Genomic DNA, 144,179 nt, shown 5'->3' with positions numbered 1-144,179 from the left:
CTGCAGTTGTCCAGCTGCATCATCACAGCACATTTTGGGATGTGCTATTCTTGCTTTCTAATTATCATAATTGACCAGAAGTCAGAGTTTTACAGGTTGTTAGACACTAGTCCTCTGGAAGTCCTGGAGTTTAGGAACATACATCAGTAAAATATGTCAATGACAGAGAAGGCATACAAATAAACATTTTGATATCTGGGACTAATTGATTTCTAAGTTTTCTCCACACTGTGTCTTCCAAATGCAGAGAACATCTGCATAGCCAGAACATCAGGGTTTATGCTCAGCAACCTGCCTGTGCACTGGGTCAGTCCCTTTGCAATAACATCCAGGAAAGTTTTAGGAAGATGCAAGGCTTGCCTCTGTCATACCAGTCTCCAAATCAGCCTCACAAGCTGCCTTGTCTCAGAGCATAAGAACAATTCCCAATGAATTGGACCAAGTCTATCTTTGCATTTGGACACATAAAACTGTCCTTTTTCAAGTCACAGTCACTTAGGTCAGCTTATTTGCACAAAACCAGGGTCAGTGCTTACAGGTAAACAAAGCACTGAAGGTGCTATTGAAAAGGTTGGAGAGGCTAAGAACTTTTGGTTAAACCTCTGAACTGTCACAGGGGATGCTTGTTTTCATTCCTTATCATAGACAGCTGTTTGATATCGGAAAAGTGACTTTATTTTGCTGTGCCTCTCTCTGTAAATTAGACATAACATTCATGGTCTTCAACCCAATCAGCTTTAGGCATGATCTCTGCAGAGGCAGGAACAACTTTTTTTTGCTGAGTATTTGAATACACACTTGACTTTTTCCAAATGGTAGAGGCAGACTTAATAGGTGGGGTGGGAAAATGACCAAAGAGACACCTCAGCAGGGAAACCATTTATCTTCACTTAACTCACTTTCACACCTGTCTCCCCTATTCTTTAGGCTCTGCTATGTATAAGCAGAATATTGGGGATAATCAGAACCAGTAATATTTAACCTTTGCATGGCAGTTTATGGTGCCACTTTCTGCAGTTCATCCCCTACAGTGTGCGTTTGACACATATTTGTTTTGAGGGGTTTTAAGCTGTAAAGATGTATGAATACTTGCCATCCACTTAGTCTTGCATGTCAGAGATGGGCTACCAGGCAGGAGGGATCTTGGGCTCTGACCTACTAGGGCTGGCCACACTTACTTAATTTAATAGACCTGAGAAATGAAACAACTTTGAGTCACATGGCACAGTGCATTTAGACAAAAGGGGGGAAAAAACAGGAACAGAGAAAATGTATCTGGCAATTATGTTTAGGGAGTGAGGAGCAAAGGAAAGAGACTGAGGACAGGAAAGGGGCAAGTGAAAAGCCATTGCTTCCTTCAGGATGCACAGTAATGTTTGCTGTAGAGGCAGGAACCAAATTCTTCTTTTTATAATCAGCATAATCCACCAGAAATAATGTATAATTCCTTGTAACTGAACGGCTGTCTCACAGATGGATGGTGTAATATGTCCCTTGCTTCCCTCGCTTCCCTCCCTTCCTTTCTTTCCCTCACTGGAAGTTCCTGTAATTGTCACTTTGTAATGTATATTCCAGCACATGGACATGCAGAACGAAGGCTACATGCTCATTTTGCACCATAAATGATGTGTACTGCCTTGTGTCACAAACAGTAAATCCTTTATACCAAAAGTCTGTTCATTTTCACACCATTCACTTGTTCAGTAACAGTTGTCCAGATTTTTTAATTCAGCTCCTTCCACTAATCCAGCAACTGCTGGTCTTAGACAGGTGCAGGGATCAAACAGGCTCAATAAACTGAAACATCTGGCCTGGAAATGATAATAGGCCCTTTTACTCTCCAAAGCAGAGAAGGAATGCAAAGTTTTCAAATGTTAAATCATGCAATTAGCCCTTGTAATATACTTTTTTAAAAATTGAAACAATAGTGTTTTCTGTTCAGGGTTCCATCATTACTTAGGTCCTGCTTTCGCCTCTGCTGCAGAAGATGCCAGGCCAAAGGGGTCAAAACATCATCTACTACTAATAAATTTTTAAAAACTCAAACAAACCAGACCTGCCTCCCCTCCTTCACAATCATTTCAAGAGGCCCATCCATGCAATAAGCCAAAAACTAATTCTGTGGCAGTGTTTGGGAAGACCTATGCCCCAGAGAATGGAAAACTCCCTGTACAAGCCCAATCCCATGAAGCTGAATGAACTCCAGTGTGTGAAAGCTGGTAAGAGAACAGAGCTAGCTGCAGACAATACCCCATTGTCTGGACGACACTGGGAGACAGATTTCCTCACACTCTTTCTAGTGCAGAGACTATTATCAGAGCTAGACAAAACCTTTCAAACTCTGAAAATTCCACAGGAGTATTTCTGTTCCAGATTGTCCAATTTTGGAGTAGCTCTCACCATGCTTGTGCCTGGGTTTGGTTAGGCTGAGCCCATGGTAAGAAGGTTCATCTTACTCCCTTCTAGGCTTTGTTCCCAGCTATCCCTGGCTTGTATGTGGCTGGCCCTGTGCCCCATAGACCAGAATAAAAACCTTCTGCAGGAAAGAATAGTTGTCAGAAACTTCTATGGTTATAAAAGTTTCTAAGGGGATGTTGTCTTCTGGCAGACCATGTATGTGACCAAGTATTAGGGACAGTATGTCCCATTTCCAGTATTAGAAAATAGTTTCCATTTCTTGTTCAAAAAGTTCTCTATCTTCTTGATTAAAATGCTATGGCTTGACTAAACAAAATTATTTTAAAAAAAGTTTCTAACAGGCCTCACCTTGACTACTGGCACTCATTAAATCTCATGTGAAGAGTTGGTATTTTAATCCAGCACCATTGCCAAGGTACAGTCTTGGTAACTTTGCACTGACCAAATTTTCCTTTACACTTGGAGCTTAACATGGCATGCTCTCTTGAGTAAACTGGAATGTTCATCTTGGGCCAGAGAAACTTGGAAGCCAGTCCTGGGTCCCACTCCAACCTTTGCCTCAATTTTCCTCTGAGGTCTGAATGCTGGACTTTCACAAGTGCTGCGAGCCTGGGTACAATTTGTTTGGCACATTTGGGCCCAGGATTCCAAATGTATGTTCAGTACTTCTTACACACAATCTAGCTTTATAAAGCCTATTTGTTAATAGAGTTCTCTTGAAAATACTATCTTCAGGGTCTCATAACTTCTGCTTTCAGGAAAGCTGGAATTGTAACAGAAACAGAACAGATAGGCTCTAGATTGCCTACAATGCTGATCTCTTCTATAAGGCAATGGTGAATACAAGGCCAATGTAATGAAAACTGAGTGCTCTTCCTTATTTATGCCGGAGGAGATGTTGCAGTGTTCCTGCACTGCTGGCTGTGGAGGTGCAGCCACAGGGCCAGAGGCTGAATGCATTTCACAGTCCATGCCATGGACTGCATTTCACTGCATGACTTTCCTCAAAGGTCATGGGGCTTCATGCTAAAAACACCCTACATCACTGTAATGAGGATGAGCATATAGGTTTCCCTCAGTCACTGTAACCTGACAGTCTCCGGCAGCTGTAGCAGATCTGTGTTCTCATCCTGGAGTCATAAAAAGGAGTCATGAGCCAGGCAATGAGGAACTCAGGGAAACTCCTTAGTTTCCCTGAATTCTTGCACAGATTTTCCTTGAGGGCACAAGGTTATGACAACAAGGATCTCTAAACACATGCTAAGTGTCTGTTCACCTGTGTTAATGGCACCTGTGTGATGTAAACGTGAGATAGAAACTAAAAAAGAGTTAAGTGAGTACCGGTCTTGGTAAGCTGTATCCCTAGGTCAGGGTCAGGCTTAAAGCAGACACAGCAAGAGACTTTAGTTCAGACCAGGGCTCCTAAATTCTGAGTTCTTTCATGATAGACCTAGCACAATGAGGTTCACTGGGGAGAGAGAGGTACTGTGCAAGAGTCTCCATGTGCTCCCAAAGGCAACATCCCCACCTTGCTGCAATGGATGTGTCAGACCCAGAAGCAGCTACTGCATTCTGTAGCTGAGGGAATTTGGGTTAAACTCTAAAAGGCAGGATGGCAACAGGCACCTCTCCCATCGCCTCTCCCACCAGAGAAACAGGAGAACATGGTAGGCAGTTACCAACCAGTTTTGCGTTGTACTCCCTTCTTTAGGAATCAGAGGACCAGGAGTTTCTGACTTTAGAAAATAAGGCAGACTGAGATTTCTTTGCACACAACATCCCTGTGGCATCTTTGCTATTCCTGGAAGCTAAAAAAGTCCTCATGATTTTAGAAGGAATGATGCAAGTTAGAGAAAAATTATATACTGGTACACATACAGCTGATCTCTCAAAATATTCTAATAACATAGTTGCTGATTATAATTTAGAAAGTTTGTTAAGTTGTGTTCATAGAAAAATATCTTCTCCTCCCAGAAAACAGAGACCAGGCCAAGTGGTCATACTCCTAGTGGCACGTACCAGCACTTGTATATAACTTTATAATTTGCTACATGAACACATCTTATGCACCAAGGATATACTCGATTTCACTGCAAAAAACCCACTCAGCAAAAATAGCAAGATCAAGGTCATATTTATTATTGACTACTAAGTTTAGGTGTAAAATTAAACCAGCCCAGAGATGGTTTTTGTTAGTATAGCAAAAAGCAGCTAAATTTGTGTGCATTTCATGAATTCAGTATTCTTTTTGACACATTAGATACCTTGGTTTTTTGAGCTCTACCACTATGTCCTTCCAAATCTTCAGTTCACATGCTCACTTCTAGTACACTAAATCCATCCTATATGTCTGTTATAAATAGGGTACTGCACATACAGCAAATGCAGCCCCCACTACACACCCTTGCATGATCTCTTCAAATAGCACACATATTCTCACGCTATATTTAGTGCTACATCCACGGTAACATATCACCACATCATTATATACAAAATGTCTTCATAAAAACAAACATTGGAGCAGAGAAATGCTTCAGCCTGAATTGAAGTCTACCAAGCCACAAAGTCCTACCAAAACTTGTACTTTACTTAGTTTAATTCTGATTACATTATTTTTTAAACCTTTTCCTAGTTTGTGAAACCCCCAAACAAATTCAAATGACAGTTCTTTGCTGTTACTCCAGATAGTGCTACTGCATGTTAGTCTAGCAATGTGAATAAGCTGTTCAGACAATTTTTATGGCTGCATATTCTGGTTTGAATTTTGGACTGTATGGATCAACATACTGGCAACTTGCTCACCTAGTAAAGATGAAGCAGTCTATAAAAATGGAATAGTAACCTCCTTCCAACCCCTAAGTAAGAAATCTGGACCAAGGTGCTGCTCTTAGATATTGCATCAACATAAAATAAGTATTGAAAAAGATATGAGCATGAGAGGATATACAGCAATGCTGGCTGACACAGTAGTCTACAGACTGAGCACACCAGCATTTTGTCATCTTTCTCTTTTTTTCCTGCTGTAGGTATCACAGAATAAAGAAATCTTAAGAGGAGGTCTCAGGGAAGATAATAGCAGGGACATGTAGAATGTGGATAACTGTGTGGCCAAGAGCTCTTGAAACTGAGCTTGTGATGGCAGCAGGGCCCAAATGGAGAAGGAAGTTAATACTCAAAAGCAATTAAGATCTTTTGAGGCAGGATAAAAATGTCCAGGAATGGCCCTGAGTTTGAGGCACTTAATGCAGCAGAAAGCATGGGGAATTGTTGGAGGCTTCGTGGGGAAGTGCTGTCCAGGGAACTTGACATGCCAAGGAATGGTCATTACAGCAACACTGATGAAACAGGATGGTGTCTCCTGAAGACCAGCTGTCCTGGTTCTGGCCAGGATGAAGTTCATTTTTTGCAGTAGCCAGGAGGGGGCATGGCCAGGACACAGAGGTTATACCTGTGTAACACCTCATGTCATTTTGATGGGATGGGAGAAGAGCTACATAGCACGGTAGAGGAAGTAGTCAGCTATTGTCGGGTGTTTCCTTTGAGATGCAAGCAATCATGTATGAATCAATTTTTTTTTTTTTCTACACTCTGTTGTTGAGATTGTTACTGTTTCTCTCATTTTTCTTTTAGTTGCTGTTTCTAGTAAACATTCTCAACTCATGATCTTTACCCTTTGTTCCTCCAATATTCCTCTCCAGCCTGCTGCAGTGGGAGGAGGGAATGAGCAAACAGTGCAGGGTTTGGAGAGGCTCAGTGGGAACACTAAACTGGGGAATACCGTTCCTAAACCACGACATTAGGTAAGATAATTTTGCAGTAACAAAAGTTGCATTGTGAAGGGGAAAGGGTACATTTTTGCTGAATCATACAGCAAAATGCCATCAGCTAAGGTACCCCTCTGTAGCACCCTAACCCAGCTGAAGTCCTGATGCTCTCTTCCCACAGATGGACACTACAGTCCATGAAACCTCACACTGAGGTTCTTCAGGGAACCTACACAGTGAAAACCAAATCTTCCAAAAGCATCTGTTTTGTCTTGAAACAGCAGGACTCACTGAAGTGCCTGACACATTGCAGCAAGCACGAACAGAGTAAGAGAGGGAGGAAGAACATGGGACTGGCATCAGGGTGGGTACAGCAGCTACCAGGAGACTTGGGGTATGTCATCTGGCATTCACACCTCTGCCAAAAGCTGAGAGAATGAAAGGCTGAGAATGATACTGACCACAGGACAAGATGTTGGTATAGTGTTAGAAAAAGGTATAGAAAGTAAAAGAGTCATTTTTCGGTAGATAAATCCTGAAACAGTGACTAAATATCCATTATATTATTAAATATCCAGTATTATAGGAGAGAGAAGAAAATATTTGATCTGGGCAGAAGACAGGTTAGGAATTAAAAGGTAGATCTGTATATTATTGTTTAAGATGTCACTGCCCTGAAAGCAACAGTCAGAAAGATGGATTTCTTAGCTCCTACCTGCAGTCCCTTGTCTCTATAACCATAATATTACCTTACCACATCCCATTAGTAATGATTTCTATAAAGCCCATTATGGAGAATGAGTAAAAATTCCCAAATTTCTTGTTATTATTGCTGTCATTTCTGATCTTTGTTTTTTGCAAGAAGCCTGTTTTTTTGAATGCTCCAAAACCAACTTAAACTGGGCTTAAACTCATTCCTTCTGGTAGTTAATTCCACTCAGAGATTTCATCCAGTCATGCTTTTTCCTTAGCTATGAAGAGTTTTATTAGGAACCATTAGCTTTGTTGGCTTAAAAGAAACTGCTCCAGCTGAGATAGTTTCTAAACTACTCAAAAGATTTTTTCATGGAGACTGACATGAGAGCTTTAAATTTGCTTCAGAAACAAGGGAGCGGGTAGTTTTGTGGAATATACACACACTGCGGTCCCACTAAGAAGCCCAGCTTCTGGCTGCCATGCAGATTCATTCCTTTGAAAAAATCTTGAGTGACCCTCAAAGTAACCCCCCCCAAACCTAAAAACAAGTAAAGAAGAAATTAGATAATAAGGGCAGGAAGCAACGTAGTGAGCAAACACGAGGAATGCTTATAGTCCAAGATTGAAGCATGCTAAATAACTCATATAAGTAAGTTTAAATTAAGATAACTGCAATTGCACGGGCTTCAAAATGTTATGTTCCCATCATGACAGAAGATGTTTTCACAATGCTAAATTAAAAGCAAACAAAGAAAACAAAGTCTTTGTAAGTAAAATAATGGAATTTTATTAACCTTTTGTCTTATAAGAGACACCCACCACAAACCTCTGACAGAGACGTGCTTGTGCCCTGACAAAGCACTTCTCAGCCAACTACTCCCAACATAACCCACATACTCAGAGCTGAACACCACACTTCTGCAGAGGACAGCAGGGCAGCCCAGACAAAGCCAATATCAATCTACTTTGAGGCAGGTCCCTCATCTGACCTAGACTTGGCCCCTGCATCACTGACTTCAGCCCAGGAGGTGACCTCAGCCAAGCGGGTCTGGAGCAGAAAGCTCCAAAAGAAGAATAGAATTCTGCTCCAGAAGCAGAAGAAGACAATAGAGGGAAGCTCAACTGTTGGTCCCTGTATCAATCTATATGTAGCACAAATCACACTGTATAAGGTCTTATTTCAGTTTTCAGTAGCTGCACTAGTCCTAAGATGTTATTGCACCCCTGATAATTAGTTGCCGTGTTCACTGCTGAGCATGTCTTGTGAAAAATCTGTCCTCTGCTTCAGGTCAAATTCAGCACATTCAGTAAGGATGTAATTAGCTCTTACTCTTGTCCTTCTTTGCAGGGAGAATCTTGGGGTGCATGTGGTTTATAAACAATTTGGAAAGGGCTGTGCTTTAAATTTTAAAAAATCATGTCTAATAGGAGAAGGGCTATAAGAACATTGAGATTTTCACAACATTTTTTCAGATACATCTGAGTATATTTTACAGACAAGGTTCTTCTGAACTGTAACAGTTTCTTTTATAAGTATATATTGTCAGACATCTGTACCCTGGTTCATAAGCTACCCTTGATCGTCCAAAAGAGCAGTCTTATTCGTAACATAATTTAAGAACACAGAAACAGATTTGTTTATCAAAAACTGACCTTCAAACCTTCACTTAGTCTATTTTTAGGACAAGGAAAATTCACTATAACTAACCCATCCATACTGTGAAATAAATTCTGAGATAGTTTCTTGTACCCTCTGGAAAGTCTTATGTACATGCCTGAAATTGAAAGTAAAAGCTGAGCAGATTTCAGTAGCTGAAATCATGTTAAGAAGCTAGTCCTTTCTTTTTAATATCTCTAATCAATTTCTCCAAACAAAATATAGTACAGGCATCACAGTTGTAAGCTTGTACTCAAATCTCAGTCTTTGAATACTGGACTATCTGGCCACTAGCTCTCATGTATTTCAAGGGTATAATGTGACTTCTTTCCACTTTAGGGTCCCAGTGGACTGGATCATGAACCAGCTGTGCCTGGCAAGCAAGGACCTGGAGCAAGACAAGTGGCCTCAGCATCACCCCTCAGCTGTGGAAAGCACACAGAAGTGCATGTGCACAGAGGCGCTTCCCAGAGTCTCATGTGCAGCTGCAATAATTCCTCACAGCCTCTCTCCTGTGTGTGTGTGTGTGTGTGTGTGTGTGTGTGTGTGTGAGACCCCCTTTCCCATACAGCAAAAAGCCTTTGCAGCCTGACAACATTAAATCTGTGATCTGACAGTGTCTAGATGGAGGTGGTGCATGAATCTGGCATGTCCAGGGGTATCCAAGGTAGCTCTGTGGAGCTATCAGATTAAACACAGGATCAAGGCTGAGGACCTCCCAGTGTAAACGATTCTTCATTCTCTTGTTCAGGCTCCTGAGCATACAGGATACTGACCCAGAACCTCATCATCAGTAACTCCTGGCAAAAGTATTTTCTCTGGTTAAAAATTCAAATCCAGACTACTGTTTCACTCACCTTTTCCTTTTAATTTTTTTTCCTTTAACCTGAAGACAGGCTGGATGGGGAAGAAGCAGTGCCACGTGAAGACACAGGCTGTATTATCATCCTGGTGCAGACATCAGAACATCCAGCCATGAGAAGCAAAGTTTTATCAAACCAAACTTTATCATCTTGTCAGCTAAACATTTTACTACAAGACTGAAACTAAAAGAGAAAAGTTTTGTTTTGCACTTGCTATTACGACTCAGTGGGCCAGTATTCCCAGTGTAATTAATAATTTGGCTTCTTCAATTTCAGGTCTCCAAATCAACCCCTGGAACCCTTCCTAGGGCTTTTCTTGACATGGACACATATAGTTTTGCTTCTTGACCACAATAACAAGCCACAGAGTATAGAGGGATGCTTTGTGCTCTATGATTTTGGGACCAAAGTGATGCATTCAGACTGCCTGTTATGGCACCCAGGTTCCAAAGGACTATTTCACCTTCCAACTCTCTAAAGTTGCCAGATGCTGGATGAAGAAAGACGTAAACACCACACATGAGTTACACATACAGAAATACACCCTTCAGGTACAACCTGTGTCTCTTGCTACCAGTAACTGTGGTAGCCAGATCACAGTGCTGGGGAGAAAAGTTTGTCTGCACATATAGCTGTCTCTGCTTGACTGGAGGCACATCTTTGGCCATTCCATTGTCTATGTTAGGATGTCTATGGACAGCTACAGCAATTTTGGTAAAGTCACTGCTTGTCTCTATGCCTTAGTTGCCCCATCCACATAACTCATGTCAAATATTCTTGGAGCTGCAAATATATGGTGTGATTAATTAATTAAAGTATTGTAGATCTTCAGAGGGAAGGAGCTGAGGCAGTCCAGCAGGATCATTATTATTACCACAAAGTCAGCATCACATATTCTGTGATGAAAGCCTCTCTGAGGAGTATTGCAAACCTATTGCTGGAATTAACACTCCCGCTCAAATTTGATAGTATCCTTTGTAGAGGATTTTCATTTGTATTCACAGAAAAACATAAATAAGTGCTCAGGCTGGCCAATCTATTTCCTCTGTAACTGGCAGCATTCACAGTCACTTTATTGTATGAAATAATGTCTTGGGTTTTCCTCCCTCTACCTTGCTTGTGCCTGACCTTCCATTAAAAGTTGCTTGGAAACTGCTTAGAGAATAGTCAGTGGTGCTTCTTATTGATATCTTCCTTTTGTGATTTCTTTGCTATTCTATCTTTTTGTATTCCTTCCCTGAAGCTTTTTATGCTAGATGAAGATGAAAAGAAACTAGAGAATCAAAGCCTAACATTTTTCTTTTTAAAAGGAACAGGAAAACCATACTCCCTGTATACATTGACATGCTAAAGAATAAAGAAATGCTCTTCTAATAAATGCTCCAGCCAGTTTTTAACACACATGTTATTATCAAGCAGCTTACACATTATTTTTAGTATCTTGGTAATTAGAAACAGGAGATACAAAGTATGTTGTGCCCCTAAATACACCCTGTAATTGCCATTGTACAGAAATGATGGAAAGTGGGCACCACTATGAAAGCCATTTTATCAGAGAGGGTTTGTAAGTGTAGTTAGAGCTGTCTCCTAAAAAAGGCTGGAGAAGTGGCTCAGAGGATTAGCCACTGGACACCAGAGGTCATGGTGGATAGTAGGAATTTAAGCAGTAGACTGAGGGAAGGAACTATTCCCTTCTCCTCTGCTCATGGGAGTGTAGATATGGAATTGTCAGGGACCTACTCTGGGACCAGAGCAGTGAGGGCTCTCCAAGGGCGACAGGGAAGGACCTGGAAGCCTTCCACAACCCCAGCCAGGAGCAGAGCAGCCTGGGAGTGGCTGGGTGCAAATAGTCCAGCAAAGGATTGGCAGAACAGTTAGGTGTATGGAGCATCCAAGAAAAAAGGAAAAACGGAGTGAGATAGGTTTTTATGGCCTGGAGAAGACAAACCAAGAAGGTGAATCTAACAGCAGTCTTCTAGCAGTGTATCTACAGGGGGCTGTGGAGATGATAGAGACAGAGATAAAAGTGAAAGGACAACAAGCAGCAGTCACAAGTACAACAGAAGTGCTGGGTGGACTTGAGGAAAATATCTTGTATGACCAGCATTAACACACTTGTCCAGAAAAGCTTGTGAACCTTAATTCCTGAAAATTGGCTTGATAAATCTTGGGAAAGCTGTCCACACATGCGTTTAGTGACAGATCTTGAGAATCATGTGAGAGAAAGTTATTTTTTTGCATAGGAATTTCACCATGCTTTGCATGAACTTTCAGCCTTCAGCTTTTGGCCATGTGCTTGCTCAATACTTCTACACTAGGACATAAAAATGTCTCCATACAGGGCTGAAAATAGCTTTTCAGGTCTTAATTATCTAAATAGTTAAATAACAGGTCTAGGTAGTTTTTCCCCATAAAATTTTGTCTTTATTCACTGAACTACATCAAACAGGTTGGTGCTAGGGCTTGTGACTGCCATAGGCAAATAGCATGGTACTGGAAAAAAGACATAGTAAAGCCTGAATCTGACTTTATTAAAATCCATTACAAAATTCCGCTTTTTGTCTAAATAACACTTCTGACCTTGGTCACAAACTTCCATGTATAACTATTACTGGAAAGGATAACCCCAATGAAAATACCTAGACTTTATAAATTAAGAGGAAGTACTTATTATTGAATCTATGTTCCAATTTTCTCTATGAAGAGTAATGATAATAGAACTTTGGTTCTTCAAAACCATAGGATTTTAAAATTTTTATATCATGTCCATATTTCCTCATTTTCCTCATTTGCAAGGAGAAAGTGCAAATATAGTGTATTTGCAAATTACTCCATTTTTTTCGCATGCTTGTTCTTTTTAGAACCACAGATACTGCTTTCTTGAAGATTTCTGACCAGTATACACATTTTAAGATGATTTATCATTTAGAAATAAGACAGTAAATTTAACCAGGAAGCAGTCCTTCTGTAAAGAAGTCTGCAAATACCACTTCAATATATGTAGAACTTAAGTCAGACTTTTTTTTACATATTTTTCCCAAATTTAGCTTATTGAGTCCTTTATCTAAGGCTTTTGATCATGGTTCTTGGTTGATCACAGTCTGATCAGCTTGCAAACAAAAGGTTACATCAATTCACAGATGTCAACATGCATCTCTTATCTGTTTCAGTCCAGAAATTCCAGGAAATTATCACATGGAGTTCTCTGCATGCCCTTCCAGAACACAGTCTTTCAGTCTAATCTGTAAGATAGTGATTGGGTCAGATCTACGTATATTAAAGTGTTTATTTCCCAGGAGAGAAACAGCCCAGCCCCCTGACTCTGGGAAAATTGTATTTTGTTTTCTACATTTCTCTAGTTTTGCTCTCTTCTATTATCCTGAGGTTTCCATATAGGTGGCCGGGGTTGCCTCTAAATTATTTTAATAAATGGGTATAATGCCAGCAAAAGCTCTTCTCAAAACCATAGTCCAACTCTCTCTTGGGTCTGAAGAGAGGTTTTTACTCACAAAGTATTTCAGGGATACTTTTTGGAAAAAAAAAAAAAATACAAGAATGGCAGAATATTCTGGAGTTGGAAGGGACCCATGAGGATCATTGAGTCCAACTACTAAGTGAACAGCTCATATGAGGATTGGAAGCGTGGCCTTGGCATTTCTAGATGTTTTCTTTTTTTATGTATTTTTAGAATATCTTTCCTAATACCTTCAGGTGTAATATTTTGTATATACATTCTTTTCAAAAGCAATATAGGAATCCTAGATCTACTCCTCTGCACACAATTGGCAGTAAATTTTGATATCAGTTTTGGTTTTTTTTGAGCAAAGGTCTATTACAATCAAAGAGCACTAACTATTGGGAGACCTTCAAACTTCTACATTTTTCTTAGTTTGGAAATGAATTTTGTTTTATTTTACTGCCCTACATACTCTTAAGTGCCTTCTAGGTACATCTCACCTGTTTCGTAACAGTGGCTACACTCAGGTCACCACAGAGACTCGGAGATGCTGTGTCCAAATCCCTGGCAGGAAAAGCAACTAACATAACATGGAAGAACAGGATCTGTGTTGGTAGAAATCATTGACTACCTGTCTTCTGGGATAAAGTCTAACAACAAAACATGAAAAATTTATGCAGCTAGGCAGGTCCTGCTCCACAGGACGTGGGACTCCTGTGATTCCATGCAGCCACCCTTTCCCAATGGGTGAATGATTTCTGTCCTCCCAGCTTTGTTTCCTTAGCTTGCACAAGGTTCTTCAAACTTCAGATTTAGGTGTCCCTCCTAATTAATGATCATTTCATACTGTCTTCAAAAGCCATTGGATTTTGATTAGCCAGCAAATAAAAATGGCTTCATTTTCTCCTCTGGGTACATATTTCCTCTGTTTCCTTGGCAATTAATTGAGTAGGCGAATAATAGTCAGTGCGCTTTAACAGTCCCTGTGAGGAAGGCAATACCAGCCTGGTCACCAGGAGAACTTCACTACCATTAAGCACTTAGAGAATCTGATCCTCCAAAGGGAGAGAAATGCTAGATCAGTGCACACTGTTACATGGAGCCCTGATGGCTCCTGTGCAGATGGAGCATGGAAAACACAGCATGCAGCCTGGCTTTGTTGTGGATATTCATTCCGCCTTGGAGATGTCAGTCTGGAAGTTTCTATAAGAGGGAAACAGAAAACATATTCTTGTTTATCCGTAATCAAATGTGAAAATACTTACCTTTGGAGAAGTCTAGACTAATTCCACTGAAAATTATGAAATGGTTCTAGCATGCCTTCCAGACAGAAATCTGCAAATCAATGAGATATCCTTCCTTTTATTTATTATTACCCCTAAGATGTAGTGCATGTCAACAGCAAGTTTTTTCCAGGGCAGAATGAGGGCAGAAGAAGTCCCCCAAATGTTTTGCTATTCTCAGCACAGTGCTTAGGCAACATATATGTGAGAACAGTGAATGAATATGCCAACCATCTTGTCACACAAATCAGGCAAAATGCAGAATGTGAAATCAAATAGGTATTACATTTGTCCTGTGATGAAGACATCAAGAACAGGGAGGACTGGATAGCCTCCAGTTCATCTTGATACATTGTGCCTTATTGAAATACTTCTAGCACAGAAAACTTGCTGTCATGCTTCCCAAAGAGGTGCTGAGCTCAGAGGAACAAGCTGGAGGAAAGAAACCTTTCAGCAAGTGCCATTTTTTGAATTCTCTTGGCCTTGGAGTGTACTAAGGCATTGTATGTATTAAGTGTAAGCAGATCCATGTACATATAATCAAATTGACACCAAGAGGTGCTGAACTTGTTTCCACAGTACTTAAAGCAGGCCTTCAGCTTTCATAGGGATGAGAGGTGTTTCTGTCATTAGGTTCAGGCAAGACCTGAATACCAAACTCTCTGAATGCAGCAAAGTGTGTGCAGTGATTCAACAAGCAAAAGTATTTTAAAACACATTCTGGAATCCTTTTTATTGTCCAGTCCTGTTTGTTGGATTGCAATAGAAAACACCTAGAAATTTCATGGGATGCCAACAATCAGGAGATGTTTTTTTGCCAGTGACACTTGTGCATCTCTTCAGATATATTAAAATACTAGAAACAAAATGCTGTGAAGATTACTGATTCATCAACAACAGCCACCAGGATACAGTTAATTGACACCCACTGGAACATCATGGGCACAGCCATGAACTGTTCCCTTTCACATAGGCTCCCATCTGTACATAGGTGGGCACAGAAATTAGCTCTTCTGTTTTTCCTCTCTTTGAGAAAGGATACCTACAATGTAAACTATTTATCTTCTCTGTAGCAGTGTAAAACTAATTAGTAAATTTTGCTTTTAAGAGTGTTGGCATTTTGAAATTGATCTGGCAACACTGGTCTGCTTTCTACTTCATTTTTCTTCATAAAAACCTGAGTATATAATGAAATTAAAAAGTAACTAACCTTTTGCAAATTTTAATTCAGAAGTTTTCACGTGAGGAACACAGCCAAAAGAATATTTAAGACCCTGATCAAACATAATATTTGCCTCCTAGAGTTACAGTCTGAGTTGAAATCTTAAATACATTGTGGGCTAAACATGGAAGTGCTGAAAGCCATTCAAAAGATGAAGCAAGGCCACAATGTTGCTGTTCATCATCCCAAACCCTATCAAGGCCTTCTTTGGTTCTCAAGCTAGTTTATTGTCCCACAGAACTGTCCCACAGAAATGAAGTAACCTAATACTGGTGGGTAGAAAAATGAATAAAAAATAAAAATTATCCCAGTAGGTAGAAATTTTTTCTCAAGACCTTTCCTGACAGAGTAACTGTAGTTGAAAAGTAGATACATACACTCAAGTAAGTCTCTACCAGTTATGCTTATGAAATAAAACCTGCTCATGCATGTTGCCAGTCTCAGGACCTTGGATTATCAATCCTTCAGGAGAAATGCAGGCTTCCTTTTTTTTTGTGTTCATCCCCAGCTATATTACCAACAGCAGAATTCAAACATAACCACACTCTGGGCCCAGTGAAGAGTAGCTAGGAAAGGTTTCAGCAGACAAATCACTGTTTTGTGCAGTCAACTCACCATGATTACCACTACTGACATTTTTCTTCTGTATAATTAATTCAGCACTACAAGTTGGCTCCATACTGAACAGTTCTGTATTTTCACACAGCGCTGCTTTTATTTGACCCAATAACTAAACTAGAGGACTAAAAAGCTCAGATTGAGACAGAGGCCTCATACCTACTCGATGCAGGTTGAAGTTAATGAGAAAAGAAAGCACAGAGAAGGGAAACAAAGACTTTGGGAGTTTAAATGATTTCTTTCGGGATATGCAGGAAACATAGGTGTGTCACAAAGCAAAAATAAAATTAGCTGTTGCCTGATGTCATGCTGTAATTTGACAAAGCAATACTGACTTTAGGAGGCAAGTGCAATCCTAAAGCATCGTGGTTTTAATATTTTGAAGGATTCATTTTTCATTGGTTTCAGAACAATGCTGACTCAGTCCAAAAGTTCTGCATAAATGCAAAAAGCTCATGTATTAACTCTTTAAGCCCCATATTTTATCTCAATTATGTGATCTCACCTACAGAAATACCATAATCTCTACCTTCTTCAACAATTACCATAACCTTTTCCCCTGAAAAATTTCTCCAGTGGATGGTTCTTTATTTCCATATTACTGCTAATCTGACAAAGGTAGCTGTAGGTGTTAATAGATCAGTCTAGGTCTGCCTTCCTTTCCCCAAGGCAATCTGAGACCAACTTTTGCTGCAATACTCAACACTTTAGACCAGCAAAGGCAGGGGAAATTCTTGTGCTCTTCTATTACTGGGGTGAAGCCTTGATTTGGTTTAAAATGTTTGTTAGCATCACTCATGGGTGACAAATAGATAATCACCTTGGCAATGGCTTCATTGCCTCAAGACTTGAAAAGATGAAAGGTTGTATTTTCCCAAAGTTTATTGATGGTACTGTTTTTGTGAGTGCTTTCAGTTAGGAAAAGAAGAAAGCAAAACTGTGACAAGGCAAGATAAACTTACACCCTGTGCTAAAGGATCTTTACTTATTACTAATGGGCTCTTTCCCATTTCTTTTTCCCTAGTATCATCATGTCTCAGCCCCCACTGATCTCCTGCAGCCCTACAATTTTCCCTTCCCACCATGAGGCCATGCTCCAATGCCCATTAGGCTGCTCTGTCCCAGTCCCCTGCCTGCCTGCTGGGAGCAGCTGTTGGGTCAGCAGATGCTTCTCAGACCTCTGAAAGCCTCCTCCCAGGCCCCAGCCACCCTGGCCGGGGGCCAGGAGCTGCTGACACCACCAGATCCATAGGAAAGGAGGTACGTTCCCAGCTCGGCACGCTGCCCAGCTCTGCACCAGGTGGGGCAACTGGGAAGGGCATGTCACAGTCTGCCAGCAGCAGAGAAGCCTTCCCCAGAGACAATTTTGTCTGGATTTCCTATCTACCTATAAAATGTTACCAGATGCAGGGATGGGATGATAGATGCTTTTAAGGCAGAAGGTCTCAAAGTGTGTGTGCTCATAGTCTCACCCTGCTGCTTCTGCTACTAGCTCAAGAAAGGGACATGGAGTCCTCAATACTGCCAGTTCCCAACAGGGCTGGAAAAGAACTCAAAGAATACCTGAAAGGAATGCAATGAACACACATACCAAGAGACTTGCCAAAACACAGGATGCATCACTACCAGTAGCACTCCAGTGGATGCTTATGCATTTGTTTTGAGATAGAATATGGGAAACATTAAATGGGACTGGGATCTTACAAATTATATGATCAGTTTGGATTGTAGAAACAGTGAGCAGCACCCATCTGCAGCCTTTTACTAATGAATGGGAAAGAGCATCAACCATACAATACCCAGTTGTTAGAAGGAACTTAAAAGATGCCCACAAGAAGACTAGAGGAAAGACAAAAAGCAGTCTCTGTTAAAACCGAAGTCATGGATCATTAAAAAAATTAGGGTCCTACTTTACTGTAACTTAGTCGTCCACCTAAGAATCCTAAGCCAACAGGGTAACAGATTTTGTTTGTGCCTCTGAAGGTGGTATCCAAGTGGTTTGAAAAGGATGCCTGATCATCTTCTGTTCCATTCACTTCTTTTATTGCTTTTTCTCCTGGGAGCTGTCATGCCAGGACGTCACTCCATACCAGGGGTCACATTAGCACTCGTGTCTGGCACCCACAGTTATAGAGCTGAGAGGTGCCTGTGCTGCTGTGATACTGCAGCTCCCTGGACCCTGGGCACTACCAGACATGGATCCTGAAAAGGGTCACAGCACACAACTGCGGCAGGAGCATGCAGACTGGAGCAGTGGGGTGTTGCAGCTTCTCTGATTTGTCTGAGTTTCCCCACAGGTGGATGTAACCTTCATGGTGGGGCTGGTGAGAGGTGTAGACTGAGAGGCCAGGTTTGGGGGAAAGGAGAACTCCCAAGTGCTTTGCTGAATTGAAGCTTTAGGACTCTGTCAGGCTATGGAGAACATGTATGCTGTCTGAATGTCTACAGTGCACACTGGAAGGAGGAAAATATGTGACTGAATTAGTGCTGTGGTCAATTACGTGCCAGAGCTGGGATGTGGCAAAGGATGGTGACAAGTGGGCAAGGATTGCCCGTTCCTTGTAGAGAGCCTGCTCCCCACTCCTCACTCCCCATCTTGCCTCTGCCTGCTCAGCTCAGCCCGGGCACACGAAGGCAAAGGTGCAGCACAGAACCCAGAGCAGCCCCTTGTTAGCCCATTGGTTTCCCCACCTTTGCCAGGGGGGAAGATCGCTGCCTGGGGGCCATGCCTGGCTCTCACTGGCACAGCCACATGCCCGCTGGCACCAGGCTGGGCGCTGCCCAGGGTCTGCGCTGCAGCCGGCCCCCGCTGCTGGGGCTCGCTGCCTGCTGCTCAGCTGTCCCGTGCAGCAGCCCCAGGGCTTGGGTTACAGGACAGTTTCTAACTTTGTGCCTGTCCCAAGGCATCAGGGCAGAGGCACATGATTTTTAATTTATGAGGACACCCATAGAGCTGTCACTTTCAAGGCAGGTGTTGAGAAACTGGCAGCGGGCCCGAGCAAAGAAAAAGACTGACCTCACCCCGAAATAATGGTGGCCAACATGGTCACAGGACAGAGAGTATTGACATAAGCAGGCTTTAAAAATAACTAGGTCATCCTGCTAGACTAGCTCACTGTCTTATACAAAGAAGCCATAAGGTACCAATTTATAGTAAAAGTAGAAGTGTAAACAGCTATTTAAGGGGTTGAACAAACGTGTAGCATTTTGAGTCATTATTTTCTTTCGCTTTTTTAATTCTTCTGCCCAAATCAACTGCTAAGTCACCACTAGAGATAGCATTAGAATAAGGCAAGCTTTCAAGGTCCATGCATGGCAATAACACTGGACAATGGGCAGCTGTGGCTGTCCGGTGGTCTCTGTTCTGTGTTGTGGCTGCATCCACTTCAGATACAAGTCAAGGCAAAAATCTAAAATGGCTGCGGACTAGATAATCCTCGTAGGCCTCTTCCAGCTGAACTATTCCAGTCTGAAAATGAAGCAAAGGTCACACACAAATAAACATTTTGTTGGAGAGGAAAGTCAGTGAATATGTGTTAATAGAACCTGGCCTTAGAAAAAAAGGAGAGGAAATCTAGCAAGGAAATTACTATTTCTTTACCTAATCCAAGTTTTGGAAAAAATCTTAAAGCAGACTGTTCACCATTCAGATTTGATGTGGGGCTGAGTGCTTTCAGACAAATGCTGGTTTGCAAAACACACTTCACACCTCCTACGATCAAGGCATTTCACTGCAATTCCTAAGAGGCAAGAAACAAGATTTGGCTTAGACAGAAACCTCAAATAGTTCCAGTAATTATGAGAGTTACAAGGCCAATAGTGACTTAGTTTTTGACATCTGCATCCACAATCACCTATTCCTGGATTTCTGGCACCCATTTAATTCCACACACAGCTGAAGAGTGCTTACTGCTGCTCCTGCCTTCTTCATCTCTGTCTGTCATTGGAGAGAAAGTGTGATTTTTCTTATAGAAAACTCTTTTACAATAACTCTTTCATACCACTTGAACAGTGCAAAGGGAGAGGACAAAAAAAGACTAGATACTTGCTACTGCAGCTTTGTGAGAACACAGACACTGTATACTCAGGAACACAAAAATTAAATTAATGCTTTTGTCAACAGTATAACTTGACAGGAAACTCTTCTCAGTCTTTGCTCCCTAAAGGAAAACTCCTCCTCAGCAAGAGCTTACAGCACCCTTGTATTCAGCCAAACTGTTTTTCTCAGCCAGGAAAAGAGAAACAAATAATTACAACATGGAAAACACTTTTGCTTTGACCAAGTATGCCTTTGAGTCAGCTGTTAAAGGTTTGTCACATGGTGACTGCTCCTCATCTGGGTAACTAGCGAGCTACCATAAAAAGTCCAGTATCGTTGGCATTAGGTTGTTTGTCAAACTTGTAAGGCAGTTTTCTAAATCAAGACATCGTATTACCAGAGGTCAATAGATTGCAATTTCACACTTGATTATTTCCATGCTCCTTCTAAAAAGTACTTGTTAATTTTCAATTTCTCAACAAAGCCTTAAAGATATCAAAAATATCTTGTTCCAGTAGGACACCTATGCTGCTGCTTTGCTTGTTCAGCTTTAGCATTTTCAGCTCGTCATCCCAGGAAAGGGCAACACTGTGTTCCCTGTACCATGTTCAATTTAAATCTCATTTTTTCCATTGCAACTAGCATCACGAGCATAACTCCTATCTTTTCAGTTGTGGAAGACTTCAGTACTTCATCTCTGAATAGCAAAAATATTTAAAATCAACTGAGGGAATAAAAATGAGTATGCATTTTAATGCCTTTTTTTAATTATTATTTTTTCTGGCACCCACTTTATAACACAGACTGAGAACAGGCCCTAAGGAGTTTGCAGCATTTCATGACAAATTGTAATTGACAGGCCAATTAAAGAAGAAATACCCTCAACAAAGCAGATTCTGTGAGCCCAAACATCTTATTAAAGTGACAGGCCACCTAATTAGCTTCAAATGGAATTAGGAGCTTGTTTCATGTTTCTTTTCCAGTAATAAGGCCCTCCCAATTATCTGTATCCTGTGTCATTCATTTTGACTGTAAACACCTTTCCAATATAACAGATCCTTGCTTAATCAGTGTACTGCAGATGAGATTTGACAAAGCCATGGTGCTATTGTTCTCAGTTGGGGTATCCCTCTTTGGTGTTTTCCCTGCTGCAGCACAACTGAGAATTATGTTGACCAGCCAAATGATTATAATTTCTGGATAAGTAATTGGGAAAAAAAAGGCCTTATAAATATGGCATTCCTAGGCATGTCAAAGAGCTATTATAGTCTGCCACAGAGCAACAGTGGGGTCTACAAGGTGGAGACAATGTAAACTCTGAGATAGCTGTAATTTGCCAGTTTAGCCCTATCAGTAGATAATTTTCATAGTATCTGTCCCAGAAAGATATATATTTCAAATGATCTTTTAGTTGCTTGGTTTGCATATATTATGTTCAGAGAAAGGAAACTAAACTGGGCTTGGATAGCTCAGCTGAAATAAACCCTCGTAAGTGTTTTTGACCCCACAGCAAGAAACAATGAAACAAGACATACAGAGGATATTAAAGTCTTGACTCCTCAAGTTACTGACACATTTGGTGGTGATGACAGTCTAGGGGCAGGAAGATCAAATCTTGTACTTAATACTCATTAGTCCAAGGCTCCATGAGAATCTTTTACCAAGCATAAATGACTTATCTAGATAATACTTCCCTGTTAATTATACCCTTCGCGTGGTATTAACCTTCCAAATATTGGATAAAAACAATATCAATGTTTTTTAAATTCCAATATTTGGCTTACATCTGGTTGTGTAGTTTTTCCATGTATGTGCACCTAATAGGTTCTATATTCTTAATTAAAGTAGAAGGACAAGTATCCCTGAACTTCTCTAGACATGTGCTGCTAAATTGCTAAAGGTGAAATTAACTATTTAGAATTTTGGGAGTAGGGAAAACTTTTCAAAATTATTTTGCTGAAAATGCACAAGGGAGGGTTCAGTAATAATGATCCATAGCCAGGAAAGCAGCCCTGAGACAGTGGGGACACAGAATCTCTCCAGGCTCAACTCCATAATTTACCTGTTAAGTCCTTAAGTAGAGAAAGACTGAATTCAGTGCTTCCAATACTCAGTGAGCCCCTTTTTTACCTCATGTCCAGGTAGAGGCTGGCAGGGGTGTGAAATTTGGTTTGAACTGTTTTCTTAAATGGCCAAAAATTATTCTGGGCAAACTCACTAAAAACTAAACAAATAACAGCTCATTTCTGCTAAACCAAATCAAAGCTGTGAGTCAACAATAAACCATCCAGGCAGGTGGAAGCATTGCATTTTGGAGTTTTGTACCAGATTACCTAAACATAAATAAACTCCAAACAATAGCCAGAGTTGCTGGGTAGCCACTTGATGCTTCACAGTTATTCTCATTATGTTACAGGTTAAGTAGGTTACATGTTCAAAGGCAACCTACCAGCAGACATTTTGATTAGCTATTTCCAGGCTGAAATCACCCACACAATTCACTTCTTGATAATTAATTTTATGCAGCACATGTATTGTTGCAGTCAGAGAAAAGCTGTTGTTATGATCCTGACACACTTGTTAAGATTATACCAAAATTTGTATAAAAGGAAGGATTGCATCTCTTTCTATTTTTATTGATAATATACATCCTCTCCTCTAAGAGCAAGAGATTTAATTTTGGAAGGGCAAGGTGTTCCCAGCAAAGATGATAAAAGAAGTAAGGTGTTGTTTGGTGGAAACACTAATATATTTCCAAGACTGTGTCATACAGAAGAGCATCTGAATTATTTTACACATCTGCCATTTTCAAATTATCTGCTGACATAATGTTTCTATACTGTGGGTATGTTGATTAAAATCCATTGTACAAAAGTGAAAACATACATTAGCCCATGCTTATTTTTGCCTTCCATGTCTAATTGACTGACAACATCAGTGGAGAGATGAGAGCAGTGCTACTGATTTAAAGAAAATCTCACTACTTGCTCCTAAACATCTTTCCTTGCTATGAATGCAGTCAATGAAACAGTAATACCTGGTTTTAGCCCAGTACAGGCTGCAAGTATTCAGCCTGGAACCACAGCTCCAGCTTCCCTAATAATGCTCCCAGTTTGCATTTATCTCTTCCCAGTATATCCAGTTCCCCAGTTGCTCCTGTAGTCACTGAAGCAACTTAGTCACTAAAGAAGAATTTTATGGAAGTGCTTTTCATAGTAAAAATTCCTTTGCCAGCCTACCATATTTTTTTTCCATACTCTTTCTTTTTTCCCCTTATTGTTGCAATCAGAGATATTTTCAGCTCAGATTATTATGAGGAGAAGGATACAACGTAAATACCAAAGATGTTGTTCACCAAACTAGGTCCAGAAGATTTCTCCCTGCCATGACAGACATCTTCCAGCCAGTTAGGTGGCCAAGAAAATAATAAATCTGATGCATGCAAGGCAAATGGCCTAGAATGCTTCATTACTCACAGGTGAGTGTGGGATTCACTAAATCCTCATGGCATCCCAGGAAACTGCTTTTGTCCATAGTATTCACTCATAAAACTTTGCAGCTTTTCTGTGGACTATCTTTTTTTTTTTTTTCCCTATTCCTTCTCCTTTTTCTCCAGCACTCTGAAGTAAAAAGATTTTCTTTTTGCCAGCCTAGAGAATTCCTTTGTCCTGTCTGCTTTCTGAGGCTACTTTTTCCCTTTCAGTATTCAGGGTCCTCTGTGTCTGGAGCCACAAGGTGCTCAGTAACCTCAATTAGGCTGGCAGTGTTGCAGTTGTCAAGCTGAGCTTGACAAAAAAAAAAGCTTATTTCCAATTATTCTGAGCTTATTTCAAATTATTACAGGTGGCACCAATCTCAACATTTGAATTTTGACCAGGAAGAACATACCTGATATCTTCAATACATAAAGTTTCTACCTGATATCCCCAATACATAAAGTGTTCAGATATTCAAAGTGTTGATATGGTACAGTGTTCAGTGTCCAGTACAGAATTAGTTCAGATGTTCAGAGTTAGAAAGCTGCAGTGTATGTTCATCTGCAGATATTTTCCTTCATTAAAACATCCTCTCTTTCATTAAATGCAGTAATTTGTGTTGTTCTTCTACAGAAAGGTTTGCCCAAGGTGCTGTTACTCTTTAACATCTCCTATACCCCTAAGGATTATGTAAACTGTTACCAATTCTAATGCAGCAAACATTTATTATTAAAATTCTTTTCACTGAGGAAACAGAAGCAAAAATTGTTTTGTTTTCTGTGGGAATCAAATCAAGCTTAGAGATCCATTCACTGCATTGGGTAGCAAAAAGAAACAATATGCTGCCTCAGAAAGTCAGCAGTCTAAAATGCAGTTAAAAACTTCATTTGGAAAGATTTCTGGGATTTCAAGAAATACCTTTAGAAAGAAATCACTGTGGTACTATTCTTTCTCATAAATACGTGAATTGATTGGAAAAAAAAAAAGCATACTTCTCTGGGAAGTAAGACTTGGGAGGATGAAGTGGAATGGATACCTCTCAGTGGACATCTTGTAGGCTCACATTTCACAACCCTGTCTGTTCTCATCAGTTCCAGTTGCTAGATTAGCTCCTATTAACTGTTCCATTTAACTCCCTATTAAGTGTTCCATTTAACTCCCTCCCCTGTACCTTTTATGCCACACTACTCCTCAGAGGACAACTTGATCTGAAACAAATACGACTTGCATACAAGATTGTGTTTTGACATAGCCACATAAAAGGATTTTTGTATATTACAATGAGAAGACCAGTGGTAAAAGTTTCACAAATTAGTACCATCCATAAGATAAACACACAAAGATGTTAAAAAACTTAATTTGGGGAATTAATATTACAGCTTTTGGGAAATAGGAACAGCTATATATGTGAAATAACATATATGGAAGTACTTACTAGTTATTTAAATTAAAGTATAAGTGGTTTTTTTAAATTTGGTGAAATACATTGCACCATTTAAATAGGGGCACAAAGTTGCACATTCCCTGGCTCTGTGCACTACAGTCTTCACTACTAGAAGCATTTAACTGAGTGTTCAGGTCCCTACCTATTCAAGAGCCCTTCCTTAAATGCAGGTGTCTATAGCGATACTTAAGAATGGGTTAGGTCCTCTTCTCAACTGCCAGTCAGCTGTTTAAACAGAATGCATGCTCATTTTGTGCAGAAGTAATTAGCTGTCATCACCTCTTGTGACATAATGAAAAGATAGGATTCAATTTGGTTGAGGCCAAGATGCTGAGAGCAACCTGGTTGGCACATTCTAGTAGGAAATAAACCATCCTGGTCTCAGCATTTACCTTGAAGACTTTCACCTGTAAATCCCAAGTGAATGTGAAGTCAACCTTGACAGCAGCAAGCAGTTGTTGCCTCTCTGGACTGCAGCCCAGCAGGGAAAATAAGTTGGTGGTCTCAGCCCAGGTGGTTGTGCATGGCAAAAATCCCCAGCATAAGTTATATCCTTGATGGCAGAAGTCACATCAGAAAACAGGACAAAATTAAGCGGGAAAACACATAGGCCAGCACAGGACCCCACTCTCCTCTAAACAGGAGGGAGAGGAGTAAAGGGAAAAGATTCTGTAGCAAGTCATACAAATGAGTAAGCACGGTAGGAATGAGTGACAGTGTTCAGGCTGTATTTTATTTTTAGATGCACAATGTCCAAGGAAAACTGGAGACTTCTCTAGACAAAGTTAAATTTTGCACAAGGAGAAAAACAGAACACAGCACACTATATGGGCATTCTGGAAATATTAAGCATTCTCTAACAAATTCTGAGGTACAGTTGCAAAAGAAAAAACTGGTCCTGTGTTCCTGTAGGACAGATGAGGAACTAGTGACTTAATAATTTGTTTCTACATCACCTAGAAAATCTTCATCACAAATTAAAGCAAAAGTTCAGGACTACCATTTTCATCCTCACGGAAGCCTTATCAGCAAATGCATAAGTATTACAAAGGCTAACTCACAGTCAATTTTTCTTTAATTCACCAGATGACACAGATACAGAAGGAAGAAGCAGCAGAAAATTTCCTTTCCCCTCCTCTGAGGAAGAAGGGAAACTGGTTTCATTTATCAGAAACATCTAAAATTGTTATGGCTGGTTATGCAGGCACACTCAAAAAATGAAAAGTACCAGCTATTAGATAACCCTCCAGCTCCTCTCTTCTAGCTGAAGCACGTGTTCCCACATCTCTCATGCACATTCCCAGCCACCAATAACTAATCACTTTCAGACCTGCCTCCTTTCCCTAAAAATGACAGATGTCGGTGGTCTAGCACAGGTCTGCCTGGATTTATCCCCCTGCTGTCCCAGCCTCTGCCTGGCCACCCCTGCAGGAGCCTGGCCAGCATGGTGAGTTAAGCCTAAGATTCTCAGGATTCCCCACAACATAACAGCAATGCTTCAGAGAGTTTCTGCAGCTTGTTATGGGAGATGCCATGCATGGTTACCAGAGGGTATATTTTCATTTAGTCTGAATGCTTGGCACCCTCGGACCGTAAACAGAAGCCTAGGTAGAAATAGATGGAATTATTTACTTACACTTCCAGTGATGAAAATGATTAGTCAATTAACTTTACTAATATACAGTATCTTGTGAGAAGATTAAGATGTCAACAGGCAAAACTAGCCTCCAGGTCATGTCAAAAAGAACAAGCCCTGTGATATCTACATTGATTTGTGGTGAACTATGACAAGTATGAAAATTATGAAAGTTGCCTTTTATGTTTACATTTGTGTATTTTTCTTTGGATATTTCTGATGATAAGCAGATTAGTACAGCTACTTATAATTTGATATCATTGACAGGAAAGCTTTCAGCATGGAGAGATATTCTGCAGCCCTAGCTTCCTGTACTACAAGAGGCTAAGGGCACCATGTTGGTAAATATTTTCAAGGGGAAAATGGCAGCTAAAAAGCTAAAATTGGTCACAGTGACATTACCGGGAGGTAATGAAAAAAAAAACAAGTCCAGGTGAAAAAAGTTTACAACATGAAATAGGTTCAATTAGTTATTCAGTTCATTTAAGTAGTCCAACTGGACAATTATAGATGGATACCAATTCCACTACATAACCATGAAGCAATGTGTTCATGAACTTCTATTTGTGCATCACTGTATCCATCTGGGATGTCTAAATCTCTTTTCAGTTCACTTGCGCATGAGAGTTACTGGGCTATGGTCATGCATGTGTTATGCACACCATACAACAAAATTTCTTGGTGTCTCAAATCATGGAGGTGCTTCAAGTTGCCTCCAACTGATTGGCCAGCTCAGGAAGTGAACATGGTGTGAACATGGATAGCCTTGACCAGAGGTTTACATTCATTCTATGCAAATGCAACTTCACCCTCTCACTGGGCACATCCACCAGCCTTAGTCTAAACTGCTTCTCTAATTCTACCAAAAGAAATAGAGCCCTAGACATTACAATCAAGAAACAGGGTGCCCTCACACACATCTATCTGAGTGGAAATGTTTAAGGAATTAATTTAACAAACACTCTTTGGATCAAAACTATCCTAAATTCTCAGTTTGGCAAAAGTCATGTGAGGAGTTCTGCCACTGGAACTCTGTGAACTCTCCATGTCTTTGATTTCAGTGGCCTGTTTTGGTGAAGAGTAAATCCAAGTATTATGCTCTCCAGAGATCATCCTTTAGAGATTTCCTTTTAACAGCCATATTCCATCTTTGGTAAGAGCCACTCAAAACAGTTTGGATTCTCTAAAATATCAATAATCCTTTCAGAAACAAAGGTGATTCACTCTAGCTGATGGCAAACACATAGTCCAGAACGTGAGGAACAATGTGCCTATGCTTGTCCATATAACCATAAACCAAAACCTGCCTGCATCTTTCTGGCCAGTTCTGTACATCCAGACATCTTTTTTGCTGTAGCACCAACAACTCTGGCCTAGAATCAGCAGCAAGCATATTACTTGGATATGATTCTACCCTGAACTTTTCTCACATATCTGTAAAAATATTAGAAGAAGGTTCAAAGCACTACCTTAGCACAGGCAGAGCTGTCATCTGTAATTTAATTATTTCCATTGGAGGCTACTTACAAAGCTATCCAGTCCCTGGCATTCTCAGATATCAGCTGTGAAGAAAACAACACATCTCAACACTCTCAAAGCCTGAATTCAGATCTAAACTTTGGTCAAGTTCACAAGCATAAAGATCATGCAAAAAACCTCTCACCTAAGTGAATCCTGAGCACTAGCCAAGCACAATCACAATTTCTTCAGGGTACAGGTGTATTTCTACAGCAGCTTTCAGGTGAGTGAAGGGAAAGAGGCAAGGCTACACCATTGGTTTTTTCCTTCTCTTATAGCTGCCACATGTTCCATCCAGTGACATCCTCTCTGCCAACAACTTCAAAGAGGTATGGCACAACTGCTGGATCCCTTTAGGCTGCTTAAAGGTCTGAGGGTCTGGGAGAAAACCTGGAAACTACAAGGAAAAAAGAGGTATTTTGTTTACCTTCACTTTTTTTTTCTGGGTATGTCTGCCAAAAGAAATTGGAAAGCTTTAAAAAAAATTGAAGGAAACATTTTCCACATAGAAAAGGTAATTCTTCTTGGAAGAACACTAAGAGAACCTCTAGTGTCTTTTTGTTTAAGGATGTAGCTGCTGAACTTCAAGCAATCAATAATCTATCTATAAAATTAAGGCTTCCACATGATGTTACTCCACTGAAAAACTTGCAGCTTTGAGTTATTAAAATTCCTCTATTCCTTAGGTCAAATGGCTTAGTCTTGTGCAGTGTTACCAATACAAAAACATCTCCACATACAAGTTCATGAAGTAAAGTTGAGTATTAGCTATTAGATCAATCTTCATTATTTAAACCCAAAGAACACATACACAAACATGAAGTTCTTAGGAAGAGGTGATGTAGTTAGACAAGCACATAAAAGAGATTACTATTCTTACAAAACTTTAATCTCTTGTATTCTTAAACCAGCCAGGATTAAGCACATGTACTTCCACTACTTCTAGTAGAAATATACACTAGTTCTTCTAACTAAAGAGTATGACATTCTCAAAATTAAGAAAATTTTCTTTTTGTAACAAGTAAGTACCCCACATTGGTATTTCAACCTTTAGTTATTAGAAAATAAATAGTTGCAAGAAAGACTGGAAAACCCTGTGGAGGAATGCTACTTCAAAATTTACAGAAACTTTGTACCTCCAACTTTAACTAGAAGCCAGAAGAAATTACCCAGGGCATCAAAAATTACATTTAATACACTGCTGAACAAATAAGCTATTTTGACTTCTTAGTTTAACCATGTATATGAGGGAGATAATGTCTTATTTTATTAAGCAGGGGCTATCTGAGAAGTTGAATGAAAGAAGAATCAAAGATTCCTGTTCTGTAAGAAAAACAACTATTGCCAGGATAATAGAATTTAGAAATCTCCCTCCTTTTCTTGATACAAAGAAAGAAAACAAGAACTTAAGTCACTGATTCCAAGAAGCACTAGGCCTTATCTGTTGTCCAGAATATCTACACAAATCACTTGGAGGCAGGTCACTGTGTTCTGCCAAATTGCAAGTAACAGAAATAATGTAAAATTAAAAAGTGAGCTGCTCATATTAGCTCAAGTTATCCTACTTGAGCTTATCCTAGGTCCTGAGAACAGTAACTTGGAATGGGAATAAGGGCTGGGAAAGTACCCATCATTGGGTACAGTCACAGTCCTATTAAACACCCAGTTCTCACCCCCTTCCATGGATAAGTCCCACACAGTAAATCATGGGGTAAAAAAACTAGCACCAATACAAACGAAAAGCAAACAATATTAATTTCTTCACATATTGTGGTAGAGACCAGATTGATAGTTACTCATTTTGAAAGCCAAAGTATGCCATGTAGTCTTATGTTTTGCAGATCCAGCTCAGCAAAATGTCTTATCTTTAAACAGGGGCTTCAACCCCAAGAAACAGTTCACTGTTTGAAAGCCTGGCATGATTAATGCCAGAAATGAGAGTGTTTCAGAAGTGTGAGATACATACTACTATAAAAGTGTAACTTTGCAGGACAGCAACAGGCATCTCTCCTCTTACACAAGGCAGCTGCTCCAGAAATACTCCCTTGTTTACTGCCGGCAGCGCGCACACAGAGCGCACGCCTCCACTCCTGCGCCGCGTGTAACGAGGGGGTGCGTGCCTGCCCAATCCTCCTGTCAGCAGATCTTCTCGGTTTTCACTTCTTCTTTGCTACTTTGCAAACTCTCAGCTATTTTTTCCCAAGCCGTAACACGGGGGCTCTTCGAGATTATTGCCATTCTCCCCCCGCCTGTCATACACCTTGTTTCCAAGTATGGTCACTATGAAGGGACTGTCGCTTGGAGCCTTTGTGGAAAATTAATGGCAGACAGGAAAGGGCAAAAAAGACAGGACAGATGGCTCTGTCACCACCACCAGCCTGATGCCATGAGAGCTCTTCAGTGCCTTTGCAAATGCCACTCTGTTCTGCAGACTTACTCTGAAGTTGATCCAATTGCACCCTTGGCAGCTGTCTTTCTTCTTTTTTATAAGATTTTTCCTTGTCCTTTGACTTCCCAGGCTCATCCACGTGGTGAATTGAAAAGGTCAGTTTTTAAATTAGTGACTGGGTGCTGATGGTCTGAAACACTGTTTAACTATAAACCTATTGGCATCTTGCTAGAAGTAGTGTTGAATAGTGTTGTTAATAGGGCTTGTTTACTTGTTGGTTAAAATCCAAATTGGGTCAGCTGATACTCAAAGATGCAGTGAGTAATCTTCTAATTCAAGTAAGCAAATGGAGTGATGTCACCTCACTTTATTCTTTAAATGGCATTCTGTCTAGTTTCACTTTCACAGTGAAACACACACCCGTAGTATATTGGGTGCACACTGGAAGCACAAAGACATGCCTCTCCTTATGTGAGCGGTGCCAGACAAATTGTGGTTTGGCTTATGCACATACTTGAGGAAAGATATGCTTAGTATTTTATGTGTTTAAAACACGTCGAATAGGGTAAATAAATTGTGATGTGACATTGCCAGTACATACAGTCAGAGTCTGCAGAAAGAAAGCTAATCCCTCTGGAGACTAGGGTTATAATCTCTAGTTATGTAGTTTCAACCTATATGATTGTATTTATAGGAGAAGTTCTACATTGGATACATCCCAACACGGTTGCTGTTAGACAAGAACAAGAACAGTTAATGTGCTTGCAAAGCCTGGCATGTTTGTACAATTTTGTTTTATTTGGGGAAAGCATTTCCAGGTTTGGTCAAAATTTTTTTAAAAAGGGGGAGATAGCCTGATGATGATGGCCAGAAGAGCAAGTGCTATGGTGTGATTCAGGGTGGAACCATTTGTCTAAGTGTGAAAATGCGTAACAGTCCCAAATTTACAGATGGTATTTAACTGTGGCTACTTGATGTGAGGGAATACCTGAAATCTTGAATATTGTGGGAACGTTAGTGGGAATTCTGAGGCAAGAGCAAACAAACCATCTCTTGCAAGGGATTCTTGCCATTCCCGTATCTCTGAAGGTGCAAGTGGTTTCCCTAATACCAGGTATAGCCCCTGCTTGATGCCAGCTTTTCCCATGGTGGTTTTGTATTGCACACCAACACTACTGAGTACTGGAAAGTTCTTTGCTGGAAACATAGTGACAGATTGCTTTCAGGAAGTCAGCTGACACCCGCCTACTGCAATGGAAAGAGCTTTCTCTATTACTGTGAGTCTGGAGGGAGAGGGATTGCCACCATACCAGTGTATCTTGCATAGTCAGTAACGTCATTCCTTAGGGAGAAGCCTGCTATTTCACAAGCTCAAATTTTTTTTGACTAATCAAACTCATCTTCAAGACTGATTGAATGAAAAGTTAAAATGTTGAAGTTTTAATATAAAAAAAAAGATCTAATCTGGGCAAAAAAATTACTCACTCTGTAGAGACAGGTTACAACTATGCCTTAATATGAAGTATTAAAAAAAAATCTACATTATCTGCCTTGAAAATGGACCTGAAATAGCAGAGCTTGCTATGTTGTAGTACAGAAGCTGCCAGCTCCAAGCTTTATGACTTTAATGCACATACCAACGACCACTTTGTGACAGTCTGACAGGAGTAAACCCTGTTTTTATGAAAACAGAAGCTGAGCAAGGTATGTAGCAGCAGGATTTCAGGACTATTAAGGATGAAACATTCTTCCTATCATAAAGATGTCATTGATTACTTTTCTAGATTCACCTGAATCATTCAGTATTCCTCCTGTTTTTTTGGAGCAAGAAGAAGATGATGTAGCTGAGTTATGCTGTTTTCAACAGACCTCATGTATGCTTTGTGTTCAGATAGATTAGGATGAGAGTGAATTTTGTCATTTGCATTTTACAAGGCAAGACAATGTACAGTGACAGTGCCACTTATGAAGTTAAACAGAGAAAGGTGCAAGTCATTGTGTGCTGATATGTCTGTTTAACAAAAGGTGGCCCTATCTCATCTGGGCTTCACTGATATGTCAGTGCTTAGTGCCATCAACAATAAACACGATGCTCAGATGCAAAGCATGCTGTAGACATCACTATTGAATCTGTTGTAATCAAAACAGGGTCCCATAGTCATCCACTTCCAGGCCTGGAATTACGTCTTTGTGTGTCCTACATCCTGTCCTAACTTTAGTCAGAGTCTGAAAGCAAAAAAACTAACTGCTGTCCAATATTCACACTTGGTAGTGGACGTGCTGAATATGGGAGGTGCCCTGCCACAGTCCTTCATGAAAGAACTTTAAACTGTGAATGTAAGTGTAATTTCGCATCTTACATTGATGAAACAGGCAGCTTCCACACTCCCTAAATTCACTGAGGGTCACTATCTTTGTCTTTTCCAGGATGGAACAGTATATATACCTTCCTTTCCTGATAGGTCTCATGATATCTGTTCCTCTTTCTTCTCATTTTTCTTGAAACTTTCCCCAGCACATGACCCCTACTCCCCCTCTTTGACTACTTAAGTATTCTGTCCTTCCTTTGTCCAGCTGTACGACTTGGTTTTCTCAGCCCTGGCCTAGATCTTGTGTTTCTACTTGTCCTTGCAGAATATAAATAAAAAATGCTGTCAATAGAAGACAAGCACAGGACTTCTGTTTTTGTACGTGGAGGCTTTTGTTCATGTTTCCACCTGCTAGATATCACTTAGACATATCAAAATGCATCAAATAATTTCCTACTATTACATTTCCTTGTCAACAAATGCTATAATCCCCACAGGAAAGTTATGTCATGATGAATGGGAGGGAAGAGTCCTCTGTAATATTCCTTGGAGGACAGACACTGTACCATACCTTAGCTTCTCTTTCACATCTCAGAGTCATGGACTCCTTGGTGGTGTTTAATTCTTATTTTGTGTGCCCTTTTTATATGGCAACAATTATATGTCACCACCATGATATCTTAAGAGATGGTTGCAGAAAGAGTTTAGGAATATCTTAGGCAATCCGAAAAGCCTAACATGAGGTTACATTTTCCAGGCTGCAAGCCTGAGTCAGGTGCTTGATGGAAGGTAACCAAATATCATCTGCCAACTTAGAAAGCACTTTTGAAAAACAAAGGTGTTATTAGAATAAGCCCAGAGTTATTTGCACAAAATTGGACTGCAGTTCCTTATCTTGGCAGCAAGTCTTGCTTCTGTGAAGACCCTACATGAGGCTTAATGAAAGAGCAAGGAAAATAAAATGTACTTGTGATTTTAATAATTTCATTTAACAGATAGATGAAGAAAGAACATGTTTCCAGAAAGACCCTGAAATCTGAAGATGAGATTTTAATTTTGGTGGCTATTCCTCATTGGCAATGCATGGGTGATAAGCTCAGGATCAAGACTGTCCACTTTAGGAAAAGACAAATTCATTACAAAGAGAGAGATGGAGACTCCCTACTTAAGGAGGTTCAGCTGGGAATAAAGTATGTGCTCCCTGGACTGCAGCCTAGAAAGAGAGTGCTGCCTGGAGATGTAGTCAAGTGGACCAAGAAGAGCTCCAGAAATTGATGAGGGTAGATACAGTGCCTCTTCCCTTCAGCTATGTCTACTGTTTTCTCCTATTATCTATTCCACTCAACATTCTTGAAGAGCAACACAAGCACTTCTAGTACTGTGGTCAGGGAAAAGAGAGCAGAGATTAAAAAATTGATTAAGTCTCTCCATGTTCACTACACCAAAATTTAAAAGTAATACTAATGAGCTGCTGCTGCAGATTAATTGGAGAATGAGATCACCCCATCTCTATTTTCTGCTAACAAAAATCTGTATTGATAAGATGAGACCAAGACTCTGCCTCTCACAGAATGCCATCCTGTGAATCAAAAGTGATGTGGAGACAGGGACAGTCATGTCACAGTGACAGTGGACCCATTTCCGTGCCTATCTGACAAACAGCTGCCTTGCACTCATTGTAGTCTGGGGAACGCAGGAAGGCAAGGGTTGCTCAACACAGCACCTTGCCAATCTGCACATCACGTACACTGTGTTGCAGCAAGACCTGAAAATAAGGTCATGCACAGTGGATCAGAAGTCACGTTCAGGGTAAGCAAATATCAGAGAGGAGGGGGATAAGAATGGGGCTGCTGCATGGCTCTGGCAGAGAAAGTGTTAGATATGAGGTCTATATGAACATGACATGCATATGCCATTAGGAAGAGAGGAAGCTTAGAATAAACAGGATACCTAGGAGGACAGAAGCAAGGTGTTAGATAACGAGCCATTAAATGTCAGGTGAATGAAAGTGTCTTCTACACCAGGTCAGGTGAGTGCTAACTAATTCTGCCTGTGTTGGCAAGAGGGGTAAGAATTTACAGCTGTTCTTGAAAAGCAGTTCCATGAGGTTGAACAAGATGACTGTATTGCCTGGACATTTCAAGCAAGAGACGTGGTTTGCATGATGTGATAGTTACAATGCCTTTCTGGGCACATTTAGGCCTTATGAACAATAAACAGGGAAATTTTCCCAGAGTGCCCCTATCCATGGTGGCAGGTTGGGGATGTTGGGACTTGTTGATCTTTAAGATCCTTTAGAACACAAGCCATTCAATTCTGTGATTCTAAAACCATGGAGTCTGTTACTGAAATTACAGGATAGGAAATCAAGGTAGTCAGACTATTTACTTGAATGACTTCTGTAATAGAAGAAGACTTACCAAAAGGTAAAGCTAATGGAAAATGTAGTGCGTGAGTGCAGCCTAAGGAAAAATGGGTGGTGAAAAACCATGTCTCCCCTAAGGCAAAATACAGCCAAGGGCATGATTATCTCTAGGCTCACCTTCTTGGTCACTAGAATTGGGAATGTATTGTTTCTTCATTCATCTTTACCTGTTCTCTAACACTAAACATGCAGTACTCTAATATTTCTTCAAAAAGCCTGCATTACCATGGTAAGCTCATAGATAACCAATACCCCTCACCAGACAGCTGGTTCTTGTTTTCCAGAAGAAACATTCTAAAAGAGAAGGCAGCTGATCCCAATGATCTTAGAGGTATTTTCCAACCTCTATAATTCTATAGTCTATAATTAATAGATTTTATTAATCCATTTGAAAATGCTGTTTAGCTATGTATCCATGAATTTGTTCTTGGAAGAGCTCAAGAACCAGAAAAGTTGCACTTACATTTCAGGGCTGCAGAGTAGTGAAAGTCCCAGAAAGGCTCACAAACAGTTCTGAACATTAAGTTCCTCTGGTCAACCTAAACTTGTCATCTCTTAGGAACAGTTCCTTGAGAAGTAAGCAAGAATTGATTAAAGATCTCCACTCTGCAGAAGATTTAAGCAAGAATTTAACTATGATAATAATTCACAGAAGATTGCAGGTGCTGTATTAAAATGGCTTTTCTTTCCTCCATTTCACCAGCTCCCTTTGTCAGGAACTATGCAGGAAAGGGCTTTTTCCAGGAAAGGGTTCTCTTGATGTTTGCAGAAACAAATATAGAGAACGAGCACATTTTTAAAACATTGGTTCCATGATAAGGTTAACATGCTGTTCTATCAAACCAATGGAAATAATTTACCCATATTTCAAAGTGGCCCTGAGAATTCAGAGTATCATTTGGCCACCATCAACTTTTATTATTTGATCTGACTCTTAAGACACTGGCAGTTGCAATTAGTCAATATATGTATCCAGAAAGACAAGCGTCAATAATGTCAGCCAAAAGAGTTATGTGAGTAGCTTCTGTATATAGATGACATTTGTTACTACTGTGGAGACTGAGATGAATAGCTGTGTGCAAGCAGGATCTTCATGTCTGCATAAGAGCACCTTAATGACCATTTGGCCATCTACACTGGTAGACATTTTTAAACATTTCAGGGAGTCACAGTCAGTGTGCTGCTTAATTCACTGAGCACATCAGTCTACACTAAACTCTTGCTAGAGGAAGGACAAAAGAAAGCAGGAAACAACTCAGAGGTATCAGGAAATAGCACGTGGGCCAACACTACTCAGGACAACTTGTAATAGAAAGTGGGAAAAGTGAGACCCAAAAGCAACAAGAATGGATAAAAAAAATTGTACAAAGCCCTCCTACTCAATTAAACCCTCTATGTCTGAAATTATTTAGCATCTCTAATCAAATGCTTAATGTGGAGGCTATAGTATTTAAGGAAGAATTAATCTCAGCTGGGAAACAAAGGATAGTGTGGGCCCATTGCTAAATGGAGGGCAGACCCCGGTAGTGAGGATGCTGAGTAGCACTTAATGACACCTTCTACGCTTTAATCTTCACTGGCAAGAACAGCCCTCAGGCATCTCTGACCCAGGAAACCAGAGTAAAGGGATGTTGGAAGGAAGAATTTCCCTTGGTCAAGAAGGATTGGTTTGGAGAACATCTAGGCAAACTTTATATCCACAAGTCCATTGGACTGATGGGATGCATCCACAAGTGCTGAGAGAGCTGGCAGACTAAAGCCAGTCATTCACAATCATCTTTGAAGACTCACAGAATTTGGGAGAGGTGCTTGAGGACTGGAAGAAAGAAAATGTAATCCCAGTCTTCAAAAAGAGCAAGGAGGATGACCAGGGAACTACTGATCCATCAGCCTTACCTCAATCCCTGGACAGGTGATGGAGAACCCCATTCTAGAGTCCATCTCTCTCCATATGGATGACAAGAAGTAGATCAAGGGTAGTCAGCTTTGGTTCACTAAAGGAAATCCCTCTTGACCAGCCCAATTGCTTTCTGTGATGTGGCAGCTACCTGGCTGGATGAGGGAAGAGCAGTGATACTGAGTTTAGTAAGGCTTTCGACACTGTCACAAGATTCTCATAGGCAAACTCAGGAAGTGTGGCCTGGATGAGTGGACAATGAGGAGGATTGAGAACTGGCTGAACAGCAGATCCCAGAGGATCATGATCAGTGACACAGGGTCTGGTTGGAAGCCTGGCACTGGTGGTGCCCCCACGGGTTGATACTGGGCCCAGATTTGTTTAACTTATCCATCACTTACTTGGATGAAGGGGAGATGCCTCCTCAGCAAGTTCTCTGAAGACCTGAAGTGGCTGATATTCCAGGGTGCTGGGCAGCGCTTCAGCAGGACCTCAACAGGTTGGAGAGATGGGCAGAGAGGAACTGTCTGAAACTCAACAAAGACAAATGCAGGGTCCTGCACTTGGGGAAAAACTAACCCATGCTCCAGTACAGGCTGGGGGATGACCCGCTGGAAAGCAGCTCTGAGGAGAAGGACCTGGGGATCCCTGAGGACAACAAGCTGTTCAAGAGCCAGCAGTGTCCTTGTGGCCAAGAAGGCCAATGGCATCCTGGGTACATTAGAAAGAGCATTTTTAGCAGGTCAAGAAAGGTGAACCTGCCCCTCTACTCAGCTCTGGTAACGCCACATCTGGAGTGCTGTGTCCAGTTCTGGACTCCTTAGTAGGAGAGAGACATGGAGTTCCTGGAGCTGGTCCAGCAGAGAGCTACAAAAGGGACTAGAGCCTCTCTCTTATGAGGAAAGGCTGAGAGAGTTGGGCCGGAGTCTCAAGAACAGATGACTGAGAGGGAGCATCATCAATGTCTATCAGTATCTGAAGGGATTGCCAAGAGGATGGAGCCAGGCTCTGCTGGGGGGTGCCAAGCAACAGGACAAAAGGCAATGGGCAGAAACTGATGGACAGGAAGTTCCATGTGAATGTAAGGAAGAACTTTATTGTGCAGGTGACTGGTATAAGTTGCTCAAAGCGGTTATGGAGTCTTTCTCCTTGGACATATTCAAGCATCACCTGGTCACAATCCTGTTCTGTGTGCTGGAGGATGACTGCTTCAGCAGGAAGATTTGACCAGATGATTACTGTGGTTCCTTCCAACCATACCCATTTATACACACTTTTTGAAACTCTATATTCTATTCTATTAAAACATTTTATATTACTTGACTGAAACATACAGAGCAAAATGTTTAAATTTTAAGATTTAATATCTCACCAGTGAGGATGTAATTACAATCACAAATGAGGTCCAACTGTCAGTCCTCTAACCCCGCTCCACTTGGTCACAGTCCCTTTGCTAACTGGACAGGTTGTTTCTGCCATGCCTGGAATTTTCTTGATCTTCTCTTCTGAGTGACAGCTGTTGGCACTCTGCAAGCATGGGAATTTGCTGGCTTATTGTGGGTCAGACAGAGACCATGATGGAGAAGAGCAGAAAAGCCAGGTGAGACCCTGCTAACAGAGTGAAGACCACTGTAAAGAGAAAGAAGAGGAAAGAGGTGTTTCCACCAGACCTGAAGGTCTAATGTTTTATTTTCTGTACAAATAGTATCCAACCCATGAGCCATTTTCTGCCTGGACCATATTGATGAACTTGACTGCAGCAGCAAGTTGTTAAAACATCCACACATGCACTGACATTCAGCAATAAGTAAATTCGGGTGCCAACAGTCACAGCCACTTTTACATAGTGTCAAGTACAAGGCGGGAATATCCCAGATAATCAAAAAGTCTAAATTACTTCCTTGGTAATCAAAAAGTCTAAATTACTTCCTTGGGGTTGTGGCTAGTGCTTTAGTCCCCATATCCTTCCATCTGGCTCTGCCTGGGCGTAGTCAGCATGGGAACCACACTGGGTACAGACATGGAGTCAGCTGCACCTCATTGTGTCCTGAGCCCAAGATAGGGCAGGGAACACTGTGCTGAAGTGTCTGACATAGACTTGCCTTGGCATCCTCCCATCCAAAGGGTAGCACATGTTGTCACACCTGAGCTGGCACTTGGAGTTTCTCTGCTCCTGCAACATCACTCATACCCACAAAGTGTAAGCAGCCCATGAGTAAACTATGCACTTCCAGTGGCTTCAAAGCTTCTGTTAGACTGGAATAATTTAAAATATTGGATTTTTAATAGCAACAAACATTTGCAAAAGCACATTTTGTTACTGCTCTGTTGTTTAGTAAATGTATTTCTTATTCGTTTCAAGTAAAATGCTTTGTGCTATAACTGAAGATCTCTTGGAAATTTCTGCTTGAGCAATGTGTCTCGGAGAGGGAGAGGAGAGGAGAGGAGAGGAGAGGAGAGGAGAGGAGAGGAGAGGAGAGGAGAGGAGAGGAGAGGAGAGGAGAGGAGAGGAGAGGAGAGGAGAGGAGAGGAGAGGAGAGGAGAGGAGAGGAGAGGAGAGGAGAGGAGAGGAGAGGAGAGGAGAGGAGAGGAGAGGAGAGGAGAGGAGAGGAGAGGAGAGGAGAGGAGAGGAGAGGAGAGGAGAGGAGAGGAGAGGAGAGGAGAGGAGAGGAGAGGAGAGGAGAGGAGAGGAGAGGAGAGGAGAGGAGAGGAGAGGAGAGGAGAGGAGAGGAGGATGTATTAAACTGAGCTATTCAAAAATTTAAGATGCTGACTTGGTTGGTTAGTTGCGCAATACAAGGGCCCATTACATGACAGAAGGGATCAGTTTGCATGACATCACCATCAGACTCCTTGGTTCAGTGCTGTTATTGAGCAACACAGATGCCAAGGGTGATGAAGGAAGGCTACAGTGCCTATATGAAAATGCAGGTTCATGTCACTATACGACATGCAAAAGCCTGATGTGAGTCGCTGCTATTGCAAAGGTGAAAAAGAGGAAGTTTTATTTCTGACTCTAACATTTATACTTTTCTAAAGGTGACAGTGATTGGAGGGTGAATATACCACCTCTCCAATGACACTGACCAAACTACTAGTACATCAAACTTTGCTTCTACGAAAGAATGTAAAGCAATAGGTTGTTTATAGAAAGTTGTGTGAGAAAGTTTTCTACAAGAATGTAAACTCAGAAGGCTTTAGAAAATCTTAAAAATCAGAGTGACATGTTAATTTCTTAAGCTCTCTGCAGTTATTAAGACATCAACCACTACCATTGCCTGCTCATCCAGCCTAATATTCCCTGGCTGATTTCTTTGGTATACTCAACATGTAGAAAAGGCTTAGGAAGGGATTTCAAGGACAGCCAGTGGTCTTCATTAATGGTTTCAAGGAGGGTATCTCAGGCTCTAGGGAAGTACGATAAAGCCCAGAGAACCTTATGAGATTTTGACAGACAGGCTGCCATGACCAGTGTCGTTGGCCAAGCAGATGAAGGTAGGTGTGATAACAGCAGAAGCAAGTATAATGACTATAAGAGTACTGCATTCAAGAAGGTCATCCAAATGTGCACAAGCATTTTAACTGACTTGTTTTTGACAAATGGAAAATGCCTCCTTGTTAACCACCTAGTCTGTTGCTGTTTCAATTGGAAATAAACTTTCCCAACAAAAGTATAGCTCTGTGTAAACCAGATGTCTTAGTTTGTTATTGTCAGAAATTTTCCATCATACAACTACATAATGACAGGGTGAGGAGCCAGGGCTATGGATATCTACCATGAAAAAAATAATGGCATAATCTTCTCTTTAGTGATCATTATAGGAAGTCTTTGGTCAGAAGGAAGCCAGAAAATCCTACTAAGTCTTCTCCATGAAGTAGATCAGCTGCTATCTGAATTATAGAAGCCCAAACTGATGAATTACGCATGGCGCTGACATTAAATCTTGGTGTGTCTAGCTCTTTTCTGGTTTTTAAATATGTCTACCCTCTGTTGGAGAGTCAACATGTGTTGTCACAGGTCAGTTGCCTAATTTTAACCACTAGTGGGGCTTGCTTATCCTGGGCCAGAAATAGGAAGCCGAGTGATGGTCATGTGTCTGACAAGGAGCCGGGCAGTGGGCCAAAACACATTTGAGCTGGATGGAATTTCTTGCCACTGTGAAAATGCAGTGCTAAATCTTCCTCCCCCACTCGCCTCTTTACACACAAGTGGATCCCTCTAGTACAGTGAACTGTCACCCGAAACTAACAAGGAGGATGTGTCTCCCAGCAATCCGAGCTTAGGTCAAAAGTTCACCACTTGCCAGCCCCCTATGCCAACTTGGACCAAGATTTCTGGAATGGTTAGAAAAATATTTTAATGTAATTCACCTTGCTATGCTATTTCATTAATAACCTCTAAAAATGCAAAGAGTGTGGCCTTAAAATTCCTTGACATCCTCAGCATATGACTAATAATAATGAAACTTTCTTGCTGTCGGCAGAGCCACTCTGTGAATGCTCTGTTTTCCCTGGAGTTTCATGGAGCCTTTAGCAAATGCAATACATTTGCCATGTCCATTTTTTACAACATAGTAACTGCTGTTCAGCCAGGCTTACTTGAGCTGGCTCTTTGTCCACCCCACCACACTGCACTCTCCTTTTTCCCTACACTGTGCTATTTTTCTCACAAGAATATTTTTTACAGGCATAATTTGGACGTGCGTGAAATACTCTTTTACATGCTGTGTCTTTCTTATTTTCTCTGTATTAGCTCTGGGTCCAGCCTCTCACTGTCTACCAAAATATGTCATCCATGCAAGGCATGGGGTTGTTACCAGCCCGAGACTGTGTGTGCTGAGTGAAATGGGCTCAGTCCTCAGACTGGGACAGACCGTGTCTGGCATGCCATTATATAACATGAAACCAATGTATACAAGGCTGTCTTTAAGACTACATTTTACAGAGATCCCTATCTCTATATCTTGCTTCAAGCATTTCTTTCTAAAATAGCCTTTGAGGAATCAGTGGATGAGACTCTGCTCACTGGGGATAAGTCCAGGGCTGCAGGATTGCTTTCCAAGTCACATCTGTATGCAGGCTTCTAGGACCAGTACTTCATGAAACACGGGATGGTATCTGGAACTAAAGTAAATCTAGACTAAATTTTTCTCTTTGCTCCTGATTTTGCCTCTATGGCAAATAAAGCAAAGAGTCAAAACATTTTTATTCTTAACATCTCCAAACTAGTAATCAAACAGAAATCTCCCCATCATAATTTTTTAGAAGCCTGCAGCAAGGCACAATTATGGCCCATACAGTGTACTCCCTATCAATCCTTGATAGGTCTGTCTCCACTGCATATCCAAATCTAACAGGATCATGTTCTACAGCTACCAGTTGGCATGTGAGTATTTAGAGATGCCTGCTAGATGACTGGAATAGATCCTTTACTCTACCAAAGCCTCCTTTGGACCTGGGAAATCTGCAAAAACGTAGTTCTTCTTTGGATCTGATGGTTTTCCCACCATGAGAAACAGCTGAGATAGAATCAAGAGTCATACCATAAACCATGAGAGGTTGTAATTCAAACATATTCTCTCCTGTAGCAGCCTGAACTGCTATAAGTAAAGTCCAGGGTAAAGAAGCAGAAAGGGCCTTTGCGTGGTGTCCACAGATGTTTAATTCAGCCGTGCAGCGAGATGTTCAGAGTTCCCCCAGCACACACACGGCCCAGCTCTGACTACTCCATCCGGAGAGGTCCGGGTGTGAACCTGGTCTCAGGGCAGTACCAAGATGAGGGCCAATCAAGGAATAGGGTGGGAATGGCTCAGGGACATAGGAACAGGGAAAGGAGCAAATGGGGTCTAACAGCTTTCTGAGGGAAGCTTCTTGTGTCTCCCTAAACTAGGAAAATGCTCCCTTGGGTCTCCATACTCTCCAACAAGCTTAGCCAGAGGAACAGTTCCCTGAGGGTTGTCCTGTGCCATGACCAATTGCCCAGCCACTCTATTTTGCATCCAGAGATCTGTTCATACCACACTCACAGCACACCAGAGGCAAACAGGTAGGTTCAGAAAAGTGTAGTAAAGAGAACTGACTAACACCTATTTTTATAGCTGGATGACCTTCCACCGCATTAATTATAAATTATCCCTTTCCCAATGAATCCCACTTCTTTCCTAACACATCCCTGTGCCTGTCTCAATTAACAGTTCATTTTTATATTAAGGTTGTGCCATATGCACTGAGAGTTTATTTCCAAAAACTTCACACACTAACAGATGTAATCTTCTAGCACAAGTGAGACCGATCAGTAAAAGAGTTTTCCAGAGGTGAAATGAGTGTGAAATATTTTTTTTCCACAATATTTCCATGTTTGCTCAGTATTTTCCTATTTGTTCAAAAATTTGGCCCAGGAAAAAAACTGAAACATTCCAACCTGCTCTAGAGGTAAGTAAAAACTAAAGAAAAAAACCCAAAAACTTTATAATGACAGATTAATGACATATTAAAGTCCAGAATATTAATGAACAGATGCAAATATTTCTAGTCTCACTTGCCTTAGATTTTGTAATGACAAAAAAATTAGATTTTTGGAGTGAATTTTTCATGGCATAGACATCTGTTTTGATTTGTAAGAAACAGGCAGAGACTAGTTTTCCTCTAAAGTATGTGCCACTGTTACACTTCCACCAGACATTGCCACATGAACATGAGCAGTGCTTTTGGGTTTTTCCACACAAGTTTTGGCCAAAGTCTCCAATCATCCAGTTCTATGTGGTGCAGGAGCAGCTGCAGTCTGAGGGGATTGGAAGTGTTCCCTTGCAGGGACTTTCTGGGAGCACCTACTTTCCATGACCTCTCGGAGAGAAAGAAAGACCTGGCTTCTGGCATCTTCTGGATTCAGAGAAGTGTCAGCTGCCAGCCTGGCCACACTGTTCATGTTGAGGCAGTTCTTCAACTGAATGTTAGTTTTGCAGTTTTTTAAGAAAAGCACCTCTTGCCCATTTTTTAGTGAGTAATTCATAGTTTCTGAAAATCATCTTCAGACTTTCATTATGGTTGTCAAAGAAGAAAAAAAGAATATTTGTGAGTATATCTATCTCTCTATTATGTTTGCATACACATATGTGTGTGCATGCATATTTGCATACATGAACATGCATGCACTTTTTAACCTCTTTTACTGCCTCCTTCACAATGAACTGTCCACCTGTGACAGCATGTCAGAATGTGTTTATCTGGTCTTACATCCCATGTGACACACCAGTGGTGTGCCATTCTGAACAGTGACAGGCCCCATTTACCCAGAAAAGCCAAATGTACATGTATTGTATGCAAGCTGATCAGTGGAAAGTAGTCAATACATGTAAACCAATCAGTGTAACAGTCTTTTAAAAGAGCTGTGCATGTAACAAGTGCTTCTTTAGGCTCATTCTTACTGTACTTGCTGTTGGCCCACAGTGCCAACCCTAAATCAACATGCTTCTGGAAACTTCTGAAAAACAAGCCTATTCCTGCACTCATTTTCTTCTCCCTTCCTTGCCTATAGCAAAGCATTTCCTTGTTTCCAGCCCTGCTGCTCACTGGGGGTCAGGGAGTCTGGGAAGCTGGAAACCTCAGTGCACAGGGAGCAGGCTGTTAGAAGCATTTTTCACACATCAACAAGACCTGCCCTGTGTAGTTTTACATAGCATGGTGTGAAGAAAGGTTGTAACAGCCAGCTGGCCATCCACACCAGGAATGCTGCTTATGCAGGGCTGAGATGAGGGTGCAGCTTCCGAGGAAAATGTCCAAATCCAAACTGTGCCTGCAGAAGTGAAGTACACCTGCTGAAGGCACACACAGAGTGAAGTTTCACCACAGAAACTGAAGGAACCACACAGGGATTGCCAGCTGGCTCCAGCAAAAAGGGTGGAAGGGAGGACTCTGGCACAGAAGGGAGACATAAGCTGAAAGTTTCCTCCTTTGACAGAAGGATCATCACCAAAAAGCAACAGCATCAGGGAACTCTCTGTCAAAACTATCAAACCCAACAGAACTAAAAGGTGATCAGTTACAGTGCTTATAGAAATTAACAAGTGATAGGGATTTTTAAAGGTGTTCCAAAAGTTCCAAATACAGGTAGATTTCTAGCCCTTGAAAATGAATTTTTGAAAAATGAGAGAAAAGTATTAACTCAGTAGAACTGTGGGAAATTAATGGTTTAGGTTTTGATCAATTGTTCCTACAAGAGACAGCAGCAATCTGGAAACCTTATGGGTCCCTCTAAGAGACTGGAGGTGAATTTTCCCCATGAAACTGCTGCATATTAGCTTTCAGGCTACCCAATATCCTTAAAAGACACTGCAATGTTCTTTCCAGCATTTAGAAGTTTCCCAATCATATCCCTTAGATCTGAAGGTATGGCTTATAGATATTAGCTGCTCAGCTTCTCTTTCCATTATAGCCCTCTCAAATTGCCTCTGCTTAGGTATTTGATAATTTTGAGAAATTAGTATAATAGGCAAGTAGGTAGGTAAGTAGATAATAAATGGATAGCTAATCTTGGTAGGAATAGTCTAGCAGATACATAAACTACATCTTTCAAAACATTTGGAGCTCTTCAGTGTGAAAAATTATATATTTTGGGCATATTTTCACACATATTTTAAATATTTTTTATTCTTTCTTAAAAGAAAAAGTATTGATTTTTTTTTTTTTTGATAAAGAAACTTGTAATTGATTTGCATTTTAGGACAAATTGTGATTACAGAACACAGTTGAAGAAACAAATGTGCTGGTAAAGAGATAATTGCCTTTTTACTAAGTGAGGATGGTAATTTTTTCTGCTTTGTGTTTCATGTATGTGTGAAATCGCTACTTTAGCATGTGTTCTCTGAGATGCAGAAGAAAACATAGTTCTGGCTAAAGCACATAAAGCTAGTTGGATAAAACCATGCAGTGTCAGGATGCCCTGAATACCCTTTGGAAAATTCATTTTACCCTTGTGCCAGCTTTCTCTCATCTATGCAAAAGCTGTGAGGCAGCATTACTGATTTAGGAGATTAACACATACAATTCATAGAGTAGGAGTCATCTTGCTTTTCTCACATAAGAGGAGCATACAGAAGGGTGCCACAAGGCAGTTGCTTTTAGGATTGTGGTGGAAGGATCCATGAGCAGAGCAAACTGGAGAACGCTGAACTGGTGGACCCTCTTTCTCTGGAGGCAACTGACTTTTGACACTGTGCCAGGGCAATGCACGAAAGTAACATGATAGAGAACTTGTAACCAACTTATGAAGCTCCAGTGAAGAGCAGCACACACGCCCCAACCTGGCTGCAAGCAGAAAAGAAGCAGAGTAACCATAATTCTGCATGTGTAGAATGCAGGGCAAGAGAGAACATAGGAGCAAATAGGTTATATGACATCTTTTCTGACACTGGCTTCAAACACTGTAACTGCACTTGCAGGTCATTGGAGTGTGGCACCTGGTGTGTTTTGCTGAATGATAAAATTTGTCCTCCACAATGAGAAGACATTCACCTGGGAAAGAGCACAACATCCAGTAATGGGTGTGTGGTTTCTCCCAGGGCATGGCAGCAAGCTGTGCTCCGTGTGGGAAGAGGCAGGAGCGGGGTGTCCCATGCGGCAGGAATGCGAGGACTGCGCAGTTTGCTTGGTGCTGGAAGGCGAGAGGCTGAAATATGGTTTGGCACGTGCTGGCTGGAGGCACACGCTGAAAGACAAGCTCCTGTCCTTGGGCGTGCAGGGGCTGGGACAGGGCACACCGCATACAGGAGAGAAAAGAGCTGTAAGGGGTTCCTGAGTACCTCTCTCATCCTCTGGAGCATGGAGCTGATGGCAGGCTTTCCCCAACAGCTTTTTCTTGAGTGTCTCTGCTTGCCCTGGAAATCACCCACAGCCGATGCTTCAGCAGCTACCTGCCTTCCCCGGGAAGGTGCACAAAGGCTCCTGTAGGCAGCAGCATCCCTGAACAGCAAACCCACAAAAGCCAGGTCCCAGCCTATTCCCAGGCTGGAAGTAAAGGAGCAAATCAGGACAAGAGGCACACGGACTGGTAACATTGTCCCTGTGACCAGCAATAGACAGTATAACAAAAAATGACGCCTTAATGGTGGACAAGCCAGTTTATTTAATGCAGCAGTTGTGTTATGTCAACAGATAGGGATTCAGAAATAACTTTGAGCTACCTTTCTGTTGCCCTCTGCATTTGACCAGCTCTTCAGCTTTCATACTCTCCTTTGCAATAAACCATTCTACCATCTCACCAGAGAACTATCTGTATCAATTTCTGAAAAATGTCATTCAAAAATTATTCCCGATTCTGAGACTAAATGAGTCCTGTCTATTCATTTCTTGTGAAGCAGCAGGTCCAAGTATGTGCCAAACCATGTGCTTGGCTCTTACCAGCTATACACAGAACCTCAACAAAAACTGAAAGGTAATTTTTAATGCTTTCCTCATTTGGGTTATCTTTCTGAAATGAAAATTGCATTGTGTTACCTTGCTATAAAACTGGATCTGCATTTCAAAAACTTTATTTGTTAGAATAGTTTCTCCATCAATTTAACTCAGTAGACAAAATGTTACTTAATGCACACAAACCTTCTTCAGCAGAGATATGAGAATGGCTTACTTTCTCTAAGCTCATGGTTCTTAGCTGCTGTGCCAGCTCACTGGCTGATTCACGTGTATGTGTAAAACTCTAGGCAGCTTCGGGAAGTGCCCACCTCAGCATGAGAAGAGATTCTTCTTTAAAAAGTAGGACCATCCTGCATGAAGATCCAGGCACACAAGTCCTGATATAAGCATTATGATTTGCCTTTGAGGGTGTGCTTTTGGTGTAGGATTTCATTGCATTCATGCTTCTTCTAATGATTTTGTGTGCAAGCAAGTGCATGGGGCACAAACTGCAAGTCCTCAATAAGTCCGGAGCATTGCTATTTATTACAAATAAGTCATCTGCATACTAATATCTTTCCATATTAAAAGAGGTCAATTTACACAGATACCAATGCGAGGCTAAGTCAGAATTCCCATCTGGGCTACGATATGACTATGTATGCATTATTTTTCAGTGGACTGGACTGCAATATCTAGATATTATGAAAATCACATGACATATTCTTTTATCCCCTTCTCCCTCACACAGTCATACCTGTAGTGTCAGTATGTTTGTTGATTCTTTTTTTATTGTTTTCCTCACTCCTTCTTGCTTGCTTTTCAAGCCTCGTTTCTGAAGATGGAGTTGGATTTTACAGCTGTGAGGACTAACTTCTCTATTAAATATAACCATTTAAAAAAAATAAATGTAGGCTCTGTGCAATTTCATTAACTCAGGATATTTTCCAGGCCCCCTATTTACACTTAAACCAGGAGCTACATTATTTGGGGCAATTCCACACAGTAAGAACACAATTCCCTGTAGCATGGCTCCACCTCCAGTATTTTGCTATGAATTTTCTTTTTATTTTATTTTGCAATTTTCTTTCCTTAATATATATGCTGTTACCATTTTCTAGTGGCATTCTCTCAAAGCTTAGCCAAATACACACTGCATAAAACAGAAGTGAAGCACTGAGCCCTTTCTATATAATATAATATTGCCTACCCTGAGCAATTAAAGTTTCCACTTGAGGAAGACTTAATCACAGAAGTAAACGAGAGCCTTTCTTTTCCTCATCCCAGGTTCATATTGCTGGTAGTATACTAAAGCCTGTACAGACATTAAAAGACACATACCTTACCTGTTTATGCTCTGCTGAAAACCTGATTTTCTTGTTGTTCCTTGCATCGAGCCACTTACTCTCTCAAGCTGCAGTCTTCCTCTGCCACCTACCTCCCTCTGTCTGAAATATTGTCTAAAAGAGTGGAAAGAACGATGCTTCTAAAATTAAAGCATTTACAGGAATTAAAGCCTTCATATAAAACCACTTTCTTTATCAAGACAAAATGTGTAAAGATATGACTGTGCAATCAAAATCACTGAGATTGGACATTGCAAGGGATCTATATGTCACAATTACATCAGGAGTTTGGTGCCTATATTAATAGGGCTGGTGCTTAAGAAACCTCAAAAGAGTGCAGACACAACCTTTTTCTGCTTTCACACAAAAGCAATTAAAAAAAAACGTAAAATAAAACATACATCGCCCCTATTTTATGCATGAAGGTGATTGTTAAGGAAACTTTTCACTGAAATTACATTCCTGCTCTGAGCAGAGAAAAAATATGTGTTGTAGATATTACATAAAAATGCAAAACTATATATATATCTTGGTGAATGGATCTCAGAAAAAGCCAGATTAATCTTCTGGTGGATCAGTGTTGAGAGGGGGAAAGAGGTTCACACTGATTCAGCTTAGACCTGAATGCCAAAACACCTGCATCAGAAAAGCTGCTGCCTCTGCCTCTTAGGGCAAAACAGAGTGTGTTCCTACACTGACTTGGGAAAAAACTTCCATGAACTTTCCTGTCACAAAATCAAGCCCTGAATTCAATGCATTCAGTGTGTTCTCACGCGTGTGAATGTATTCCCTCATGACAGCCCTGGATTTCCCTTCCAGCCCTGCATAATGATCTCTTCATCTGCCGCCATCAGTAGAGGAGAGACAGGTGATGCCTCTGGCCCGTCAGGGCTGGGCAGGACGGGTGAGTGACACGCGCCAGATGCTGCACCCTGAGCTGGGCTGCAGCTCCCCTGGAAATACATCATGGAGTAAAAATCACCGCGTACATTCCAGCTGCTGCACAGCGCGTCACTGGAGCAGACGTGCTGTCACGTGTACAAACGCACACCAAATTGTATCTGTGCATGGGGTTAATTAGCAGCTAACTGTGAGTTCTTAGAGGTGGAGGGGGGAAAAGGAATAGGGGCGAAAAAAACCACACATTCAAAGGAAGATCAAAATTAACTCTACAAGCTCTCTGAGTTTGAAACACAGGTTTTTCAGGACAGTGAAGGAGACAATGAAGTCAGTGATATGTGTCTCCTGATTTTTACTTTGTGTTTTACTGTATTTATAATACTGGCTTTTTATCTTTAATGTCAGTTAATTCAGTATCCACAAAAACCACAGAGCCAGAAGCTCTTGAGCCTAAAGTCTTCTGCATTAATACAGAGCCAGAGGCTGGACCTCAAAAACATCCCTGAGAATACCATGGTAACAGTTGCCAAGCCCTAAAAAACAAAAAGCTTTTAGGGATGTGGAGCACAAAGACTGACAAGATAAGAAAGAGGAACAGCATTATCTATCTTAATTTATTTCAGCCAGATTTGACCCACATAAACTCACAAGTAGTGCATTCAGCTATAAGTATGTGCTGAGTCCTACAGGCGGATTGAGGCATTAAAGAGTAAAGTAGAGAGCAGGAATAGGAAGACTAGTGAAACTGAACTTATCATCTGATGGAGGAGGCATTGCACAGTATATGTGATACACGCAGCAAATAGACAAAAAATACAAGAAACAAGTCAACATACAGTCTTCAGTATTTAGAAATAAGACTGCTGCCACATAGGAGTACAGTATTTGAACACTGTATAGGAATATTTGTGGACTGGATTTATAGGATTCATTTATGGACTGTGCAAGATGATCATTAGTAAACAGAAAGTTGATGTGAAATCACATGTAGGTAACACAGTAACAAGAAAACTAGTGAGTAAAGTGAGAATTGGGACATTTGGCAATACCTGAGCCCATTGCTGAGTCTCTTGGCCTTCTCAAGAGCAAACAGCACATGAATGGAGCTGTTTGAAGAGTTGCACATCTATGACTGAGGAAGACAAGTGATGGAAAATATCTTAGAAAGGATGACTGTACGAGGCATCATGAACAGATGCCATAGACTTACATGGTTTCATCACAGTTTTCAGCCTAGCTACTTGCAATCTTAGTCAGATATGTATAAGTTTAGAAGAAATTCCAGGAGGTTCCCAACACCTTTGGCTCCTCACCACCAAGCAGTCCAGGTCTTTTATGTGCTTGTAGTACCAAAACTGAAAATACAGTGGTCATCACATCATCACAGTGGGAGAGCACATCAATGTCATGTCTTTAAAATTGTGTTATGGCAAAAAACTCCAATAGTTATAAGCATCAGTTGCAACAAAAGTACTTCTCAGCAAAACAAACATTAGAAAGATAACAAATCCTTGCCTCAATATTTTTAGAATAATGTTAAAAAATTACATATGTTGCAAATAAATGGTACAAAAACTATTAGAGGAATTGCAGTAGAAAGTTAAGGAGCAGCATCTATTTTGGCAGGAAAAAATATTATATGGAATAAAATCAATTTCATAAGAGAAAATATTACATTCAAAAGGACTGTTTAGATAAGTGAACTAAGGCATTACATGAACCAACAGCTGGAGGCTGAAGCCAAGCCAACCCAAGCTGGAAGAGAAAAACACTGAAGGCTGCTAAGCAGAGCGGCAAATGGCTGCAGCAAGGCCTGGATTCTCCACCCACCTCATGGTATCTTCTATTTGGAAAAGCATGCCTTACTGGAAACAGTGAAAGTCTCCCTGAGCTTCTAAAGACGTATATTGTGAACAGCAAGAATTATATATGTGGTATGATTGAAAAAACAGAAATGTCCCTACTGGATGATAAATACTTAATCCTTTAATTGACCATGATACTCAGTGCTCAAACCTTCAAACCGCAGGGGCTGGCAGGCTAGGACTGCATGTAGGATTTCCAGGGAAGGTGAGCAACTAATGTGGCCAGTGCTACCATGTTTTTCTCCTTCTCTTTCTGAATGTTGATGTTCTGTTTCATTATCTGTTTGCTTGTCTGGTGAACCATTCGCAGTCGTACCCAATTTTTGTTTTGTAAAAGTTCCAGCTTAGATAGAAGCTAACACTGACTTGCTTTACAGGGATGTTTTCCGAGGAAAGTTGTAGATTTCTGCATCTCACTGTTGATCAGAACCTATCATTCTTTGTTCTGAACAAGATTTTCTTTTCATATTACTGCTGTGAAATATTTACCAGTGTATGGCTTAGGAGTAGGCCCATGCCAGTGCTGTGATGGGACACAGCCAGTTCTTAACCCATGTCCTTTCTAAAATTGTGCTTTCCTTTACTGCTGTCATAATTTTCTTTCTGAGGTAACTCAGCTGTTTCTTTCCAAGTTTTTGTAATTCCTTATGTGACTCATCCCTAAAATTCTTTAGTTAAAACCAAGGAAGATTGTTTTTATAATAATTGTAAATGCACAGTGAGATCATTAGTGAATATAGTTTCTGACCCTGGGTTCCCAGGATTATTTCCTATACCAGGACTAATTTCACAGGCTCACAGACTTTTTGCCACCAAAGAGGCAAAATAAGGCCAGCATTTTTGCATGAATGTTTTTATTGCTCTGCATTATGACACTGAAGTTTACTTGTGTCTTACACTGCATAGTTTTACAGCCAAATAACTGTCTATAAAAGAGACTTAATTCATACCAAGCCACATCAGAGGCGATTCCCCCAGCATATACCCCTGATTTCAGCTCTCAAGGAGAGATTCTTCAGGGTACACAAGCTAGACTGTCTGCCACACTGCAGCACCCAGTCACACGTGTTGCTGTTACACTTTGGGATTTTCCACACAAGTGAATGCTCAGCCTTGGCCAGTGTCAGGTCCTACCTTTGCTATGGCAGAGTCCTGGTGAAGGGCTGGTCTGAAGAGCAGGAGGGAATTCTATGTCTTTGGAGCAGGTGCTCATTGGATTTACCCTCTGAGAAATGGGTTGTTTTTTGGTATCTTGCCCAGCACACCTTTGAAACAGGCACTGGTCTGTGTGTGCTGGGAAAGCTCCCTGCCTCTCACAAGCAGGGACACAGAGGAAAAGTGAGATCCTTTTGTCCCAACTGAGATCCCTCAGTTTCTCGCCGTGAGGAGGGAAGGGCTGTTCTTTAGCTGACTTTTAATTTGGACCCCTGCCACAGAGTGAGTCCTTCCCTCTACTGTGATTACTTGCTTACTGTTCAGGATGAATAAAAATATAAGTTACATTTCTTATTTTAAAGCCTAGTACCCAGAGGTCATCCCCTCATTTCCTTGACCACCAACACAAAATTGGCTCTGATGGGGGAAGGAGCAACACTGAGGCAGAACCCACAGCCACAGTATTTCGGGATGCAGTACAGTATGAAAAACGAATTTCCCAAACTCCCAAGAATATGGAGAAAGAAATTTGTTTAACTATTAATTTTAAACCTTGCACCTTATGCAGAAAACATTGAAACACAATTATCAGGCACTGAAATATGATTTTTGTGAACGACAGGCATTCAAAACAATTTCTAGCACTTGGAATATAAAAATTGCATTTTGAAAAAAACAAAATAGAGTCAATGTTTAGTTTTAAATATGACATTTTTCTGCTAAAATTAGTTTAACTATTTCCAGGTCTTCAAAATTTAAAGCGTTCATTCTTTTTAGATTTTCCCCCAATATTTTTGTAACCAATCAGCATTTGAAAACTGAGTAATATTCTTTCTCTTCCATTTTCTATATTTTTTTCTGCTTTATGACAGGTGCTTTAAAGAAAACAAGAAGGGTCTCTTCTCACAGTAGTTGTGACCTGTTTTGAACATTTCAAAAAGTTGATATTGAAATAAGAACTTACATCTCTGTTAAAATATAATCTGCCTCCTATGCAACTCCTTTAAAATGATGAGCAGTGAGGATACATTCACCTATTTACAACTTTGCGTGTCGTACTCAGCAGAAAGCCAGGCAGTAAATCCAGTTTACCTTCACGATAATTTGTTGTTTTGACGTGACTTTGCCCTCGGCGTTTAGTTTCTATTAAATGCAAAAGCATCGCTGTTCCCGGGATTTGTAATGATTTAAAAGTTTCTGAGGAGATTATTCCTCGGGAGAAACTGGTTTTTCCTCCTTCGGTTTATCAGACCTCTCAACTCCGGTGGCTTTGGTGGTGGCATTTTCGGGTGGACGCCGGACTTGGAATTTGGATGGGGTCACCCAGATCCCTGCCTTTCCGCTTCGCCCGGGCAGCAGCGGAGGCCGACGAGGTGGGGGGCGGCAGGGGCATCCTCCCCCGTGGGCAGCGGGGCAGCACACGGCACAGGAGGCACGTGGAACGCAATGAAATAAATGAAATAATATCAAAAGCAGCGGGAGATGGGTTGACTCGCTGGGTAAGCCCCTATCTTCTGCCGACCCCCGGTTCCCCCCGCACCCCGCCAGCCTCCTGCGTGGCCGGAGCTCCCCTGCGCCTCGGGCCCCGCTGCTCCCGGGCAGTCCCGGCCGCGGAACCGGGGTCTCCCTGCTCCCTCTGCCTCTGCCACCCGCCGGGCCCTGGGCTGAATTCCCCCGGCGGCCGGGGAGCCCCTCCAGTCCCGGCGTATTTGCGGGAGGGAGCCACGCTATAGGAAGGGAGGAAGGCAGGGAAAGAAGGCAGGGAGGGGGTGTCAGCACAGCCCAGCGCGGCCTCATCCCCCCCTCACTCCTCCCACCAGTGCGTGGTGCCTCTTAACCCCCGGGAACCTCCCTCCCTCGAAGCATTACTCCACTTTGCAGAACTCGAGTTGATGAGGGAAAAAATACTTCTCGGCCGCGGCCAGCCATGAGCTGTTTGGATGTTATGTACCAAGTCTACGGTCCTTCCCAGCCCTACTTCGCAGCAGCCTACAGCCCCTACCACCAGGTACGTGTAGCGGACAGCGGTGAAGAGGCAGAAGGTGGGAGGGGTATCGTCTGGAGGATGGCCATCTGGGGCCTCACCAAAGGGAAAAAGGGAAAAGGAGAAGGGGAGGGGAAAGGGGGGGCGGGAGGGGGAGAGATCTGGGAGCCTGCGATGGTGAGCGGAGCAGAACCGCATCCCACCTTGGCGCGGGGCTCTGCAGGGTACGTATCCCAGCGGCAAACGACGGGCTACGGGATGCCTTTGGAGAGAGGGGACGATTTTAACCCTCAGAAGGATTTTTAGGGGGTTTGTTTGCTTGTTTGTTTGTTTGTTTTAAAATGTTTGCTTGTTTGTTTTTGTTTGTTTGTTTGTTTTACCGGGACGGGCTATTTCCGAGCGCGGCGGGTCGGGGTAGCGATGTGCGTGGGGACCGTCGGGAGCTGCGAGGCCGGGCTTCCCGGGGCATCGCTCACCCCTGCACGCCGGCATCCCGGCCGCTGCCACGGAAGCCTCTTGGTGCAGAGATTTTACTCCGGAGGGGTGCTCCGGAGTTACGCTCTAGAAGTGGGGGAGGCGAGAGAGACGGGAGGTTGCGGGGTTCGCCCGGTTTGGCGGTGGCGGAGGAAATCACGGCCGCGAAGGGGAGCAAGGGGCTACAGGATGCTCTCTTCTCCCGGGGCGCTCTCGGCGGCGGCGGGACCCCGGGACGTCCCCCGGGCCCCGCGGCTGTCAGCAGCGGCCGGCGCCTGCGAGACCCTCGAGTTCTTCCCGAGCTGCAGCCACGGTCCCGCCGCCTCACTGCGTGTAGCTCCGCCCGGGCGGTCGCGTGTATCAGCGAATCCCGAGGTTTCAAGAAAAGGATGGCTCCGGCCGCGGGGATGTTTCGGGCACGCACGGCCCGTGGTGTGCGGGGATCTGCTGGCGCCGGGACTCGCACGGTCCCGCGTGGGTCAGGCTCTGCTCCCAGGCTGCACCTGCTGCACACCGCTTTCCTTTTAACCCCTCTGCGTTCCCAGTTTTCCCCTCGCCCTTACCCCTTCCAGAAATTAATTCTTCCTCCCCCACCATAACGAAAAGGGGGATGGATATAGAGAAAGGCGTCCCGGGCCCGAGTCGGGTGCAGCCCCCGCTATGCAGCGGGCCGGGGCCAGCGGCGTGGCTGTCCCTGTGCCCCCTCCAGCGCCCGGCAGCGGGGCCCAGGACCCGTCACAAAAGCCAGGTAATGTCTTTCCCCACTTTGCCTTCCCTCCCAACTACCCTCTCAACCCCCTGCTTATGACATTATTAAGGGGGATGACCATTACCTCAATGGCCAAACAGGGAGCCAAGCGGAAAGGCGGTCGTCGCGACGAGTGACATTATCAAATATATCGCGTGTCTTGGCCCAAGACTCTGCCCCGTCCTCTCGGTTCTTCCCGCCGGCTGCTTGCCCCAAGGCTCTGTCCGCGGCGGCAAGCCCGGGCTCCGTGTCCCAGAGTTTATTGCTAAGAAACTCTCAGCAGCTGCAGACACGCTAACGTGCGTGAAGACGGGAAACATTCGGCAAACTTCACAATGCCCGCTGTTTTTCCACTCGGCGGAGTCAGTAAAAGGAGATTAATCTTGTAGTAAATACCTGGAACTTCTTGGTGTCCAGGGAAATGCTGAGTTTTGCCCTGAAGTGTGTTTGAGACTGTCAGGTTTTTTTCCCCCTCTTTGCTTCTACCTCGCCCCTGTGGGTTACAGGACACTCTGCATCGGATAGATTTTCGGAGCCGGGGATCGAGCGGCTCTCGCCTTCTCCCAGCTGCCGTGGGTGCTGGGCCGTCGCCCGCCCGTGCCCCCGCATTGCAACCCCTTGGCGGCCGCCGTCCGCTCCGGAGCCAGCTGCAATGAGCCTTTTTTTTGCGGGGCTTCATGCGTGAGACCAGGCGGTGTGACCCCCGCCCGGCCGCGCCTTCCCCACCCGGCGGCTGTCTTGCTCCATCCCCTTTGGCATCTGTGGGGTTCGATTCCCAATCCCTATTTGCAGTCATTTCACTGCCCCCGGACTACAGACGGCGATATGGGGGTGTGGGGATTGTGGTGTATGCCGAGGAAAAGGCGGGCAGCCGAGGACCAGACTTGGCATCCTCTCGGAAAGACCGCGGGAGAGGGCTGGGCGCTACCCGCCGGATGGCACAGGGCTGGCCAGCGCACCTTGGTGTGCTGCGTGACAGGCTCCGTTTTCTTTCCTTCCCTGCAGAAACTCGCCTTTTACTCCAAAATGCAGGAAGCCCCGGAGAGCGGCAGCAGCGCCAGCGTGGGCAGCTCCTTCTCCAGCCACGCCGCGGCCAGCATCAAGGAGGAGGACTGCAGCCCCGAGAAGGAGCGACCCCCCGAGGCCGAGTACATCAGCTCCCGCTGCGTCCTCTTCACCTACTTCCAGGGGGACATCAGCGCCGTGGTGGATGAGCACTTCAGCCGGGCGCTCAGCCAGCCCAGCAGCTTCTCCCTGGGCAGCGCGAAGGCGGCGCGGAACGCGGGCTCCTGGCGGGGTGAGCGCCCTGCGGCGCGGGGGGCGCGGGGGATGCGGGGGGCGGCGGAGGCCCCCTCTGGCCCGGCACATCCTCCTCGCCTCGGCTCCGCATCCCCGCTCTCTCCTCCCTCCCACCAGCGGCTGGTGCCCGGCGGTGGCATCCCTCCTCCGAGGCTACGAGTTGCCAGCCACTTGGCTCTTTTAGGGTAAAAAGGAAAAAATAAAGCCCCTCAGATTATGCAGGGAGGCCATGGCTCAGGGGGAAAGCAGCCTGAGTGGTGATCGGGGAAAACAAATTGTCTTTTCACTGCAGGTGCTTTACCTGGAGAGGGTTACCACCCAACTAGTGGGTGATCTTCACTCCATGGAGTGACTCCCAAACTGTGACTATGACCAGTGTATTCCTCATTGACCCCCGCTTTCAGTTTGGAGTGTTCACAGTGATGGGAGCAAAGAAAAAACCAAATGTGGGAACAATCTCATCAGCTTCCCGTCTCAAAAAAAAAAAAAAAATAAATAAAGGTGTGTGTCCCTGTATCTTGCCCTGCATGTATCACCACCTCGATTGCAGCTGAAGTGCTGACAAGAACTCTTAAATTTCTGAAAACAAGGGCTTGCAGATCTGCCCAAGGCAGTGTGCTGTCAAGGCCAAGGCCATGGCTTATGCAAAGCTCTCTATATTCATGCCTGATTCACAGTGGATAGGCCCACAAGGGTAGTCAGAGCAGAGGGGAATAACCTTCCCCACACTCAATCTGCCAGAGTTAGGGCTGGCACTTCCTTGTGGGCAGTCTTAGTAACCCTCCCTCACAGGGCCACCTGCTCGGCCAGGGCTGGTTTCCCAGACCTTGCACAGATTGCTGTCTGTAGTGCCTAAGAATATTTCACGGGTGAGAGATATTCAGTGCTGGAATTGATGGCAGTAGAGGAGGTTTTTTTGCTCATGATGAACTGCTTCCTTTTCTCCCAAGCAATGCCAAGGCTCAGAGCTGACATACTTCCCTGGCAAAAAATTATTAGGAACATAGTTTTATTTCATTCAGGAACAGTGTGCATTACCAATTAATCATACATAATATCTCTTCATAACATTAATAATCACCAGTCCATCTTGCATGTTGCTAAATGGGCTAAGAAAATGTAGGGTCTTTGTCTTTGCCCTGCCAATCTCCAGCAAGGGAGGGCTGCTGAGGGTTTCCCAGACAGGCTGACAATATACCTAAGAAACAGATGGCTATAGTAGATGGAGAATTGCCCCCAGATATTTGAGTAATTCAAATTTGCCTTTAGTCACATCTCTCACTGTTCCTGCCCACTTTGCTACTGCACTGAGGCAGCAACTGCTTTCCAGGAAGCGTTGGGCATAAACACTTAGATGAGGAGATTATTACAAAAACAAACAAGAAAAAGCCAAACCTGAAAATTTAAGGGGCGTGTAGTAGCTCTCAGTTTCCACTACTGAAGAAAAGAGATGTTTCTCTTGCCTCAGGTAACAACCTTTTGCCCATCTACATAGTAAGAAAAACCTGGAGGTTATAGTTGCAGCTTCATGGATAAGCCATAGGACAGGTGTGTTGGATATTTAGTCGGAGAGGAATCTGTATTTGTTTGGAGCAAGTTCTCATGCTTGCCAGCTTTTCGTGGAATAAAGGGTGGATCAGGGAGGGATAGAGTCCTAGGGAAAGGAGATCAAGTCTTGTCAGGTGTTCTCATTGCTGACTTTCTTTCCCACTTCCTTCATCCAGATGGTTCCTTCCCAATGAGCCAGCGCATCTTCCCACCGTCCTTCTGGAACAGCACATACCAGCCCTCCTCGGTCCCGGCCAGCCTGAGCAGCCCCCTGGCAGCTGCCGCCCACAGTGAGCTGCCCTTCGCCGCTGCCACCGACCCCTACGCGCCCACCTCTCTGCACGGCCACCTGCACCAGGGCGGCCCTGAGCCCTGGCACCACGCCCACCACCATCACCATCACCACCACCACCACCACCCCTACATTGGGACACAGAGCACTGCCTACCCCCGCCCCACCGCCATGCACGAGGTCTACGGGCCCCACTTTGACCCCCGCTACGGCTCGCTCCTGGTGCCCACCGCCTCCGTCCGCCCCCACCGCCTCACCCCCGCCTCCGTATCCACTCCAGTCAGCCCCCCCTGTGAACTGGGCAAGAGCGAGGCGGGTGCTGCTGCAGCCTGGACAACACCGGGCCCCTTTCCCAATGCAACGGGAGACATGGCACAGAGCATTGGCCTCAATGTGGACACAGGTAATGAGCTGCCCCCGGCCCCTCCAGATCCCCTGGCTCAGCTGCACCCCTGCTCCCTGATCCCACTGTCCATAGCAGTAGGGAAGTATGCATGGGGAATGGCTGAGGTTCTGCTGTAGGGGAATGAAGTGAGGGTGGAAGCCCACTGTGTGACACCTGAGCTCTGCCCTGGGTGTTCTTCTCAAGCTTTCAGGCCAGGCAAGTGAGGAAGGATGGGACAGGCCAACACCTCACATCTCCACAACATTATTTGAATTTCTGATGCCTTCAAACATTCCCTGAGGCTACAGGTTGCTTTGAGGTACTTTTGTCCTGGCACTGGTCTTGCTCCTGCATTGAGCAGCAAGAGCTAGGAGCAGAATGGAGCAGCCCCAAAGGTCACTGCTTGGTCCCATCCATGTGCTGCCCTGAGAGGTTATTTCTAGACACTATGCAGGTTCACAAACTAGCTCCTCTCCTTATTTACCTTTTCCTTTCAGTTTTTGCGATGAAAGCACAATTGCATTTGCTGAGCAAAAAAGGCAGACGTCTTCCCCTGGTAGTGCCTGTTGGGGTGTCTGGAACCAAGGCTATGGCTATAGTGCTGACAAAAATGGGTACGTAGGCAAAGTCAGCAATGACAGAACTTGAGTCAGTGGTTGTGAAGGGAAGGAAAGTCTGCTCCATGCCGATTTCATTATTGCAACCACTAATGGCTCCCTATGATGTCCTCACTTTAAGCAGAAGGGACTTCTCCAGTCTGGTTTGGGCTCTTCTTTCACAGCCTTCTGGGGCTCTGGCGATCCCACGCTTTAAACTGATCTCAGCTGGCAAGAAATGCAATTGTTTTCCTCTGTTCTTAAATGCCTGTACCTATTTTTCTTCCTTTTTTTTTTCTTCTCTCCATTCTCAGGTTTGCAACCTCAGGATAAAAGCAAGGATCTGTACTGGTTTTAGAGCTGTCCTTCACTCTTCTTCCCCTGGCTCTCCCCTGTAGCTCTCTACCCATTAGACATGGTGGCATTCAGAGCTGAAATCGGGTCAGTTTGTAACAGCTTCTGGTCTTGGTTTGCAGCTCGCCGTTACTCCTTCTGTGGTGGATCCCTTCTGAGCTGATGTGCTGACTCAAAGACTCTCAGGTCCCCCCTTGCCCTTTTCCAAGCCCACCACGGCCCTGCTGCTCAGGGAAAGACAACGGGAGTTAAAAGGACCTGGCTTTGCAAGGGTGGTACTTTAGACTTACTTCAGAGAGGAAAGTCGTTCTGTTGCAAGAAGAGAGCCAAAGATACTGAACTTCTATTTAAGCAGACTCCACAACCAGACCTGCAACCAGACTACTCTGAAGAGTCAAATGACATCACGGATAGTGATGCAAAACCACTGGCCTTCATACAGGCAACAGAGGAAATTGTGGAGGTTTTCTAGTGGTGTGAATATTTTTTATGGCAGTGAAAGTTATTTCTTGAATGCAACCATGGGAAAGCTACTCAGCAGTTTTGAACTGGATTTTTATTTTGCATTATGGAAAAGTAAAATGAGAAGAAACTGGAACTCTTGAACATATCAAGGAACTGGTCAGATTTTTCAGCTTTGTGGTTGTGAGTGGCAAGTATCTGACTGGAGCCACCTGCCCTGGACTTACAGATATGCAGCTGTTCCTCTCACAACTGCTTAAATCCCATAAAGATAAAAACTAAGGTGGCACTTCTCAGAGTTTGGCACATTACATTTGCTGCATAACAGTTGTTTGGTTGGGGGTGGGGTTGTTTGTTTGGTTTTGGTTGTTTTTTGGTGTTTTTTTTTTCTTTTTTCCTTTTTTTTTCTTTTTACAATAAACATTTTCTGGTGAAAGCTAAACCCTCTTAAAGCAGGGGGAGAAAGGAATCCGATGAAGAATGGCTCACCTCCAACCCAACATCCTTTAAAGGTAACAGCAGAACGAAAAGCTCATGATGGACATTAGTTCTGAGTTGCCTCTAACACTTCCCTTTGTCTACTTGTTTCTGTCATTTTGCCACTTTAGTAGCTCTTTTCTTTGGGGTTTTTTTGAAAGAGGGGAAATAGATATTTAACAGTAGCAAAGCTGTACTTAAAGGTATCGCCTTCATTCATCCTGTGTACTTTAATTCTTAATTAAAGAAATAAGAGAAATGAAACAAACTGGAAACTTCAGGATGAAGCAGAGAATGTATCTCTCATGTGGATGAAGTGAGTTATTTTATTATTTTGCTTGAAATAGAAAGCCACTGAAAACAGCTGAATATATTTTCTTGGTGAGTAAAATACACAGTGATAAATACAAAAGATAAAAAAATATGAGACCATTTTAGAGTATGGTGTGGCTAAAGTAAGGGAGCTGCTCCATATGTCTTCAGCTAGAAGACGGGACTGTGGCGTGTAGAACTGCTATTGCAGTGGTAAATTAAAATGTTACTACCAGGTGATGAATAATTAATGCAATGGGGCAGAAATGGCACTTACCCCACACTTAAAAGCTGACTTTTTTTATAGACAAAACATCTGATTCCAATACTACCGTGTTTTGGGGTTTTGTTCTGTTTGGTTTCTTTTATTAATGTAGTGTCTTTGAAGCTGACAAATTTTAAAGCATATAGTAGGAAATTCCTAACATTACCCCCTGACACTGGGAGCAGAGGTAGAAAATGAATTTCTGTGCTGTGATCCGAGTTTTTACCTTCAAAACTCTCACAAAATTTGGCATCATGTTCACTATGTCTCAAGAGTGGAGTTATGAATAACCCAAAGTTTCTTCTCCTAGGTTTGATGATAACTCACTTTCTGGAAAAGAATAGGAATCCTAACAGAAAGAGTTTGACAAAGCAGTGTGAGTACATACAGTGAGAATCTGACTAGGTACACCCCCGGCCAGAGCTTAGCAAATGGCAGGGGGGGACTTGCAGTGATTCCCTCAGCCAGACAAACCCATGGGCATTTTTTCCTCAGCCTCCAAATAGCCAGAACCTGGACAAGCTGGAAGGGCAAGGGAGTGACCCCATAATTTACATTATCTAGTAAACCAAAAAAATTCTGAGGTGTTTAACAAGGAAGAAGGCACCAACTTTTTGCAGGACAAAAGTTACTAAAAACAGTGTTTAACTTCAGAAGCTTAAAGTTAGCAGGGTCATTTTGTGAGCATTTTCCTGAGGGCTTTTTCAGGCGGTTTCTAAAGACCTATTTTTTAAAAAAAGATAAATCTGAGTCTATGATTGGTTGTGCTTTACCACGATTATTTATTTTTTCTTTCTTTTCTTCCTCCCCTCTTCTCTGCAATTTTTTATGAGGAGGGTTGAGCGACACAGTCCAAATACATTAGGAAATGTTCAGGTAAGCATAAACAAGTAATTTGCACCATTGGTATTTACAATCATTTTGACCGTGAATGTGTTCAAGCACAAGAATTAATGCAATTAATCTATGAATATTAGTTTTGGCATTTGTTCTGTGGGTATATTTTTTACTGTTTTATCATGAAAGCATCTAAACACAAAAGCCAAGACAGTGGCTCAAGGTGCTAAAAGTACAAGCAACTTTTAAAAAATGCTCCTACTCTGGTTGGACTGCAGCCTGAAAGCACACATGTCCTGTTTTGGCTAATCCTTGCAGTTGTGCTCACTCCGTGTTATTCTGACTCCTGAAGAAGCACCAGCCTCTAAGGGCATTAGTCTTTGCAGCACTGGGGGCCCAGCTCCTAGTGCAGTAACAGTGCACGTGACCTCTGTGCCATTTCTCAAGTCTGTTTTATTCCTCTTTGCATCATAGGTCATTACTCCCTTAGTCATGAATGTTTGTAGAAAATCTGGAATTAAAAAAGAAACCCTTCTTAGAGGTTACGTAAATATTACCTGTCACATGCTTGTCACACACTGAAAGGGATGTGAGTCCCCATCTCTGCAGCCTGGACGGCAGATCCTCCTGCTGTCCCTTTCTGAATGTCATGCACCACACTGTGCTCTCTAGCTACCCACCTGACAAACAGACTAGCCCAGCTGGGACAGACAAACAGACACAAACAACTTCATGCAGAGTCCAGCGAAGGAGGCAGAGGGACACCATCTGCTGCAGAGAATGGCAGTGCTGGACATAGCAAAGATATCTGCTGCTGCCCAATGGCAAGAGTGTCCTCTCCACAAGGAGTTTCCAAAATGAGCTCTGGATGTATTCACCACAGGTATGTATTTCCCTTTCTGAAAATCAACAAAGCATGAAGGAGTACTCTTTTGATGATCTCTGAGGTTAAAAGTGATCTGTCAAGGGAAAGATGGAAGTGGGGATAGGACATGGTATTTGTGGATGCAGTTTCCATTTTATTTTAATTAGGTCTTTGCTTCAGTATGGCTGCAGTTGCAAGAATGAACCACAAAACTCTTAAATTATATATGTGCCTCTACACTTACAGTCTAATGCTGAAGAGATTTAGAGTAGTGTTGCTTACTTCTTGCCTACTTTTCCAGTGCATTTGCCATAGGAGCCCCCAGCAGAGGAGGAGGAAGGGAGGGGACAGAGGGTGAAACAGAGATTGAATAATCCCTTTTGCGTCCCCTAGGCTGTGTGCTGCTGCCTCTGGGGAAATGTATCCCTTGGGTCAGGAGCTGCCGACCCTTCCCACCTTCCCTTTGAAGTCATATTTCGGCTCACAAGACAAGCTCTAGTTAGGGCTTATATGCTGGGCCCTTCTTAGAAGGGAGAAAAATGCTCCTGATGGCTTTGGATGCAGCAGCGTTCTCTAACTGACAGTTGCTGTTCATCTTTTTCTGGGCAAGTGTTGTAATTAACATGCCCTTCTGATTACAGGATGAGCCAGCTCCTGTGGAGGATTGCAGTGTCCTGGCTGTCTTCCCGGGCCTGCCACCCAGAGGAGCAGTTGCAGCAGGGAAAGGAGAGAGTCCTATGGTTATTTTCAGGAGTGAGACATTGATTTTGTATGCTAGGCAATTTTGCATAGGGAAATGCAAGTAGGAGATCATAAAAAAAAAAAAAATGGAATAGGGGAAAAATAAGAAAAAAATAGAAAAAAGAAAAAGAAAAAGAAAAAGAAAAAGAAAAAGAAAAAGAAAAAGAAAAAGAAAAAGAAAAAGAAAAAGAAAAAGAAAAAGAAAAAGAAAAAGAAAAAGAAAAAGAAAAAGAAAAAGAAAAAGAAAAAGAAAAAGAAAAAGAAAAAGAAAAAGAAAAAGAAAAAGAAAAAGAATGAAAAAGAAAAAGAAAAAGAAAAAGAAAAAGAAAAAGAAAAAGAAAAAGAAAAAGAAAAAGAAAAAGAAAAAGAAAAGAAAAAGAAAAAGAAAAAGAAAAAGAAAACCGGAAGTTTTTCTTCAGTAACTTCCCAAGCCTTGGAACTACAGCCTAGGGAACCATGCTGTTAATTTAGCTGCCAGCATGGTAACACTATTATCTGATCTGAATGTAGTGACAAGCCTGGGTTCTTCATGTCCATTTTTCATCTTAAAGGAGGAGTTACTTTTACAGTGCACCTTCTACTGCCTCCTTAGCCAGGTATAACCCAGGATTAATGTGTGTCAAGGCTGTAAATGCAATTGTAGCAGAGAGTCCCTGGGTGCTATGTCCCCATCCTCCTGCCCCTGCCCTCTGCATCAGGTCCTGCGAGAGACAGGGAAGGTGCTGGAAGAGGCCGTTCAGGAGTGCAGGAGTGTAGGACAGGGATGCAGAGCACAAATGCAGATGTGCAGGTGTTCAGGGTGCAGGACTGTAGGAGTGTAAGAGCACAGGGATGCAGGCTGCAGGTGTACAGGGTACAGGAGTGTAGGGGTGCAGGTGTGCAGGGGTGCAAAAGTGAAGGGGTGCAGAGGTGCAGGGGGTGCAGGTGTGCACTCTCCCGGGCCCCAGTCTCATGCATGGGCATTTCCATTTGCCATGTTCGGCTGCAGCCCACAAAAGCACAGGCTGGCCAAGGATGGGAGCATTTCTTTAGGTAAGTGTCAGTTGCTTATTCATCCATGGTAAAGGCAGGAAAAACACGTGGCAGGAGTGCTATCCTATTGGGAGATGTAATACCATATTGGATCTTACTGAGGGTACTCCATCTCCCTCTGGCATGGCAATTTCCTTCTGCCCTACCTGGCCTGGGTACAGCTGCAAGGTGCCCCTCCTCCCTCATCATACCCACCCCAACTTCTCCACTTCTCCTCTCCTTGACTTCTGCTCTCAACCTGGACCCTGCCTCTCCTTTCCTCTCTGTTCTCCTGCCTTACTCAGGCTCTTCCCTCCTGCACTTAGCATTCTGGCCTCATACCACTGCAGCAAGTGCTAGGAGGGACACACACTTTCCTGCCAATGTTGTTTGCATGGAGTCAGTATTTACATGACAAAGAAGGTTGAACTAACATGGGCCTTTTCAGGAAGAGCATTGGTCTCAATCCTGCACCGAACCTCTGTGGCAGGAACCGAGCCCTAACCCCTGATTCTGATCCAGTGAAAAAACTTTTTTTCCAGAAGCTGGGTCCTAAAGAACAGTGACAGCCCCAGATGCACACAGACACAAATGATTATTCTCTCTTGACAGACCCACACAGCTCCCTCCTTGTATTTAACTGCAGTCCAAGTGAGCTGGATCAGGAAAGAGACACTTGATAGCTGCTGTTTCCGTGGTTGAAATATTTGTGAAGTTAGCGCATAATCTGAAAGCAGAAGCTAATAAATTATAGGGTGCTAATTGGGGCCGGAGTGGAGCTGTCAATCATATTATCCTAAACACACAGAGACCCTCATAACCTAAAAAGGCAAGAAAGCCTCCAGGAACAGCTCCCAGTTGTCACTAGCCATGACCTCCACTTCAGTGAGTGCACAGAGAGTCAAGGCAGAGAGTGTATTCTGCTAAGAAACTGCAAATCCTGTATTTAAGACAGCACTTTTATTTGATTTTTTTACACTCTTTGGGAGTGTATTTCCAATAGAATGTTATTGTTTTCCTTTGCCACTTAACTTGACACTTCTGCCATAAAAAAAAAAAAAAACAAACCTGTAGATCAGGTAAGAATCTGCAATTTTAACATTTGTATAGTCCTTAGAGTAAAAGTCATAAGACTTTATTCACAGTCCAACCTTCTTGCACATAGGCTTCTCATGTATCTTTTATTGCTTCCCATGCCCCAGAAACATATATTCCACTTAGGACCCACAGGATTCTGTGATCTGAGCCAAAACACAACTGTGCATACATGGTAACTATAGGGTGTTTGCAGCTATAGTCACTTTGTCACTGCTTTTTCTTATATTGCATCTATCAAGAGTAAGATTGACTCATAATATAAAAGTGAATCAAAGAATTCTAAAGAGATTTTTAGTAACACGTTTCCCCAGAAATTTATTTCTATTTGTAGATAGGTAGGCGTTCCAGAAAGCATTCCCTGAAAAAGCATCTGAATGGATCAGATCACCTTGAGAGCCATCACACAGAGCATGCAGGACAATCAGGGGATCAGGCTCAGGCATCATGGGCTTACAAAAGGCAGGTCTTGCTTGACTAATATGATCTCCTTCTATGGCAAGATGTCCCACTTGTGGAGGAGGAAAAGGCTGTGGATGTGTTTATCTGGACTTTAGTGAAGCCTTTGACACCATTTCTCAAAGCATTACTCTGGACAAGCTGGCTGCTCATGGCTTGGCCGGGGTTTTACCCAGCTCACTGGGTAAAAAGCTGGCTGGATGGCCGGGCCCCGAGAGCAGTGGTCAGTGGGGTTACACCCAGTGGGCAGCGCTCACAAGTGGTGTCCCCCCTGGGTTCGCTACTGGGGCCAGTCCTGTTTAATACCTTTACCAGTGATATGGACGAGGGAATTGCGTGTTGCCTCAGTCACTTTGCAGACAACACCAAGCTGAGTGGGAATGTTGATCTCCTGTAGGACAGGAGGACTCTGTGGAGGGATCTGGAGAGGCCAGATCCATGGGCCAAGGCCAATCCTATGAGGTTCAGCAAGGCCAAGGGGCATGCCTTGCCCTTGGGTCACAACAACCCCAGGCAGCGCTACAGGCTGGGGGAAGAGTGGCTGGAAAACTGCCCAGAGGAAAAGGACCTGGGGGTGCTGGTTGGCATCCAACTGAACATGATCCAGCTGTGCCCAGGTGGCCAAGAAGGCCAATGCATCCTGACTTGTGTCAGAAATTGTGTGGCCAGCAGCGCCAGGGAAGGGATTATCCCTCTGTACTCAGCACTGGTGAGGCCATGCCTGGAATCCTGTATCCAGTTCTAGTCTCCTCACAACAAGAAGGACATTCAAGTGCTGGAGCAGGACCAGAGAAAGGCAACAGAGCTGGTGAAGGGTCTGGCATACAAGTCTTATAAGGAGCAGCTGAAGGAGCTGTGATTGCTTAGACTGGAGAAAAGAAGACTCAGAGGAGACTTTATCACTCTCTACAACTACCTGAAAGGAAGCTGTAGTGAGGTGCCAGGATACAAGTGGCAGGACAAGGGGATATATCTTCAAGCAGTACAAGAGAGGCTCAGGTTAGGAAGAATTTCTTCATGGAGAGGGTTGTCAAGCACTGAAATGTATTGCTGTGGTGACAGTCACTGTCCCTGGAAATGTCCAAGAAACGACCTGACATGGTACTTTGCCGCACTCCCGCCCCGTACTTAGTGCTATGTTTTAGTTGACAAAGTGGTGGTTGGTCAAAAGTTGGACTCCATGATCTTGGAGATAATTTCCAACCTTGATCTTGTGAATCTGTGAAGGGATTCAGAGCTGATGAAGAGTCTTGAGCACAAATTTTATGTGGAGCAGCTGAAGGAATTGGGGTTGTTTAGCCTGGAGAAAAGGAGGCTCAAGAGTAACCTTATCACTCTCTATGACTACCTGAAAGGAGGTTGTAAGAAGGTGGGGGTCTGTCTCTTCTCCTAAGTAACAAGTGACAGAATGAGAGGAAACAATCTCCAGTTGCACCAGGGGAGGTTTAGGTTGGGTTTTATGGGACTTTTCTTCTCAAAAAAGGCTGTCAAGCATTGGAACAGGCTGCCCAGGGAAGTGACGAAGTCACCATCCCTGGAAGTACTTAAAAGATGTGTAAATGTGGTGCTTAGGGAATGGTTTACTGGTGCATTTGGAACTGTTGAGTTGATAGTTGAACTCAATGATCTTAGAAGTCTTTTCCAACCTAAATGATTCTATTCTATTCCAGAAAGAAAAATCCAGCTATGTCAACAGAAGGAATTAATATCCAAACAGGAGTGGTTATTTTACAACTCTGTTCTTATAGTGAAAGATAGAAGGCAGTGCTGAACATCCTCCAAACTGAAGATGGCATATAAGGAAGTTAACACATCATAAAAAAGATTATTTATACAGCAGTATCGGTTATGTCAGTAGCAATAACAACAGTATTTTGGCATGTTCACTTGGCTTTGATACCCTGGGTTTGTGGCTATTTTTTAGAGTCAAAACATAATATCAGTTAGAGTTGCTAAGTGTCATTATAAATAGAGCCATGATTGTTTGAAAAAATCCAGCTGATTTGCAAGCTTCTATAACTAGAAGTGTGTGTCTAACAAAGGTTTTCAGGAATGAATTAAATGAAAGTGAGTTAGAATTTTTAAACCATTAATAGACCTGCCAGGGCTATTTTACTGACATACTTTTCTGCAACACCTTTTTCAGGTCTAGCTGAATTAATATCAACTTTTTGTAGAAAGTGGTAAATTTGAATCTAAAGCTTGCCTTCACCATTAAAATGCATAGTCCTAAACCCAAATTAAAGAGGATCAATTTCACCTGGTTATGCTCAGTAAAGCCACACCTGGGGACTCAAATCATCACAGACAGCATGACACAGATGTCAAAGAAAATTAAAAAAAAAGAGGAAAGAACCTGGAGACATTAGTCAAGTCAAATAGACAGTAAAACTTTCTTTGCTGAAAACCATTGTGGAAAGCAAGGGTGCAGTGACTCTGCTGTCAGGATATCTGTGCCCTTTTATACAAGTGGTGGGAGAAGCAATTTTTGAGGGATGTGATCCAGAGAGTGTTACTAGGCTCTGTTATCTAGGGTACCAGGAAAGCTGAGGAACAACAACTTTAGTCTCAGTGCTGGACCCTGGCTTGAGGTTCTCAGACAGGTTAGGCTGAGGTGAACTTAGTCCTTGCCTTTCTTGTCCTCATCACTTACAAGCTTCTGCAGGTAACGAAGACTAACAGAAAAAGCCTGTGTTAGCAGTGCAGATATACAATCTTCTGCTTTTCTGGTGGTAATTTTTAAGTTTCTCAAATCCTCTGATGATGCCATTGAATGAATGACAGTAAAGTCTCCCAAAGAAGATGAGACCTGAATGTTAAATATAAAAAAGGCAAAGAAATCGTCTTGACACCCCAAGTTTTTCTGCCCAATGTGATAAAACCAAGGACATCTTTTGCCTTTCATAGCTCAACAAATCATCCTTTCAAGCTGTATAAATTTTCCCTTCAGACCTCTTGACAGACACATTCCTATAGCTTATGTCACTGGGCACTCCCTCTGTGGGAATCAGAGAATGATCCTGCTAGAGCCTGGCATATCTTTCAGCTACATTTCCATAATTTTATCTTTGATCCAATAAGAACTCAATATTCTTGTCATAAAACATTGCTTTTCTTTCATAGTATCCTCATCATGGATCCCAAATAGAAAACATGAGATATACAGGTTTTGGATAGCTCTGGTCATCAGTATGTAGCTGCTCAAAAGCTCTTGCAAGCAACCCTGAAAAACAGAAATGCACTGATGAAATGCACCTGTGGTAGACCTGAAGAGAAAAGACTTAAAATTCAGGAGACTGAAAATTCTGCCTTAGTAAATAAGTAACATCCTTCACATTTACAAAATAATTTGCAAACATTAATTAATCACCCACAGCATTTTTGTTTGGTTGTAGGAAATTCTAATCACAGGCAGAAGTAGAACATTTTTCTACCAATTAATATGCATGTCAAGTCTGTAGACAAGCCAGCTACAGACACATGATAGAACCATCCATGTCTATCCAAGCACAGCTCAGAGTTCTGCCATGGCCTTTTGGGAGCCCAGGACTCATGGGTTGTGTGTGTGGCATCATGTGTGCAGTGTCACCATTGTTGCTCAGTGTTTGGGCTGGCATCAAGGAGCACCAAAGAGCCTGAGACAGGAACTAGCTATGGCCCAGAGACTCATATGGCACATCTCCTGGTCAGTGCCTGGGAGCACATGTCTCTTCTCCCCAGCAGCTTAGAGACTGTACTGGGTTGGAGTTTTTTCACAGCAGCTTATCTTGTGTTGTATTTTAGATTTGCAACTAAAACAATACTGATAACACAGTAATATTTTAGATATTGCTGAAAAGTGCCTGCACAGAAGCAAAGCCTTCTCTGCTTCTCACTCTGTGCCTCCTCCTTAGTGAATAGACTGAGGGTGCACAAGACATTGGAAAGGGACACAACCAGCAGATGACTCAAATTAACCAAAGAGATATTCCATGCCATGAAATTTCATGCTCAGCAATAAAATGGAGGGGACCTAAAGAGATTAGTCCTCTTTTATTTAAAAACTGGCTGGGCATAGGTCTACGTGTCTTAGGACAATTTTAAGCGAAACATTTGGAGACAGTTTTTATACTGCTGTACATCAGCTTAGTTTAACACATCTAACCTGATTTACAGGAGCTGAAAACTGAGTCCACATGCCTTATACTACCCTTATATCACACAGAATCTTTCTGATAAACATTTATTTCCTTTAAATGATGTTATCACCTTTAAATCCATCTATACTTACTTAAAATTTGTAGCCATAGAAGTCAAAACATTTGAACTCAGGCGTTTGTTGACTCTTTCCCTTGATCTGTGATAGGAGGAGGTAAAAATAGAGGTAAACACAGGCCAGGTAGTACCCATTTCCCTGCCAAGAGAGAATGTGTTTAAGAGGTCTTTCATTCTCATTCCTACTCTGTCAAAAAACAACCATTAGACCTGTCTACTGGAAAGCAAGAGGTGACCTCCTGATGGTGAATAAGTGCTGCTGAGAAAAATGTGAATCTTCAAGAAGAGTTTGAATCAAGAGATGAAGCAACACTTCAGTAAGACAGAGAAGGTGGAATCATGAAGATGTGTAAAGAGAAGGGTGATACAGAAATATGAGAGATTAAGAAACTCTCTTCAAGTAGAATCATGGGTGGATGCAAGTGAGGCTAAGTTTGCCTGCATCAAATTCAGCTTTACCACAATTCAGTGGAATAGTTGTATTTTCATACTTCTCTAAGGCAGGAAAATGAGGATGGGACAATGAAGTTTTGGCCAGTGTATGTGTAGGGCCATGCTCAGAGCTCATCACTGAGCATGACTCAGATGATTGTAATTACTGGGGAGGGTAGGCATTGTGTCTTCCACTGAATTCAACAAGTTATAGATCAGAATCCTCAAATTTGGATCAATAAGTTAATTTTTTATCTTGTCCAATACATTTTTCATATTATTAAGTACAAAAAGCATAGATCACTGGTCAATATCCTCAGGTTTCGTTTATTGGCAGTATATTAAACTTTACACTTTTTTCTCATCATGCTGCACTTAATATTTCATTAAAACTAGGCTTGTCTTGCAACACTTAAAAACGTGAACACGACAAGAATTACCTTCCCCTTTTTCCTTCTGTGCTGCTTTGCATATTTGTGACAGCTTCAAGACCTGGAGGGTATTAGTCCTGACTGCTCTCTGTCCCTGATGCTCATCTTTCCTACTAACCCAGTTTACACAAGTTGGTGAGGCTCTTCCATGATTTTTTTTAATGCAGACCTACACAAAACTGAATTGACTTGGGATATCACATCACAGGTGCACTTGAGGCCTGTGAAAGGTATTGTCTTGACAAAATTATGGGAGGATTGAAGGTTTCTCCTGCTAAAGAAAAAACTATAATATGGAGCCCTGTTGTTCAAAAACTTTATCTGTGTCTTGCTGACTGAGCAGTCTTCTTGACTTAAGTCAAACTATGCATACAGAACACATTCAGGTGTGGTGGCCTCAGAAAAGGTATCCTCCTAGTTTCTGGTCACCACATGCCATAGGTTAGCAAATGTTAGTAATTTTTAAATCACTGAAATGGAAGGAATCACCATACAACCAGTCAAGCAGCATTTGAAGAGGAAGGAAACATAAAACAGTATTTATTTTTTTATCCACATCATGGACTGGTTATCATAGTGAAGTGCTGCAATTGTATTTATTAGCAAATCTGTCTTCTACAGTGATTTCTAGTTGAAGAAAAATATTTATATAATGCTTGAAAGAGTTTTTCAGGGACTTTGAAGAATCCTAATTCAAAATTAGGAATTTCTATTTCATTTTAGCAAAATGTTGAGACTCCAATTTTTTTTCATCTGTGTTAAATCTCCATTTAAGAAACTTTTGAAGCTTGATTGCAGTGGAGTTGCTTCTTACAAATGTATACATCCTGACATCAGAACCTTTACTACTCTCCAGTGTGCCCGATTACCAAATATTAGCATAAAATTATAGCATGTTTCTAGCTTCCTGAAAGATGTCAGTGAATAGCTCTGTATAATTTGTATACTGTTCATGATGAAAGGTTAGAAAAAGCTTATTGCTCTCTCTAATTCAAGAATTATTTGTATAAAATTTATTATATGCTTTGAGTTTATCTCCAAACACACCAAGGAAGAATACCTCCTTTCACTCAATATGATAAAAAATAAAAAAGGATGATGAACATTCAAAAAGGAAAGGAGAAGAAACGTAAGAAAACAGGACTGTCCAGACTGTCAGATCAATTGCAACTTAATATGCAAGATGATTGCAAGAATTTGTTCAAACTAATTAGGGAAACAGACCACCCACAGCAGTGGACAACCTGGTCACCTTTCTTCAGCTGCTTTCTGATTTGGAGTTTGGTATTCATGTTGTTTTTTCAGTTTGTAAAATCCTGTTTGTGCACAGTGAAGCTAGACTTCAACTATTTGGTTTTCTTCATGAACAAGCTGGTCTGTTCTTTAAATCAGCATACCAGTACTCCCTTTTTGGAAGGGCTGCCTTGTGCCTGAGGCATATGTGAGTGCATAAACTTAATACACAGTAAAATCCCTTACTGACTGATACAAGTTTTTTTCCCTTAAACTATCTCTTGTGAAGCACCCAAACCATAACATGTAGAAAATCAGAGGCCATGTAATCACTGTCTTATCCTGATACACGACATTCAGCATCTTATTACATTTTCTGGTAGTTTTATTGAAGAGTTGCATTCTTTTTTTCAGACACCTCTGTAACTATGGTGACATGCAGAATATTTTCCTTGGCTTATATCTTCTTTGAAGAGTTTTTTTTCTTCTTTCACTCTCTTAAACAGCAATAACCAGACTTAACTAATTTCAGCAGAATTGGTGCTTTCTTCATCTGGGTTGCCTTCTTTGACTAGTACCAAATAATTTAAGCCCTCTTGATTCCTTGTTTCCATTAGTGTGGCTGAAAGAATGCTGTCTGAATCTGCGCATGGGATATCATCATCTGCATTAAAAGAAAGAAAAAAGAAAAAAAAAGAAACCAAATGGAAAAATATTCTTAAAAATAAAATTAAAAAGTACAACATCCCAGTAATATACATGTAGTATTAGAAAGCAAACAAAATCAGACAGCTGTTAGAGAAAGTTGGTCTAGTGACCTCATAAGAATGATGATTCAAATTTATTTTCTGCTATTGTCTGTGTGGATCAGAATTTTAAGTAAATCACTTGGGAAAGGTTGCTTATCAGTGTTCATACCTCCAGAGGCAGCAATACTGTCATGAATGCATGACTTGCTTCTTTTCCTTGTAAAGAAGCATAAAGCAAAAGTGATTTTAATCTGAACCTTTGTACTAACCGTGCTAATAATACTGCTAAAGAGTTCTGTAACATTGGCAGTTTTCTATCTGCAAAATCATTATATACTGTCCCTCTAGAGGACTAGTCTAGACTTCTGTCTCTCTAGTATTCTGCCCTTTCAAAAGCTTGAACTTGGCAATCCACTGTGTTTTTCACATTTTTAAAAACTTTCCATTTTCTCTAATTTGATGCAGTTTGTATATACATAGTTGCTTGAAAGTTTTTGCAGGGGATATAAATTTTTAAAAATATAAAAATTGTTCACTAAGTACTCAAGATGTAACTGCTACTATTTTTTGCATTTATTTTTGTAACGTATACCTTCTTTTGTTACACTACTTATTTTACTTCATAACTGAAAGAATTAAGCATGTGACATTCAGGATTATCTGTTCAAAGAAATCACAAGCATTGTGCTATTCCACCAGGCAACACACAATTTATTATGTCACTATAATCACACATCTCCCTAAGCTATAAAGTTGGAAATTTATTCCACATGCTATAGTCCATTAGCATAGGAAATATTATCAGGAAAAGCCTGAAAGAAAATTTTGATTTTAGAACCTGTTAGCAAGATGGGGTTTGGGACACAGAGCAAACTGTGGTCACATACCACAGTGACTGACAGCAATGAGAAATCATTTGATACTCACTTTGTCAGTTCAGGGCTATTATGACCATATTTAGTAGCTCAGCTCCAACTAAGCATTTACCAACCACCAGCTCTTCTTTGTAGTTGTTTTTTTTTTGTTTAATTTAATGGCAACCTTCAAGGACAAGTTGCTTTGGAAAAGGCACACAGGCAAATGCTGAGGGAACATATGCAGCAAACTCTTAAGAGGGAAATCTTAAAATAAGGACCCAAGTAAAACTGGGTATTTACAGACCAGACATATGCCGGCTGACCTGCCTAAGTATAGAACACTAGAGGAGCATTCAGATTTGTTTCCTGTATAAGTATCTGGAACTGATGAGGTGATGTTTACACAAATGTGAGTATGAGGTCACTGAGATATTTTTACCAGATATATGGATACATTACTAATTCTTTCCCCAACAGGTCTGAAGAACTACAGAATATATAAAATTTTATAATCCTTTTTCAGCTTATACGCCACTGTATTTCTCATTACAGAAAAAAAGAGCTAAAAAATCAAACACTTTGGTCTTGGTTTTACTTTTTGAGCTATGGGAATGCAATAAAGATGAAATACTATTTTTGCAGAATATTCTTATCATATCCAATGATGCAGGAAGAATATAATATTGATGACCTTTCTCCTATGACATGACATGTGTAAGATACATTTCCACTTTGACTGTGACATTTTTGACTGGAAGTGCCCTTTCCTTCACTGTTGAGTCATCTCTTAGTTCAGTGTTCAGCACTGATGAAAGTTTAGCACCATTCTGCTATACAAGGTAAAGTTATACAAAGATCTCAAGTTATATAGTACAATGCTTGACTGTTATGTAAGTCAGCAAAGCAAGCAAATTATTTTTGCTCATCTAATTGGAGTGTAAGAATGGATGGAGACAGAAAATACTAAAAATGAGCAGTTGAAGAAAAAATTCATTATATGTTGTGAAATTCCACCAGAAATGTCAGGACTAGAAGCACCACCAGGACCCTGGGAAGCCATAAGTCAATTCAGAGAATTCTGAATAATCTTCAGAAGGCGCTCCCAAAAAATGTTAAGAAATTGAAGGAACAGAGAGAGAAACAGGAGTGGAGAGGCAGGCCGGTATATTTATGAGATATCATTATTTTCTTTTCAGTTTTAACATCGCTAAAATTAGTTGATTGATGTACAGTCATGCTGGGTTATACGTGAGTAAATGCAGGATAAACCATGTGATGCGATCCCCTCAGATTTCACAAGCAAAGCTGGGCTGAGTCAACAAAACACCCCAAGAGGAGACGTCCAAGGAGCACCTTCATGAAATCTGAAGTCATGCTGGAGAGCGAGCTCTACAGGCTTGGATTCTGAGGGGTTGTCTACACTGTGAACTTCTGCATAATGTAGCATTACCCAGGTTTGCTTTAAACAACCAACCTCAGGGCATGAGACAGACTTGCTCTGTCAGTCCAGAGCTTTGTACAGCTTTGTTTTGAGGAGTGCCCCACTGAGAAGCAGGATCCCACTGGGCTCTGTGCTGTCCCAGGCAGACTGCTTTCGATAGCTAAAATGGCAAGTTTAAAGCTCAGCATTGTACTTGCACAGACACGTCTCAGGTCCTAAATGCACGTGGCTTTGACCTTGCTAGACACTTTTCCTACTAGAGCTGTGATAATGCTTAAAGCTTGTGCTTAGAACTTGTGCATAAAGCACATCTGAGCCAAACTGCAGGTAAATTACTTACAACACCCCTCTCCAGGGATAGGCAGAAGCTTGCTCTAGAGAGCCCCACATTAATTGACACACGAAACAATGATCGCCTGACTCATACTAAAGAGGAATAGCATTTGCTTGCTTAGCCTCCTCTGAGAAGATCGGCCCTGACCTGATAAAATCTGTGCTTTCCCCTTCCCCATCCCAGCACCTCAGTCGGCTGCTTCCTGTGGCAGGGCGGCCGCAGTGCCGAGCCGGGCCCTGGGTCCTGCCCCAGGATCACAGAGTGCCTGTCCTTGCCTGCTTGATAAACTCTGGGGGCTCACCACATGGTTTGAAGTCCTGCCTGAAAGGGTGCAAATTTTTGCGATGTCTTGATTAGCAAACGAGGAGGTTTTGGTGTTTAAATTCAAGAAGGTGATAACATTTAAGAAGAGAAAGAATGTCAGTAGAAAAGCTGATTGGTTGAGACTGAATAAACTGATCTAGAGATGCTGATCTTATATTACAACTATTTCAGGGCCAGACCCTCACTAGCATAAATTAATGAAGTTCCATTGAAACCAGTGGGGTGCCACCAATTTACACCAGCTAAGTAGCCAGCCTGAGACATTACTAATTCCGGGTGACATAATCCCATATGATGTTTAGCACCTTCAGTATGGTAAGGTATTTAGGTAAAGTATTTAGAAGTCCAGCCACATTTCCTCTTTCTCAGTTATACCCTCCTCTTTTTCTCGTACATACTCTGTCCTTTGTCACTGCTACACAATGTGCGTGGCAGTAAACAAGAGACTAGCTGACTTACTGGCATGGGTGAAAGATATACCCCAAAGCAAACACATCTGAGAGAAACGCCTGATGACATATCTTTGTTAAGGGTGAAAATGGTGGCTATTGAACCTTGCCTTCTTTACCTCAGCCACGTTTGTTAGCTCAAGAAGACAGCTCCTGTGTAGAGAGTATTTTCCTGATACCTGATGGCCACCTGGAGCTGGAGGAGCTATTTTTCAGTTTCTGCACATAGCCAGTAAGAATATAAATAGAACAAATATATATCCGTTTTAATACTCCACTCTGTATTATGTATCAGTGGAGATATATCTGTGTTTCCTGCCTAATGAAGCATATGATCTTACATGGTTTGAGGGTGACTCATTGAGCTTTGCTATTCTGTCAGACACTAGAGGTGTTAAAAGTGAGAATTTTGTTCACCCTACATTTCCCCTGCACTAATCTGCTTGATGCAGTTCCACCCTTTTTATTTTTAATGTATTTTTTACAGAACTGTGTATTGAAATCTCTGTATCCTATTAATTACAGATATAAACCTGTTTCTTGCCTAGTTTAATAAAATTTATAATATAAATGCACAAAAAAAAAAAAAACCTCAGCTCCACATTTGCTGCAATGCAGTAAGACTATACAATTAGGAAAACACTCCCTTTCTCCAGGTAACAAAACAGGATTCAGTTTACCAGGTCTTAACCACCCAGGTCTTACATGCCCAATTTAAGCTCCTTGCCTAGGCTGTCTTTACAGTCAACAGAGAAAGGAGGAATGAATCGCTTTGTGGAGATGCTTAATCCACATCCTTGCCTTTACACATCAACATTCCCCTGAATATGTCTACAAGTCTCTGGTGTCTGTCAAACAGCCTAGACACGCAGTGTAAATGCACTTTTTATGTTTTAGTTGCCTATTTCTATCCACATCTGTCTGCACAAATGTCAGCTCTTACAGTCTTACACCATCTGATTTTTTTCTTTCAGTCTCTGGCAGTGTTGGTGTGACTGCACTTGCAGCATCATATGGCTCATGTGCACTCTCTGGAATCAAACACCTTTTGTCTGGAGTACAAATAAGAAATGATTACACCACCAAGCTCCCCTTTACTTGCAGTGTTGCAACCACTCACTCTTTTTTGGAAGCAGCCTTTTCTCTGACCTCTGCAGGCTTTGGGTCAGCCACTCACTAAGCTAAGAGGGGAAGAGGATTACTGAATTTCAGAAAAATACAAAGGAGACTAGATACAAGGTTCAAAAAATGTTGTTTATCACCACATCTGCTTTGGAGAAGCTTCCATTTGTGCAAGTGATTATTTTACATTCAGAGGGGTGTGTGAACTACTTTTTAAAAGGCAGTTTGGTTTAGGAAAATAAACTGGTGACTCTTACATGAGCAACAGAAAACAGGTACTCAGCCAGTACAGAGTACAAGCATAGAATTAATGATGAAATTGCTGATTTTAGTTTTAATATCAAGTCCTCTCAGTGCAAAATTTTGCACAGAGATTTTAAAAAAATACAAATTACAGTTTTAGCAAGTACCTGAACTGCTGAAGAAATAAATAGACTGACTTTGGAAAGAAAAACAAAAAAAAAAGAAACATTATTAAATTCTAAATCTTGTATCTTGCCATATTTTTCAAGCAATATATTCAGTTTAGGAATTTAAAAATCATGGTTTTGAGGGCAAATATGTTTCTTTTGAGTCTTTAGTCTTTCATCCTGGATTTTCTCCAACTGCCTGGCATCTCCTCTTGCCAGAGGAGCTTCTTTTTCTGAGCAACTATGCATCTTTTCCATATAGGTCCAAAAGGCATTGTGAGGAGTAGCCCTGATAAGAATAGTCCTTCTAGGTCATAAAGGCAAGAAGTCTCTCCAGCTGCTTAATGCCCAGTTGTCTGATGTCAGGAAAGGCGTTTGCCAAATCAAACAGGTGTTTCCATCTGTAAAGGGGCACTCACGGGACCTGAAAAGCTATATTGCTGTCTTATATGTGCAAATGTAAAAACTGATGTCTGAAAATAGATGGTCCAGTTATTTTTACAGCAATGCAAGGGCCATCCTTCTAGCATGCTGAGCTTCTTGGAACTGGGGGAAGAAGAGACTTTCTTTCAGCAATGAATAGGAACTCTGGTGACAGAGCCTGTGCTCAGTTAATTCCCATTGAATTCAAAACCCATTGGTGTTTCAGTCCTCCAGCTGGGTAGCGCTACCCTCACTCAAACAAAAATTGTTACTGCTACTTTAAGCCGAAAATCAATGTCTTGGGAAAGCCTGTCAGAGCAAGAAGGAAAAACTCTAAACTGGAAGACCCTGATCCTGAGTTTGCCTTCCTCCCTTCCAATGCAGCAGTGCCAGGAGGTGCTGGTATTACTCAGGCGTGTTTGTTGACATTTGATGCTTGCTTTAGAACACAGCATGTGCCCCTTTGGCCATGCCCATGCTATCCTGCTAGCATGCTGTCCACTAGCAGCTTGTCTGTATTGGTTTACCTACACTTGACATCTCTGTGTCATACTGCACTGGCATTTAGGTTATTGACAAAATCTAATATTTTTCAGCACTTCCACCTATGAAAATCACCAACAGCATGCATAGACCTGCTAGAAGTGTGGCTAGCCATGGGTAGGTAAGACTCAACAGAATTTGGAAGATGTATGATTCCCTGTAAGGCTAAGTATCTTAGCTATTTTGAGGCATGTAATTTCACTTTGCTTGACATTTGTCTCTTTCTTTTGAAAGTAGGTCACCCGGTGAGAGCAAACATTTCTTGGCTGGGGGCTCGTGGCTGGAGTTTCATTACACACAAAGGCCAGTGACCGTGCAGCATTTTTGGAAAATATTGTTGAGGACAATCCATCATAGAACAGACTTCTGGATTATTTGTTTTGGCTGTCATCTTTCTAGTATGAACACAAGAAATACTTCACTTAGTCCCAGCAAGAAAGGAATACAAATTTTAAAAATCACTAACTTATTATACAATGTGTTACAAATTACAATCGGAGACATATTCCATGCCCCAAACTGTTTTTGACAGGGTCATAGTGGAGCACACATTTTAGTCTGGAAACTCAAGTAGAACCTGAATGGCCTTTTCTTTCTTAAATCAATCTCACTTCTGGAGGCAGGTCTTACTGAATTCCACTGCATGGAAAATACATGGCAGGCAGAGAAACTGTCAAATTAATTCAAGGCTGGAGAGTTACAAAAAATTGACATGCATGTGTCCTTGATCAGAAAATTCAGTAACAATAAGACATCACAAGGACTCTAGAGCTTCAATCAAGTAAACAGCATAACATTTTAATGGGCTTATTAAGACTGTGCTTGGGGAAGGAGGGAGATAACCTACAGGTGAATTATAAATATATAGGAAAATTAGTATGGCATTATACATGTAAAGAGCTAGTCAAGTGTTTATTCTTTTAAAATACATTCAAATGGAAGGATGATATGAAGATGAATAAAATTCAAGCTACCCTGTTTCCTGAAGGCTGTTTCCTATATGAGAATCACCAAATGAACCTGAGGAGAAGTTAAGAAGGGCTTTTGAGAACTGAAGAATGAAAATATTGTATGGAAGCATGGAAACAGTGGTTTTGTCTTCTCCTCCCAATGCAAATCCAATGGGTCTGTGGCAACAGCAGCTGGACAGAACCTATGGAAGGGGAAGAATGAAAGGAAGCCAGAAGAGGGAACATGACAGCTGATGGGGAAAGGTCCAAGGCTCAGGAAGAGAGTGTGCCAAGTAGAAGTTCTGGCAGCCAAAGTTCTGCCTACACTGAAGTGCCCTGCTTACCACAGTGGGCCAGACTTTACCAAGTTATTATAAATAGGTTTAATGGAGTCTGATTTTAAAAGTGACTGCTGTCAACAGATTCTCTGACTAAAATTACATTATGGAGTACAGAGCTATTATTAAGACCACCCTTAAAGTCCATTATACCACCATATTTTCTGCACTAAACTGATTTTTTTTCAAACTTTTATCTTCAAACTGACACTTTTCATGGAAGCCTCAATCCATGTTTTCCTTAGCAACATGGTAATTTCTAAGAATGCAACTTTTGTTCCCAGTAAATAAACAAAACAATGACTTTTTTTCTGTGACCTCTGCTGTGTGGCAGAACCAGAAATTTTGGCAAATTATGTTTCTTACATTAAGAATATATGTTTGTCATCCCAGTGACCCAGTGAAAGTAATTATTTGCTTAGATTGAGCAAGTTAACAGCTGGAGAAAGATCAGGCTTATCTGACACATGCTAGGCAGAGACTTGCACTGAAACTAAAACTCTTTCATGTTACATCTGTGCCAGGTGTATTCCACCACAAACACAATCTTCCAGCTCCTTTCCCCGTTCCAAGCAGCAGAAAGGTAGGTTTCTCCAGAAATTTCAGCCCTGCTAAAGATTTTGACAGATACTGGTGTAATGCCACAAGAACTTCTTAACTGTTAGTTTTCATGTCTCTGTTGCCTGTGGAGTTAGGGAACACAAAGAAGGGATGTCTAAGTGAGCAAACCAAATTAGCTCAGGAGTGGGTGCAAGCAATTGAATCAGTACAGCCCTGTGTCCAGTGGATGCTGTGCTCCTGTAGCCATCTGAAAATTAAACATCTAGTCTGAGATATTATAGCTGAGATATTGTATTTTGGACGCTATCCTGAGTAATGTGTTTGGGGGCACCCTGCTTGAGCAGGGATATTGGACTGGGTGACTTCCAGTGGTCCCTTCCAGTCTCACCTACCCTGTGATTCTATGTGAACCAAATGAAACAAGGAAAGTCACCTGGATGCCAGCCATCATCAGTGGTCACCCCTTTCCTGCTGTGATACATACCCAAAAAACCAGGAACTGTCACTTTCTGGTTCTGTCTGCAGAGCTATCTGGAAGAGTATCCTAGATGAGGCTCCGAGCCTGTAGACAGCTGCATTTAGGTGAGATAAAGTCCATCCAGAATGTAAGGCCTATTAGCTCGGGCATAGTGCCTAATTAATTGGCTGTAGTCCTTTCCTGAGCTAATGCCAGGCTTGCATTTGTGCCAGACTAAGTATCTTTTTCCTGAATGCCATTATTAAGAGCTAAGATACCCTTAAAGAAACTAAAGAATTACACTGTATATAAATTGTATTTCATTATAGCATAAGGGTGCAAAATCAGCTGTTAAAAATGCATGAAATGATAGATTATCTGTGCTGGTCCCTTCATGTCTTTGTAAAGTTTTTAGTCTTGTAATGCAAGCATGCCATGAACAGGCTGGATTTGACATAAATAGAAACCACAGTGGAAATAAACTGACAATTGTAAAGCTTCACCAAATGATAAAGATTAGCAAAATATCAAATTAAGTGACAATTGGACAATGCCAATGAATTGAATATAGATAGTATCCTGAAGAAAAATGTCTATTACATGTGTAATTGAGTACTGTGTCATTCCTGGTATGGATCAGGAAGTTTTTAAGAAAATATGAAGTACTGAAGTATCAAAACTGTTTGTGAATCAGGGTGAGTTCCTAGTTCAATAACAAATTGTGAAGGGAAAAAAGCAAATCACAAAAAATCACCTCCAAAATGAAGCTTTTAGATATTTTAGAAATAGTTAGGTTTGGATTTTCTAGAATGGAAAGTACTTTTTTTACCATTCAATATTTTTCATTATAAAACCATAGTATGCAAATAGATTAAATGAAAAAAAATTAACCTGTGAAACAAAACTGAAATATTTCAACTGATAAAAACCTTCTTTTTGTAGAATTAAGGTCATATTGTTTACTAATATTGATTACTTTTTCTCAATATTTAGTTAGTAGGATATGAATAGATTGCTGTTCCAGCCCAGCCAGGATGTTCATTTCCATATTTAGGTGATTTACATCCCAGTTACACAGACAACTTCAAATTTAGCATTACCATTTTTTTTCCTTAATTCCTGCCTTCACAACTTTAATGATGTTCTTACATAACTGAGCTTTGTTGTGTCCCATATCTTAAGTATGTCTTCCCTAACATCACTTAGTTTATTCATTCACAGTCTGTAGAGCATAGGCAAGACCTGAATCGATCAGGGTTTGGGCTTGCATAAAGGCAACCTTACTAGGGTGCCTAAATTATGCCTCCCTTGCAGGTGGCTGCTGAGCCAGTTCTCCTAGAGCAGGCTCCTAATGGCCATGTTTAGCTCATGGATAGGGCACAGATGTCTTTGAAATTGGGACAGATTTACAGATCTTTAGAAGCCTTCTAAAGCTCTCCTGGCTCTGCAAAGAACTTAGGCATCCATCTCAGCGGAACAGGTTCAGATGTAAATTGGATATCTCTGAGAGTCAGGCTTAATTACAACCTCATTTGGGTCTTTTTGCTTGGTAATCTTATCCATCATCTAATTTGTTGTACGCATAGAATGAATCTTTACAAGTTCAGTATGATACAGGTAAATCTTTGCTGTTTTACATGTAACACCCAGAAAATTTGAGGCAGTGACAAACAGTTAAAAGCACTTAGCTTACAGGGCAGAGCCACAAGAATAGCGGGTGCTGGCCCAGACTTACCCTCAAAAGCTTCATTGATGACTCCAATTGATTCCTCTTTGTCCTCAAGGCAGTGGATGAAGGACAGTGAAGAGTGTCTTATCTCTTGAAGTTTGTCATGAATATAAGAGAAAGTAGGTCTGTTATGAGGTTCTTGGGACCAGCACCTTGTCATTAAATCACATCTGGGAAAAAATTGTAAACGCAAACAAAAATTATAATAGAGTCATTCATCTCAACACTTACTATTAAACATCTGGGAAGTGAGTTTGGCCTGAGAACTTTCTGTGTGGTACAAAGATTATCATCAGCTGCTGAGACAATGAAAAACAAATTAAAGATTAAATTAAAGTCAAGAATAATTACTATAAACCATTTAAATTTTTCAAAGATGGATATTTTTGAGATTGGAAGCAGATGTAACATTAAACAAAAAGACATGTTTGCCATTAACATCTACTCTCACTGAAGAAGTCAGGAATACTGTAAGAAAGAAGACAAAGAAATTCTCTCACAGAAAAAGATCTAAAAAACAACAGAAAAGGAAGTGTAAAATCAGAAATGAACCTGAAGTTTTCAACTTATTTACTCCTCCTTCAACTCAAGCTACCTTACAGGAGAAGTTCAAGGCAAACCCTCCTGCACAGGGGGAGTTAATTTCAACTTCTACCTCCAGACCAAAACAAATAGGAATAAGTTTTCCAAAGGCAAAAATGGTATGAATTTCCTATGGGTGCAGGGATTCCAGCCCACCTTGTACAACACTATCGCTACCATTAGTAGAAAATTTACCTCCTGTTTGTCTAAATGACAGGGTTGGTTTTAACTCCTTGCTCAAGGTGAATTTATGCTACACAAAACCAAATCCTACAAAAGCCAGGGAGAGACAGGCTGAAAACCAAAACACAGCCAACACCTGGACATGCTAAGCGTTGGGAGTGGAGTCTCAAAACCAGAGAGCAGTCAGTGAAAGGCTGTTCAGGAAGCTGCATCTGGAATGTGGAGCATTTACCTCTAAGCCTTAAGTTCAAACCCTCCCCTGACAAACATCTTCCCAGACCTGCTGCTATGTGATACCAGGCGTTAATCTGTTATGTGAAATGAATTGGCTTGCTCAGATCCTCGCTTATCCGTCTTAAAAAGATGACTGCTATCCTTTACCACAACTGGGCATCTTAAAAAGCCCTTCGTGACAGCTGGGAGGAAATCGCTTGACTTCTGATTTTTCAATGGTATTTTTCATTAACATATTAATGTCAAGAGAGAATGTGAGTAGAAAAAATGTTTCAAAGCCACTTTTCATCAACCTGTATTCTTGTGGTTTTCAAGTTGAACAGAGCAATTATGTTTTTTTCAAAAGGATTCCATGAAATTTTGAATATTCGTTTTAAGAATTTTAAAAGTAGTATTGGCTTCCTAACACTCTGAGTCACTTCATCTGCTTACTTTCAGGTGTACTGGTTATTGATGACACTGGAAATATAGAAGGAAAATAACTGAATAGGTCTCAAAATAAGGTTAAAGAACTGGTTTTCCTTCTGCTGCCAGCAAAGTGTCTGTCACACTGAATTCCAGCCTTGAATGCTGGAAGCCAAACAATCTTCTTTCTGGTCATGCTTGTTGGTAGGATATCTAGGCAAACAAACATGAGTTCAGGTGCTGTGCTTGATCAGGTTCACACTTGGGCTCTCATGAGCAGAGCCTTGTGGAAGAAACAGCCAGCCACTGACCAAGAAAGAAACAGGAAATTATACAAAGTCATAGACTCATTTTGGGTTGGAAGGGACCTCCAAGGATCATCTAGTCCAACCCACCAGCCATGTGCAGGGACATCTTCCACTACATCAGGTTGCTCAAAGCCCCACCCAACCTGGCCTTGAACAGCTCCAGGGATGGAACATCTGCAGCTTCTCTGGGCAATATTTTTCAGTGTTTCACCACCCTTACTGTAAAATAATTCTTTCTTACATGCAATCTAAATTTACCCTCTTTTCATTTATGAAACAAGAACATAGTGAGTGTGTAATATGATTTTTTTTGTTTTGTTTCCTATGACCAATCTCTGCCTTTCAAAATAGCAATTTTTAATTGGACAATCTGCTTTATAAATCCATTCAGTGTTGCCATGGAGTAAAGATATTAACTTCTGCCAAAACTGTAATTCAATACTGTAATTTTCTCATTTTAATTATATTCCATGTTTTCATTTCCTAAATCAAATTACTTGGTGATTGGCTTAAAATATCAGTACTGGTATTTTTCACTAAGTTTTTAATTCAGATAGGCTTTAGGTTTCTAATGACAAAAACTTTCATGCTCTCTCAGAATATATCTGCAAATTTTACATGTACAGCTATTTGTGGCATGTCATTTAGCTTTTGAGGCATGCTGTGACATTCAAAGTTTTAAGTCATACGGCGCAAATTTTCATTAGCTCAGAAATGCACGAGTATGAGACCAGTCAAGAGGGAGAAAGATAGCTTAATATGCCAAGATACATGTAAGTGACAGATTGAACATATTCCTATATTTTTGGGAGCCAAACATGGGCTAGTAAATAGTGCATCACATTAAGATAGGGAAGAGACCCAGAGGTTTCCCCTACTTCATGGGGAAAGCCTGTCAGGAAGAAATGAAAAATGACAGTTCCAAACAGCATTAGCTAAAAGTTTATGTTAGGTTCAAGAGCTAACCTTTACACTAGATGTACACATACTAACCCACACTTCACACCTGTGTTTTATCTGGGGGCAACAAACAAATGTCCAATAGAGCTGCTTATGTGGGGCTAGTTAGAATCTGAGAGCCTGTAAACACAAAGAACTTATATTCAGTATCTGATATTGAAGGCAGATTAGCAATTCTTTTCTCACATGAAATGGGAAATACAACTGATGTGTGATTTTCTCAGAAAATGAGAAAATTTGTCATGATAAAGAGCCCTGATTTCACCTGGTGCATTCTGTGCAAGGCCACCTTCTCTTACACTCTCTTAATTCCTCCAGGGCATCATTGCCAGAAAAAAAACAGCAAAAAGCTTTTAGTTACCAAACAAAAATTTCTTATCAAAGTCAGTTGTGTAAGTTTGCAAAGGACTGAGCATTCCTGAAACTGCAGCTTCAAGTCAGCAAATGTCCTGGTGCTTGTACAAATTCTCTAGACTGTAATCCACAACCTTTGAGGATTTGTTAAATTGGCTCAGTTCAGTCCAAACCATGGCATTCTCTTGGATGCAAGCCTCATAACGCATGGCTGTGCCAAATGTGGATCTCTGTCTGCAAATGTATTTACATTCATAAATCTAATTCATGTTTCAATATATGTGTCTCACTTATAAATTCCCAATACCCTTTTTCAATTCTTTACCAAGCTTCACCTAGCCACAGTTCTCTGGGGAAAAGTAGTTCCTGGAGTAGCAACTTATGGAGGCAAGGGGAAGAATTTTTCCCCCCTTCCAGATAAAAAACCAAACAAACAACCCACTTCCTTTATGCTTTTATAGCTAAGGTTTCTGTGCCAGCCCTACTTGCACTTGCAGTGTAAGCCTATCACAGATTCCTAAACACTTCTCAGCTGAAGTACTTTGGCCTTTGAACTCTCTTCCTATCAATGATGGTTTGTTTTGTCAAATGACAATGAGCAAGCCAAAGTGCTGAGGAGAGAATTACTGACTGCTGATGTCCTGATGCAGGTTCAAAACCACAAGGAGGGAAGCAGGAATGTCAAGAATCCCGGCATGCCATTAATGACCTAGCAAAGCAGCAAAAAGCTGTTTACCTACTGACAGAAGCTGCATGCAGGTGCTGAGTGTTCACCAAATGAGATAAAAGATGGTACAAGAGTCTAAGCTCATCAGCATTTTGCTTTCAAAAATTACTATTAGGCACTGATCCTACAAGTTACAACAGGCAGAGCCGTATGTGAGACCTATCTGCTATGCTAAATTCAAGATCCAGGACCTTAAAAATTATTTCAGGCAAAGTTTTCTTGATTTTTCTGAAGATCTAGTCACTCATTTTAACGCAAATTTATGAGCCTTTCCTTAAGTTTGAATGTCAGACTAGTATGTGGATATAGCTGCCTCCTGTGCTTTTTTATTCACAGGAGAGATGTTGGAAATTTTTTGAGGAAACCTTTCTCAGCAGAAAATATTGCAATTAAAATTTCTTTGGACTGTCATTTGTTCTGTGACTTCCAATTCTCTCTCTGTTATTAAAATAAAATTCTAAGCTCTTCAGTTCTTCAGTTCCTCCAAGTGCTAAAGCTTGGTTTGGGGTTTTTCTGTGTTTTTTATTGCTAACATGGTATTTCAGCTATATCTACATGATGATAAATGATCACCTTCTCCTGAGCTCTGAACATAGTTATCAGCGTAACATCTGTCATGAAGGTATTGGCTTGCCAATCACAGAATTATTCTCAAGTCTTTTCCTCAGCCTAGGAGTAAGAACTGTACACTTTCAGTAGCCTCTCCTATTTGTAGGACCAGCTGTCATGTGCATTGTTGTGACTGCCTTTGCTGAGTGTGTGATAAAGAAATTGAGACATGAAATTAGACTATACTAAATGATTGTTAAGCTCATATTCTGCTTCCTCCTTTATGCACCTCTATAATAATACAGGTCTGATCCACTGGATGTATTTATCTTATTCTGTTAATTGCAAGAATTTTGCAATTAAACCTGAGTTTTGTGCTCAAGACACAAACAGAAATTAAAGGATTTACTAATCCAGCCCAGCTAAAGACTAACCAGAGGTGCAGACTTCCCTTTTCAAAATGTACTGCTTCAGCTTTTCTTATTGGCTTTTTTGAGCTCTCTCTAAAGAGTTTATTTTTCACGTATGTTCTAATATTAGACTATTTATGCACCTACCATTAAGAAAGAGAGTTTTATCCACAGTCACAGACACATGATGTAAAGAGACCAGTAAAGTCTTTCTTAGAGCCATCTTAACTTTTAACTAGTACCTTCAGGTACTCTCAGCCTGTTCTCACACTCCAACCAGATCCATGCCTCAAATTCTTATTCACAGACTGGTCTACTGGATGAATTAGTAGCAGGTTGGCCAGTTTTATTGGAAACAAAAATGATGGTGGGCTCTTCATGGGCATGACCAACCTTCAAAATTATGACCAGTTGGCAAAAAGCCTCTTGATTCTTATAAATATTATCAACAGCATTTAAACAAAATTAACTTACAGGTCATCAGGACAATTGTTTGGAGGTTCCAGCCTTCCTCCTGATCGTACATGGTGTAAAACTTCTGTATTGGAGAAACCTGGATATGGCTGTTGACCCAAAGTCAATGTTTCCCACACTAGTATTCCAAAAGCCCTGAAAAACACCATGAAAGAAAAAAAAGAGAGAAAAAATAATAACCATAGCCATAATGAAATATCCCTATTAACAATTAGATTGAGTCTAACCTAAGAATAAAAATTAGGAGTAAGACTTAATTTGGTCTTGTCCCTAAGCCAGCGTCTGGAATAGCTAAAATAAACGTGTAGAACTGAGATTCCCCAGACTCACTGACATGCAGGTCAGAAGACACTGAGTGGCCACATCTTCACTGAGAAACACTCAGGTTGAGCATGTCCTCATATAAACAAGTGTTCTGAAATCTCTAGAGGTGTGATTTACAATGGAAAAAGACAAGTTCTTCCAAGCACCACTTGCGGAGCAATCAGCATCTTCTTTGGTTTGGCACAGTGTACTAAACTACTTTCCTAGGTAAGTGCAAGAGTAGCAGTCAAATAGATAGGTGCAGGCACTGGGGACTTGGACAAGACCTGTAGGCTGAGTACGTGTGGCCACTAAAATCTAAACTTGTGTGAATATCAGGTTTCATGGATCTGGTTTATTCTGGGGTTTTTTTCCCATGTCTCCTGACAGTGGGTCTCATCTTCTTCATAATAAAGTCAAAGCCACTCAAATACACACTTTTATCAACCCTCCACAAAAAAAAGTGCCTGTGACCTTCCCCTGACAATGCTGCAAAGTCTGGTTTTCAAAATAAAGAAGTCACTAGAAGAGGGTGAAACTGTAAGAGCAAAGTTGGGAGGAAATGTCAATAAACCTAATGGAAAACAAAGCAGAAAGCATGCAGGCAGTCAATTCTCTCACCAATCAAACAAAAACCATACTGTGGACCTGGTACAACTGTAAAATTATTTGAGTGACACTACTAGTTCCTTCCAGACAAAATCAAAAGAGCTCAAAGCATAAAGAAATATGTCCATGAAATATACTGTCATGGTGTCAAATATTTCATTAGATCCTTAAAATTTCACTTAGGAGAAACTCTGCCTGAGCTTAAAAATTATTAGAGATGATAATATACAACCTTTCTCTAAACCAATATTTTCTTGCTGCAGAATTTAGTACAGTTATTGCCACAGCTATAACTCACCAGACATCAGAGCGACTCGTAAAGACACCATCAATAAGGCTTTCAGGAGCCATCCATCTGACAGGAAGTAGACCTTCTCCTCTTTTTCTGTAATAATCATTTTTATAGACATCTCTGGCAAGTCCAAAATCACCAATCTTTACTATCCGGGATGAACACTTATATTCCTTCTCAGACACAAGGCAGTTGCGAGCAGCCAAGTCCCTGATTTGTAAGGCAGAGAAAAAAGGATGGAGTTAGCATTGCAGAAAAGCTCAGATCTGTAAATTATCTGGTTCAATATTCTCTTCAGAGCAGTGCTAGGCCCAAGGCTGGATCAAGTAATTTAGGGCCTGACTTAGTTAAGTTTGGCATATCTTCAAGACTGGAGATGACACAGCCCTTCTGGACAACCTGTTTCAGTGATTGTTCTGGGATGTTGTGAACAATATTATCTAATTTCCTTTGCTGTAATTTGTGCCTGTTGCTTCTCAGCTTCTCCCCATACCTCTCTGAGAAAAGTCTGGCTCTATGTCCTCTAAAACTACCCATTAGGCAGGCAAAGACAGTACATGGATCTTCCACTTGTCCTTCTCTCTGTTGCACAGGATATGATTCTTGCCTAAGGTGCAGTAAGTTCTTAGTTCAGACCTTAGAGCAGCCCACCATTTTGGGAGAGAACTGTGAGTGATATTTAGCAGAAAAGCATAACCTTAGATTTCACACCAGTGTTCTCTCCTGTCATATTACGTAGTGACATCTTTCTAGACATTTTTTTTCCTGGGTAAGATAATGAGTCCCAATACTGTGGGTAAACCTGGGAAGACTCAGGAAGTATGTTCTGTACCTGTGTATAAAATGCATTTTCTCTAAATAGACGCAGCCTTTGCAAACATCCAAACATATATCCAAGAGGTCAGTGACTCTCAGTAAAGGGCTCTGGAGCTACAAGAAACAAAGACAGAAGTTAGCTATTTCTTCCAGCTTTACCAACTCAGAATGACATACCACCCATGCAAGACAGCCTCATTGAAATGTATTTCCTGATTTGAAATGTATAGGATTTTTCCAAAAGAATCAGAGCACAGGTGTAAAATCTCTGTATGTTGATCGATTGAATGCTAATTTGTAGGGTAAATTGCCAAATCACTGCACTGTAAGGAAGGAGAACATATCCTGTTTGATTTGCATCTCAGAATACCTTAGGACCTTCAGAGTTGTGGAAGAAATAGGGCCCTGAAAATTTTCTCCCTCTATCAGATCAGGTCTGTTCGTTGCTGTATTAATCAATGTAATATATTTTTCTAGTAGAACACGTGTATATACATTTCAGTAGAATTCAACATTGACTGAAGATTTTATCTGATTATGTAAATGAACTATGCAATTGCTATAATGCTATAAAATTTCATTTTGACTTTGTGTCATGCCATCTATATTCCTAATCCGCACACTAACTGGAGAAAAATTTACTTGAAGTTGTTTATTCTTTATTGTTTTCTTTCCTTCTAAAGAATTGGAGGACACGGGCATAGGGACAGTATATTCTTACATGCTTGGACTATGCCTCTCACATTAAGGATATGATTGTTATTCAGAGACAAAAAATCCCTCTCTATTATTCTTAATAAACCATGTACATGACCGCCATTATTTATTACCACTTTCAAAAGGACAGTATGTGATTTTCACAGTGAGAAATCAGCAGACATCTCATGACTGAAACCACAATTTTGGTCAGTGATCTAATGACATTCAATCTTCTTCACAGCATCACTGATTGCAAGGTCAGCACTGAACACTGAGGTCCCAGGGTATTAAGGATAAGCCAGGTCAGATCTTGCATGTACAGCTGAATATCAGCTGGACTTTTAAAAAGGGAAAAACTGAGAAACTCTGGGCAGCTACAGGTTAAAAATATTATTCTTACGGTCTTCACCTTTTTCTTTCTGGCTCCTCGTAAATAGCTAAGTAGATCCCCTCCTTCCATCAGCTCCAGTATAAGATACTGAGGTTCATTTAACAGACACACACCAAGTAACTTCAGAATGTGGGGATGATCAAATTTGCTAAACAGAAGGAAAAAGGTGTAAGATTACATATGAGAAATTCAGCTGGTTTGTAGCTAACAGTGTTTATATTTGCAAGCAATGAATGAGCAGTTTGGCCTTTACAGTCCTGCTTCTATGAACGTGATTCAGTAGCTCTCAGTGCCTGGATTTGCTCAGTCATGGGGAGAGTTCTGGGACATCCTTCCAAAGCACAGGCTTACACTCTCTTTGACAGGCGCTCTAATGCATGCACACATATTAAAAAGCACACTTCATCGTATTTCCAAGAAGCAATGAAAAGTAGTCAAATGGCAATTTCTTCTAGGAATAAGATTATTCACCACCTGTACATTAAAGGTATCTACATTATTTTAATAGAGTATTTTTACTACTATATTTACAGAACTGCTGATTCAGAGAAATACACAAAAGTAAAAGCACATGGTGTGATATATTATTTTCACAGTTCAGCAGGGGACAGTTTTTCACAGTACATTTGCAAAGGAACAAAATACATATGGGTAATACTTCTAAGTATACTAGCAATTGTTTGTGTGTGCGTAAGACAGGGATTACCACAGAGCAATCAATACTCTCAGTACTACAAGTATTCTTCAAAGAATGAAGAATATTTATTGCCTCTGACAGTGCCTGTGGTTTTTTGAAGCACTTCACTTATGCTAGAAAATGGTTTTCCCCTCTCATGCTGTGTGAAAGCACTTGCACAAGCAGTCAGAGAAATTTGACTCTGTTGGGAGAATTGATGGTGTCCAAAATGCTGTCAAATGCAGCAGTGTAAACAAACAAGAGAGGGACATTTTCCTTCTAATCTCTTTCAATTCACCTAATCTCAGGTGTGGGCAAAGACTCTTGTAAAAACTGTGATTTAGAATTTGACAGTTCCCCCTGGCCCCTAGCACATACCTCTCAATCAGACAAACTTTGGCACTTTCAGGAACAAAAAGAGGGGAAGGAACACCTGGCACTTTCCTCTGCACCCAGTGCAGACCTTTCTCCACTGAACTATCATGACTTACTTCCCAAGGGATGGGACAGGCACAAGAATTTCCTACATGTATTTGCACACAAACCACTCTCCAATAACCGATATCAAATGACTTTTTGAAATAGAGGTGACTCAATTTTCCCTTTGCTGCATAGCAGTAAAAAAGGAACAAATAGCTCTGGCTTAACTGAGCCAACATGTATAACATTACAAGCCAATTTTTAATGAACATCCAAAAAGGCAAGCAAAATAAAGGCTGCACTTACATATCTTACAATTTGCATCTTATGTACTTTATCTCTTTGTAAGCACTCAGATGCATTTGTTTTTCCTTTCTATCCTTGGTTTCATTTAGGAAACCTCACAGATGAACGTCAAGTGAAATCATTAAATCCTCCATGATGGAATTAAATAATTCTTTTTATATTAATAAAGAAATATTCAAATAATATTAAATATACATTGCTATTATTATTATTATTATTATTATTATTATTATTATTGCTGGTTTTGACATTGCTGCTGGTAGTGCTGATGTTTTTAATTACTATGGGGATTATATAATATTTAAACGTTTCCATTCTCTTCATTTCTGCTTCAGAAACGTTTCCATTCTCTTCATTTCTGCCTATGGGCCCATGTCAATATTTACATTTAAATGCAAAACATTTTCAATTATATACTCCTCCAGGATTCCTGGGTTTGGATTATTATCTACAACAAGAATTGAGAGAGCCTCAGAAACTTTAATTGTAGGTTAATATCATTTCCCTACTACACAGGAAAAAAGACCTTTACTGTGTTTATGACTGCTAGGTAGACTGAAGATGGATTATGAGGAGTTTACGCACAACTCTTACTCTTTATCATTAGTTTGCACTTGAATGACATGGCCAAATTTGGTTTTAACAAGCCTTTACCTCATTCAGTTACAGTGAGAAAAGGCAAAAAATACAAGATATATTTTTAAGTGTGCAACCACAAAAAAATTTGAATTATGTGAAAATCAACTTCCAGTTTGATAACACCACATTTTCTGCACATAAATAAATCCTTCATTTTCAAAAGATTGCTTCTACTTCTGCATGCATGTAATAAAAGTCAAAGTGCAAAAGTGCATCTGAGAACTAAACTACACTTTCAGTCTTATAGTACCAGTTGAAAACTTCAGTTGAACTTGTTTCTGGGGACACTGTAGAAAACAAGATTTCCAGCTGAAACACAAACCTTATTAAGTGAAATTCTTGTAGTGGTGACAGATGCATAATTTAACACTACCTCAATAGAAGGGGTATGTGGCAGCACCTAGTGGCACATTTTTAAAAAATGCCTTCCACTGTAAGTTACAACTTTAAGGTATCAGTTTATTCTGATTTGTTTCCTTTAGTAAAATGGGATTAGTCTAATTCTGACCATTGCATTTAACAACTAACTTGGTTTAGGGGAGCAAAGATACTGAAATACACCAGTACAATCCCAAATAAATCCATGAAATGAGCATATTGAACTTGTAGTCTATATCATAAATTTTGCTTATCAGATTTATAGCTTTAGTTACATGATATTCATCAGTAGTGGTTTACTTGTTTGACAGAAACAAGAACACCCCAAAAATGCCACAATAATCTGTTTAGAGGAAAGTGCTGCTTTCATTCCCCTGGAAAGCCACTACATTCAGATGATACCAGCTCTGAAGGGTGCCCAGGGACAAGGCTGTCCCTACCTCATTAAGTGTGCCTCCTTCAAGAATTCACTCTTCTCATGGTCTGTCGCACCCTTCTTCAAAGTCTGCTCAACAGAAAGCAGAAGTGTAGTAACATTTGGTCATCATCACTGTTACCACATGGTGCTTAAGTAAAACAATCAGACTTTTTTTTTTTTTTTTTCTAGAAATCATTACAAGGCTGAGTTTTAAGAGATTTGCAAGAAACACTGCAAGGAAATACCCAGATCAGCCAACACCCATTTCTCAGATAAAACCTCCGAGACAGAACTCTCTGCCCACCCCATTCTGTTGCAAGAGAACAGATTATTGTGATTACCTTGACTGCTACTTTGGATTCTCCACTTCCATCTGCCAGGATATCCACTGCAGTCCCTTCATATACCTCTCCAAATGCTCCACTTCCTAACAATTTGTGTAAGTTAAGTTTGTTCCGAGGGAAAGCTGGCAGTGATTCAATCTCTGCTTGAGAAGGAAGAGTGCTACAAAACAGCAATACTAGTCACTTGTTCATACCTAAGGATTTCTGAAATTCTATCAAAATTCAAATGAAGCTGGTACTATTTGTCTCATCATAATTAAGGGGAGCTCAGGTGAGGCCTGGATGTTTTGGAAGTTCCTGGAAAACACCAGGTTTTCTTTTTTCCCTGGTCACTTGTGCTTCTTGCCAGAGTGACACGAGGGATCCAGGCTGGGCTGTGTGCCAGCAGCGGGGCAGCATGGCAGGGCATACTTTGGAGCAGACCTGCCCTGCAGCAAACATGCAGCTCTTAACTCTACCTCGAGGTTTCAGGGATGAGTGCCTGAAAATACATTTGCTCTGAGGACATACCGTATGGCATAACAGGCATTGGCTAGGCCCACTGTCTCAGCCATCCCCCTGAGCTGAGCTAGTTCTTTATCTTCCTCGATAAACACTATCTGTCCAGGCAAGGCTGGTTTTCTGGATTTCAATCTTTTCTTCCATACTGGAATAGAAAAGGAGACCATTAGGTGTTTCACTCTGAAAGGCCAAGTTTTTATAAGGATACAAACAAGTATTAGAGTTCCTTAAGCACTCCTGTATTCTCCCTGCAGTTAATCAACAGCAAGAAATGCCTGAGGATGGAGTGAATATCTATCCTGTCCTTCATATAATATGATGATTTTGTCCTTCAGAAATATAATAAGCCATCTCTAGAGCCTCAAAGAATGAGAATATACAAATTCCTCCCAGCTCCCATCCTAAGGAGGAAGCATTTCCCTAAATCTGGAGGCAAATCATTTCCCACCATCTGAGCTGCCTTTCACCAAGGCTTGGCGAACTGAGGGTAAACAAAAAAACTCAATCACATACCAAAACCAAGTAGCATGACCACAGCCAAACACAGCACAACAACTCCAACCACAGAAGCAATGGCAATGATGATACCCATGGGCATCATATTATCTGTTAAAGAGAAAAGAAAATTTGTTTAATTACTGTGTATGCATGCAATGTCAATCCCATGGAGTGGAGCACACCTGAGAGAACCCTTAAACTCCCTGCTATGTAAAAGTCAAAAGTCAAAGAACTGCACAAAGTTCTCTTGTAGGCTCTATGTGGGTGTGTATTTGGTCAGACTAATCCTTCTCCCCCAGACTTCAGCCATTCCCGCGACCTAATGTGTATGCAGAAATTGAAAATGCTGAACTGTTTGACTACTCAAGGTGGGATTTCCAAGAGCACCTACAAATTGTAAGTCTAACATTCTGATGAAGGCTAGAAGTAATTCTGATATCTTTACCCAATGTGTGATCTTGTAGTTTTTCAAGCACATCATAAAGCAGAGTGGCAGAGCCACAGAGACAAAGTGCTAAAAATGAGCAGAAGCACTTTTCAGGCCCACTCTTCTGAGCAAAAGAGCCTGGATAAGCACTAGCAGCAGGGGTCACAATATGAACATCACCACTTATTACATTAGAAACACCGGTTACCTTTGCAAGAATATTGTTATTAAAATAGCCAGTCTCTGTTCCTAAATTGATATGACTATTTAGAATAACAAAAAAAGGACTAATTGGAATACAGAAGAACAAGACATACCTTCACTCAAAACTATATCCATGCTAATATCACTGTATTCACCAAGTCCCAGCACATTTGCAGCTGCTGCTCTGAACTGGAAAGTTCCTTTTAAGTTCTTGGCCTTCCATGTGCAAATACTGCCACAGGAGCCATTGTAAACCACCTCCCACGTGGACTTCACATCACTGCTGTTGCCAGACTGTTTCCTGCAGCATGCACAGCATGACACAGGAATGTCATTAATGCTTCTCCCCCAGCCCATTCTTTGCTTCAGTTTCATCGTTTTCACAGCATTTCTCTGCCTGCATAAAAGCTCAATCTGGTTGTGGGATTCTGGCTACAGAGAAGAAAATTGTGCCATGCCATTTCAGCAGTGCTAGGAATCAAACATCTTTATCTTGACATTGGAAATGAAATACTTGAACACTTTAGACACAAAAACCTGTTCAGTATATGCCTGATTCACCTGTTACAGTATATGCCTCACAGGCAAGATTTAGAAATGTTCTTATTTAGCTTTCTGGCAAAAAAAAAAAAAAAAAAAAAAAATTTTTTCTACTGTGCTAGAGCTTTTTGTCCTTCCAGACCCAGAATATTTCAGTGTCTCTTGTGCATCAGGTTTACCAGCAAAACAGGAAGCAAGTAATTGGCAACGAAGGTACCATTCTTATCTAGCCACTTTCCCATAGTATCTGCTGACTGCTGGGTGTATTTCCTCCTTTCCCCATTGGACTGAGATTGATTGCTCACAATAAATTCAGAGCTGATTATTCACCAACCAAAAGAAGACCACGTACCTAAACTTGAAAGGCCATAACTGAAATACCATTTCATGTCATACAACACCATAATACATCATGTGAAATGACCTTCATGAGCAAGTCACTCATTCTCCCAACATACTTTAATGAAGAAAAAAGGCCAAACACTTCTAAACCAGAAAGATATGGGAAAACACATGCCCTTGTTTTGTACATGTTGCCACTAGAGCTGTGTGAAAAGCAGAGGTTGCTTAAAAGGGCTAGGCAAACATTTTCTAGAATGCTGTGCAAGTGACCTAACATTTTTCTACCTGCTGTGAAATTCAGTCAAAACCATCAGCCTGTGTATATTCAAACTGCAGGAGAAAAGCTGACTACATTAAAAGACCACCTCAGTGATGCATTATGATTCCAGAGATGAATAAGAAGCTGGAGCCTGGAGAACACATCAGCTAATCCACAGCCCTGGCACAGACCTTTCCTTACCCACCTGCAGCAAGTCAGGTACAGATTGTCTCCTGGCATATCAAAAATATTGTTTTTTCAGAGCATGCATGTCAGTATTTCTGCATGCTCACAGAACTGTAGGAAGCTTACAGCACCAGGAAAATATATCTGGGTGAAAACTTATATAGGAAGGGCATTTCCAGCTCAGAGTGATGTCAGTCCTTAGCTTTCATAAGCACAGAGAAAGAATTAATGGTTGAGTTTAGAAAACTGTTTCCATCCACCAGTAATGACTTCAAACAATTACTGGGATATTTCAGAAGATAGATTCTCCTAATTTTAAAAGAATGCATTAATTAAAATTTGCGCTAACTGCTTTAAAGAAATCTCTACAGAGTCATGATCAAAACTTAGAAGTTCAAAGTCACTGCCCACAGCAATATACTCTAAGCTGCCCAGTCAGTCCTTCCAATGCCAGTGCAGGAATCAGAGTGACCTGGCACTCTGGTGTGACATCAATAACCCAGGCAATAGGTATTTGATGACACAGCACTTTAAGAATTATACAGTCATCCTACATGAGTGCAAATACTTTATTTCTGGCAATATTACAACACCTTTTTAAGTCACGAATATATTTGTACATATATTTTAGCCAAAAATACATACTACATATAACTTGAGATTTATGATTTGAAATTACCTCTAAATCTTCTAATTCACTGATACAGATCCAAATATATAATTGTTTTTCAAGATTGCTCTGAAAATGTTAGTGTTCATTTTCCTTCTGTGTTTTCCAGAATTTCTGAAAATTATGGGTACTTGTTATATCTAAGAAAGATATTTCAATGGGAAGGGCTTTTTGCATCATATACATTTTGTTCCTCCCATCAGAGCCAACATGAAAAGCCCTGCACACACAGATTTGTTCTGGGCTGCCACATGTGGGAAGAGTGCCTCATGCATTGCTTACCTGCTCTCTAAGATGTAGTAAGTCAGTTTGCTTCCATTGTCATCAGCCTTTTCCCACTGTAGAGAGTTTTTGGAGTCTTCAGCTCTTTTAGGGACTCCTGGCTTACTGGGAACACCAACTTAAGTCAAACAAAGGAAGAAACAGAACCCTTAAAGTGTGTTTATAGGATGACAAAGGGCCAACAGGCACAGAGAAAAATCTGATGTGCACAAGGGTGTTTAGACATACAAAAGGAAGGAGCATCTATATTAATAATCCTCATATAAAATGAATCCTTGGCCTTCTCTTTTTGATGGATAAATTCTAAAATTTTTATTCACATGCAGCCTTTCACCAGTAATGAGTTCACTTGTATTATAGGCATTTCATTTCAGTTCCACTCACTCTTTCCTCTGCTCCACTTGGAAATGAATCTCATTTCTTTTCCCCTATTAGTTCTGAAGGTGTGGTATTGTGTTATTTATTTTTCAAACAAACAGAATTATTGGGTCTTAGTATAAGAAAATTCCCTGCTAAATTTTTGAAAATATTATGTTTAATATTCACATCCTGCAAAAAATTCTTAAAATGTTGTTATCCTGTGTTAAATGCTTACCTGTAGTTTTAAAGCTCGTTGAAGAGGAAGTGCTTTTCACTCCTGTGACATAAACTACTGTTACTCTTACAAAGTAGTTGGTCCAAGGCTGAGTTCCTGTGAGGTTGCACTTGTAAACAAGATTTCCTATGCATGTAGTGTTTGCAGGCGAAAACCAGTCACTTTTTGTTGGCCACTAGAGAAATAAAATATCATTGTGGTCAACTTTCTTGCTCTGCTGAAAGTGTGTCACAGTTCTATTCCTGGGTATATTAACTACTTTGCCACCTCTTAATATGATAGTGGAAACATGACGCAGGTGCTCTTTCAACCATGGGACTTTGTCCTCTTGGTGACCAAGGACACAAACCCTAATTTTCTTCTTTGTTTTCAGGAGCCCTACAAGTCTTGGCAGTAACAAAGAACAGATTGAGTGCCTGCTGTACACAGACAAAAGGAGCCTTCCCCTTATATTTCTGGATCATTGTGCCCATGAGTTCAGCTTGCCATGATGCAATTGAGAGGAGGTGGGTTAGTGAAATTGTGATGTGACATTTATTTTAGGGCAGCGAAATCTTTGGTGTAGGTCTACTGAATATGATCCCCTATAGTAAAGAATCTGCATGATCCAGTTTAGGACATTACTTTTTCTGCATCCAGTGGTTCAGGTGTTGAAGTCTGAAGTTTTCATGCATGCTGCTCTCACTGCAGTGCTTATTTCTTATTCCTTGGACCTCATGTTCTCTGTGGCATCAGATACTAGGTTGTAGCTAATATTTATTGCTGAAAACTTTTTTCTTCTTTTTCTTGTGTGGGGCAGACATAGGATTTGCAAACCAGTTGGGGCAGGGCAGTGTGGAAACAGGGATAGGACTGCTGAAACAGGAGACTCAGACAGAATTCTGATGAGGTCATCCAGGATGTCCTTTGGCACTATGGAGTACTAAATGCTACAGCTGCACTCCTCCTTGTTCCTGGCAAATGCTGACTCCATCCTGCCCCTGCTGAGCAGCTAGGACTGACATCACTGTGCCCAAATTATCCACTGAAACTCTTCATGTACATCCTGCCACCCACCCTGTCCTGCTTACCAGGCCAGAGTAGGTTAAATTTTTTCTGATCTGAAGAAAACCCACCCCAAGACTTAGAGGAATCTTTACCTTACACAGCTCGAACCAGAAGCTGGTTTCACTGATGTGCAGAGGAGCTCTCCATTCTAGCTGGAAACTGATATTTCTGGGTACTATGTTGATAGGTGCAGCTGGAGTCTCAAAAGTTTTTGCAATGACAGGGACACTTTCAGAAAACCAGTTCTCATCAGGATGAAATGCAAGAACCTAGTAAAGCAATGGATGAATTGTACAATGCCAGAGCAGTTGGAAAGGCAGCTTTGCTTTTTCAACACCATGTTTGGAAGATCAATGTTTCAAATGACAGTATTCAGGCAATAGAGATTAAGGTGCAGAAAGATTTTGCACCTCATAGCTGCAAGGTTATATACCTTCAGGCTGAAAGTTCCTGTCCAGGAATATTCTTCCACAGAGTCTGTTCTTAGTTTCTCATCTCAGATTTCTACCAAGTCCCTTCTCTTTCTTGATCTTTCTTAAATGCCACAGTCTCTTACACAGACATGCAGATGTCACATCATGTATTAGGCAGTGTTTTAGAACCACAGAAACACAAGTCAAGAGGTGCCTTAGCACATTGCTTTTCACTAAGCCACAGGCAAATATGGTCTGTTAGGTATGCGTACTTGGACACACACACACAGGTATTTAGGTATGTGTGTGTATACATATTACCCATTATATTATCCAAATCATTTAAAAAAGCCCAAAATCAAATTAGGACCTACAGATGCCCTCCTGACATAATCTAAATGTTCTCCCAGCTGTGTAAATCACTCTATATGTGATACCCAGAGCACATTCTGCAGACAACGTGTTTACTTGGTTACTTTTGAAAATGTCACTCTGATCATGGACCTACTGTCCAGACACATCATTTATTATTTTATTAAGCCTTCATCTGTAAAGGGAGAAGCAGTGCATTTTATTCTTACGTATATATATTGCATACTTTTATTTGTCTACTTTGCAGAAGAGAAGTCTAAAGATTGCAGGTTGAACAAACCAGTAAAACTATTTGCAATTATACCTTGAATGAATGATTTGTTCCAGACTGGAGCCCACTGACAGACCAGGCAAGCATCCCATTTGAAAATTCATTTTTTCGTAAAGGTGTCACTGGGACAGGAGGCAATAAATTGACAGAGATTTGATATCGGATGGATTCAAGAGGTCCATTTGGCTTCAGAGGTTCACTCCAGGATATGTTGATGGTGGTGTCAGACAAAACTAATGTTTTAATAGTATTAACTGCCTCTGGGACTGAAACAGAAAGAAAAATTAATCTCCCTTTTAGAGTAGTCAAGAAATGTCACCAAGGAAAGAAAAGAAGGGTGTCAGTGTATTATTATGATTAATTCACAGAACTGAAACTCTACACTCTTTACTCTACTATAAAACTCATATTCTGGTATAGTCAGTCATCTGTGGACAAGTTCAAAATATTTTGAGGGACCTTTAGTATCTTCTTAGCTGTCCTAATACACAAGCAGACAAAAATCCCAAAAAACTGAACAACAACAGGAAAACAGCTGCTGCCCTATACCTCTACATTTACAGTTGTATCACTGAAATCCTGCTCCTTCTTAGTTTCCTAATAAGGGTCTCAGATGTGAGTTTAATATTGTGCTTATTTTAATATGAACACAAAAACCAAAAATCAAAAAACAAAAACCTGTGCACTATTCCAATTGGAAAGTCTTTTCTTGAACAGAAACTTATGAAGGAAGAAAACCAAAAACTAAGCATTATTTCCTGTAATTTAAAATTTTTTTCAGAAATAGTCTGGCTGAGCTGTGTAAGGAAGAAATTGGTTTGCTGGTCAGATGTCCATACCAGCTGGATAATCATTAATTGCTCTGGAAAAGTCAACCCTTCCTTTGAAGCTTTAAGATCATGGACTTTGTAAAGGTATATGGCATGTTCCTACTCTGTATAAAAAAAAAATCTTTATTTCCTATTGAGCTGTCCAGAGAGGTAAAAAGTTAACAAGTATTTAACACTATTTATGTTCCCAACATAACACTATTTATGTTCCCAACATAACGCTATTTATGTTCCCAACATATCAAAATTATAAGTCCATATGTGTTAATTCATATCCTAGTAGCAAGACTACAGATTATTTAATGAAATATACAGAAACTAGACTAGAAAAGGACAAATTTCTTATTTGTCTAGCTAAAACATATGTGGAGTGAGAGTGACACTCTGTGGCAAGAGTAATGCATTGTCTTCCTCTTTTTTTTCATTCCTTCTATTTTGCTATTTGATGGAAAGCACAAATTATTCCAAGCTTCTTTCACTTCATTAGAGAATTGAGAAAAAGGCATTGAGGGAATTCACACAGCTTCAGAGGTGTTAAATAGTGTACACACTTCAAGAGGCTCTAGCAGCATCTGATTACAATTTAAACTGGCAGTTACATTCATGAAATTGAGAACATAAGTGTCAGGACACATATACCTTCTATTTACAGCTGGCTGGAAGTTTTTCAACAAATTGTGTAAAGCTCTGAATGCTGATACAAATATCTATTCAAAACACTCAGGATTTGTAGGCTTGGGTGAGGTGACGATTTTTTGTTGGTTTGCTTTGCTTTTTGTCTAAGACTTGATTTTCATCCAGATTTTTCATTTTGTCCCGACTAGAGAAGCTTATTCTGAGTTTCATGTTTCATTTTAACATGAGACTAAAAAAATCCATTTGAGTAGAGCAATCCAGTCTCCCATTTCATACTCTACCTTTGTGTTTCATCACAGAAAGGGTGTACATTGCTGCAGGATAGTACAGTTTACCATACAAAAAAGTAATTGTGTCAATTCTTTCCACATCCCAACAGTATTTAATGTTATTCAATCAATGTGTCACACAAATTTTATATTACAGATGTGTAATCCCATGCAAAGAATTGAAATCTACTGATAAAAGGCTAGAATTTTTGGGTAGTTTTGGGGATTTTGATATTTTGTTTTTCTCCACAGACTCCATAGGAAGGTTGAATCATCCAAGTTGGAATAGATGTTTCAGATCATGAAATCCAACTGTCAACCAGAGCTACCACTGTAACCTCTAAACCACTAAACCACATCACCCAACACCAGGTGTCTCAAAACACCTCCAGAGATGGTGAATCCACCACCTCCCTGGGAAATTCATTCCAGTGCCTGACCACCTGAGCAGTGTAAACATTTTTTCTGATGTCTAATCTGAATCTCCCATCTCAGATAAAAGCCATTGCCTCCAGTCCTCCCACTCCAGGCACGGTAGAAGAGACCAGTATTCTCGCAATGTTCAGAGACCCACATAGAATGGGAGCCTATTTGCTTGATGGTGCAGATGCTAAGGGATCTGACTGTTAAGAGAAAAATACCCAGCATAGTTGAACCAGAGAACTCTCAAAGTCTGGATTCCATGAGAAGGGTAGCAATATGTCTGCACATTTTGTTTCACTTCCCTTTGAAAGATAAAAAGAAGTTCACCTTAAACAGAGGGTTTTTATGGGAAAAAATGTGACTGCTCCCAGCACTGAAAAACAGGGAATGATCTGTGCATAAGAGAAAGCACAGGCAGGTCTCAGGTGTCTCCTCTGGACAATGGTGGCAAAAAGAGAGGCTGATTATCCTATGAATGAACCTTTAAAGAAATTTTTAAAGATTTCCTTTCCCTAAGGAAAGGAAAAGGGAAATCAGGACCCCTGGAGTGTTGTTGATGACAGCTATTCTGGATAAAATGTTTTCTTGGGCACAGTTGATCACTAGGGGAAAGAGACATTGAGGAAAGTAAGAAAAACCCAGTGGTGGCTGTCTGTACTTCAATTCTAGTTATTCCATCAACTTCTGAAGCAGCCAAAATCCAAGGAGAGGTAAAAAGAGGCAAAGGAAAACCTTAGGAGTCCTGCTGTGACTCCCTCACTGCATGTCACAGCAGTATCCACATGCACAGCTGTGCAGGCTGCATGGCTCTGTGCCAGCCACAGCCAGTCCTGATGCAGCTGGGCTAAGGGAGCCAAGGACCAGAGGCTGCTGTACCTCTCAGTTTCACTCACTTTCCCTCTCTCAAAAAAAGAACTGCTCCAACTCTGCAGGACAAGACCCAGGCAAAAAAACTAATGAAGACGGGGGCTACAACATTCCCACATCCCAGTGAGTTCAACACTGAGTATTCCTGGGTGCCACCTCGGCAGTCTTTCAGCAAAACACAGATATGCTGTCATGTAGACTTGGCTATAATTCTGACTCTCTGACTTAGGAATTGAGAGAGGTGCCTGATAGCTTTGGAAGGGAAGAGTTTATGTAGATCAAGGTGACGCCAGGAACAACAGAGCAAAACTGACACAAGAGAAGAGTGAGCACTATGTACACTATGGGAAATAGCTACCTCTCGTAAGCTTTTTGTGTTTTCAGCAAGGGAGCTCAGCAGAAGCACTGAGAAAGTTATCTGAAGGGGAGCACAAAGGCACCTCCTCATAAAGACAAGTGTGCATCTACAGAATCACACATGCAAAACAATGAAAGGTACTGAGCAAGGTAGTTCTATTGGGTTGGGCTTCAACACATGCAAAAGCATAGCATGCATCTTTTGTGTGATTCTTCTCTTTCTGGAAGACATCAAGAGCTTCAAGGAGACTGGCACAGTAGCTGCCCCAGAGCTGCAAACAGGTAGAATGAAGCAGGGAATGAGTAGAAGTATCTTCCTACCCTAATTGAGGTATTTACAAGCATGGGAGGCATCTAGCTCAGACGAGTATTCTCTAGTATTCTCAAAGAACAAGGACTGAAAGGGCATATCAAAATTCTTAAAATCAACTGAAAATTGGTGGTTTTCATTCGGGCCAAAAGTGAAAATGAAGCATTGTCTTTTCAGCCTGGTTCACAACAAAATAAATCTGTGTTACCCTTAGAAACAGCAATCATGAGAGTGACATCAAGCCAAGGGAAAAATTTTAACACTGAGCAAATACATAACACAGATATTTAAACATACATAACCACACATACATGCAAATACAACTTACTTAAAGATGTGGTGCAAGGCAGAAACTGCAACTGTTTAGCCATTTTTAACCATAATTTATCTTTTCTCAGGAAGCAAATAAGTCAAAGCATTAAAGAATATATACAAATATATGGAATCAATCTTTCAAATTCATCAAGTCTGCTTGTCAAAACCTTGTGAAGATCTACACTTTCTGATTTGCAACCCAAACTTGCATACACCTTTCTCTAACTGAGATGAGAACTCTGTTCAAATTCAGAATAAAATACGAAACAAACCTCCATAGAGAGTTGTACCAACTGTGCCTTCTCCCACAGGCAGCACTTCCTCATCTGAATAGTAGTTTTTCACTGCAATTTGTATGGCATAACTTGAAAATGGTTGTAGGTTGTCTAAGACAGCAACAGGACCCTGATATTCCTATAAGTGAAAACCAGATAATAAATACGCATTCTTAGAAAAGAGAGTCATATGTCAACCCAATCACCTGTCAATGAACTGTGTGCTTAAAATGTAATACAGTAGTGTTCTTGCATTGTAATACACTTTAGTGTTTGAAAAAAGAATGTTAGAATCACAGTTTCAGTAATAGGCCCCTACAGAAAAGAAAGCACATAGCAAAAAAAAGACAAAAAGTGGGGGTGGTTCTTGCACAAAGGAATCTACCACTTACCAAATACCACAGAGAAAGGGCAATTACTTTTGGGATGTAGAAATGGAAAAACTCACTGACAGAAAGCTACAGAATGGTTCATAAAATCACTATGATTTTTAGAGACACTATGAAGTTGTCCCTTGGGTACTTCATTATAAATCACTTTAAGTGATATCACTTTATATCACTTTAAGTGATGTCACATTCCCTGTTTATGGATGATGTCCCATGCATTTCTGTGTGAAGTAGCCATACCAATGTTTTTTGCTGTGGAGCAGACAAACATTGTCTTGAGTTCCTGCAGATGTTTGTCATTTGTCTGGAAAATACCAGGTACGTCGGTGTAGGTTGGGATATGCCAGGGCAGAGCTGATGTGGCGTGACAGATGGCAAGCTCAATGTAAAACTGGTGTTAGTCATAGCAAGGATAGTAGGTTTCTCAATGTCTGGCAAGAGAATCAGGCATCTTTTATCTAGGAAAGACATCAAAAGATTAAAAATTAAGATTATGGCTGGACCAATCCAAACTTGCATGGGATTCTACCACCATTCATATGAGAAAGCATAACTACAAATTATTCTTTCTGCTCTCACAAAGAGAAACAGAAGAAAATTCCACCTGAAAGTACTTTATTTTATTACTTTCATGGACATAAAAATAGCGGTACTCAGAGAAACTCTGATTTATCTTTTACAAGATACAACTTTTAATTAAAGAATTTAGGTTCTTCTTGAAGTAAAAGGTGTAGTTTGTACAATTTGGTACATCTTTGTAGCAAATTGTAGTTGCTGTGTTGTCAGGGCAATACATACAGATGAGCCCAAACTTGCCTGTTACAAGAAAGAATGATATGGCTCATAGACATTGCCTTTCTTTAGTAATGAAATGTTATCTGTTTTTAATTCCAAACAGCTTTCCATATGTAATGTAACAACAGATAATGAGAGACAAATCTGGGAGGTAGAAAAGGAGTCTGGAGGGAGAAAACAATAGAAAACTATACTGACAGTTACTGAAAGGTAACAAAAGAAAATTCCTCATCACTTGATGTACTTTCAAAAAAAAATTAAAATAAATTGAATGGACTTCCCGCTAAGAAGGAGGAAATTTAGGCTTGTGCACAGGGAAGAAGGTACAAGGACCAGTTCTTGCCATTCGGCCACAACTGACCTCATAGTTAAGATCTTTTCTCCCAAAGTGAGCAACCTTGCCATTGCTACCAAAGTCAGGTTCATGCATCTTCCTCCAAATATATTTGCAGGTGTCAATGTAAATTAGAAAATCTTTGTGGGGATCTCTGGATAGAAATAATCCATTTGGACTGATATTTGGTTCTTCCCTTTCTGGACCAGCCAAGCCTGGAGCTCTTGCAGGAAACCCTGTCCCTGAGGATAGGGATTGGCACTTTCTGTACCAGGGCCAAACCAGGCTCCTACACCAAAGCCAAGACCACACAGATCTCATGAGAACAAATATGCCCAGAGTGTTGGCAAGAATAGCCTGAGCATTGGTCAGAGCAGCCACAGGCAGGCATGACTGTACCAGCTACTCAAAATAATGTGATTTTTTTTTATTTCAAAGAAGTTAATCTTGTTAAAATATTCACTTGTATATTTGCCAGGTTTTCTATGCAAAATTGGAGTTCAATAATAATTTTTAATATATTCATCATGCTAGTAGCTGTTCTAAACCTCTGGATTTACAAAGATAATCCCTATAGGTACCATGAATCCTAATTTTCTATTAAAACTAATGTTTTATTTATTTCATTATCATTCTACAATGATTTGTTTAAAATATTAGAAGTTCTAAGTGAAGCCTGGGTCTACTATAATGTAACCTGTCATCTCCTGGGTACTTAATTATAAATCACTTTAATAAGCAGAGCTCTTATCTCTTTATCTTTGGAAGGACAGACATTTGTTTTAGTTTTATATACTTGTGAACAAACTCAGAAATCTGTGTCAAAATAGGGATCTCTATTGAAGTCTTGCTACAACACTCTGGAACATATTAGCTCTTTTTCTGTGCTGTAATATGCACCACCTTTTCTAAATCTCCATGCCTGATGCTCCTTTGAAAATAGGGATAGTTTGGCATTAACAAACAGGGGAAATATTAATCATTGTGACCTTCCATTGTATCCAACACAAGGCCAGTCCTTACATTCATCCTTTTTAAAATGTGCAAATGATTTCTCTGCAGCAAGTACCTGAATCCATGAAGCATAAATACTTTACATAAATACACATCTGCAACTTAAATACATGCTCTGATAGAAACTGGTTACATTCACAAAACAAGCCCAAATCCCCTCTACCTGGATATGATTGTGCTGCTGAGCTGTAAGCTAAGATTTTCAGTGTGTGGTTTGCTCTCTTGTGAAGAAAGTGTCTTCTGCTTTCTTTATTTGCTAGCCAAATTTCAGTGTACTCCTTTGTTTCAACAGTCCAGTATATAAATGTCTTATCTGCAGTCAAGCTGCCAATTTTATTACCTGTGGGAAAACACTGGATTAATAAATTTTATAGTCAGCCCTGATGAGATGATTTTACAAGAACAGATGGGTGCTTGTATTCAGAGTGAGTCAATATAGCCATCTTGGCCATACCATATCCTCAATGACCTCCCCTTGAGAAGAGATTTCTGATATTTTTCAATAGGTCTCACGAAGCTGACACTGTTATTCCAATTTACAGGTGTAGATTTGAAGGTGTTTAACTCGCATAATTATGAGAACTGCTATTCAATTAACAAACAAAAGAAATAAAACACGAAAGCAAGAGCTGTGTAAAGAAACTTTGATCTTTTTTTTCCAAGATAAAAACCACCATAATCTGCCATCTCTCAGAAACAACTAAGGTAGTTCATCTGGTAGCAGAGCAGCTTTACCAGCACGCCTCCAAAACTGAGCTGACAACTGAGCAACCAAGAGTAAGTGTTATTATCACAAGAAGTGAAGCATGGATAACTTGTCATACAAGACCCTACCTGTGTGAAGTACCTTCCCCACATAATGAAGTCTGCAATGCCATTTTCAGGTATAAGTTGCTGCTGTATCTTTTCATTGAGATAAACTGCAATAGGTGTAGCTAATACAAAACCCTAGCAAAATAATGTGTTAACATCCTAAGTGAAATCTATTGACAAGCAGCACTTGAGGCCGTAGCATTTCTTTTATATCTTACTAGAATAGGCACTTGTGTCAGTAAACATCTTCACACTACTCTTTCTCCTAGTTTGTATGAACAGGGTACACAAACTACCTAGAAAAATAAGATACTCAGACCTTGAATACTTGGTATTTTGATAGTTCTCCAGCAGTGGCAAGCATCCACATCTGAGGCCCAAATTTCATCTCCTCCTCTGATGAAAAGCAGCTGGGGATTTTTTGAGTCAGACAGATCTATACTCATAGGTCTTCCTAGCTCTGCTTCTGTGACATTACAGGTGCAGTAGTTCCTTGTCTTTTCTACCAAGCTGTGTCCCAAGATGTGCTGCATGGTGTTGTTCAGAATATCATAATAAAACATGTGGCTGCCATTGTCAAACTCTTCCATCCAGTACAAGCGGCTATCAAAGAAAATGCATCGCTTTCAGTAGGAAAACTTCAACATTACCAATCTAAATGCAAATTCTGGTTAAAATGCTTACTGTAAGAAAATTGTTGTCTGGTGCTGACTTTAATTTGCATTACTCGTATAGAAGAACCTATCAGTATTTAAGCATAATTCGAAATCTTTACTCAAACACAGACATCTTTTTGAAATCAGATATGTCCAAGCTCAACTAGCAGTACTGAAATGTCACTACATCCAAAAAATTTCTGAGAGTTACCAATGCCAAAACTCATCCACTATAAAAAGTTCTTTTTGGTCCTTAACAGTTCAAGTTCTATGAAAATCATGTATAAAATATGCTTTTAAAAAAGTTATTAGTAGTGTGTGCCTTACCTTAAGAAAGGATATGATAACAGAGATGATACAGTTGAATTACTTTTGCTGAGCTGCTTGTTCAAGGCTTTTAGAGATTTTTCCTTGAGCTCAAGATCAATCAAAAATATTTGAGTTTCATTCTGTGGTGTTTTCAGGGCAACAAAGAGATGTCTTGCAATCCAGTCAACTGTGATGGCTGTGACATTGTGAAGATGCACATCTTTGAAAAACTTAAGAAAAAAAATTTAAAAGAAGAGATTTTTCCAACCTGATGTTAAGACATTATGAAAACCAATTTTTTTCTGGAAGAAAAATATCTACTTGGGAAGTAGAAGTCAAAATACAAAGGTGTATCATGGATTGGCAATATCTTTAGAGAAATCAAAACTATTGTTTCACAAATATCAGTTGTTGCTTCCATATTCTTGAAATTAGAATGATGAGAATAAAATAAAATAAAATAAATTAAAATAAAATAAAATAAAATAAAATAAAATAAAATAAAATAAAATAAATAAAATAAAATAAAATAAAATAAAATAAAATAATAAAATGTGATACAAAATACAAATTTCAGTTGGCTATAAAATAATGGAAAAATAATGGTCACATAATGTTAATTTTCCTAGATTCTCTCAAGTAAGGGAGTGAACAAAGGACTACCTGAAACATTGAAGCGTTCTGTATATTCAGAATAAAAAGAGAATCTTCAGTGACATAGTATGCTTTGTCATCATTAGCAGTATAACAGATGTCCTTTACATTAGTCTTGGCTGAAAGTTCCCATTTGGTATGACCACTGTCTATGTCAGTAAGAAACAACTTGTTGGCAGAAATCGTTATTAGAGTTGGGATAGGGAAAATATCTGGAAGGAAAAGGGCACAGCACAGTTACCAAAATAACCCAAACCCATCCTAGGTAAACACAGTTGTTCATAAAGAAAGCAAGTATGAGATACAAATAAACAATGGGTCTGAACTTATTATACTTGGTTGCATGCCACAGTAAATAAATAAAATAATGAGATGCCCTTTTGTCATCACAGTTAAACTACTAAGATATTTTCAGTGTCATTGTGAATGCTCACCTAACAAATTTAAGCACAGTAAAACAGATTTGTTCATTACATTACCTTTAACAGCCAAAGTAGAAACTTATTAAGATCTCTAGCAGTATACAGATTACAGGTGAAAACCTACTGTTCCATGCTAGCCTGGACTGGCACAGAAAAGGTAATTTAGTATTGTTTTGAGGAAAGACTTGAAATTCCCAAAATTTAGTCTAATGATAAGGAATGTGTTAATCTTTCATATCAGAGGATGATGTATCATGGTATCATTTCCTCCTATGTGTCTGCTTTATGTTACATAAAATGTTGGAGGCTATATATCAGATTGCCAAAACCTTGTACTGTCATTTTCACCAGCTATTGCACACAAACCATGAGATGGCAACTAAATCATCCATACCTGATGAATTCTTCTCTGCCATATCAGACATAGGTCCTGGACCTACAGAGGTGAAGGCCTGCACCTGTGGGACAGGAGATTGATACTTATGTAAAGTAACAGCAAAACTCACTGCCTTTGAGGGCCTGTAGGGTCAATAGAGACAAAATCCCTGCCTGCTCATCTAGGAACATAAGCGTGTGCTCTGACATAAGGCTGTGTTGGTTAGCTCAAAGCCTACTTTCAAGTTGAGACCGAGGCTATGAAGAGAACTTTAAGCAGTGGCCCAAAGATTGACAATCCATGCTGCATCTAAAAATTGGAGCTAAAAGGACTCTAGGCAGTCTTTTTGTTTCCTTTCCCAGCCTGGAAATCCCTACTATTGCAACAAACATGGTGTTCTCTCTTATTTGCATCTGGTCTGTTACATGCTCTCATGCTTTTAACTTATCTTTCAAGCACACATAATGTCTGTTCCAAAACTTTATCCCAATGAAAATATGAGCTCTTGACAAGTTTTGAACTGGAAGTCTCTTTCCATGGAAGCCACATGAGTTCTTGAATTTCTCAAACTGTGGCTCTGTTCAAAAGGCCTGTCACTCTCCACCAGTCAGGTGAATCTTGTGTTCAACTTGCAGTTTCTAGCAATGGCTTGGGGAAATCTCTAGAAAAGTTTCTTTTGGGCTTCACCATTAAGTGAACAACATGATACACAGAGAGGTTAAGCCAGGTATCCATGGGTGAGTCAGCAAATCAGGAGTTCTACAAGCAGAAACCACAAGCTCTTGCCCCAAGCCATAAAAACATCTCCCAGGCAAACACATTAGACTGCACAGATAACATCTAGCACGAGACAAGCTTAGTAATTTTTCATACCTGAAACCTTACTGTGAGGCTGGGAAGCACATCTTTGAGAGAAAACTGCATCTGGGTGGGTTTAACATTGCTTTCAATCCACTCCATGAAAGTGCCAGCAGTGCTGCTCTGATTCACTATCTGATAGTAAACGCTGAACTGCATCAATATTCCATTATCCCTTTCAGGTCTGTCCCACCTGAACTCCACAAGGACTTTACCATCACTTCCATGTAGGCTATTTTGTAACACATATATTCTAGGGTTCCTAGGGGCTGAAGGAACTGTATAAAAATAAAAATAAAATACACAGAACAAAATACTCCTGTTAAAACACAAACCCTACCCCACAACTAACGCTACAGAAGGTTATCTAAAACTTAATGGTTGTTCCTTTTTGTTTTTCATTGTTGTGAAGCTATCTGATTTTTACTTACCTAGCCAAAAGAAAGAGCAGTATAAACAGGAAGAAAATGCACTCCTGCACTGAGACTGGGACATATTTATTTTGCCAAGTCCTGTATGTAACTATGGGGCTGTAAAAATTTTTATAACACGGAGCATATTCTATCCCATCTCCTATTCACTTTAAAATCTACTGCATCTTGTAAGCTTTTTCAGTGCTTCAGTCACTCAGCACTGTATTTTTGCTAGCTTAATTTTGACATGCATAAGAGCAAAACTAAATACTGAAGCAAGAGTAAAATGTGCATAACGTCATTTAAAAAATCTAAGATATTGCATGCAGCCTTTCATGTTCACTGTAATCAATTCAGTTTCTCTTTCTTGCTCATAGTCACAGGCACATGCTGGATGTATTGTGCCGCATTTTCTGTTCTGAATTCAATTACTTCAATTGTCTGCATTTATGTATGCAATTGATGATTGCCAAAGATACTCAGAAACACGTCCTTGCAACTCTGCCTGCAGCTAGCTATCTCTGAAAACTGCTCATCCTTCACCAGGATTTCACTTGCTGACATTGAGCTGCTCCCAGTACCCACTACACATGAGGAACAGGATGTAAAATTTTAGTAGTACCTCCTTCAGGGGCTCGAAGGGATACGGATGTCATTGGTGCCTTGCCCCAGTATGTGTACGGAGTGACAGTAAAATCAAAGAGTGCAAATGGCTCCAACCAATCTACTCGGTAGGATGGAACTGTCAGATTATGGGGGTGAAGGCATCCTTCACTCTCGAGAGCCTGCAAATGAAATGAAACAGAACAAAATAAAGCAAGACATTTTTTCCTGCTCAAAAGGCCTTCAGAAAATTCCCTCACCAAACTGGTCACCTAAATCAAAACACAGCTTCCTCTTCCTGTGAGTGGTCATTGTTGCACCAGCTCCTGTGGCACTATAGTGATGGGTAGCGATGTGCCTGAAATCTACCCTTTGAATTTAAAGTAGAGCTTGCCAAATGCACTGAAGGGGGGATGAAGGCTAGATTTAACATTCAAGCAAAGCCTGTCCCACTGTCATCTCAGGGGACACTTCTTTCTCTGAGTTACTGTGAGAGGTTTTCTCATGAATTTTTGATCACTGTGATCTCTTTGCCTGGCTATTCACATCCCAGCCACTAGCCCAGAGCCACTGCTAACTGCAGTGGTGGAGAAACTGGACAACTTGCACTGTGTTCGCAATTTAGTTTGATTCTTGACCAATTTGTAAATGCCAAAGAAGAAACAAACTCCATTTCTTTTTAAAAATAAATGCATAAGCAAGTAAATGCAGTAATACATGTAGATTAGAGGGAGGGATTGCATCAATTATCCTCACTTGTAGAGCTTTTGATCCCACGCAGTAAAAGACAGTTCCCCATTCCACCTTTGTGGAGGGACTCCAAGTGATGTGGAAACTTGTGGAATTTCCTTTAATTCTGAAAGAAGACTCTGGCACTGAATCTGGAATCACTTTTGGCGTACAAGAAAAATTTCCTGTCCATAAACAGAAGAAACAATAATAATCTAAGGAATGTGAGGAATAGGTAGACTATTCAAATGTGACTTTGAATGTGAAAGTAAATCCTGTAAGCCAATATTAAATAGAACCAATAAATAATATAAACACATATTCTTTTTAGCCATATGTATACCATCAGCTTTTATAATTGCATATTATCCTGATATATTTATCAGGTTATATATATATATATATATATATATATATATATACAGATATCAGGTGTATCCTGATATATTTATTAATAAGTTATTAATATATTTATTAATAGGTTTCTCTTGTCCTTATCTTTTGTCAAATGCCTATAGAATTTCAAGAATGAAGAATTTCAGGCTGACAGTGAATACCTTTATTGAGGCATTTAGATAAAGAAAATACTGTACCTGGCAAAGGTTTAAGTGATGCCTGAACAAGGGTAAAGGCTGTAAACTGTGCTGGTTGTGAGAAGGGAATGCTAAGGCTCTGATTGACTTCCTGGACTGTAATGAACTGAAGCCTATTAATCCAGAACAGACGACCACTGTAGTATTCCAGTGCACCATGAGATATTTCTGACGTACTCCATGCTGCAAATTCCGTGATGATGGCATTACTACAACTGTGGAAACACATATGAAATTAGCAAACTGATAGCCCACATGTAGAGGAAACAGATTTATGCAATGTTTGACATATTGTTAAGTTTCTTATAATTCAAGTTCTTAATACTTATAATTCAAATTCTAAAATGCAGGAGGCAGGAAGTCAAATCAAAAATTTTTCTTTAAGCTCTGTAAAGCAGAACACTTTTCAGAATATGAGGCACTGCAGAAAGAACAAAAATACGTTCATTTCCTTTATTTCACTGGAAAACAATTATAAAATGGTTTAAAATTCTGCTGCATAGATGCAGAAAAATGAGTACTTTGAAGTCAGCCCACCTTCTCTCAGCAATTCCACTGAAACAGTGAAGTCTACCTCAGAGCATGAGATTCATTCTACTTCACTGCATCAGGAACCCAAATTTTTTGACCCTGCTAGTTTCCTTCCTTATTTACTAAGATCTATTAACATTTTTCTTCACTGGGTTTACTGGTGATTTAATCTGCATTGTATATTGTATGTCAAAACTTACAGGCCTTTTTAGGTCCCAATTTATCTTGGTAAGAGGCATCATTTTGCCATCTCAGAAATGTCTTTGAGTTTAGACACATGTCATCCAAAACAAATTTGGAAAAGCTTTGGTACACCATCAGGTCCATTAGGATGGATCACTTCTAATCTCTGTATTCTGGCATGTCAGGGACAGTGATTTATGGCTGCCACTTGGTTCATAATGGAGCTGTATGTTCCAGCTAAAACTAATCAACATATTTTGATTCTTTGAGTGTTTACCATTAATCATAGCAAGTCTATCTAAAGCCAGTCTAGAAAATTCATCTGATTCCACACAAAGCCAGCCTGCAACATTATGGGCACATATAAATACAGATGCTGCTCAATTAAGTTTAAACAGTTTAATCTGATGCTTGGAAAAAAATTAATATAATCCCATTCTCCATATGGAAGGGAGCAAAAACGCAGTTTCACAAACTCCTATGCATTATACACTTTGCACTTAGAGAAAAAACACCGTTTTTTCTCAAGGCTTTAGTATATGATCAAGCTTATCCATAAACATTGTTTGTTATGTTTTGTCTTATTGAACTTTGCCTTTCTGGAGTTATGCAGCCATTTCACGTTCAGGATGATCAAGAGGAAAGCAAGCTGAGTACTGTTTGCTCAGGTGAGAAAGTGGTGTCAGTTCAAGTCCTGAGATTCATGAAAGATGAGCCAGTTACAGAGCTCCAGGCACTTGGAAACTGTCAAGTGTTGTAAATGCCAAGATAAAATAAACAATAAGCAGCAATTATTTCCTAAAGCTAAGTCTAAAAATCGATGAGCATGACCTCAGTTCAGCTGAGGTTCCATACCTTGTTTCTCCCACTGTAAAATTGTGTTACCAACCACCACAACATGTAGTTTGCCATCAGCTAGACATGATCATTAGCCCTTCTTTTTGTTTATTGTTAAATTAGTAAATATTGTTCCCAGCACTGGACAACATTTTTTTCTTAAAGAGTATGAAAAAATCTAGGAAATACAGACTTTCTTATTTCTGCTATACATTTACTTACCCTTCTTTGCAGAGAGAAGCTCTGTATAGGTTTAGACATAGACTATCTTGCACAAGCCAGTAAAGAAAACCATAGGTGAGATCCAAAGTTACACCAACCACCTAAGTAAAAACAGTCCAGATAGCAATTTGAACATGTCTTCACTTCTGAGATAAGCACCCTTAGGCATAACAGTTGTCTAGACAACATCATGAGTAGCTCTTTAATGGCAAAAATAGCATTACTACCATGAATGTTTATTCTAACACAAAAAGAGATAGCACTAGAAAATAATCAGGTCCTTGGTGAACAACTATTTATAGCAGCTGATGATTTTCTAGATAACATTTTTCAACACCTGTCACAGTGTTCATCCCTGGAGTGTCTGAGTACCTCAAATATGATGGCAATAGCATTTCAAGTGCTTAGTGGAAATACCTATCAAAATCTCCAAAATACCTCTGGTATTTTAACATTCTTTGTCTGAAACAGGTGGGTGACATCGAGTCTGAAAGTCAGAATCACCTTTTGAAAAAAGTATTTCAGGTCCTTTGTCTTCGCCTTCCAGCTTTGATTTAATACATAAACAGTTAAAATGTTGCATTACTTATGGAAAATATATGCAAAAATTTAATTCATTTATTTGATTAGGCAGGAAATTTGAATATTTAAATTTCTGTAAATAATTTATTATTAAATAAAGCACGGGAGGAAATTAAACAATCTTCCTGTTCATTGCTTCAGTGTTTCATCTTCCTTTAAGGGAGGTGAAAGATTTGTTGTCTCTTTTTAATAGGATCTAATATTCAAAATAGATTTTTCTTGTTTCTGCAGTAAACAACAGATTCAATACCATATGCAACAGTAATAAAAATCAGACATTTAATAATCTGTTCTGTGAATAAAAAAGAATTTGCTTCCATAAGTTAGTCTGCTAAATGTTATCAAGTTTAGTCTATTTTATATCATTAGCACAGCTAACAAGTTGTTTGGGGCCTCTCTGAACATGTTTTCCAGCAGCTCTCAAACTTCTCATGCAAACACTAGTCATAACTATTCTCTTATAAGCTTAAATTTCCATTATGTATGTAAGTGGAACAGCCTTTTTCCCCCTAACTCTTCATTAATAAACTGCAGAAGATGATGACAGGAAAGCAAATGCTATATCACTTAGTTGTCTGTTGCTCCTTATGCAATCACATTCTTGACATATTTCTGTTGACATTGTATGTCAGAAAATCAAGGTTTGAATGATTGCTCCTGTAGGTTGTCCTGTTAAAAATATCTCACAGCGTGTATGTGCCCAAGTGTATATTTAGTCAGTGTGCTATATTTTATCCCATTTACCTATTCTCCCTCCCATGCTCAACACCAAAAGACATCTTCCTGAATTTATGTTGCTTTTTTGAACATTTGGGTCCTTCTTCCTTGCCCCATTTTTTTTTCTGCAAATATTACATTTTCCTATAGATGTGTCCATCTTCTTTATCCTGACCCCTGCATCATCATTATTAAAAGAAAAATAAATATTTGTACTATTCATTTTCAGGAGTTAGGCATTAGTTTAACACCTCTCTTCTCTGATGCTTCAAAAACAGGCCAGCACTTCCCAGCTCATGAGAGGTACTAGTCTCTGGGCACGACATGTATTTGTGATGGCGTAATGTAACTGAACATCATGAGAAGCAGGATAAACTTAGTTATTTGAAATACCCTTTGACTAAAAAAATTGAAACCACACCTAAAGGATCCTGGCCTCACTTCCATATAATGCACTGTGTTGCTCCCTTATAAAACTACTTTTGTTCTAGCCACACTGTACAGTGTAAACAACTTACTAAGAGCTTCGGAAATTCTATGCCAGATCCTAAGTTGGAATAAATCAGAGTAGGTCTGCTCAAATCAATCAAGCTCTGCCAATACACCCCAACTGAGCTAAACAACTGATCAGAAAATAAAAGGATTTTATTCCTAAATCCTTTTATTGCCATAAAAGGATTTAGTTCCTGCCAAAAAAATTAGACTTTCAAAGCTCTGCCTTTATATTTGCCATTTTACAGTAAGTTCTTCTATTCCTATTCCTAGCATTCAGATTTCAAGCTAAAAGGAAGTACAGCTACAAACTGCTGAAGATCCAGCTGAACAGCAATTCAGTATTATTAAAAACAGATGGTGAATACCAGTAAGAACCTCTTACATGGAGAACATACTTTGACTATTGGATAACAGCGATAAACTATTACATCTGTGTTTTAATACTGAAGTAAGACATGCTCTTTTCAGGTAAAGGACTTCATTGTGCAAGGAAGATACATATTACATATTGTGCAAGCATATATTTGCCTCTTGATATTTAGACAATAACAACAAGCTCAACAATTCCACTATTAAAGAATGTTGTACTGTCTTTTTTTTTTTTTTTCTGATAGTTTTATTCTGAGATTTATTTTCATAAAGAAACACCTGTCAGCTACAACTGGTCACTCCTTAATCTAGACATTTGTAGCTGGCTTTTTGCCTCAGTGCATCACAGCAGGAGGCTGAGTTCAGAAGTCAGTGCATAGATTAGGGCAGCAGAGAAGCAGGAGAGATGTTTGCTTGTAGGAGGTGTGAATAAGTGAATGGTTGAAGGCTGGTATCACTGACATAGAGAAAGGTGCAGAAAAAAAAAAAAAATGACAGGACCAGACAAGCAGTCCTGCTGCTGCCAAGGTTCTTGAAAGCAGGAACAAGAAATTTGAGGTTAGCATGAGGCAATCCAGAGAAGCAAGTAGAGAATCAAAAGAGAAGGGCAACAAAGTTGAGGTTTGCCACCTAGAATAAACTGGAACATGTTGGTCCTTTGCCACAGATCAACCAGAAGATATGTCCAAGTGTGCCGCTGAGCTTGGACAAAATATATATTTCCATGGAGGCAGTCCACACCAGCCAGCTTCTACAGAGACGTAGCGAGGCTAGTACTGGTAGATTGGTCCTTTGCAGCACAGACCTTTCTCTCATGCACAAACATTTTACAGTTCTTCTGTATGCAAGATTACAAGTATATTAGGTGGAGCACCAGAATCTGCCTTCCCTTCTTCCCAAGCCCTCATGAAAGTTAAACACCTGTGAGATTAGCTGGCCTTTTGGATTATTAATTCCCTTTCATGGACTAAACCAGGCCTTTTTTTATAATCAGAGAAACACCAAATTTTTTCTTTCAGGACCAGAAAGTCAGGTGTTCTGGGGAATGATACAAAGCTAACTAAGTGAGATAGGTCTCTAAAACTGAAAAGGATCTCAAATGGACAACCTGGCTTCAGGTTAAATAGGAGTAAATGTGTAGGACAGGTGGAAGGAAGGAAGGAAGGAAGGATACTAAGGCCATGACAGATCTTTTCATAAGGAGAATACTCAGTCTCAGAGTTCTTCCATTGTATAGGCAACACTAAATTCCACCTACCAAGAATGAGGTCAAATCTCACATGGTGGCAGAGGTAGGATGGATTTGGAGAAGATCAGAGTGATCTATGAGGAGTCAGCAGTGAACCAAGTTTTTAAGAGATTTGATAGGACATCAGAGAGGGGTGAATGTTGAAGAAAGGCAGTGGAGAGTTCAGCAGAGATATGAAGATTGTCTGTGCAGGCCTCGAAGCATAACAAATTGTCTCCAGGTAGGAAAAGGGAGCTAATGCACTCCCACATACTAAAGTATTTTTGGTGATCTATTGGTGGAAATAGCATCTGTATTTTCCCTCTCCTTTCTTCTTCTGCATGGGACCCATTCTCCACCCTGATACAACTAAAACAACAATGTTCCATCCCTTTTTTTCCCCCCTGTGCTGCCCAGTGACTTTACTCACTCTTGCAAGAAGCCCCCTTCTCCCTGAGGAGCTGCTCTGCTCAGCACCAGCCTCTTCACAGACCTCTGGAACCCCCCGTCAGCTTTGCACTCTTGCTTTGCTCTCTGGGGCAAAGCAAGAGTGACCAAGCTGGGGCCAGGCCTGTGTCTGACTTGGGCAAGGGATAGAGAGGATGGGGAAGGGAGGTGGACTGGGGAAGGAGAGCCTTGACAATCCTCAGGGTGTTGAACTTGCTGCTCCTGCCTCCACATGAGGGATAGGATCAGGCAGGATGGAGACTGCTGGTGGCAGAAGTGGCACCTTCACCAGCACTGTGGCAGCAAAAGCAGCAGCAAGCTGTGCCAGGCTGCAGCAGGACCAGACACCATTCCCCTCTCTCATCACCCTGGCTAAAGCCTGTTTCTGTAACTGCACTTCTGCAACCTCAAATGCAGCCCTGGCAAGTGCTAATCCTCAAAACTGGCCCTGTCAGGTCCTGTAATCTGGGGAACATCACAAAAGAGGCAGGATGCTATGAAGCTCTGGATCCATATTTTGACGTGAAAGTCAGAAGTGGAGATTAGACTTAAATAATTTGGGAAAAAAAGAACCTTTCCCAAGTGGGAAGGAGCAGCATTACAACCACAATTTTGACAGCTATGAACACTGACTATATTCAAAAGATCTAAATACTAAAACACATACCATCCCTCCACCCCATCTCTCGCAGAAAGAAAGTAAAAATCAGTCACCTGTTTACCAGAAAACTGCAGCTGCTCTTGTAACATGAGATACTCCTCTCCATTCAGTCTTGTGCTCTCCACTGAATACATCGTGGCCCAGTACAAATAGCCATTTATTGAATCCACAACTAGATCCTTCACTGGGAACACAACATGAGCTACAACATCTATATGGCCTCCCCACAGTGATTTTCTGTAGATCTAGGGACAAAATAATTTACTTTAGCATCACATCTAAATCATCAGCTATGATCAGTTGAGTGTACATCAGTGACTTTTCCACAGCTGTTTATCAAAATGCTGTGCAATCCTTCAGCTTTCAAAGCCTAAACCTTTTGCATTCAAAGTAAAAGGATGAAGAATAACTCAAAATTATTAGTTAATTTTTGCCAGAAAATAACAAAAGAAAAAAGCTGAAATAGCTTTTTCCCTTCGCTTTCCCAGTTTTGGCAGCCTTCTGTCTGACAGAACTTCTCACCCACTTCATATTCACTATTCACAAGTGAAAATGAGGGTGCAAGGCAGTGTGAAATCTGGCCTCCTAGCTCCAGTTTTTAAAACAGCTTCTGACTTTGCACTTACAAGAAATGAAAGGCATAATTTGACAGCACTGCATAAATTAGCACTACAATTTTGAAGTCAGATACCTTTTAAATAATTCACATGTCAGTGTTCCTGATATGAGAGTGTACAAAGTGCAATTGTAATTATTTTTTAACTGCAGTGATCTGCAAAATATCACAGAGCAGAGGTCAACCTTGAAAATCTCTGTGTAAACAAATAGTGCCAAATTTGATTAAAATAAAGTCCATCTACTTCTTGGCTGAGATCAACAGGGCAGCCTCCATTTTCACTATCTTCATTTATTTTCACAATGTTGAATCCAACAAAACTGTTGATAACATGTTTGATTTGCCTCTTTTGCACCTGGTGAATTCAGTATTCTGCATTAGTGAATGTTAGTGAATATTTTATGTCAAACTTTTGTATAACTGTGGAAAATCACTTCAGGAAAGAAAGACCTCCTTGTTTTACACTATAATAGCAAAGGTCCAAATCTATCTCAGGTTGCAAGAAGTAGGGATTATTTTCCCAAATACTGCCTTACAAGTCTTTATTGTTGACTTAAGGGATTTTTTTCTTTTAAGAAATGAAGCTATACCTACCGTATTTGTTTTGCCAGCCCAATACAAGCATTGACCCAACCAGTCAAAGGCCAACATCCTTGCATTTCTGACGTCAGATACGTAAGTGTTCTCATTGATACCCTTTCTTTTGTTCAATGTCCAGGTCTGAACTTCCCCCATGGAATTAATCCAATAAAGAGTGTTATTATACCAATCGAGGTCTTGAAGAAAGAAGAAAGATGTTAAGCATTACACAAAACATTGTTTTTAAGAATAAAAAACATTCAGGCACTTCAGCTTTTTAAAAACTAATACAAATGCACAGTTAGGCTCAGCTATGTGAAGATAGATGCTTCATTATAGGAAATAATGTACATGTATTGTACATATATAGCCTGATTATTATAAATGTATGACATATATTGGGATGCTGGGGACAGATTTATTTAGTTCAGACGGTTGATTTTAGCTTTGCTGTAACTGTGGTAATGTCAGAAGGGTTTCACCAAGGATTAATTTGACTCATAAAATAGAAGAAAGGGGATGAACCCAAAGGGTTGGCTCAGTGAAGCTGCTGTACTGCACTGCATGCCTTTCAAGTCTAGAGAACTCTTATCTTTCAGTGCTGTTGGTGAAATTTATGGAGAGCTAACAAATGCCAAAAAAGTCTGTAGCTGCAGCATGCAATTTGTTTAATATGTACCTGAAACATTTCTTATATGAGGATAGAGGAGTTCTCCTTGCCTGTAGCTATCCAGTCGCTGCTTCCAGAGACCCTCAGGCCCTACAGCCAATATATATGGTTCTTCTTCAGCTACAAAGGAAGAAAACTGCAGTTGTGCATACCAACAAGCAATTTATGTATAATATTTGTATTTCAACAGCAGAAGTTCCTGTTTCTGGAAAGTTAAAAAAGCACCTTTAAAACTGTCCCTGCCCTAAGGAATAAAGGACAAAGAAGAAATGCATGAAAATATCATAATTTTAGAAATGCAGAGATTCAGGGCAGCTTCAGATCCAGAACAACAAAGCAATTTGGAATCCTATTAGATGCTGAAAAACCACTGTGGGTTTGGACCTGCCCTTACCAAAGTCAGGTAAAAGTCCTTACAAAAGTCAGGTAAAAGTCACCCTTAAGCCAGTCCAGCACCTTAAACTCAAAGCTATTTTCCCCTTGGACTTAGGTTAATTTGGGTGAACAAGGCTTCAAAAAACATTCCAAAGAATGGAAATCTCAGACATTTTGCACACATCAATTTCCCCTGATTATCTATGCTCAAATCAAGGATTTTCAGCATTTGGTGAGCTGCACTTTTCCAAGAACTGTCTTTGACCCTCAGGGCATTGCACAAACCACTTCATCATAGAAAGTTCTTTACAGAGCAATGAAAAGGGATAACACCTCTTTTACTGTATCAAAAAATATTTTTGATAGAGTATTTGCATTAGAAAAAAAGTACTAATGTTAATGCATTTTTTAATATTTAATATTATTCTTCTAGTTTGAAAATCTTACTACTTTAAATAAAAGCAAATTTACTTATCCTGTATTCTTTAATATTGCTAAGAGAAACCTTTTTGTGCCCCTTATTTTGCAGTCTTTTCCCAAACTGTGTGCCTCACTAGGTGGAAAGATTTATACACAATTAGTTCTCAATTTTTCCTGTGTGACAAAGCAATTCTCACCTTCTTCTAAAGTTGTACCTCTAAATGACTCTGACCATGGCCCTGCACCAGCAGGAGACACAGCTCTGACTGACACCTCATATGCTGTGAAGCTGGCCAGCCCCTTCACTATAAGCCTTGTGTTACTAATATTTGAGACAACCCAGTCCTCCTCAAATGGGTGATGAGATGACACTTGCACATCGTAGGTCCAGTTCTGCCAAGCAGATAAACCTGTGTGAAGCAAATAATCACGTTAGCAAAGAGTTAATGGTTGTAACTGGGGATATACATCCTTTGAGAAAGATGTATATTGAAGACTCCTTTCAAAAATGCCAATAGCAGTGGAATTAGGAAAGGGATACATTAAAAATTTATACTCATCCCCTCTGGCCCATGCTTCAATCCTCCATGAAGAAGAATATCAGAGCAAAAATTTTCCCTGGCCAGGTGATTTTCTGCTATTCAAAACACATGCACAGAGGGTAAAAACCATAGCATAGTCACTGATCAAAAGCCATACATCTCTGCCATGCATTTTTTATGTGATACCAATACCCAGCATTACTGCTTCTCTATAACATACTTAAGATTAAGCTTTGCTTAAAATCCTTGCAGGAGGCATATGAGTTACCAACACAAACTTGTGTTAATGTAGACAATTTATCTCTTTTACTGGCAAATTATGGACTAAATTTTTGAAACAGAGATAATTCCATAACTTCTGCCAGAATCTGCTATTGAAGTCACTAAAGCCCAAACCAAGAAAAGGGAAAGCAGAAAGTTACTTCTCTAGAAAGAAAAGAAGTGGGCCTTCAGGGAGAATAATTGAACTTACTGGTTCCAATGCTGTGTTCAGGTGGTCTCCAGCTGATCACGGCTCGGTCCGACCCAAATAGAGTCGTGACAAGACGAGGAACAGTTGGTAAAGGAAAAGGCTGAGTTGATGGCCCATAGAAAACCAAGTTGCCAATGCCAAAGTACTCTGGGTACTCCAAATTGCAGTCCACAATGTATTCATTGAAGCTAGAACTTCCCACTGGAGAGACCTCCTCATGGAAAACTGCTGAGCCATCTGTGACTGTGAATGTGTTATCCTTATAAACAAAGCTCTCCATGTCATTAAATGGCACGTGTGATCGCAGCGTGTGAAACTCGGAGCCATCAAGAAAACTTGACACAAAGGCCTGTTCTGTTTTGTTGAAAAAAATGAGTCTCTTAGATTGGAAGTTGATTGTGAAGGTTCTCAGAGCATTGGATCTCACCACCAGTGAAGATGCAGAGGCAGTGCCAGGAAGGAGTGGAAGGTTTGCTCTGTATATGCCGTCCTCCAGGAGACAGAAGATATAACTGGCAAAACAAACCCAAATAAATACAGTGCAAGAAGTCTGTAGAGCCACAAATATTTTAGCAGCTAAGACATGTGCCTGTCTTTATGCACAATAGAAGAATGCCTTTGGCATTATTAATATATATATGCTGGAAAAGTAGACACATCAGTTTTTACTTCCTGGGAATTTGCATAGCAGATTATTGTAGAATATTCTTCTATAATACCTTAAATGCTAAGCATGAACATTTAAAATTCATAGAGCTTCATATTCATAAAGGCATGAAATTTCTGAAACTCAAATTTCTGTATTGGAAAAGCTTTATCTCTTCTGCTAATGCCCTAAAGAAGAAAATGTATGAAACAATGCTGCATGGCACCTCTCTTGCTTCAATTGCTTGTTATTTGTTGCCAATTGCACTTTTGTTTTGTTAACTTAAGTCCTTGAAACAGGAACCTAGATGACTAATGAAGTGGAGAAAATTAGAGAGGAGCTTTAAGCTTTATAGCACCTTTGGCACCAAGTGCTCAAAGGAGTTCACTTACCCATTATAGGGATCAGCTATAACCTTCCTAGGGGACATCACGTAAAGAGGAGTGATGTCTTCAGCTACCGTGCAGTTCTCTAAGTGGCAGACATGTATCTGGGGAATGAGAAGAAAAACGGGTGATGCATTCATAGGGTGCTTGCTAATGACTGGAGAAGCTGACCTGAGATTCCTTCAGGGGATCAAGAGAGTGAAATATCTCTCTCACAGTCCTAGGTCCTTCTGGGCTCCTGAGTGTTCAGTCAGCCAAGTATAACCCTTGTACACAAAGCCATGACAGCTTACCCTGAAGCTGTCAGTCATACCTCTAAGCTGGAGGGAAAATCGTATATCCAACTGCCTATACTCAGTTTGGAGGGTATAGGCAAACTGTACTTTGAAAATGATCTGGCAGGGAAGGGAAGTGCTTTTCTGATCCTGGAAGCAATACATTGGAATTCAGACATCTCTGCCATCAGTCTGTTCATCTACAGCTCATTTGTATCTTTTCATCACTACTGCTTTTCCTGCTCCCTGTTCCCTGTGCAGTAAGCAAAAGATCAAACATGGTAAGAGGATTAAAAAAATAAAAATCCCCTACTAACCATTATGGGCAGGTTTCTAGTCCTTTGTACATTAGAGGATTACATGGGTACATGCAAAGTCTGACCATTAGTGTAACTGATGTTTTATGAGTAGGAAAAGCAGTGCAGGGTTAATCTCCATTTTTACTTCAAACTTAAGCAGCTGTAACCTGAGCTGTTGCTATTGTATGAAATACTTAATATATTTTGCCAATTATGACAGACAGTAAAATCACTGTCTAGTTATCTGACCACCTTCCTGAGGCAGAGTAGGAACTGAGCAGAGTAGGAAATGAACAGAGTAGATGGGTAACCAAGAGAAATAGTGTGCCAATACTGGATATGAGGAGGGTTTGAAGTCAGTTTCAAAAACAAATTAAAACCAAAACACTTATGTCCTAAGGAGAAAAATAAGGCAAGGAGCCAGAGTTCTACATAGGGTGTTTACTTTAAATGTGACCTGATAGTCACATTTTTTTTTAATTACTAAATATGTGAATATTATTGTTATATTAAAATATTTTTGTAATTATATTTTGTGCATACATATCTATACATAAATCATATTTTTACGTGTAAAATTAATCATGTAATGATTCAAATTAAGCAATAAATTAATTAAGTGCTAGAGCATTACCTTTTCATTCATGACAAAGTATATCCTCTGGTAAAGCCAGTCTACTGAGATGGACAAAATATTACCCCAGCCAGCATAAAAGAGCATTAGGTCAGATACATCGGACATATTTGCAATGCTTTTCACCCAGATAGAATTCCCTTCAGAAAAATAGACAACTTCCTGATAAATATTCACAGAAATACCTAAAAATAGAAAGATATGTGCACACAGATAATATAAGTTTCCATTTCTCAGTTTGTTTTGATTCTTGCCTTAAAAATAGGTATTTTTCAGTCTGCAATCCACCATTATCATCATCAGAGAAAAGTTAACTGTTTTTTCTCCTCACTTCTAGTCTTCTTTCAGATAACAAGGAAACATTCCCATTTGATATGTAAGTGACATTATTATAAAGAATTGCCCTTCAGAAAGGTAATCAGACAAAGAGAGGACATGTAATATGCAAACCGACACTGATTGCCCCTCTACAGGTCAAACAGCTGCAGCTAGCATCTCCTCACAAAGCACCATTCACTATAGAATTCAAGCTTGAGATAAACTGTGCCACCTCTGCACTGTCAAAGGCTATTTAGACAGGGGCAACATTCTTTCTCTGGAGCCTTTGTGGTTCTGAGAAATTCAGTAGATAAACTCAGATTTCCACACTGTCAACAAGGACCAGCGTAGATAAGAAAGATTGGAATGGTGAGTAATTTGAGATAACTTGGTTATCTCCTGACTTTGGCTGCTAAATGCCTCATTAGTATGCCAACACACTGGCCCTATCTTTTAGCACTCCGCATTATTTTATTCAGAAGTTTGAACTACTTCATTTCCCCATATTCATGTTGAGAAAAAGTAGATATTAATTGCAGGGAAGCATGGATTCTTCTTACCTCAATTTAGAAACCTACAGTGTAAAAAATGAACCAGCTGCCTAGATACAGTGAAGAAACAGTTGCACTGGGGAGAACCAATTATTGCTTCCTAATGCCTGTCATTTCAAATACGTCAAATCATGTCCTGAAAGTTCCTATTTCTCCTGATAGACTATAAAGGGAGACTAGATACTGTCTCAAGCTATGTGAGGTGCATTCTGTCCTTGGTGTAAAGAGGTCTTAGTCGACTTGATAGAAAAGGAGAGAGCCCAATCTGATTTTACCTGTGATGTTGTGGTGTATAATACCATCTGGCAGGCACTGAGCAGCTTCAAGGAAATGCCCTCTGTATCTCTTCCTTAAAGACTCTTTTCTGGATAGGAAAAGCCATGATCCTTTTTCCTTAACTAGCAAACAGAGAAATTCAGAATTTAGATGACCACAGCATGTTGCTAACACAGATACATCATTAATAGACATGCATGTGCATGTGTACCCAAATTACATATGTCTGTATGTATGAATGTATTACATTACCAGTGACCAAAACTTAAATTCTTTGAGTGTTGAAAGTATATGGAGTTATTCACCATTACAGTTGATTCTGGCTCCTCACACAGGGTGAGAACAGGCACTGTGAATTTTATACCATCATTCCTGCAACAATAGTCAGTTCCCTAGTGAGGGAAAGTAAGCTGGAGCAAATGAAGCTTTACTGACTTGGGGAAATGAAGGCACAGAGACATCCATGTTACTTCAAGATCCAGCAGAAATAGGATATTTAACCCCTCTGGACTTCTTTGAAAACCCCAGTCAAACTAGAATATTATCCCACAGAGCTGGAGAAAAGCAAGGCAAGTACATTTATTCATGTGTTTTATTGTAATGATTAGTGATTTATTCAAAAAGAAGTACCTATCACAGACGAAGATGATAATGGGATAATTATCTCTCTGTTTCAAAGGTGATAAACTTATTAAATTTTTCTAATAAAGTCACAGAATTTAAAGTCAACAAGGATAGTTTTTGTCACATAAACTGGTTTCATGCTTATAAAAGCCCAAGTAATTTACATCAAAACCTCTACAGTAAATCCATACCTTCTGTCTGGGCTGTATCTAGCCCTGGGAAAGATAGCTTGCCTTACTTCTGAATCTCAGATCCTTGGAAATCTATCACACACCCTGCTAAATTGATTGTTACCTTAATTTTTAAAGATGGTGTATTATTTCAAGTATGATTTTGGCTAACTTCCATCAGCAAACATTCCTTCCCTTTTTTTACTCCACTGCAATTTAAGCAGCTGTCTGCAATCAGATATCATTTCCTCATAAGGATATCACAAAACTGTGATCAAATACTGTCTTAATTTATTTCCAGATAATCTGCATAGATTGAGCTGTGTGCATTTCTCACATGATGCACTGTGAGTAATTTCAATAATGATGCCTTCAGAGCAAAGTATAAGAGGCCAATATTGCCTCTTTATCTCTTTTCGAGTAATGTTTCTTGCAATCTACAGCAGCAATCAGATTCTTTCCCCAGCCCTTCTCCGGGCTCAGATCTACACAGCTCAGTGCCTGATGCAGTAACACCATTTCTGGACATGATACATGAGGATGGGTGTTCCTGGTCGTCTTAGCACGAAGGGAAAGCATGTGCCTGTGCAATTCAGGGGGAAACAACTGAAATTTTATGAGGTGACTAGTAAGGTTGTGATTCCCCACCCCTATAAAGTGGGGGATCTGGGGGGTGATAAGGTTCGTTTGTTTATTTGTTTGTTTGCTTTCTATGTTAAATTAATTGCTTGGCAATTGGATTGACATAGTGAACATGGTCCAGACTTTTCAAAAATGACACAAATATTTATAACTCAGGGTCAGTCAACCCTAGAGCAAACCTCTGTGTAGTAGTAAGTAAGGAAAAATCAGTGTGTCTGAGCTAACACACACAGACAAGAAAAAACCCCAATATTTTAAAAAGCACTAGAGAAGCAAGTTCAGTTCCTCTAACCAATGCCAATTCAGAGACAGTCTTGAAGTGTTTTCATAAGGCTGAAGCATTTCCAGGTGTTTGACAACTGAATCTTTTCATGAGAAGGGAAGCCTTTTATTTTCTGTCCTAAAATAACATTTTGAGAACATCGATTTCACTCTTATTTGTGTTCTATCTCAATGTGTGTCTTTCTCTGCCAATTAATTAATAATTCTGCAATTCTTTGAGTAATAGCTATAGTGCATCATTACCTTCAATATTAATTAGTTGATATAGTAAAACAAATACCTCCATGAAAGAGCAAAACTAAATTTGGCATGATTTCAGATATTTGGCTTAAGATAATTGAGAAGTTTTGACAAAAGGGTTTCACGTTAAGGGACGGTTCCCATGCTGTGCTGCCTTATCATGTCCACAGCTGAAGAAGAGGACCCTCTCTGATGTGCTATTGACTCCCCAGTGTACAAATCCTTGACATAGTCACAGTCTAAATATTTGTACTTCTGCCAGGAATGTGGCAGGCCAGGGAACATGAGTTTGTCCCCAGGAACATACAGTGGTAAGGACTCTGCTGCTCTTGTACCTTTGGATGCTGGGGTTGTGATGTTGGCTTCAGCAGGGGGTCCAGCGCCAACCTCATTAACTGCCACAATACTGAACCTATGGTACACCAAAGAGATAGGTTTTGGTTAGCAGGTTTCTTTTAAAAGATTGCCTGAGAAACATTTTATCCAGTATGGAAACTGGTACAGAAGTGCTTGACTTTCAGAAAATGCCTGTTTAAATATAATGTCTGGGAAAATTTAGAATAAAAACAAAACCAACCGAAGTCTGAATTGCCCAAAGGGAAAACAACAACAGAGTCTTCTAAATTTCAATTCAAAATAAGTTTTCAGACTTAGAACAGCAACTCAACTTCATTTCAAAGGAAGATCTGTATTTATCAGTGCAAGAAGAATGCAGACCTCTGCATTTAATAAAAATGAAGACATTTTTCCACTCTATCTTTCTCCTGCTATACTAAAAACATGCCACACAAGCCTAAAAAAAATTTAACACAGCAGCTAAGAAAATGCAGCCTCCCAGCCCTATATCCAGTTGCTTTTTCTTCCTTACAATCTGACTTCTGCAAAAGCAGCCTAATTACCTGGGGATGACTCTGTTACCTCAAGGAAGGTGCCCTTGCTTTTGGCAAGGATCTAAGTAAATAGCAACATTGTGCAAAAGTGGTATTAAACCATATTTGGTGCTATCTGGGCAAGAAGTGTGACCTCATACCTAGCCAAATTTCAGATACCTGGTGTCTTTTCTTTTTGTACCTGTAAGTGGTGTTTGGGAAGGTGGAGTAGAACTGAAAGCTGTGCCCTCTTGAGGCTCTCAGCAATTCATGATTCTCACTGGTCAGAAGCAAGTTATATCCAATAATCAATCCGTTCGGAAAAAGTGGTGGAGACCAACTAACTTCAACAGTGTTTGGACTTGAACTCTGGATGTCTTTAATGACAGGAGCTGTTCCAGGAACTGCAAGACAGAAATATCTGACTCCGGTACTTGATTAAGACATTAATTGATTTTGATTTCTAAATACATTTTCAGGTTGCATACCAGTTAATTAATTTATACACCAATAAATATTATTAGGGACACTTAACATTCCAGCAGCATTTCAGGTTTTCTTTAATGGTCAGGAAAAAGGACTGTGTTTCAATCAAATACATGCATAATTATGTACAAAAGTATCCCATGTGCCCTCACAATTTTGTCCTCACAATGTACTTTCCTGTGCTTGCTTTTAAAACCAAAAGCAGGGAGAAGCCCTAAATCTTCTAGGTCAAACAAAAAGAACTTATAGTTTTTTTTAGTTTGGTCTTCTGCAGCTACCCAAGCGATAACATACATGTGGTTCTAAAGATTAGGCACCAAAGTTTTCTGCCAAAGAAACAACGCTGAAGCTCAAATGTTTCCGTTAAGGTCTTGAAAGATGGAATGAATAGTGCAATTCATTACCTCCAAAAGCATGTGTCCGGTAGCTGGGGCTAGGTGGAGAATGGAGCTGCAGCTGAGACGTAATGATCCAAACCACTTGAAACACATATTCTGTGAAGGCCTGAAGGTCTTTGACGGTAAATGAAGTTGCAGATACTACCTAGATAAATGCACAAACACAACTGGGCTTTTCCTTCCTCCAGCTGTAGCTACTATGTAGGATGTTATAAGGGCAAAAGAGGTCTCATGCAACAATATATATATTTCAGGATAAAAAAGGGCAGCATCCTAAGTTTAATTAAGAGGAAATTCTGAAAATTATTTTCAGCATATGCATTGATTTTCTATCTCTTCAGAACATTTTCTTTTCTCTTTCCTCAGAACATGGCACCAAATCTCAATAATGAGCAGGTGGATCAAATGATTGATGCAATGTAATAGTAAATGTTAATAAAAAAGTACAAAAAAAAAAGCTGAAAAATAACATGTTGCAAGCAATGTATTTGAAACATATACCACAGGTTTCAGATACAAAGGATCCTAGTTACACTGAAATATTTATTGTCTGAAGTAATTGCTCCCTATTATTTCATCAATGATTCATTCAGAATAACTTCCTGCTTAGCAAATTATCTTTACCTTTGATTTGTGGCACCAACTTGTCATGCCCTGTAAATTGGTCCAATAGAGATGATGGCAAGATAACAAGTGTACAGCTGACGCAAAAGAACAAATTATGAGAATAACTCTACTGAGTCAGAACAAAGGTCTTTCTAGCCAAGTATTGTGCTTTGACAAGAACCAAAAAAAATTCTCTAGGGAAAGGTATTAAAAAAAAAGAGGAAAGCCTAGAGCCATACTTCTCCCAAATGTTCTCATTGGCATTTCACAAGCATGACTCAACATGAAACAATGGGAATATTTGCATTTAGTAGAACTCAATTTTTTCCACTGCTAATTTTTTCCCTCACTTTTCAAACCGTATTTAGTAATTTTAGCAATTTTAATATTCAGGAGTTTAAATTTAGCAGTTTAACATCCACACGTACCAGGAAATAGCTGAACATTTCAACTACCCATTCAGTGAAGAAATACATCTGCTAGTTTTGAACCTGCTACCTGCTAGTTTCCATCAAAGTCTCTAATTCCTATTCTGGAGGAAATGGGGAATAATCCCCAGCTTTTCAGCTTCCCCATGCCACTCATGATTTTGAAAATCTCTTTAGTGTACCTAACATTCCCCATGCCACTCATGATTTTGAAAATCTCTTTTGTGTACCTAACATATTATCCAATAACTTTCTAAAATAAATAAATAAATAAATAAAAGAACAGAGAAGAGCCAATTTCCTTGCAATATAAAAGGAGGTGTCCTCCCTTACCTCCGTGTACCTCCAGTCACCAGGGAGCTTGTTGAACTTCCACTGGATAACATATTTCACCCCAGAGATGTTAGCTGCCTTCCACCCTAATGTGACACTGTGGTTTCCGATGACAGATGCAAATGGTGCACTAGGTTTGTTCAAGTAGCCTGAGGCGAAAATACAATATAACAGTAAGAAAAAATCTTTCATGGCAATCCCTGCATCTCAAAGGTAAAATACTATTACCTTACACACCTAAAGGCTGCAAAGCCCATAAAAACACATAAAAGAATATACTGAAAATGTTGCTGAGTAACTCATATGAAATTTTATAGACAATTTGATAAGTCAGATAGAAATGGGCCAAGTTCAATGTGAGCAATTGTGACTACTACCCCATACTTGTACAAGTGCATTTTTAGTTACAGCTACTTAGTAAAAGTTTTCTGAATAGAAACATAGAGAAAGCATGAGAGACTTCTGGAAGTATTTTCAAGGGGACTATTTCAATAGCACTGTACTCACCCAAGGTATCATCTTAAACAGTTGAGACTGGATTTAAAAAGTCTCATGTCCATGAAAGGGTGGGAAAATGTTTTACTCCAATATTTAGTGTATTTATTAAAAGAAAAGAATGGTAGTTTTCTGATTAATGAAAATACTCAAGACATTCTTATTCTTTAAATAAATCATAGAACAAGACTATGAATTTATCAGATTGTCAACTGGACACAGGACTCTATTCAGACTTACTTAGTGCTTCAACTCCATATGCATCCTCTGCACAGCTACAGCCAAACTTACAGGAAACTGTCTGTGTAGGGCACAGAACTCACTGGTTAGCTTTGTGTAAAGGCAAACTTCTTTCCAGAATCATGCAGACACATTTTAAATATATACAAATTCTGTGGGCATTTTGCATATACACAAACCCTGTGGAAATAATTACATTAAATCTAAAAATATAGAACTACCATGAACTCATCCAAAGATTTTCTTGAGAGCCTTTTCATCAATTCACTGGGCCCCAAATTAAAGGTTTCCTCCTTACACTGTGCCTTTGTGGAAAGCATGAACATGGGGGCTACATTACAGTTGGAAATAGACTTCAGTGATGACCATGGAGTTAGGAATACAAGGTTTTTGACTAGTTACTAATATATTCCACATGTTGCATTTCACCCTTCCCTGCTTCATGTATTCCCTATGAATGAGGCACATTCTTACAATGTATTTCCAGTGAATTTTCAAAATAGCTGAAATTGGCAATTTTTTAGAGCAGCCATGCCCAATTCACACTTCTTTCTCAGCAGCTACTCCTTCTGTTACAGTTGTGCCTACAAGCTGCAAACATAACAAATACCCCAGGGCAGTGAGCTCCACAACGATGTCCTAAGAACAGATAATTCCAGAGTTTTCAGTTCAGGTGGGGAAGATAGATAGAGTGTTATCCTGCTTTTTATGTAGACAACTGCAAGTTCATTCAGCCTTTAAAATCTTGACATTTGCTCCATACAGCAGCAGCCTTTCAAGTGATAATCAACATTTAGATCATTCAGAAGCAATTCATTGTGACAAGTGAGGGAAGTTTTTTAATTTCTTTTCCTATGATTTAAGGAAACACATTTCCAGGACCCTATGGAAACTGATAAGACATGTTATTTCAGACAACACAGTTGCAACCAAGACAGATTTAAAAACTTGCTTAGCTGTATATTCCTATATACATTATGCCACATCTAGATATTCAGTGCCAAGTGCAACCATGTATCATTTTTTCCAATATTTTCATATTCAGAGAAATAAAATAATTCCATGTAAATTATCCCCATTGTTAGCAGGTGAAAATTCAGGTATTAGTAGTTATCCAGTGTACACTGGAGCTTTAATTTATGACTAATTTTTTTTAAGGGGTAGTATTCCCAGATTACATGCTGATTCATAGTGCCTTCTGCCTCATTGAACACAGGTATTTCTGAACATTTGTTATTTGTTGTGTTATTCTTTCTTTTGATTTTTGTCTGAACCTGAACCATAAATCCAATTTTTGCTTGAGGTAAAAAGATTGTTAAGGCTCCTAACCTTAAATTTTGAGGTAAATTTGCCAGCTGCTCTACTTGAGAACAATAAATCTTCATATTTTCTCCATACATCAGCAATGTTCTTATATAAGCCACAGTCTGGTGTCTTTGCTTGTGACTGCTCCCATGAACTTCAGTGGCAATCCCCTGTTCCTAAGTGGAAGGAGAAATGCTACCAGATTTCAGTCCCAAGATGTATTCAGACAACAGAACTGAGCTAATGCCAAAGAAAAGTCCCACTCTTACTCCTTTGTTCTGCAGGCTGCAATGACCTGATCCTCTGGATGCAATGACACAGTTCATGCCTGACATGTGGGTAGTCAAGTCAGTCAGCTGATCCAGTGGAAAGATAATCCCAAAAAAGCCCTTGCAGAGTCAACACATTTAAGTGGCATATTGTGTGACCAGACGGGCAAAAAAAAAACCAACACAAAAGCAACAAAACCCCCACACTCATTTTATGTGTCTATAAAAGTAATTTGGTTACTTCTTGGACTGTTCCTACGCTCCAAAACTCCCATTTAGCACATTAGTAAACCTTTGTCATCATCACAATTGGATAGACTAAAAGCTATTAAAAAAAAAAAATCCTTTAAATCAAATTTCCAGGTTGCCAATGGGTTTGTATTCTACTCATGACTCTCTCCAGCTTCTCCACCACTGCCTTGAAATGTATTGCTTCCATCTGGGATCAGCCTTCATCCTGAGGTCTCAACAGTGCCAAACACAATCTTTCAATCATCTCAACCCCATCCTATCCTATCCTATCCTATCCTATCCTATCCTATCCTATCCTATCCTATCTTATACTATACTCTATGTTCATGCTGAAAAGGCCCATCTCTTTACCAGCACTCTGTTGATCCATACTCATCACTGTGAACACCAGTCCATCCACAGCACTTATCACTTGACGTTCCTTACTAAGGGCCCATATGTTGTCCCTTACTGAATTGCATTTTATTTCATTTAGGTTCTATCCAGGCAAGAGTTTTTTCTTCTAGCTCCCACTCTTTTCTTCTACTTCTTCTACTTCTTGCCAGTCATTACACGCATTCTCTCTGGGTAGTCTTTGATGGAATTAATGAAAAACTGAATAAACAACACTCTTGTGAGAGCATAGAACACGGTTTACATAGGTCTGTCTTGTTTCATAAAACTGAGATTAGTCTGCTTTCTTTACAGCAATGCTCTTTGTCACACAGCAGTTTTTAATGCAAACCTGTCCTTGGTCACCATGCTGAAAAGCTACATAACTAATTCTTCAGCTTTAGGGAGCACAAAACAATTACACCTGAATTGATAAGTTTGTGTATCTACATTGTATTTCTTAGCGCTGTATGGACATAGCAATCACTAAAATTGTGATTTTTTTTTTGTAGTGCTCTGATGGCATTTAACTTACCTCACATGCTCTAGTGTATGTCTCATTCTGCCAAGAAACAAATTAATAAAATGTGGGGTTAGCATTAATATAATCACAGAGTATTTCAAACAGATAATACCAATTTATTAGGATTTCTTACAGTGAAAGTACATTACAAAACCTTACCACTGACAAATAATGAAAGAAGGAAAGCCTACACTTCAAAAACAGAAAGTCAACATTAGAGTGATGCTAAGGTTGAATAAGATTCAGGTGTTCAAGAGATGCAGAAAAATTAGAAATTTAAAAGCTATCATGGCAGTTTTCCCAGACCAATGATAGTTCTCAGCCATCTGGTTCAGTAAAAACAAGAAATCAATCTACTGAGGGCCATGTGCTTCATTTACATCTGCATGCAACTCTGAAACAGACCCAGCAGAGTAAAATCCTGAAAAGCACTAGTGCATTCTCACTGTCTAAAAATCTGTGTTGAGCTTAAAGAATTGGAAAATACATATATTCTGACAAACTCAATGAAAACTTTTGATACTAGAGGCAAGTTGAATAACAAGAATTACTAATTTTCCAAAACAGAATTTATAAGGGAGAGAGAAAAAATGTAGACTACATCTTTTCGTAGAAACACTGCTCTGATTGGATTTTGAATGTCTGCCATTGGATACAATACTTGACAAGCTGGAGACAAGTGCTATAGAGCCAAAGCTCAGGTAATACTCACACATTTCAGCAGACAGTTGGTTTGTACAGTCACATTCCAAAACTGACATCCCTGTGTACACTGCAAAGACAGAGGATTGTTTTAAAAATGACTTTGAAAGCAGAATTTTAAAGGCAAGGGTTACTCCAGCACTGGCGATATACATTAAAGGTACATATGGGTATTGTAAGTACTCAGATCCTACAGTAAGAGAGTTACGTTGTATAGTGCCCTTCTACATGTCAAACCAAATGCAAAGTAAAACAAATTCCGTCTTGTTCTAGGAATGAGTTTACTCAGCCAGCTACGATGAGGCAAGAGCTCCCACCATCCCAGCTTTGTTTTACCACTTGCTCTCTGTGTAGAAGCAGCAGATATGCATTGTGCAGGACAGCAAAGCACAGAGGAAAGCTGTTCAGCACAAGCCCTCCCATATGTGCTTGCCAATAGGCATTGGCTTAAAAACTATGAGTTTTCAGAGAAGTAATAAATATTATGCTGTTCAGTTTTGATGTTGGACCTTTCTTGTTTATGCTGTCCCATCTACTTAGTGATTGTGGTGTTCTTTTTCTTTTTAAAGGGAAACTGGAACAACTTTAGAAGCAGAAGACTGATACTGAGTGTTGCAAAGCCTCATGGAAAATATAGTCAGAACTTAATAACACTGAGTAAAGATACTCAGTAACTTAAACAGACAAGTTAACCTTGCTATGTATTGCTGTGACAACAAAGACTTTTATGGTCCCAGCATCATAAATGGCCCAGCCTCACTAGATACCAGGTGGTGAGTGGCTGCTTGCCACTAGTCTGTGGCAAATTCTCCACCACTCTTCAAAGAATATCTGTAATCACTGATACTGAAATTGGCAGGAAAAGGCTTTCTAACACAATCAGAGCCATTAGAAAGCAGGCATTCTTCATCTGTACAGGACACACAGAAGGACACTTTATTTCTGTGTGTGTTGTGAGACTTTACAACAAGATATTTATCTACTATAATCATACCTGTAAATTGTGTTTCTTGTCTAACACATAAACATCACTTTCCTAGAACTAATTTCCATGTATCTGCCTCCTACAGGAAGTCCTGTTGGGGTTTATCAAGAGGGGTCTCTGGTGGCCAAATTCACTGAATGCTTCAATATTAAAGGTGACTTTTCCTTGAACCTTTTCTTTGGGCATAAGCTGCTGATTCTTCTTACATAATTTGCAAAAACCCCTCTGTAGTCCTCTTTATCTGTTTCTCCTATGGTTCTAACCATGCTTATCATCCTGCATGCATACCTTTACATCCTTTTATCTTTTTTTTTTGCCAGTTAGTCTTTAAACTCTATTCAGCAGCCTATTCAGGGAAGCTGAACATTTTTATTCTCTATGTTATTTATCATCACCAGCTTGAATTGCAATCTGAAATAGGAAATCAGCTAAAGTCCTCCAAGAATGCTCCTATGAAAAGCTCAGGTTAAGCCCTCATGACAGACACAACCATTTGAAGTCCTAGAGAACTCTAAATATTCAACAATTATAAGTTTTCTTACACTGAATCACTGAGAAAACTAAACTACTTAACTGAACAGAGGAAACTGAATAACACAGTCTTAATGATTTGCATGTTGGAGGCAACACTATTTTTGACTCATTGTCTCAAAAATGAGAGGTTATGCACTTTGTAGATCACAAATGTGAACATAACTCACAGCAGAGATCATCACCCTTTACACATTTTCTTTAAATAAAGAATATAGCCATGTCTCTAATAATTTGGACGAAATCTACCCACTCAAATTAGTAACATGCTAGACAGGCAACTGTGCACATTTTAATGAATTCTTTGAAAATATGATCACTGTACCCATTGTATTCAAATAGCAGGAACATAAAATGTCAGTAATTAATAAAGTAAAACATTACTCACCGCTCCAGTGATGTCACTAACATTGCAAAGGTTAGTAATTCCAAGTTCTCCTTCCTGTAGGAAAAAATATCATTTTTTAAAAGACTCAAAATATTTCCCCAGAATTCTTTGATTAAAACACACTAAGTCATTGCATTCTTGTAAACCAAATTTTCTTTGGTTGATGTTTCCTCATCTGGAGAACTTTTTTTTTAATAACTATCTTCTCACTTGATTTCCGAGATACCATCAAACAAAGACATTAGTGAAATCAGTTAGTGTTAGTCAAACTATCTGAGGTAGGAATTTGGCTCTTACCTTCCCATTCTGGTTCACTGAGTCAATAACAAATGCTTCACAAATGTGTTGGGATTAAATGACAAAGCCAAGTGGCTTTGACCTCTTGGGTGCGGAAAGACCTTCCTTCAAGCTAAATGCCTTTTGTCTGGCCACCTTTTGAAGGAGTTTTATGCAGCCATATGGTGATCACCACCACCCTTCTTCTCCTGCCAAAAGTTCTCTCCAACAAAAGTGCTTGCTTTTTCACATCATTCAAAGTGTGCAAAACCCATCACTGTCACTGAAGTGCAAATGATTTGAGGCAACCTTAGAGAAGCTGAATAGCAGCTCATAAATTTTTGACCTGAAACCAGGTAAGAGCAGTCTTAATAAAACAATTCTCAGGAAGAAATTTTCAGCAGAATGAGTACACCATGACAATAGTGAGAATCAAAGCTCTCACAATAAAATAAAATAAAATAAAATTCAAACACAACAAGTAGACCAAAGGAGAAAAATAAAATTTACAACTCTCAGAGATTATATTTTTCACATAAATGTGATTTCCCTGTCTTTCAAAGCTGAAAGGAAGAGCAGCTTATTTCTTATTCTGAGATAATTTAAACTCAAATCAAAGGATCCCCATTAAAGTTATCATTGCATGATAGGTTTCCATCAGGGAAGGCAATTAACTCTTTGACTGGTGCAAGAGCTCCAAATAGTTTTAAAGAAACTGTCAGGGACGTGTATGAAATAAAATAGAGTAGTTGATAGTTCTCTGCAGCAGGTTTCCACAATAAGCACCAAGGCACAAAATGTCTTTTTTACAAAGCAAAGATACACAGAGTGCTCTAAAACACATCAACATGTTTCTGGCAAATAGAAGCATGGAGGCAACTCCTGAAGGCAGAATAATTGTCTAGATTTCAGAGGTTTTGCTTATCTTTGTCTTGCATTCATAGAATGTATTTCACACTATTCCAAGGAATATTAAGAAAGTATAAAACTAAGGATCTGATGGCTAATTTTAATACTTACAGAATTACCCACAATTTAAACCAGGTAACTTAAAAATTAAACTTCAACTAGGTTCAGGATAGCTGTGTGTGTCACAGAAAAGATTTCTTGTGACTTTACAGTTTTCCTCGATTATATAACAAAAGACCTGGACTAGACTGAAATGAATGAGTAAAGTGAATAAACTGAAAGAATACAAGTTTATCTTCCCCACCCTCCAGGGTTGTTAGCATTTATAGTAATTACATGCAGAGTAGTGGGATTTGTTCCTTACCTGATTCCACAAATTCAAATGTTAAATATTAATTCTCAAGCTCTGCTCTTAATACATTCTTTAGGGAGAACACTGACATGTAATATGAAGTTCTTACAGTGCTAACAACAATCTGTATTTCAAAAGATTAGGTACAGGTTTTGAAAACTTACCAGGTTACTTGTACATAAGTTTTGACAGTTCCTTGAGAAAGCACAGTACACTGCAGAAATCCATAGGCAGAAAAAAGCAACAAGCCTTTTTAGACAGAAAACCCACAGGCAATTGTTCTTCATAACTTTAACAATTTCACCTGATAATCTGCCTCTTCTCTTAACTTGGCCATACAAACTCCTTTTAGTTTAGGTGACAGAAATACAACTGTGAAATTTCTGCATGTTACATCATTAAAATATTTTCTGAATCCTTGTTTACACTCCGCTCCTTCAATAACTTCTCAGCTTCCTGGAGCACTTGTCTTGAACTTATGCAACCTCTATTTTATAGTTTCTTATTAAGCCACTGAAACAAAAGAGTTGACAAATGAAAGTCAGTGTATCAACTTACACAAATATCATAAACGTAAAACGGAAACTAAGTGCAATGCCTTTAATCAGGTGCTCCAAGCCACACGGAAACAAGGAAACAGTGGGGAAAAAAAGGCCTAATGTTAATTTTGACTAGATTAAGCTATTTCTAAATATTTGTACATGGATGCAACTAAGAAAATTTGTTGGTGACGATGAATAACTTTGTTAGAATACCATTGATCATATCAGACATGGCAAAAATTTAAATTAATTATTTATTTGAATGACTGTTTCCAGATGTTCAATTTCCACATTAAAATAACACACAGAACAGACCCATGTCTGCCCTCAGATGCAACCTAGACACAAACTAACAAGACCCAATTTGCTAGGGGTTCACTAGATGAGGAGGCACTATTGTACAAGTGTGCATCCATATCATGGAAGAAAAATTAATCTGATAGATAAATTGTGTGTCTGATTTAAAGAGTGGTCAGAGTCTTACATAAAGTTGAAGACTCACATTAAAGAGGTCCATGGAAAGTCAAGCCTTAAATTTGAGTTTGATACATCCAGATTCTGGTCTGTGGTACATCTGTGCTGTACCAGCACAGATAGCCACAGAGTAATTCCCCAGTAGAAGATTAATCCAGTTTACACAGTTTACATACACACACACATATATATATATACATACATATATATATGTGTGTGTGTGTGTATGTATATATATATATATATATATATATATATATATATATATATATACACAAATGTTATGTCATTTTGTGCATGTGTGTTACTCATTACAAATCAAAGGTGCTACTTTATAAATAACACAGAATTCTGATGATCAGTTGAGGCTGGTGCATCCTGTTATTGCTGCTTAGAAAGGGTACCTGCTTTTCCACCATACCTTTCAAAGTCCCATTCACTTGCCAAAGAAACATTTCTGCAGTCATCCAATAGAACAGGCTGAGAAACTGGTTAACACTAACCCAGCAACAGCAGAGGTGAATTGGTTGGCATTAATCTGCTGGCTCAGGCTCTTGTAGAGTTCCTTGTCCTGTTCTGTCCATGCATTGAAAGGAGTAAATGCACTAAAGAAGGAGGAAAGGGGGAGGAGGAAAGCCAAGCTGGAGACAGACAGTGAATATTGGGAAGAACGTGGCTCAGTGTGGTGCAAGGAAGGAAAGGCTTTTAGGACTAGGTTCCTCCCTTATCTTCCTGTTGCCCTGGGAAGAACTGGCAGGGTCTCCTTGTGCATTATCTCAGTCTCACCACTATTCTAGGGAGCTTCCAGATGAGAGTAAGGCTCATCTTAAGTGAGATTTGCCTTCAACTAAGGGCTTCCAGCTACACAGGTGTGGGGGAATGTCATGATTTGACACGGGAAAAGAATTTTCTCAGAAGGAAGAGATCAATCCAGTCAGGGGTCAGGTTTGGATAATGACACTCGGGGTGACCAATTGAGGGTGGACACGCCTCTGAGAACACAGAGGGGTTAAAAGCAGAATTCCCAGGAGGACTCACTCTCTTTGGTTCCAGTCATTGGAGAGTGCAGACCTCCCCTGCCCAGCAGTGAGCTGGGTGGGGAGGGGAAGCCATATGGCCTGCAGAGATAGGCCAGGGGATGAAGGGTCTGGAACCAAGCTGGGCCAGCTCCTGAGGATGGAAGGGTGGAGAACGTCTGACATGTCTTTGTTCCCCCCCCACCCCACCCCACCCCAAACTAGAGGAAAGAGATAAAGAGCCTGCAGACACCTGGGAGTTTGCTGGCAGAGGAGAAGGAGGAGGCGGGGGAAGATTCCCAGCATGGGAGACAGCACAGCATCTTGGGCCGAGAGATTTCAGCCATCCGGGGTCCGGGAATTTTAACCCTTTCCTGTGAAATGAAGGCTTTGTGGAATATTGCTCCTCCTCAGTTTGAAGGAAAGGGAGACAGCCTGGGACCGCAGATGTTAGGGAAAAAAGGTTGGGGGGAGATGATGGAGTGGCTGTTGGCTGGACTCTTCTTGTTAGCCATAGAGTGAACCATTTTCTCCTCCAAGAGAGACTGCATTTTAGGGGGATGCAATGGTGAGCCAAGAAACTCCTCCAGCAACTACCAGTTCAGGAATGAACAGAGAAAAGCTGAGGAGGGTGTGAGGGGAAAATGGGGGGACTGTAGTCCCAAAATGAGACACTGGACACTGTTGGTCCTTGGCAAAGCATCCTTAAAGGAGCCCTATAAGCAGTCTCTGTCCATGCACGGTGGTGAGAGCAGTGTGGCCTGGAGAGGAGAGTGTCACACTGGCAGGTGTGTTTGGGCGGTGCCAT

The 144,179-nt window shown here is 40.4% G+C and overlaps 2 protein-coding genes across 4 annotated transcripts; one reads left to right on the top strand and one right to left on the bottom strand.

Moving 5' to 3' along the window:
- Window positions 1-54,652: 54,652 nt before the first annotated feature.
- VGLL2 (vestigial like family member 2) lies at window positions 54,653-60,721 on the top strand. Of its 3 annotated transcripts, none has more exons than XM_021555509.2 (4): window positions 54,653-54,774; window positions 56,978-57,269; window positions 58,996-59,514; window positions 60,569-60,721. In XM_021555509.2, the coding sequence occupies exons 1-4, from the start codon at window positions 54,694-54,696 to the stop codon at window positions 60,607-60,609; spliced, it is 933 nt and encodes a 310-aa protein (XP_021411184.1). In that variant the 5' UTR covers window positions 54,653-54,693; the 3' UTR covers window positions 60,610-60,721. The 3 variants fall into 3 exon arrangements, with proteins under 3 accessions (XP_021411184.1, XP_031360398.2, XP_077637924.1); XM_031504538.2 differs by having other exon boundaries at window positions 60,407-60,721; XM_077781798.1 differs by having other exon boundaries at window positions 58,996-59,521; window positions 60,355-60,721.
- A 12,975-nt stretch (window positions 60,722-73,696) lies between these two features.
- On the bottom strand, window positions 73,697-141,626 carry ROS1 (ROS proto-oncogene 1, receptor tyrosine kinase). The gene is made up of 44 exons (XM_021555496.3): window positions 141,504-141,626; window positions 139,803-139,856; window positions 137,909-137,968; window positions 137,209-137,235; window positions 134,476-134,536; window positions 133,741-133,889; window positions 132,380-132,518; window positions 131,692-131,893; window positions 130,956-131,032; window positions 128,662-128,784; window positions 127,518-127,702; window positions 126,316-126,413; window positions 125,278-125,789; window positions 124,461-124,673; window positions 123,478-123,588; window positions 122,814-122,995; window positions 121,657-121,848; window positions 117,105-117,205; window positions 115,332-115,546; window positions 114,751-114,923; window positions 114,029-114,182; window positions 113,009-113,271; window positions 112,154-112,217; window positions 111,347-111,549; window positions 110,702-110,913; window positions 110,038-110,321; window positions 109,069-109,245; window positions 107,003-107,220; window positions 106,371-106,512; window positions 102,125-102,357; window positions 101,128-101,304; window positions 99,989-100,163; window positions 99,394-99,511; window positions 97,228-97,415; window positions 96,499-96,591; window positions 95,995-96,130; window positions 95,482-95,644; window positions 95,163-95,227; window positions 92,322-92,451; window positions 91,230-91,327; window positions 90,404-90,607; window positions 89,194-89,328; window positions 84,014-84,177; window positions 73,697-73,984 (listed from the first exon to the last, which is right to left on the bottom strand). The coding sequence occupies exons 1-44, from the start codon at window positions 141,624-141,626 to the stop codon at window positions 73,839-73,841; spliced, it is 6,939 nt and encodes a 2,312-aa protein (XP_021411171.2). The 3' UTR covers window positions 73,697-73,838.
- Window positions 141,627-144,179: the final 2,553 nt, after the last annotated feature.

The sequence above is a fragment of the Lonchura striata genome, chromosome 3, assembly GCF_046129695.1.
Source record: "Lonchura striata isolate bLonStr1 chromosome 3, bLonStr1.mat, whole genome shotgun sequence".
Classification (NCBI taxonomy): domain Eukaryota; kingdom Metazoa; phylum Chordata; class Aves; order Passeriformes; family Estrildidae; genus Lonchura; species Lonchura striata.
This window is presented reverse-complemented; position numbering and strand designations above follow the sequence as displayed.

Bases quoted from the DNA above. Each gene is read 5' to 3' on its own strand.
- VGLL2 (XM_077781798.1), top strand. From the start codon at position 54,694: ATGAGCTGTTTGGATGTTATGTACCAAGTCTACGGTCCTTCCCAGCCC. The intron at 54,775-56,977 runs GTACGTGTAGCG...CCTTCCCTGCAG, and splicing joins CCTACAGCCCCTACCACCAG to AAACTCGCCTTTTACTCCAA. The intron at 59,522-60,354 runs GCTGCCCCCGGC...TCCTCTGTTCTT, and splicing joins AATGTGGACACAGGTAATGA to AAATGCCTGTACCTATTTTT.
- ROS1 (XM_021555496.3), bottom strand. From the start codon at position 141,626: ATGAAGAACAATTGCCTGTGGGTTTTCTGTCTAAAAAGGCTTGTTGCT. The intron at 132,519-133,740 runs GTAAGGGAGGAC...GCATTTATCTAG, and splicing joins GTGACTGGAGGTACACGGAG to GTAGTATCTGCAACTTCATT. The intron at 121,849-122,813 runs GTAGGTATAGCT...TTTTGTCCCTAG, and splicing joins GGGCTGGCAAAACAAATACG to ATCTACAGAAAATCACTGTG.